At 35.8% G+C, this 144,179-nt stretch overlaps 1 protein-coding gene across 1 annotated transcript; it reads right to left on the bottom strand.

The window, feature by feature from the left end:
- Positions 1-202: 202 nt before the first annotated feature.
- Positions 203-56,792, bottom strand: LOC145674553 (uncharacterized). Its single transcript, XM_081744726.1, has 2 exons — positions 56,697-56,792; positions 203-920 (listed from the first exon to the last, which is right to left on the bottom strand). The coding sequence occupies exons 1-2, from the start codon at positions 56,746-56,748 to the stop codon at positions 490-492; spliced, it is 483 nt and encodes a 160-aa protein (XP_081600852.1). The 5' UTR covers positions 56,749-56,792; the 3' UTR covers positions 203-489.
- Positions 56,793-144,179: the final 87,387 nt, after the last annotated feature.

Here is a 144,179-nt window from a genome sequence, read left to right on the forward strand (position 1 = left end):
ATAATAAGTGGGGTCACCAGGGCTCCAAAAGTGGGAGTCAACGATTTCGTTGAAATCCCTGCCCGGTGTATAAAATTTTTGGAACAAATGGAATTTTTTTCTTTAAATTATTAATGTAATGACTATCGTTAGGTAGTTACATATAAGAATAAATTTATTTCAGAATATTACACTTTAGTAATATATTCATTATATCTTTCATTTTTGCTAATTTAAAGTACCTTGTATATTTCATAACTGTTCTCCAAGGAATAGAAGCACAATTAGTAATACAATGTTTGCACCAATTTACTTTAATATATAATGCAATTTTACACAAAACGTATTTTGAATTAAAGAAAAAGATGTTTTCCCTTTATACCTTCAGAAAATTAATATACTTTTTAATCATCGAGTTTATCAATAATATATGTACCAATACAGAATAGAATTTTAATAGGAATCTTGTATTGATATAAGATAAACGTGATCTTAATATTTGCGTGCACATTACAAACTCGTGTTGTACAATATACATACACGAGCCAAGAACGTTCCTATTACAATGATTACCATATAGATGATTAGATTTGGAACTAAATATCTGAAATCCATTGACATTATGCATGCAGAACTAACTATTGACAATATAGCAATATAAATGCTTGCAGCTCTAACTTCTTTGAAAAAAACTTTCAAAATTGATATCCTCGCCTCAGTCAACTCAATCTTAGCCCGTTCTGAAACCTTACGAAGATGCAAATGAGCGAGAGCAAGCAGCAGAAAATCTAGAGCTAGTCCATATTTGGCCGTAGGATAAAATTCCAGTCCCACGAGTTTCATACATGCGAAGAAGTTCAGTTGGCATCTTCCGAACCTCCATTCTTCGAAACGTTGTTCCTCCCAGTTGCTTATATCCACCATCTGCTCTGCGTTAAGTTCTGGAAAAAGAACAATATATATTCTAGTTATTAGAGAATTTCGATTACATTCTGGTTAATAATTTGAACTAATTAATGCCAGTAAGTTTATCATAACTTTTACTATGGGTCGCATTTTAAAGCCCAGTTTTGAAAGTACAGTGGTTTAATAATAAAGCGGTACTTGTTGTGTAAAAACCTTTCTTATTATCTGAAGCATGTTAATTCTAGCGGACATCATGTCTTTGATGTTTTTGAAAACTTTTTTCTATTCTCAGTTTTATTTAAATTAACTTGTATTTCCTCTTTCACCAAGATATATCGTCAATATCCTTGAACCTATAAATCTTAACTTATTGCCTTACAGTGGACCTTTATTTTCATCTCTTTCAAATTATCACTTCATTTGATTGGATGCGAATTCGACCCTTTCCCTAAGCGCGAATCCAGTCAAAGGTAATTTTCTCAAGTCGAGTTCCGAGTCGACTCACTGTTTTGAGTTCGAGTTTCGAGTCGAATCGAGTTTGATAAATGGCTCGTTCGTATAGCTCGTTTTAACTCGTTTTGAAATCATGACCTAATTAGACAGGAAAGCGAAAGCCATGTGAACTGTAAGCAGAAATCTGGACTACTTTTATTGTTGCTCACGACAAGGGACACTACTCGCGTCTCGTCTCGTCTCGGTAACGAAACAACAATAGAATTTTATAACGAGACAGTCTCAAATGTTGTGAGCACCTATATAAGTATAAGGCTAAGACCTATATGGTCGATCTTTTAAATTCAAGCAGAGCCCAACCCGGACAATGATAACAACCGGCTCGGCTCGGTTCAACTGAGAGAACAGCTCGATCCGGCCCGGTTGGCATGATACATCGACTCGGCTCAATTGAGCAGATAGCTTTAGCCGGTTAGGTTAGGATAAGACGTCGACTCTGGTCTATTGAGCGATAGCTCGAGTCAACTCGGTTGGGATGAGCCCTAACTTGGCTCGAGTGAGCCGATGGCTCGAACCATCAGACAAGGACTCCAAAGATCGAACCAAGGACCCCTTGCACCAGAGTTGAACGCTCTACCGCTAAAGAACCGCGGCCCAACTAGCTGATTTGTCGAAAGAACATCTCTATAATTTTTTTTTTTCTGTTAGGTTTAATAATACGTAGCGTTTGCCACGAACATTAAAATATTGAATATTTCAAATGATCCTGTTCAGAGCCGTAGCTAGAGATTTTGGCGCCCGGGGCGAAGTAGAATTCGGCGCCAACTACACTCACCGTACTAAATTTTTCTTCCCTTTTCATATACAGCAGCTTTTGCTGTTATGCTAAGTTGATTCCTTTATCAGGCTGCTTGGACAGACCATTGCAACAGCCAAAAGCGATCATTATGTATTCTTTTACAAATAAGAGCTGTTTTCAAGAGGCATATTTGGAACTTTTTGTTAAACTTGACAAAACGACCTTTGGTTGGTATACACATCCACTTGATATCATAGAAGTAGCGTAAAACTTCGACTAAGTTGAACACTTTATGTGTCATAGACTTTGTAACATTTCAGTATATATTTTAACAATTTTCTTTTATTTCTTCTAGTGTTCATTAACTTAGGCACTTTAGGTCAATACTACATAATAACAAGCTTGTAGGGGCGTTTCTTTGATGTATATTTTGATACGCTATGATTTTATGTTCAATCAATAAATATGAATTCGATGGGATAACAATTTATTTGGGTATTATTACCTCTCTTGTCGGGATGTTTCTTTGATGTACCCTTTGATATGGCATGATTTAAACGTTTCCAATAAATGGGAATTTCAGAGTGACTCCTTAATAATTCCAGGGGGGAAACATTCTCTGTTATACCGGTCCTGATGGAGTTTAAAATCAAAACATAAATGAAAAAGGATCATATTTTTATAGTGTAAATTTTACAATTTGTTATTGGCAATAGGTAAAGTGCCAAGCTCATGGAGAGCAAATAAAACTACGTTAATCCCCAAGTCTAGAAAGGAGTGACCTAAGTGTCTATTTGGAGACGTAATACGATATTCTCAATTATAGGTACAATATTCTCCAGTCTTCTGGAAGAAAGTAAGTTCAGCTATAGATTTGCATGAGGACCAAAAAGGGTTTATTTAGCGTATCAGTACCAGTGGCGGCCGGTGCATTGTGGTTTCGGGTGTTGCAGTATGAACGATAAGAGACAGAAGATATAAAGTTGATTCATTGACTAATCAGCATAACTTTAGATGAAAATGCTATGTGATATGTTAAATTAAATAAAATTCTGTTTTTAAACAATAAAAAATGCAGAACATTTTATCCGATTAATCACCTTAATTAATTAATAAGTGCATTATCCTCTCTTTGATTGGAGCAAATCTGTCTAATACGTGCTGGTTGAACTCTGGTATTCTTATTGTCAGGTCTTTTTCAATGGAAAGCATAACCAATGGTGATAACCTTTCTTGGGACATTCAATTCCTTGAAAGTGTCAATTCTTTTTCATGCGGAAAAAAACTTTTCATCTTTTGCTGACGCCATAGGTACAGTTAATATTAATTTCAGAAGTTTTGTAGATTCACTAAATATTTTTTCTAGATTATTGCGAACGATTCATTCTAGCAAACTCAGTCCCTAACAGTGATCCGAATTCCTCTTCAGTGTTGACTAAAGAGAGTTCGTAGCAGAGATTAGTGTTATAAAAATGTACATTGAACACACTTTATTCAAACTTTATCCAGGAAAATTTAAAATAAATTGAGGAAATGTATCTGGTGCAAACAACATTTCTGTCATAAGATATCCTGTAAATTTAAACTGGATTGTTTTTTCGAACACTCTCCTGAATTGCCTTTTGTTTGTTTTGTCTAAGCCTTAATTGCAATTTTTTCCTCAGTTGAAAGCTGGTCAATGTTTTTGTAAGTTATTTACAGAAGTCATGATATACAATTCATTTAGAATTTGTAGGTTATTTACAGGATTAAAGCACACACAAAAAATTAAACCTAATAATTAAAAAGAACAGCTGATACAAAAGAGGTATATGAATTCCGAATGTCACACATTCATACATCAACACACACACATGTGCGTAAAAGAGAAAACTACATTCCAAATCATCCGTCTTGGTTGTTACGCAATGCACAATGAACACAATATACTTCCACATGAGACGAAACAACGCTTACCAATGTGATATGTTCTGGAAAGGAAACCTCGAAATCCGCCAGATGAAGGATTAGCATGTAACAGAAGCCAAAAATCAAGGAACATCAAAACAAAGAGCACTGCCAGTTCTACACCCAGAAATGTTAACTGGGAGGGGTCCAAAGTATTTGAGGGAGGTCCAATACGTCTACATAATATGGAACCTGTCTTATTCTGCACCCGAAAAGACGATAAGTAATTCTTACTTTTTGTTACCTATTTTTAGAAAAAATATAGAACGATTATGTCTATAAGAAAAGAAAGAGTACATGACGAGGCGAAAAATAAAATATTTAGCCTACATCAATCGTTTATCTGTTAAACAAGTATAGTTTGTTAAGAAAGTCTACAAATATTAGTCAAGTTTCGAAATTTTTGGGAGGTCTGGACCCGGTGGACCCCCCTCGTGGATACGCCCCTGAGCATTGCTAACTAGTCCCAAATTCAATGTGGCGTTCCCCATCATACAGTTTTATGTGGAAATTATTAAGAGTATAAAATATACTTATTTTATAAAAGAAATATGTTTATACTAAAATACTATCCACAGGGGGGGGGGGCGATTCTACATACTGACTTATTAATATTTGATTCACAAATTACTGTATAAGAAGCCTTCATTATCAATATAAGCTAAGAATTAACTTGTAAATGCGGGTCTACTTTCATTTGTTTTCTGCTCTACTAGATATTTTATTTCTTATTTTGTAATTTTGAAATCACTTTTTTTTTAAAATTGTTATTATATTGATTTGCTTCAGTATGGTCCCGTAATTTAAAAATATGAATGCAAAAAGCAAATTCCATTTGTTAATTGCTAGCGAAAGAAAATTCAGAAATCTTATTTAGCGCGAAAAACCTTCTCGTTCACTGGAAACCGTGCTGTGTTGCAGAAGCACTGCAACGACCAGTCCCTTTAACTTCTGAGATAGGGATTTGCTCCAATTGCCGCGCTGAAGGAATCTGGTCATTGTATGCTTGCTGCAACACAATATAAATTAGAGACTCTGTGACTTATTATTTTTCGCTTTTTAAAACGGATTAACGGAACGGACTGTTACAGAAGTAAAAAAATATGTTATTTAAAGTGTATATATGCGAGTATTAAAAAGTATTTTTTCTGTTCTTTACTACTATTGATAATAATATTTTTTCTTGAAATACTTTGGTCGTTGCGCAACGCTGCAACGCTAACATTAGCCGCGACTGATCAGTACTAACAAGGGAGGATCGTGAAGTTGCTCCGATGAGATCAGAACGAGAACATTGTGTTTGGATTTGATAGACGAATCACAAAGTTATACGTGACACCGGGCAGGATATCGTGAGTTACGACATATTTTGTAATGCAAAAGCTAGAAAAATTACCTGGCAGAATAGTTTAAATCGAGTCATTTTTTGTGAAACGGTTGAAAAAAATGGAAAACTCGGCGAACACGTACCCTGTCACTGTAGAAAAAAATCATATAAACTGCATATAAATTATTGAATATATAATTTTGCTTTTCTTGTTTTCGATCTGGATAACTCAGGTACGACAATACCAATTTCAATAAACTGCGTACATATGTTTCGATTTTACTGTCTTTTGTGGGATTGTGTTTTTCATCCGAATAATTCAGTGTACCAGACTAGTTTTCAGGAAGAAAAAGGTACATATATTAAATATAATATAATATTTTTCTAGTACTGTGTATGTTTATGATTACTCAATATGTATCATTTAAAAGTAGCTGTCGTGGTATTGCTTATTAAAATTTTACAGTCAAATAATACTAGAAACCCTATTCTAAAGGTACACCAATCACTCTTATTTTCTGTAAGTTGGCTACCTTTCTAAGTTGGCCACTTTTCAATGGTACGGATGGTGACCAACATAGGTTTCTGTATATATATACGAGGGTAGGTTGATAAGTTCCCAGCCTACTTAGGTTCAAACAAAGCTAGATATAAAAGTTATATACGTTTATGAGGCTTATAATTTGTGAAGCTACTGTGCAAAATTTGGTTTGACTAAACCAATTTTAAATTTGTTTTTATTTTCAGGTCCAAAGTGAGGATGTCAGCCCATGTCCCAGAAGTTAGTAAACTTGAACACCGTGCATTCATCAAGTACCTCTTCCTAAAGATACTCTCGCCGAAGGAGATCCACAACGACCCTGACACGACATTGGGAGACGAGGCACCATCGTATGCAACTGTGAAGAAATGGGCAGCGAGCATCAAACGTGGGCAGTTTGGTCTGAACGATGATCCAAGGTGTGGCACACCAATTTCAGTAACCTCTCCCGAGATGATTGACGCCATTCACCGATTGATTCTCGACAATCGCCGAATCCCGCTCAAAGAGATAAAGGATACATTGGACATTAGTCATGAACGGGTGTGGAAAGTTATCCATGAAGACTTGGGTATGAGGAAGCTGTCAAAAGGGGTAATCTTCCTCCAGGACTATGCGCCCTCACACAAGGCACGTCTGACATTGAAGAAATTAGAGGACAAACGGTTTCAAATACAGGAACATCCTCCTTATTCGCCTGATTTGGCTCCATCAGACTTTTATCGCTTTCCTAAATTGAAAATGTTTTTAAAGGGAAGGCATTTCAATGGCGCCGATGACATCATTTCTCAAACAGAAGCCTGGTTTGCAAAGCATTCATCCGACTTCTATTTGTCTGGCCTGCAAGCACTGCAACAGCGATGTGAAAAGTGCATTGCATTACAAGGGGAATATGTTGAATAAAAACACCAAACTCGGCTTCCTATCTACTTGTTTGCTTGGTGAGGCTGAGAACTTATTAACCCACTGTCGTATATAAATAATCATAAAATAAAATTAAACAAAGCATCAACAATCAGTGTAAATGCACAATTACGATATGAATAGATAGTAAAGCTTGAGATCGAGCTATGATAATGTTACATGAAGTTAGAAAATGTTTTACAAGAAGCTTAAAATGAAGGGACAGAAATCCTACTGGAGTTTGCGTAAGTAAATCATAAAATAAACAAAACACCAAGAATCACTAGCCACACGTAAATGCAATGGAGTGAAATACAGCATCAACGTACTATGTCTGTTTCTTGCGGTTCAAGTCTTCTTTTGAGTTTCACAAAAAACGAAAAAACTAGTATAGTTTGAACCCGGAAAAAAATACTAACTTAATGAAACTTGCAGGACAGTTTCTTTCCATCAAGTATAGGCATATCCTGAAAGTGCTCAGATATGGATGACAATATGTATGACATATCTAATTTTGCCGCAGCCGTCTATAGAGCAATCATATTTTCTTTGATTTCTTACCTTAGGCTCAATTATACGGTCTTGGAGCTCACAATAAAATATCTTGTAAATAAAATCTCCTTCCGTTTGATATATAATACACCTCTGCAAATAACTAAATATGAAGTTACAAATGGTAGAGTAGGCTTGAGTCGCTTAATCTTGTATGTTTGTTTCAAGTCTTTCACTAAGAAGGCAGATTTCATCAACCAGCCAAAATATTTAAATACATGAAAATACAGAAGGAAACATGGATGATGTGATACTGATGTTACATGAATTTTCAGGAAGTGGCACGACTTTGTCTCTGTTCCAGAAAGGGAAGAAAACTTATTAAAAACAGCTAGAGATAGACAGTTAATTGAGTATATTGAATGAATCTACTAGGAATCCTGAAGAACCAGTATACATTCAGTATATACCAGTATATATCCAATTACACTTGTATGAATCGCATGATTGTGACGAACTGGCTTTCCGTCGGTATTTCACATACAGAAGACTTATTTCACACCAGTCACGTATTCCACAGTCTTATCCATGAGGGCAAGTGCGAGCAGACGACACGTATGGAAGGTGCATCATCATGAGCAAACTTGGCTGGAGCAAGATATTCCAGCAACTGATTAGGAATCGAAGAAAAAAATGAATTACTTGTTTGAACATACCAGCACCAAACACTTTTCTGAAGCTGGTGTATTGCAAATGTAAAACTCTCATGTACTTCGTCCAACTATTCATGTTCGATGCGCATGAAAATTAATTGTAAGGAAATCATATTTCTGGGATCAAAAGTACAACATAATGAAAGTGACGTGTTGACATGTTTTTTCTTTATTTTTTAATGTATATATAAAAAACAAAGAAATCAGAAAAATACGCTTGAAAGAAATACAAGTACAAAATTAACTGATACAAACCTATTCTATTATGTGTAATTTTATATCTACCTGACCAACAGAGATGAATTATATATCGAACAAAGAAAATTTTATTTACAAAATATTTTTCTTATGAGTTTCAAGACAGTATAATTGAACCTAAGGTAAGAAATCAAGGAAAATATGATTCTTCTATAGACGGTGGCGGCCAAATTAGATATGGTAGTCATATCGGGTGAAACGCAAGAGGGATCAAGGACTTTTAGGATATAACTATAGTTGATGAAAGGAAATTATCCTGCAAGTTTCATTAAGTTACTAATTTCTGCTGAGTTTCTCGAAATTTTCCACTACATACTGAACTATTTAATGAGAGCGAGAATATAGTTTTAAGAGGGAATGATAACTGTTAATTAGGTGCAGGACTACGAACGTATGCGAGTTAAACAGTTTTTTCTTTTTAAATTCAACTTTGGCCTAATAAGAAAATTAACTTTGTGTCGTTGCTTTGATTGACGTTTGCATAGCTACAAGGTATTAGGCGAATCTTGATTAGGCGAAAGTTGAAGCACCGATGCCATATACCTAATACGACTTTGGCCTTACGTCTCTTTTCAGCTTCGAGGCTCTATGAGAAGTAGAACTACAGCATAACATGCTTTGTAAAAAATAAATCAATGTTCAAAGATGTTCTGGAGATTCTTTTTAGAGAACTAGCTGAACCTACGCTCTCTACACGGCGCATCATTCACATATGAGTATGAATCACCTTGTTATTCCTCACATCTGTACATGTCTCTTTACAGACACAAGGGAAAGACGTCTTGATAAAAATTGGCAAGAGATACCATAAAGGGAATATTTTTTTCGACTACTTTTTCAATATCTCTCACCGTTTGCAAGATTTGAGCCTACTTCCGGTTGGAGTTTTTAATTCGCGTATGATCAAAGTTTTCTTTCTTCTTGCATGCAGTATTACTAAGCAAATATATTACACACACAATTAATTATAATGTCAGTGATATATGGTGGGCAAAACACTCCAAATAATATTCATTGGACAAAACACTTCAAACAATAAAGATTCAACTTACTTTAGAGTGGAGAAATGGCTATCCTTCGTTTTTTATTATCATTTGCACATGAAACAAACGCCCGAGAGTTATGCAACCACAATATACAATTATGAGGTGTTGGAATGTATACGGTAATGTGTAGAATGTGATGCTTCAGTTTTTGTTTTTATTTTTAACACTCTCAGTGTACCCGTAAAAATGTAATAAAGAAATAATGGCCATGTTTTTTTTTTTTAAATATGCAATTAGAACTGGAGAATCTATACAAAATTTGCAATCGATCAGTGAAAACGTCATCTTTGTAGGGCCTGTAGTTTCCGAGACCTCATTGTCGAAAGGATTGGCCACCAACATATAAATGCCCAAAAACGTATAGTTTAAAAGAACTCCAAAGATGGCAGCACAATTCATTTGCGTTGATTTTGAAAAAGGCTTATTAAAATACAAAGGCTTTGAACAATAATTTAAAAAAGTAAACTTTATATGAAAAAAGGTCTGCTTAAATAATTTAATTAAAGTACACATAGTTTAAAATATTTGTTTCTGTTAAACTCAAAAACACAAATAACCGTAAATTAAAGGTTTGAAATCAAAGTTTATAGGTTGGAGTTCATTCGCTCCTTTTTTTCAGCTTTTATTCTGTTAGCGAGGATCAGGTGTAGCATACGCACTTGTGAGCATCACAGACGTGAGCTATTTAGGGGATTGACGAAAGTTAACACTTTCGGAGGGTCGTTTGTATTTTTATAATATCATCATCTTCGCTCGTGGGGCTACCGGCTCCTAGCTCTCCTGCAGTAGACCGTGAGAATATATCTCGCTCCGGTCGTAGTAGGCATCTTTCATGGGGTAGTCAACCCAATTTACGAACAACTAGACCTAGAGATCGTAATGATTCTGGTGATTCTTTTCAATCAAGTAAATTACCTCGTGAATGGTTTCATGTTCTGCCTACTAACCTGGACTCTGCAACGGACACTGGTTCTGGCACTTCATCTTTTCATACAGCCAAAGAACCAATATATTCTTTTCTGCTCACCGATTTCGATACCAAGTATACTCACCCTAAAATGTTGTTCTTACAAATAATCAAGTATCTGCCTCGAGCTAGTACGGAAAACATTGTTAAAACTAGAAATGGTTTCATAATTCGCTCTAAACCCCGAATTTCGGTATAACACTCCGAAATAAAGCGTCCTAAAAATCTTTGTAAAAGCAGCTAAATTAACGCAACAAGCAGATCGGAAGACAAAACAACCACCTCCTCCTCGAAAACCACCCATGTTTCCTGTAGTTATCCGAGGGGGGGGCGGTGGCTCAGTGGTAGAGCGTTCACCTCCGGTGCTTGGGGTCCCTGGTTCGATCCCAGCTCGCGCCGTGTGGACCTTGTGGCGGACAAACACCGTGCTCGTGGGTTTTCTCGGGGTTCTCCCGTTTTCTCTCACTTTCTTCATTCCACCATTTCACTCATTTCTCATTATCTCCGTCTCCTTTAGCCTAAACGGCATAATCGTGGGACGTTAAACTTAAAGATTTCATTTCATTTTCTGTAGTTATCCAGGGAGTGATACCTGAAATCAGCGATGAAGAAGTTCTTGAAGAACTCAAACAAGAAGGAATTGAGGTTAACAAATGCAGTCGCATTAAAAATAGCACTGGTCCTACTTACATGGCACTCATTTTGTCGCAAAATCAGACTTCTCTTGACGATCTGTTAGCTCATGGTGCTTCTATTTATAAGAAACTTCATTGTGTCGAGCCTTGCAAGACACCAGGGTCGTTGCCACTTCGATGTGAGAAATGCCAAACTTATAACGCTCATTTTACGAACCAATGCCCTAATCCAAACGAATGTGGCTATTGCGGTCAACCTCACGACACAAAATCATACAAAAATCAACAACAACCAAACTGTTCCACCTGTAATGAAAATCACCCAACATACAGCTACTGATGTACGGGAAAACCTCGCGCAGAACCAGAAAGACCAGAACTAATAGTGCCAATACAAAGCTTTGACAAAGCAACTCCACCCTCACAGTCTCTTGCACAACCTCTCTCTGCCGAAGATCTTCGTTACATTACAATTGTGTTACAAAATGTTTTTCCTTTTCAGCTTGAGCACATACTTCGTGTTGACATTTCATCAGCCAAATCTCTCTTTAACCTTAACTTTGCTGCAACGCATTCAGGACCTTTCGTTCACTTCCACATCGCATCTCTAGAAACAACAGCATAAAACCAATATGGCAGTACATATTATGGCTCTGACTTTACTTTTTCTTAACATAAGATCTTTCCATTAACATAAAGTACTTCTAGAGCCTCTTTTGTTAGAAGAACAAATCGATATCGTAGCCCTTAACGAAACAGCTTTAAAACCAGCCTCTTCAGCATGACTTTCTGGTTACCAACTTCAACGATGTGATTACCACAATATACACGCACGTGCTCAAGGAGAAGTGTTACTTGTTTTTTTCTCACAAACGTCCTTATCGACAGTACAATCCTACCGTATTTGCACACCTTCCTGAACACCTCTTATTCTCTATATATTATCCTTCTCTTACAGTTAATATAGCTACCATATATATACGCCCTGGTCATCCAATACCATTTACTTTCTTCGATTATATAGCCCATAACTTTAAACATATAATCATCATGGCTGACATAAATATTCATAGCAGAAGCTTTAGAGAAAAACAACGTCTTACGGACTATGTTTCAAATACATTGCAACTTTACATTCATAATCTTCCTGGACCCACTCGACCAGCTAGCCAAACAACCCCAGATGTAGTTATCACATCTCTCACGCTTATGAACGACTGTAAGGTGAAGGTTCTTGACACGATCGGGAGCGATCACTGTCCCATCAAACTCACCATGAAAAAGATTCGTCCAACTCTACAAATATTAGAACCTCATATTATCCACCGATATGATAAAGCTGATTGGCACATCGTCAATATAGTGTCTCCACTTCTCAACCACCAACTTCAGAAACTGAAATGTATAATGTTGGCAACCATATCGCAGACGCCGTACGTAGCGGTGCTCAACAAGCTATACCTGTGGAGAAAATGTATCTGCCTAAGCCGAAATTGCCTCCACACTACTTCTCTCTAATACAGAAATCACGACAACAGTTTCGAGAATATAAACAAACGGGCAACGAAGAATATCTTCATCAACACAGAAAATGGAAACGCACTGTTACAATTATCTCACAGCATACAAACGTCGCATCTGGATCAGTGCCTGTAATAAACTCAACACTAAAGCCTTACCAAGCTGTTATTGGAAAACCTTCCATAGACTAACGGGCAAAAGCACTAAAATATCGTACCCTCTTTTGGACAATGCTGTTCCTCTATTTACAGACCAAGATAACTCTAATCCTTTTGCGAAACAACTACAGTCCGTCTTTACGCCTGCAATATCATATAATCCTCGTCAACGCACAGACTTGTCTTCTACTCCAGCTTTACAATAATCATTCTCAGAAGTTATAGATATCGATCATCCTCTTACAGTAACTATCACTACCCATGAACTTCAACGTGCACTTCATAAGAAACGAAATACTACACCCGGCATCGATCATATTTCGTACCTGCTAATTAAAGAAGCTCCTCTCTCTTTACTTACACTACTTGTTGCACTTCACAACTTTATCCTCCGTACAGGCTTTTACCCTGTGGATTGGAAAGTATCCAAAATCTGCATGTTTCTTAAGCCTTATAAGCCTGCACACGCCGTGACGTCTTACCGCCCAATACAACTGACATCAGTCTTCAGTAAGCTGTTTGAGAAAATTCTTGTCCAGCGACTCCATTTACATATCCAAGAGCATAACTTACTACCCATACACGAAGCAGGTTTTCGACCAGCCTTTTCCATTAACGATCAGTTACTTCGCTTCTCTACAATAATCACTAATCAATATAACAAGGCTTATCCATCTTGCCTCATCTTAAGAGATCTTGAAATGGTTTTCGATATAGTATGGCATTATGGCCCTATTCAAAAGTTACAGAAGCTTAACCTCCGATCTGCTACTTACGCTTTATATATTCCTTTTTAACTAATCGTATAGGTTATGTTTACATAGGATCTGCTATTTCACACCCTATATTTCCGTATTGTGGCGTTCCACAGGGTTCTGCCCTCAGCCCGAACTTATATATACTGTATGCCTCTGATATACCTAAACCAATGCAAAACGTGTTTTTATTTCAATATGCCGATGACACGGCCTTTCTATCTCTCAGCAAGACTATGCATCAGATCAGCACGATATTACAATCCACTCTCAACGAATTTCTGCAGTGGTGCAAAACTTGGAAGCTTACTATCAATAGCGAGAAAACACAAGCCTTGGTCTTCTTACCCCCGAAACGTTGCTCCGAGGTTCATCGCAATCCGCGAAACCTCAAGATCACACTTAATGATCATCCTCTTCAACCTACCTCAACGGCTACATATCTTGGGGTTGTATTCGACTGCAAACTAAATTGGAAGGCTCATCTTGAGAAAATATCCCAAAAAGCTACTATCCGGCTCAATCTCCTACGTCGCCTAACTGGAACTACATGGGGCCTAAACATTGCTACTAAATACATATGAAATGTTCCTTCGGTCCATCTTAACTTTTGGACACATAACTTGGTGCAACGCTCCCACGAAATTCTATGACCGGTTGTGAATACTCGAACGTCATGCCATTCGACTTGCGCATCGCATAAGGCTGTCATATCCCAACTTTCCCACTTATGAGCATATCGATTTTCCTCAACTGCCTCAACATCTCACAGATATCCGTTTGAAATACTCTCTCGTCTGACAGTCTCATACCCTTTTTTCTTGATACTTTACAGGCTGATGCTGAAACTGACGCCCCGTATAGGTACTTTCACACACCATTAAATGTCCTTTTTACGTTGTATCTCAATACTGAACATCCTACCGCCGACGAGCACAATATCTTCCAAATTTATCATACACCAGACCATCTTCCTCATTTGTTTCCATCTTTGCACCATGTATAATTTCATCACTAACACTGGGTATTCCTATGTCACCATCAGTCTCGAGCCGCCCCGAGAGAGAAGATCTAATCTGCATTTGTCTTCTTAACACTGTGTCTGTGATTGTGGCGTGCATGCACTGCACTTCATGTTTCATCTGCATTATATTTATTCCTAAAAATACAATTCTATATTTATACAGTCTTTTCTCTAAATAGTCATACTAAATAATGTTTCTACTTGCACCACTTATATATGTATGTTTATTGTATATATATATATATATATATATATATATATATATATATATATATATATATATATATATATATATATTCTTTTTTCTGCACTCATATTTAATGTTTTTCTACACGATTTCATGTTTAGATGTTTTTTTCAACTTTTTCATTTGACAATTGCACATAGTCCATCAACCAATGCAATAAAACTAATGTGTAATAACACCTGAGCCAAAGAGAGGGCGTAACCCTCTATTGGCTAGGGTTAGGAATATTATCCCCATGACAACAAATGATGAATAAAGAATTCCCTTAATCCCTAACTCTTTACTATTAAAAAAACGCTATTGTTTTATCATACACGACCGATTTCCGACAATATCCCGGATGTTGTCATTACTTCTACCAATCTGTCCGCACGTTGTAATCTCACAGTTTTAGATCCGCTTGGTAGTGGTCATGTTTCCATCAAACTATCACTCGCATCTTCATATCGTTCATCACCACAGCTAGCTCCCATCACACGTACAACATTACGCTTTGATAAAGCCGATTGGATGGGATATCGTACCTATCTCAATAGCACTTTTGAAAACCAAACCTCACCAGAAACGGAGGAAGACCTCTATAATTCTCTGGATACAACAACCTCAGCATTCCAAGATGCAACCAGTCGTTTTGTACCGACTACTACATCCCATGGTTTTCATCCAACTCTACCGCCCAATTATTTACAATTTATCAGACGCTCACTGACACTCTACAGAGATTACAAACGTACCGGAAATCCAGAGTCATTGCGCTTACATAGTCAATTTCAGCGAACAGTCCACAATTATGTTAAAACCTATAAACTCCGTCACTGGACAAAAACCTGCAATACTTTGGCTGATACTGCACATCCATCCAGATACTGGCACCGTCCCCTTTACATATGCTTACCAGTCGCAAGAACTCTGTTTCTTATCCTCTAATAGGCAATGATCAACCTCTTCAGACAGATAAAGAAACAGCAGACGCCTTCGCAACCTATTTGCAGTCTATCTTTACGCCAGCCGAAGCTTCCATTCCTCGGAGACATCCCACACACAGGTTTAACATCAATTCACCAGAACTACAACCAGACACGAGTCATACTTTGCCCAATCATCCTCTCACTGCGCCTATCATTGTAACAGATATCTGCTCCGTCACAGCTCGTAAACTTTACACTGCTCCTGGTCTGGATTCGCTCACATACCGCCATGTCAAAGAAGCACCTGTCTTCTTACTACACCTTCTAGCAGTTATTTTTACTTTCATTCTCCGCACAGGTTACCTTCCCGCCCAGCGGAAGACTTCCAAAACACTTATGTTTGCTAAACCTCACAAACCTCTTAATACCGTGCCATCTTACCGGCCTATTCAATTAACTCCAACTTTCAGAAAAATTCTGGAACGCATATTGGTCAATCGACTTCACACTCACTTAATGGCGAAAAATTGACTTCCTTTGCATCAAGCTGGTTTCCGACCAGGCTATAGTATTAACGATCAGTTACTTTGCCTAACCAACATGATCACTAATCATTATAATTCTTCAAAGCATTCCTGTTTAGTTTTATTCGGTCTTGAAAAGGCATTTGATAAAAATATGGCACATGGGACTTCTTTATAAATTTCTCTCTTTTCGTCTTAATATCCCATACCTCCGCTTCATCTATAACTTTCTTACGAACCGTATGGCTTATGTCTACATCAATTCCAGTATATCTTATCCTATATTTCTTCATAGTGGCGTCCCCCAAGGCTCAACTATATCATCACTTTTATATTTGCTCTATGTCACTGACATGCCGTCATTACCTGCAAATGTTCACACTTTCCAGTATGCCGATGACACGGCTTTCTTGGCATTAGCTACGATCACCTCCCAAATAAACACTTATGAAGCCATTCATCGGTTTAGCAACTGGTGTCAGGCGTGTCGCTTAACAATTAACGCTACCAAAACCCAGGCAATAGTCTTTATTCCACCAAAATGTCGATCAAGGGTTCATCGAAACCCAGTTCGTCTTGCCCTTACAGTAAACGATGCCAACACACACCACTCGAAAACAGCGACCTACCTGGGTATCACATTTGATCACCATCTTACATGGCGTCCACACCTCAATACGGTCGTAAGCAAAGCCAAAAACAGACTGAATTTACTCAAAAGTCTTACTGGTACAACATGGGGTCTCCATTCCTCTACACTCATCAACACGTATAAGGTCCTTCTCCGTCCCGTTCTTAGGTATGGCTTTACCGCATGGGTATCAGCAAACGTAAAACATTACGAAAGGCTCTTAATGGAAAGACATGCTCTCCGCCTAGCATACCGCATTAAATTACCGAGTCCAACCCGTGAACTATACTTTCGAATTACCTTCCCGCACCTTCTCTACCACCTCGAAGCCCTCCCACTCAAATATATCAACCAACGCTATGACAGTGAACATGCTCTTTTCTTTGAAACAGTTTATAACGATGCTCCCTATATACAAAACCACCGACATGCATCCACCCCTCTCTAATTGCTTTTCACACTGTATAAATATACTGTTTCTCTAGATCATCCCGACTATGACCTCATACCCATGCTCAGCACGTCAACCATCCCGGAGCATATATCACCTTTATACCATGCTCAGTTAATCCGCTTGTTACTAACAGGACCTCCTTACGTATCTCATCACGTCCAGAGACGCTCCTGGACAGAAAAAAACACAGCATTCACAGCACATCATTCTCATTTCATTTCGCAAATTACTCCTAAACAGCATATCCATTCCTAGTCTCCGAACTGTCTAAGCTGATAATAAAGAAATGCTTATGGATACTAAATAAAGTTAATAAATGTCTCTTTGCCCAGCTAAAAATTCTTTCTAATGCACGATTATATGCAAACTCTTTCCCTAGCTAGTTAACAAAAAAAAAAAAAAAAAAAAAAAAAAAAAAAAAAACCGCTCTTGTTGCTGTTGTAGCATTTTAATAGATAGATACTTCTTGTCCTGATGTATTCAGGACATAAAATGTTCTGAAGCACATCAAAACGCATATGTGCCCAACGCATATACAGATATAGCGGGTTTTTAAATGTAGCTTGGACACTGTACACAATACCGACATTCTTTAAACAACCTCTTATTACACTTATTCACAGTTTTTCGATATTTTTAGGCACCTAGCTAGGCATGCAAAAAGGTTTCGTTTTATAGGGATTTTTGTTTTCAAATAACATTTATGCAATGAAATTACACATAAAATAATAGCGAGTCCTGGGATGGAACCTGGGACCACAGGCAAGTGAAGTGCTGACTCTATACTAACTCATTGCTGCATCTGAAGGATAGTCTAGTTATAGGTAAATACACAATCCATTCCATTCATTGAAGCACTTCATTGATAATAAGTTGATAGCAATGAAAATAACTAGTACAGTATTTTAATATACTTTTAATGGCGTTATTTGATTTGATTTCAGTTTATTGTCCCTTTCAGCAGCGAGGCTACATGAGAAGTTGACCCATAGCTAAACGTGGGATTCGAATCACATGAGTTCCCGCCGTGAATCGAACCCGGTTGTCCCACGCCAAGGGCAAGTACGCTTACCGCCTGACCACAAAAAAGGTCTTTAATCTTATTAATGTTTTAATATATAGTATATATTGAATTTCACGTCTTTGGCTGCAATAAGAAGAAAGTGGGTGAGGATTGAACAGTACTGATTAAAGGGGTGGTAAGAGAGCAAAGTAACTTATGTCATCCATTTATAACTCGTATATGAATGAAGAGATCACACATTCGATAAATTAATAGGCTATTTCAGAAGCACAGATCAGTACATACAGTGGCGTATTTAGGATTTTGTTTTGGGGGCTATGAACAACACAGAGAAGCATGGGGGAGGGGCAATTGCCGATATTAGTTTGAGAATTAAATATATTTTTATTCGATTGTCTACTAATATACTAGGAAAACACGTGAAACTCGTATGTCGGAGTAGCATCTTATCCGCCAGGCAAATCTGAAATGACGCTCATGCAAACACACGTTTAATACTTGTAATCTCATTTCAACTGACTGGTGAGATTACTGATTTCATTTCAGAAAAAAAATGGAAATACTCAGTTTTATCTGTGTACGTTCTTAACTGAAAGAAAATGTTGAGACAAGTTGAAGCTGAATAGTGATGAGCAAATGCAAGACCAAGACTAAGACCTGGGTGGTCTTGGTCTTGCACATCCAGTCTTGGTCTTGGTCTTGCACTGGAATCTTTGGTCTTGGACTTGGTCTTGCACACCCAGTCTTGGTCTTGGTCTTGGTCTTGCTGCAAGTCTTGCATGTCTTGCTTTTAAGAAATCTTACGCTTTTCATACGTAAATTTTACTCTGGATAAATTCTACAATGCGCCAATAATAACGGAAATACAATGTATGTTTCTAAATGAAATATAGTTTACCTTCGTAAGTATGATGATAGTATACAACATAGATGATAACCTTTAATTCTTTTCAATGGGTCCCCACGCTTCATTACTTATAAGATAAATTACAATGTTTCTTTATCTTTTTATGTTTTTTTTTTTTTAACAAATTCAATACTCTACTGGTTCCCAAATTAGAGAGAAAATCAAAAAAGAAAATCAAGACGGCACAGCTTACTGAAATATAAATTGCTAAATTATTTTTACACTCTAAGGGCGTCAGATTTTTTTTTAATTTCAAATAAGACTAGCTAATCTTTGTATTGAACAAACTTCCGATTAAATATTAAGATTTTATTTTACTTATTCCAATATGTACTCTATGGAACAGAAACATGGACATTACGCAAAAGAGATGAAAAATATTGGAGTCATTCGATAAAAGGAGAGAATTAGCTGGGTTGAACGGAAAACGAATGAGAAAGTAAGAATTTTAGATGTAATTAAAAGGAGGAAAAGGAACTGGTTGGGACATTGGCTGAGGAGGAACTTTATTATGAGGGACATGCTAGAAAATATGGTGGAAGGAAAGACAGGGAGGGGGCAAAGGAGACTGTAGTTGAAGGAAGGTATTAAAACAGAAAATTGCTATATTGAAGCTTCTGACTTGTGAGTTACATCAAGTGATGAGCTCCTCCGTGGCTAAGCGGTTAGCGTACGCGCCTTTGGCGTGGGAAACCCGGGTTCGATTCCCGGCGGGAGCTCATGTGGTTCGGATTTCACGTTAATCAGTAGGTCCACGTCTCATATAGCCTCGCTGCTGAACGGGACGTTAAACTCAAAATCAACTCATTACATCAAGTGACCTGCCAATAATGGCAGAATAGCATCGATTATATTCAAACCTCTTAATATTTTAGTATAACTTGAGTAAAAACTTAAAACGACTCAACTGTCCATGTCTTTTGTGTAAACTCAACTTTTACAAATACTTTTGACCTATCTTAGAAAAACAAAAACACAGCATCAAACTCCAAGTTATTTAAAATAACTGTGCAAAATCACTCTCACTTGTAAATATGGATCATTTATTGTTGTATAATGTTGTATCGTTCAATCTTCGTGTACCATATACCTGAGGAGGCTAAAACTTATGTTGATAACAATTATTCAACGTATAAGCACCCGCCCATGAAATGAAACACGTTCACATACACAAGTTTTAGTCAATGTCATGAAAATGTTATTTCGATATTATTTTTTTGAGCACACATTAAAAATTTCTAACGGATGCTTGATCCTTGGAGCCAAGGCCATATTCATGTAGCCGGCACCTATGGTGTACGGAATTACGGATGTTCAATAATACATTTATCTTTAGTTTTAGAAGAAGAACAAGATTAATATTTTGAAATGTTGTAATATCTAGTTTTACGTGCCACGATTATGCACCTAGGCTAAGAGAGATGCTGCTGATGAGAAATGAATGAAATGGTTTAATGAAGAAAGTAGGAGGAAACGGGTAAACCCCGAGAAAACCTACAAACACGGTTTTATCCACCAATAAAGTTCACATGGTGCAAAGTGGGATCGAACCAGGGACCCCAGCACCAAAGGTGAACGCTCTACCACTGAGCCGGTATTTGTGCAAGACTCTTGCGCAAGAGTCTTGGTCTTGCAGCGGTGGTCTTGGTCTTTCACCCCTTGGTCTTGGTCTTGGTCTTGCAACGGGATTCCTGGTCTTGGTCTTGCATGCAAGACTCTTGCAAAAACTGCAAGACCAAGACTCTTGCGCTCATCAGTAAAGCTGAAATATACTGATTAGAAATTTAATGGCAAGAATTGCACACTGGTGAATCTTATGTGATAAGATACAAAAATTTAGGAGTGAACCTAACCTTATATTCTATTCATAGAAGAAAAAGGAAGTATCCCCTTTATCTACTTAACTTCCCGGGATACTTATCTGCATTCTTGAGTTTTTTTTAAATTCAAACAATTATCTTCCTTTATAACTAAACGATGCAAATATTCCTTCGCTGTAGTAACTAAAGTCCCATTATGTTGGTATCTGTGCAAATTAGTGTGGAACACCAGTTTTGCTTTGGTGTGGGTGGTCCCGGTGGGAGGTACAGTTGAACGAAAAAAGTGGTTCGGATACCACTATAATCAGTAGGTCCACGTCTCCCTTAGTCTCCCAGGCATTATCGTTGGACGTTAAACCTAAGGATGCGCACGAGTCGAGTCGAGTCAAGATTTAAGCCTGTCTCGACTCTTCTCGAGAAAATGTCTCTATTCGTGTCTCGACCCGAAAATATGTTTCTGTCTCCGCTCGACAGTTTCTGTCTCTACTCGACTCGAATACAATACGATACGTCTCTAAATTCGAGTCGGAACAAAATATACGAGTTAAAATATACGCATACATCAGCCAGAACATTATGGCTATCTACCTAATTGTCAATATGTCCATCTTTGGCACGGATAGCAACAACGACGCGTTTTGGCGTAGACGCAATTATCCTTGGTATGTCCCTGGAGAGAGTTGGAACACATATGCACACACATAATAGTTATAACTATGCTAAATTACTATATACTGCCAATTAGTCATTCAGAGAATTTATGAAGTTCATTTTATCGCAATAGTTTTATGCGAACTAGATAATCAATTATTATTATTATTATTATTATTATTATTATTATTATTATTATTATTATTATTATTATTATTATTATTATTATTATTATTATTATTATTATTATATTTGAATGACAATCAAATATCATGACATTAATTATTAGTTTTAATTAACTGAATTGAGCTGAAAATTAAATCTTGATCTCGAAAGATTAACTATTAAGTTTATGCATTCTGTGCCTTTCTAAAGTAATAAATGCTGGAATTGTTTTTGAGGCTGTTTCTGAGTGAATACTTTTTTCAAAATAATATTAAAAATTATAGAAAGATTTTCGGGACATTCGAGTCGAGTCGAGATTTTACGAGCAGTCTCGACTCGACTCAAACATCCGAGTCAAGAAATACGTTTGTCCAGACTCGTCTTGAATTTTACAAAGTGTGTCTCGACTCGAATTCGAGTCGAGATTCGAGACATGTCTCGACTTGTGTGCATCTCTAGTTAAACCCAAACAAGCCACACTGAGAGAAATGCATACTCCAGTCGGCATGTAAATGCTGTTTTTACCAGGTTACGCGCGTCACCTCATTAAGTAATGTTGTTTCATCCGTAGTACTGTCTACACCACCGTCCAGCGAAAATTTTGTATTGTAGGACCACCATTTCAAATCTAGAATTAACGCCATACCCATTCCGACGGTGGTAACTTACGTATATAATGTTGTTACCACCTTCCTACGATTGTTCCCTCCTGCTTCTTTCTAAATCTGTGACTCCCTACCTTACGAGAGTAATAGTTTTCAACACGAAACCAATCATGTGAATAAAATTATCCAATCACAGCGAGTCTAGTTCGACGCCGAACTCCAGACTTGGCATGGTGTTCCCACTTGCTGTACTTTTATACATGAAATTACATTACTTAAGGAGCGCACCCGCGTAAATACGATGTATCCACACGGAAATCCTAGTCCTTTTTTTCTCAGTGCAAAAGCCAGTTTCACTTATCATCTCCTGTTAGTTTTGGTGTTACTGACGACGGCCGAATGGAATCACAACTAACAAAGGTGTAATGTATGATAGAAGAAACGAAAGAAAGTAACAACTAAGGAAAAGAAACAGAAGGGTAGAATGGACGAACGAAATAAAGTAACAACTACGGAAAAGAAACAGAAGGGTAGAATGGACGAACGAAAGAAAGAAAGAAAGAATGCAGTTCTTACACGGAATGCAATTGACAAATACAGTATTATTTCTGAACAAAGAGCATAAGAAAATGGAAATTCAATGAAATTCTTAGAAATGGTAACAAGGATTATTGTTGCCCGTAAAATGAGAAAACTAACAAATTTATTTCGGGGGGTTTGGGCCGGACTGATCCCCACTAAATACGCCACTAACAAGTAAAGGTTCTATCCCAAGAATCGGGGATCTGGAAACTGCGCATATATTTAGACAGAGGAGGGCCACGAAAGAATACTGGTGAAATATGCCGGGCCGACAGCAAAGGATAAATCCAATATGGCTGCCCGAAGGTCATGCCAATCGACTTCTACAAGCAACCTCTCATCCACTTCCCATGGGCAGATTGATATATGCATGAATCCTACACATCTATTGGTTTAAATTTCGTGGACGTTGACGTATTGAACCCAATATGACCGATCAAAATGTCAATGTGTCAACGACTCGTGTCTGGAAAACGAATTATACTATAGACGTACAGTATTGCTAGACGTGTACGGAAAGCATTAAACAGTTAAAAAATATCGCCATCTGAAAACCAATATGGCCGAACAAAATCCTGAACCAAACAGCTCGTACTACAAACACGAAATTTGGTGTAAAGGTCCATTACCACCAGTAGGTGAGGAAAATAATAGAAACAAATCACAATTTCTACATCGTGTATTCAATGTAGCCGCGAAATATGCATATAAAATATACACTGTCAACAGTTCAGGTGGTTTCGCATGAAAATCACCTACAATTCACTGGAACAGATTTTGCAGGTGAAATGCCAGTAAGTTAAAAAAAGTGCCAGTGACTGTGTTATCTGTTTGAAGTGTTACACGCAAACATATACTGTTCATTTAGGAAGGTTTAGAACGCACTTGCCACAAACGTCCTAGAATACGCGTCTTAAAGTTTGCAAACCATATTAGTAGAGGCAATATACGGTTTGACCCGGAAATAATTGCAACACAAATGTTTTTATCGTCTATCACTTCCAAATAGCGTTGCTAATAATATATTCAAAATCCGCTTTCGTAATGCTTGGGGAAAGTCCGCCATCTTGGATTCAATATGGCGGCCACACCGAGACATCGACTCACACTTAAATGACAATATCTACTCACAGATTTAAGCTGAAAACTTCGTTCCTGCGCCATTTTCAAGATAATAGCATACCTTAAGGGATGCAAGTTTGCATGTCTCTATGTACCACCGCCATATTGAAAAATGGCGGCGATTATTAAAAATATAGTTTTCTTTTCAATTTTCAATAATGTTTTATTGGCAGATAACTCAGAAACTAACAGACATATGCAGAAATTTCTTGAAATAAACGTAAAAGCTCATGATCTTAGCTTTCCAACGAGGGTACTTATGTTTGTTTATCTTACAAAGTAACGGAGCTAGTCGAATTTATGTGCCACTGGGTGTGCGATTTTCGATAATATGACTTTTTCCTCAGGTTCCTGCTAGAAACTAAGTAGACGCAGTATACGGATTGACCAGTAAATAATTGCAACACAAATAATTTTTGAACCAGGATGTGTAACAAGGTGTATTTAGCTACATATTAAAAATCTTCTACTCACCTCCTTGGGGAAAGTCCTCCGAAATTTCGTTGAAATATGACTTCTGAGATTTCGTTCAGATATCGCTACAGATCGCGATAATCCATCATTGAAATGAAAGAAGATGTGAAAAATTGCTCAAAATTACGATATTTCTTCAGTCCTTGTTATGGTTAACGCTACATGTCTATTTGAAAGGCAAGAATTAAAACAGTGTAGCAACCTCTTCACTGAAAAAATTGTCCTCGTCTTTACAAAGTTTACACCGTTTTCCACATTATCACAAGTTTCTTCCAGGCAATTATCACTAATTTATATTAGTAATAGATGACGTTTCTGGCATGAATACTTCATGTCTCTATTGTTTTCATGTATGTGTATATATAATGGATAACAATTAAAACAGTGTAGCTATCTAATCATTAAAATGAATGATCATCTTCATAAAATTATAGAATTTCTTTACACATTGCACAAGTTTCTCTAACATAATGCCCACATTCAATGTACAAACTATATCTACTTTGCACCGCATACGTGTATGTTCATACCTTATATGCATATTCAATACATAAAAACTACATTAATAACTAAACTAATAATTTTCATTTTCAAAAACTTCAGTTTTGTCTCACATTATCAAAATATTTAACCAGAAACTGGTCACAAATTGATGTACAAAACTGTCCATACTCCTTGCATCAACACACCATACTGACATAGTTTTCTGCGGATATGTATACTTAGTAAATGGCAAATAAGCAGCACACCAACCAGCATAGAGATATTTCATTGAAGAGGATGAGTAGGGATGCAGCTGATACTTAAAAAAAAAAAAAAAAACTTGATTTCTTAACATTATGTCAGCCGTTCCAAACTGAAGAGGAACTTATTAATATTACGAACGGTTTAACTGCCCAAGATCGTGTCAATGTTGATAAAGCAATATGTGTCGGACAAAATATTTTACTGAAAATGAAGGAAAATTCGTCAGACTCATTCATATTTTCGAAGTAGGATAAAGCCATTACAATGGCAGACAAGAAATCCATACATACGATTACCGGATCAATCAGTATGGAACATAACAAGCTTTTCCAAAGATTAGCAATTGTTGCTATGAGAGGAAACATGAATCTAGAAGACGTTTTCTCCTATGAGCTTTGTTCTGTTCCAAGAACTTTATTTGAAGATTATGAGAATCTACGACCAGCAAATAAATCAGCACTGGCTAATGCTTTATGGAAAATGACAAGTTCACCTTCAAATACACCAACGTCTTGTAAATATGTGATTGACGGTGGGTGGTTGCTCCACCAGGTCAATTGGCCAGTGAATCATACATTCAAAACAGTATTTGAGTCCTACGTTTCTTACATGAAGATACACTTCAGTGACGCTTCAGTTATTTTCGATGGTTACATTAGTGGTCCATCGATGAAGGATTGCACACACCTAAGGAGAACTAGAGGTTTGAGCGCTCCTGAAGTGCTCCTTTCTCCAGAAATGAAACTTTCTATGAAAAGGGAGAGACTAATTCGAAAATTGAGTTTGGAGCTTTCTGCTGTTGGATTTCAAGTTTTGTATTCAGACAGGGATGCTGACACACTGATAGTCAACACAGCTATTCAAGAATCACGAAACCAAGATACTTGTGTTGTTGGAAATGATACTGATCTGTTCATTCTTCTCCTAAGTCTATCACCGTCAAACACGAATACTTTGTTTTATAAACTAGGCTTTGGGACATTAAATCTACGAAAACAGACCTTGGCGAACTCTGTAACAATCTTCTATGTATCCATGTATTTCTTGGTTGTGATACAACATCACGATTTTTTGGAAAAGGAAAACAAGTGCCATTACAACTAGCTAATTCCGATGAAGCCTTTCAGAAATCCATCTCTATTTTTAATTCTAAAAATGCCTTTAAAGAAGAAATTATTCGTGCTGGAGAACAGGCAACAGCAAGGCTGTACAAATGCAAGGAAGATAAATCTCTTGTTGCTTTAAGAATAAGAATGTTTTCTAGCAAAATCAGTACAGCAACAGATTTTGTACGACCAGAAAACCTTCCCCCCTACTCCTGATGCGCTTAAATATCATTCTCTGTGTGTTTACTACCAAATCATGGAATGGAAGAGTATATCCTCTCAAATGCGACCAGAAGATTGGGGATGGCGACTACATAAGGGAATGTATTTTCCAGTGATGATGGACATGAAACCTGCTCCTGATAATATACTGGAAATCATTCATTGTAATTGTCATGGAAATTGTATAAGCATGAAGTGTTCTTGCAAGAAGTATGGTCTGTTTTGTACATCATTTTGTGGACAGTATCAGAGACAAACTTGTGATAATGTAGAAAGGGAATCAGAACATTCTGACAATGAAGACGACTTGTTTTAGTAATTAGGTTGGTGTGCTGCTTATTTGCCATTTACTAAATACACATATCCGCAGAAAACTATGTCAGTATGGTGTGTTGATGCAAGGAGTATGGACAGTTTTGTACATCAATTTGTGACCAGTTTCTGGTTAAATATTTTGATAATGTGAGACAAAACTGAAGTTTTTGAAAATGAAAATTATTAGTTTAGTTATTAATGTAGTTTTTATGTATTGAATATGCATATAAGGTATGAACATACACGTATGCGGTGCAAAGTAGATATAGTTTGTATACACAACTCCAAAAGTGCATTACCACCTGCAATTCTCGTTTTCCTGCAATAGCAGGCAACCCAAAAAGCTCGGCGGTTGGGTTGGTTCCGAATTCGAAAGGCGTTGGACCAAACCTCAATTTTGTTAAAAATATATCAGTGTGGCAAACTGAAAAATAAGGAAATAAAACAAATTGTTAAGAATGACAATTTTATTATCGTGACGGAGTTGGATGACATCAAAAGTTACAAAACGATCTTAGTTAAGCAGCTCAAAAAAGATGAATGGCAAAAGACACATATCAGAAAAAAACATTTCTCTCCTTCTCCCACAGAAAAAAAAGAATAAAGTTACATAAATTAAAGGTTTAATATAAAAGCCTCACCCAAAATTTTGAAAATTGACACGCGAAAGCAAGAATAACTGAACCGAAGTGAATAAAACTGTACACAGATATTGCAGACGTAAAACGTGGGAATACAGGCTTCATATTTTCCTAAGAAAAGGTAGGGTGGGGCACGGACCCCTCCAAAAACTTGATCACGAGATATAAAAAATGCTAGTAACAGTATGTCAGATGTGTGTAAAGGACATTAAGAATTGTAACGAAACTTTTTCTATGGACAACTCACAAAAATAAAGGAATACGAGTTTTTGATGTTCTGCGGAAAACAGTTTTAGGGGGCAAAAGTCCCCACGAAAAATTTTGAAATTTGACACCCGAAAGGTAAGAAGAAGTGAACCGAACTGAATTAAATTCTGCACAGATATAAACATAAAATGAGGGAATACGGGTTTCTTATTTTCCTTTAAAAAACGGCTGGGTAGGGCACGGACCCCTCCAAACATTTGATCACGAAATACCAAAAGTGCTAGTAACAGTATGTGAGGTGTGTGTAAAGGAAATGAAGAATTGCAACGAATCATTTTGTATGAAAAAAACATAAAATAAATGAATACGAGTTTCTTATTTCCTGCGGAAAAACTGTTTTAGGGTCAAAAACTCCCATCCAAAATTTTGAAAGTTGACACCCGAAAGACAAGAAGAAATGAGCCGAAGTGAATGAAATTTGCACAAGTACTGCAGACGTAAAGTGAGGATAAGGCTTTCATATTTTCCTAGAGAAAACAGTTGGGTGGGGCGCCGACGCCCCCCCAAACGTTTCATAACGAACAATCAAAAATACTACTAATACTATGTGAGATGTGTGTAAACGAAATGAAGACTTTCAACGAAATTTTTTGTATGGGAAATGCGCTGAAAACAAAAAAATACGTGTTTTTAATTTTTGCAAAAGACCCCATCCCAAAATTTTGAAATTTGGCGCCAAAAGGGATGAAAAAGTGAACCGAAGTGAATAAAATTTTGCGCAAATATTGTAGACATAAAATGAGAGTTAACGGGTTTCGCATTTACCTAAAAAAAACGGTTAAGTGTGGCACGGGCTCTTCCGAATCTTTGATCACGAAATTTCATAAGCGCTAGTAACAGTATGTCAGATGTCTGCAAAGGACATGAAGAATTGCAACGAAACACTGTGTATGGAGAATACGCAAAAAGAAAATGAATACTTGTTTCTTATTTTATGCGGAAAAATTATTTTGCGGGCAAAAGAACCCACCCCAAAATTTTGAAAGTTGACTCCCGAAAGGTAAGAAGAATTGAGCCGAAGTGAACGAAATTGTGCACAGATATTGTAGACATAAAATTAGGGATTAGGGTTCGTATTTTCCTGGAGAAAAGGGAAGCGTGGGGCGCCGACCCCTCCAAACCTTTGATCACCAAATATCAAAAGTGCAAGTAACAGTATCTGAGATGTGTGTAAAGGACATGAAGAATTGCAACATATCTTTTTGTGTGGACAATACGCAAAAAATAAAGGACTACGGGTTTTTTATTTTCTGCGGAAAGACTGTTTTATGGGGCAAAAGAAGCCACCCCAAAATTTTAAATTTGAAGTTGGAAAGGTCAGAACAAGTGAACCGAAGTGAGTGAAATTTTGCACAGATATTGAAGGCTTAAAACGAGGGAATACGGGTTTCGTATTTTCCTGGAAAAATGGCTTGGGTGAGGCACGGACTCCTTCAAACATTTTGAACACGAAGTATCAAAAGTACTAGTAACATTATTTGAGATGTATGTAAAGGACACGAAGAATTGCAACATAATTTTTTGTATGGACAATACGCAAAAAAAAATAAATAAATAAAGGAATATGAGTTTCTAATGTTCTGCGGAAAAACGGTTTTAGGGGACAAAAGACCCTATCCAAAATTTTGAAAGTTGACGCCCGAAAGGTAAAAAGACATTAGCCGAAGTGAATGAAATTCTGCACAGATATTACAGACGTAAAATGAGGATATGAGTTTCGTATTTTCCTGAAGAAAAAGGTTGGGTGAAGCGCCGACCCCTCCAAACCTATGATCAGGAAATATCAAAAGCGCTAGTAACAGTATGTCAGATGTGTGTAAAGAACATGATGAATTGCAATGAAACATTGTGTATGGAAAATAACCAAAAATAAATGAATACTGGTTTCTTATTTCCTGCGGAAAACTGTTTTAGGGGTCAAAAGCTCCCACTCAAAATTTTGAAGTTGACACCCAAAAGAAAAGAAGAAATGAGCCGAAGTGAATGAAATTTGCACAGATATTGCAGACGTAAAATGAAGATATGGGTTTCGTATTTTCCTAGAGAAAACAGTCGGGTGGGGCGCCGACCCCTCCAGACGGTTGACAACGAAAAATCAAAAGTGCTACTAACAGTATGTCAGATGTGTTTATAGGACATGAAGAATTGCACCGAAACTTTTGTATGGACAATGCGCTGAAAACAAAGGAATACGGTTTTTTTTTAATTTTTGCGGAAAAACGGTTTTATGGGGCAAAAGACCCCATCCCAAAATTTTGAAATTTGACGCCAAAAAGTAAGAAAAAGTAAACGGAAGTGAATGAAATTTTGCACAAATATTGTAGACATAAAATGAGGGAATACGAGTTTCGTACTTACCTTAAAAAAACAAAAAAAAAACGGTTAGATGGGGCCCGAACTCTTCTGAACCTTTGATCACGAAATATCAAGAGTGCTATTAACAGATTGTCAGGTGTGTGTGAAGCCCACCAAGAAATCCAAAGAAACTTTCTGTATGGACAATACGCAAAAAATAAAGGAATACATTTTTTTATTTTCTGCGGAGAAACAGTTGTAGGGGGCAAAAGAACCCACCCAAAGTTTTGAAAGTTGATGCCCGAAAGGGAAGAAGAAGTGAGCCGAAGTGAATTAAATTGTGCACAGATATTGTAGACATAAAATGAGGGAATACGAGTTTCGTATTTTCCTGGTGAAAACGGAAGTGTGGGGCGCCGACCCCTACAAAGCTTTGATCACGAAATATGAAAAGTGCTAGTATGTCAGATGTGTGTAAAGGACATGAAGAATTGCAACACAACTTTTTGTATGGACAATACGCAAAAAATAAAGGAATACGGGTTTTTTATTGTCTGCGGGAAAATGGTTTTAGGCGGCAAGAGAGATACCCAAAATTTTAAAAGTTGACGCCCGAAAGACAGCAAGAAGTAAACCAAATTGAATCAAATATTGCACAGATATTGTAGGTTTAAATTGAGGGCATACGGGTTTCGTATTTTCCTGAGAGAAACGGTTAGGGGGCAGGGACCCCTCCAAACCTTTGATCACGAAATATAAAAAATGCTGGTAACAGTATGTCATATATGTGTAAAGACCACGAAGAATTCCAACAAAACTTTTTGTATGGACAAATACGCAATAAAATAAAGGAATACTTTTTTATTTTCTGCAGAAAAACAGTTTTAGGGGACAAAAGAACCCACACCAAAGTTTTGAAAGTTGACGCCCGAAAGGTAAGAAGAAGTGAACCGAAGTGAATCAAATATTGCACAGATATTGTAGGTTTAAATTGAGGGCATACCGGTTTCGTATTTTCCTGAGAAAAACGGTTAAGGAACAGGGACCCCTCCAAATCTTTGATCACGAAATATAAAAAATGCTGGTAACAGTACAGTACAGTGCAGTAAGTAAAGGCCACGAAGAATTCCAACGAAACTTTTAGTATGGACTAATACAAAAAAAAAATAAAGGAATACTTTTTCTTCTTTTCTGCGGGAAGACGGTTTTAATGGGCAAAAGAATCCACCCCAAACTTTTGAAAGTTGACTCCCGAAAGGTACATGTTGTCTTAAAGGTAGAGGGCATTCTTTATTGCTATTTTGAGGCAAAAAATTCTAAGTCCAGCTTCGGGTATCTTCGGGAAAAAGTAAACCAGGTTCGAACCTCGAAGCCAATCTTTGCAATCTGGAGAAATTTTGCAGATGTGATTTTCTTCTTTTAAATATAATAAGACTTGTTATTAATTGTATAAAAAAGCAACATTGATTGAAATACTTAATAATACAATATTTCGAAACTTTGTATTAATATCAGCACATGCTTGTTTGACATTTAGCTCTCCATACGTAATGAAACATTTAGATACGTAAACGAATCTTTCCATATGTGAAACAATGCAGAAAATTAAGACATAGAACACAATTCTCGCCTGAGTACTAAAATAAAAGTCAAAATAGAACAAAAACAGCCTTTGCAGTGGATATGAATCAGAGCCCTACACGGGCTGGGCGTGTCCTGTTCGGCCCGGACACAAATGCTATAGGGCCAAACCGGGCGCATGTATTTCCGGGCCAAGCCACGCCGGCCCGGCTCGGCTCGGGCACACAAATACGGGTTGGAAACTAATGTTGTCATTTTTTTCCTTAAATGTCCTCCACTACCCCTGCCTTTGCCGTGTTCGTACGGTCTTACTGTCAGTCATGTTAATCGTAGTGTGTTTGGGAAACTGACTCTTTATTCAAGAATGCAAAGTACAGGGTGCGGCACTAAAACCGGCCCGTAAAGTGAACGCATAAAATGAAATGTAATGTATTGAATATGATTAACTACAACACATAAATGAAATGTAATGTATTGAATATGACTACTGACCTTCACAGCAGCCTTCACAGCAGGTGCTGAAAGTGTCCTCCGCCCACTTCAACACACATGTGAGCACGATTGAGGAGATTCATATATACCCTTGTCAGTTCTTGTGTTGTAATGCTATTGGTGACATCCTGGATCCTGGTCTTGAGTTCTTCAATTGTGTGTGGATTTGTTTCGTATACTCTTCCCTTTAACAGTCCCCATAAGTAAAAGTCACACGTGAACAAGTCTGGTGACCGAGGAGGCCACAAGCCTTTGCTGATTGTCCTCTCTGGTGTAAACATCTCATGCACAAGGGACAATGACAGCTGATGTGTGGCATGTTGCACCGTCCTGTTGAAAGTAACATAACTGACGCTCCTCTTCGGTCAAGTGTGTATAAAACTCCTCCAGGATTCCCATATACGTCACTGTTCACTGTCGTCTCAAAGAATATGGGCCCAATAACGCGTGTGGCGGAAATGGCACACCAAACACCAATCTTCTCATCATGCAAGGGTACCTGGTGGATTGCGTGTGGATTTTCTGTCGACCAATACCGGTTGTTCTGGGAATTTACGTACCCAGACAGGTGGAACCACGCCTCGTCACTCATGATGAGCATTAGTGGATCCAAGAAACCACTGGCAACATTGCTCAACAGCCATGAACAGAAATGCACCCTCTTCTGCAGGTCAGGCTCCTTCAGTTCTTGCACAACACTTTTAACTTCAGTCCCCTTAAAACACGTCTGCAACTTCTCTCACTCGCATGAACCTGTTGACTCAATCTCCTGGTTGACTTTCGAGGACTTCTTGTCATTATCTCCTACACCTGCATCTTTAATTCAGGTGTGCAGACAGATGGTCGTCTGTTCCTGGGAGCATTTTGAACCGATCCTGTACGCCGTCCATTTTTCAATCAATTCCTGAATGGTGCTTTTTGCTGGCACAGAACGTCCTGGAAATTTCTCCCGAAACAAATTCTTTGTTTTCACAAAAGATCCAGTGAGAATGAACCCTTCAACAATGACAACACGCTCGGGTATCGAATACGGTATTATCACACACTGACACTCACACGGCTCAACACAACGAGGCCTTTTTCTCAACTGGTTTCGACAAGTTTCACTGGCTGCGGCTGCACGTGACTGCTGCAGGTCACGTAAGTCGACCCGACCTCGACACGCCATCTCTTGGTAGGAAGGTAGATTATTTAAGTGTTGCCAAAAACACAATATACCAGAATATTACGACGGGCCGGTTTTACGTGCCGCACCCTGTACTTTAATACTACTAATATTACTACTTCTATTACTACTACTTCTATTATTACTACTACGACCACAGTTAATACTACTATAACTGCTACGATTTCGCGTCAGAGTTGACATGTCTGGTGGTACAGAATTTACCTTCTAAGTTCAGTATTTTATAACAAGACGTTTCAAACAGGGTGAAATATCCCTATTTTCATTTTCCAACCATTTTTGACCATACATCGACTTTTGCGAGGTGAAAAAGGAAGATACGACAGAAGGAAAACAAAATTATTGTAAAAGCATTATCATCAACATTTTGCATTCCAAAATACGAAATGTTTCTTAAAAAACATAGCTTTAAAAGAAATATCTGCTAAAATGAAAGAACAAATCATGGCATTTTAGGCTTGTGCGTAACAGTAATATACAAAATTAATAAATAAATATTACAATACTTTTGAGGGTCTAGATCATTTAGATTAGATATTGGTATTCCAAAGGTAAACAAATGAAATGTTTTTTTACTTATGACTGAAAACGTAATTTTGAATTATATATACTGTTCCATAGTTCGTGTAATTTTCTACAGCACTGGGAGAAGATGAAGTTTTCACACCATTAACATAAAATTTGGCACTCTTATTGAGAAATATCTGAATTTTTCGAATTTTTAAAGGAAATAGAAGAAAATTGCTGTTTAGCGCCCCTTTTGGGGGTGTAAACACAAAAGTTCATTTTTCCTTATGGGAGATTCAATGTTAAATTTTGGAAGCAGTTTTCTCCAATAATTATTCGTAAAGATTTTGGGGCAAATGAGTTGTATTTGTTACGAAATGCAAAAACACTCATTCACATAGCAAGGGGCGTAAAAAGCTAATGGGTGTTGTGTTACCAAAATCCCAAAATTTATTTTCGGAGTGCCAGTAAACGTCAGATTAATCACGAATGTCACAGAATCAATGCTCCTATGCTCCTTACGCGTAAGAGTGACTGATAATGGGGCTACAGCTCCCTTTCAAAAGTAAGAAAATCACCATAAATATCCTTAGTAGGGACATACGAGAAGAAATTTTTTTGTTAATTAATGTGAAATTTGGCGTCATTGTAGCAAAAGGATATGCATTTTTGAAATCTGGAATGCTATTTTGGTAACGCGCCGCCTTAGGGGGCACAGGGGACGAAGCATTAGATGATGTATCTTTATAAAAATTCGAAATTTTGTTCCGGAAATGCCAGTGAGCGTCCGATTTTTCACAAATGTCACAGAATTGATATTCTAATGTTCCTTGCATGTGCTAGTGACTTATATGGGTCTATAGCCCCTTTCAGAAATAAAAAAAATATTCATAAATATCCTTAGTATTGACATACGGGAAGAATGATTTTTTCTCAATTAATGTGCAACTCGGCGTCGGATTAGCAAAAAGTTATGCGTTTACCAAATCTGGAATATTATTTTGGTAATGTACCGGCTTAGGGGGCACAGGGGGTAAAGCATAAGCTATTGGATCTTTTTAAAGTTTCAAATTTTATTTTGGAAAATCCAGCGTGTGTCAGATTGATCGTAAATAATGCAAAATTAATATTCCGATGCTCTTTGCATGTGCCAGTGACTGATATTGAGCTACAGTCCCCCTTTCAACAATTACATTAATAATTTGTAATAAATATCCTTAGGAGGAACATACGGAAGAATTTATATTTTGTCAATTAATGTGAAATTGGGCCTTGTGCTAGTAAAAATCTGGAATATTATTTTGGGAATAGGAGGCACAGGGCACGGAGGGTAATTTGGTACTTTTGGGGATCATAGGGAGGGGGCTGATATAAATTCCAAATTTTATTTTGGGAGTGCTCATGAGTGTCAAATTAGTTGCAAGATGCGCAGAATTAATACTCCGTAGTGCTTTTATGTGCCAGTGACTAATATGTTACTACAGCTATCTTTGAAAAGCATCATAAATTCAATATGATTATTCTTACGCAAAGACCTACTGGCAGAAGCATTTTTTTTTACAATGTGAAATTTGGCATTATTTTTTAGAAAATAAATGTTTGTGACAATAAGATAATATCCATATGTGGATTTCTTTTAGGGGTGTGGACTCAGAATTTCTTTTGCCTAATGGGAGTGTGACATAGGTAAATTTGCATTTTTAGTTAGAAAATACAATAACACTCTTTCGCTTGTATCCTTGATGGTGCATGTGTCTTAATTTTATTACGTCCATTCCTCCTTATTGGGCAACATAAAACAAAGAATTGTCCAGAGCGTAGTCATCCAGATATGTTGGAGAAGGTGTTCACAGTGGCTCTAGTAAATCGCATTAATTCATTCATGTCTTGCTCGTTTACGAGAGCATGCCGAATAAAGTAAGTTCATTTTATCTGTCTTATACTTAGATTAATGAAATATTTAAGCAATTTAGTTAATGACAACGTTGCCAAAGAAAAGTGTTGTTTTTAGAAAGGGATAATATGTTTTCTTGGATTTATGGTATAGCCTGACTCAACCTAATCCTTATCCCTCGCGAGACATTTCTTTTTACTATAACCATGTGTCCATAGTATACGATTTCCTGACGTGCTTACATGTGCAGTATACGAGTAGACTAGTACGTGGAAAGTGGGATCATAAAGTTACTGTGGAAGAAGTAGGGAAAAGATACGCATTTTCTATGAATAAAGAAAACAATATTTTAATTTTTAAAATATTACTTCTCTTTTTGTTCGTGGTACCTGGGTCATTTTCCATTGTCATTTTGTGTTCTATTTCGAGCTGGTTTACTTAAGTGTGCAAAAAATATGCTGGTAACTTTATGTATGATTTTATGCTATAAGAAGAGACCAATTTAGTTTTTAAAAACGCAAAATTCTTTGATTATATTCCAGTGATGCCAAAAAAAACGAAGCTATATTCTCAATCTGTTATACTGATAAACGATATTCATTAACACTAGATTCGAAATTTAAAAAAAAAATTAAAACATTTTTCTACCATAATGACAAATTGCACATTAATTGTAAAGCATATTTACCTCCTTCCCGTACATTTCTACTAAGGATATTTACCGTAAATTATGTGATTTTTGGAAGGGTGGCTGTAGCCCAATATCAGTCACTGGCACGTGCAAGGAGCATCGGAATATTAATTTTGTATTATTTGTGATCAATCTCACACACATTGGATTTTCCAAACTAAAATTTGAAACTTTAAAAAGATGCAATAACTTATGCTTCACCTCCTGTGCCCCCTAAGGCGGTACATTACCAAAACAAATATTACAGATTTGATAAATACATAACTCTTTGCTAACCCGACACCGAGTTTCACATTAATTGAGAAAAATCATTCTTCTCGTATGTCTCTACTAGGGATATAAATGGTGTTTTTTATTTTTGAAAGGGGGCTATAGCCCCACATAAGTTACTGCCACATGCAAGGAGCATTAGAATATTAATTCTGTGACATTTGTGAAAAATCGGACGCTCACTGGCATTTCCGGAACAAAATTTTGAATTTTTATAAAGATACATCATCTAATGCTTCGTCCCCTGTGCCCCCTAAGGCGGTGCGTTACCAAAATAGCATTCCAGATTTCAAAAATGCATACTCTTTTGCTACAATGACGCCAAATTTCACATTAATTAACAAAAAAAATTTTCTTCTCGTATGTCCCTACTAAGGATATTTATGGTGATTTTCTTACTTTTGAAAGGGGATTGTAGCCTCATTATCAGTCACTATTACATGTAAGGAGCATTGGAGCATTGATTCTGTGACATTCGTGATTAATCTGACGTTTACTGGCACTCCGAAAATAAATTTTGAGATTTTGGTAACACATCACCAGCTTTTTACGCCTCTTGCCCCCCGAAAGGAGGGCTTCTCAAAATGATGTTTGAGACGGCTTTACTAGCTTTGTGAATGAGTGTTTTTGCATTTCGTAACAAATACAACTCATTTGCCCCAAAATCTTTACGAATAATTATTGGAGAAAACTGCTTCCAAAATTTAACATTGAATCTCCCATAAAGAAAAATGAACGTTTGTGTTTACACTCCCAAAAGGGGGGCTAAACAGCAATTTTCTTCTATTTCCTTTACAAATTCGAAAAATTCAGACATTTCTCAATAAGAGTGCCAAATTTTATATTAATGGTGTGAAAACTTCATCTTCTCCCAATGCTGTAGAAAATTACACGAATTATGGAACAGTATATATATATATATATATATATATATATATATATATATATATATATATATATGTGTGTGTGTGTGTGTGTGTGTGTGTGTTTGCGTGTGTGTGTGTGTGTGTGTGTTATAGTATTTTGACTCAGTTTTCTGACCAACGTTACGTTACTTCTTAGGAATCTACAATTGCGTCACTTTTGAACAAAGAGACGTTTATTCTTGTTTTCCCTATGTAGTTCATAAAACTTCATAATTTTAGGGAAAAATACCTGTAATGTGTATCACTTCTACTCTGCTGATTTACATAAAGAACCAGTTATCGGTTGGTCGCAAACTTGAATTATTATTTTCCGCTGAGGAATCTTATGAAACTCTAAATCACATTTGGCCGACACATGAAAAGTAACGGCCTTGTCGCAGAGGAATGATCACAAATTGCATGAAATCAATAAAAATATATCCACAGAAAGCTATATTGGTCCGTATATCCACCCAAATTTGTTGATGATTTGCGAATGAAACATCGCAACCAAAATCTCATGGCCCAGAATCTCGCCTGGCGAAAATCTCACATAAAGAAAATCTTGCCAGGCGATATCTAGCCTTGCTAGATCCTCGAGGGATAAAACTTAGCCATCTAAACTCTCGCGGGACCAAACCTTGTATTAGCGATTTCTTCTGTATAGAATGTTTAAAATATATATTTAAAATATTCACTGTACACTTTGAAATTATTAATAATTATTATAAATAAACTACAAGACAGAACATAAGTGATTTTAATAATTTTTAAAAGAGGAAAAGAAAGATAGATAAGTAGTTACTTCCCGGCTTATTAACACTTGCGTCGAAAATAGATCTTTACATTTCACGCTCACCAAATAATTTAATTAAATAGAGAGACAGAACAAGAATTAGGTGGCCACTTGTTTTGGAAAATTTACGGATAAAACCCGTCAACTCAAAAACGAAGTACTTATTTATGTAGGCGGATAACTTGTAACTCATGTAACAGATACAGCACTAGAAAGTTTGATCCATCACCATGATATTGTTCTATATGAACAATGCAATGAACATACGTATTTAGTAAAATTATGAAGTGTAACTTGTATTTATGGACTAAAAATTATGAAAAAATATTTTGATCAGTGGCGTATTTAGGGACTATCGGGCTAATACCCACAGAAATAATTTCATTATTACGTTTTCGCATCATACGTGCAACACAAATGATGATATAAAAGCAATATGAAGAGCATTTTTCTACGTTTAAAATATCCTAGTCATTACACAATTTACTCCAATAATAAATGTGGTTTAAATGTTCTTATGTCACATTATTCATGGACCAATCGTGACGCGAAATAGTTGTGAAAACTTCTAATTGAAATTAAGAAAAATATAAAACATAAATTTTTGAACATAAATTAACAAAACGGAGCAATAAAATTTCGAGACAAGAGCGAAAGAAGTCTTCAAGGATCGAAACGAGACAAAACCTATTAAACTTAGGAGACGAGACGAGAAAACCTTACTTCTCGTCTCGTATCATGAGGAACATTATCTGAACGAAGCAGATATCATTCTTGCTTGTAGTGACTAGCTGGGAGATGGTGCATTTTTTGCATGAATAATCGATTTTATGGTGTATCAATTTCCAAGCATATCATCAATCTGTAAGCTATTATTGGTTATTAGCCAAGAATAGAACGCTGTAGTATGCATTAGGTTATTATTTAGAAATGAAATTAAGTCTTTTAGTTTTATATCCCACCCTTATACCGGATACACTAAAGGAGACTGTGATGATGAGAATGAACACGAAATGCTGTAATGAAGAAAGGGAGATAAACGTGAGGACCCCAAGAAAACCCACGCACATGGCGTTTGTCCACCACAAAGCTTACTTGGCGCGAGCTGAAATCGAACCTGGAACCTCATACACCAGAGGTGAGTACTCTACCACTGAGCCACTATGGTCCCCGTTATTATTCAGGGCATAATAACTGATGCAAAAAGAATTCTTGAAATTCCCATATCCTTAATCTGCACGAAAATAGATTTAATGAATAATATTATTTCTTCTTTCTGTGTTTATTATGCTTCCAAACGATGTTATGCATAAGTATTGGAAGTCTAATAGAACGGCTCTGCCTGTTGACAGGTATCAGACCAAAAGCGGTAAAAAAAAAATATTGAGAAGGATTTTCCGGAATAGATTTAGCGTCATAAGAATAGGTTCCATCTCCTCTGTCAATCTTCTATATAAATCAGAAGTGATAGAGATCGACTACTTGCGGGTCATAAATCAAAAACTATAATAGCTAGCGACAAGCAAGTTTAGGGAATTGATTCAATGTCCCTCAAAAATGTGCCATTTCTACCCTTATCTTTCTATCAAAACCGGAACTGGTAGAAATTTACTACTACTTCCAGTTTCAATATTGATTTTCATAGAGCAAAGACGAATAGATATATCGAGAAGCAGTTTTCTGGAATCCATTCAGCACCCAAAGAATAGGTTCCGTGTCCGTCTCCTCCAACAACCTTATATTTAAACCGTAAATGGTGAAAATCGACTATAACCAGTTTCAACATTAATGGCCATAAATCAAAGACGGAAATAACTAGGGACGAGAGGATTTCGGAAATCGATCAAACGTCAAGAAAATTTACTACCTATACCCTATCTCATTATTAAAACCGGAAGTGGTAGAAATTTACTACTATTTCCGGTTTCAATATTGAGTTTCATAGAGTAGAAACTGTCGGAGAGATCGAGAAGTGTTCGGGAATTCAAACAAAGTCTCAAGAATAAGCTTTCTTTCTTCCGTTAATCCTGCATTGAAATCAGAAGTGGTAGGAATAAACCGTTTTCGTTTTTAACATTGATCGCCATAAAAATAAATTGGTAGTAGATAGCGACAGTTTTCGAAAATCGATTGAGCATCTCAAGAAAAATATCATCTTCACCTATTTCTCTCTACTGAAACCGGAAATGGTAAAACAATTTTACTCTTCCAGTTTCAATATTGATCCCTATAGCTCCATAGAGCTCCCTCAGGCTATGTGGATAGCATACGCGTCTTTGGCGCGGAAAACCCGGGTTCGATTTCCGGTGGGTTCGTATTCCCTCGCTGTAGGTCCATGTCTCATATAGCCTCCCTGCTGAACGGAACTCGAAGCTGAAATCAAACTAAAATCAAATCCATAGATCCATAGAGCAAAATCAATAATGGATATCAAGAAACAATTTTTTATTATTATTAAAGTTCACCCACAATTTTCTTCTGTCCCACCAGGCGAATATCACCAGGATGATGTACTCCCCACATATGCTCTGCCTGATTTCCACATTTCTTTGACTTTGTTATTAATGTTTCGGTATAAAATGGCCGTTTGACATTTCGTTTTCTAAAATAAATATTAATTAATGCATTTAAATTTACTCGCCAGTTGTGTGTGTGTCTAACACAGCAGCGGTCTATTTCTAAAAACTACTCGTCTTGTAATGTTTTTTGAGAATCCATCAACTATCATGACGCCGAAATACTAGAATAATAGTAAAATTCATTTCTAAGTACTATTGCTGACAATTTTAATTTGCCGCTTTTTTACAGTATATACAAGTGTAAAATATTTGATTTTGAGAAGTTTCACTTGCATTACAAGACTAGTAGTTTCGAGACGTAGGCCCCTGTAGTCTCAAGTTTGATTTTTAAAAAAGGAAAAAAAATGGGTTCTCGATGTCATTCAAAACGCAGATATGTAAATAAAATATATATATATATAGTAAAAGAATCGTCTGGACCGTTCTTTATTTTTACTCATTTCTAGATTTATTAGACAATTTTGATATAAATATACCTAACAGACAGTAAGTACCAGCATATAGTATGTCGTCCGTTTTTCCTAAGACTTCTCTTTGATCTGTATGTAAACTTTTGTCAGTTGATGCAACAAATAAGCGAGTTTGCTCTACGCTCTATAGTTCGAAACTCATTTCCCTCACTTGAAAACAACATAGACAGATTTTCTGAAACTGTCGTACGTTGTTAGCTGCAATATTCTTGTACAGGTAATTATTCGCGGAGACAGTAGCGTAGCCAGGATGTGTGTTTGGGGGGGGGCAAGTGCTGTTATAGGTACATATAGAAAAATTACAAACAAAAAAATATATAAACATAAAAATATATAAAAAATTACAAACATCATAGAACCAAATTACATTGTCGGACCTCTTTGGGTCCCCTTCCTTACGCCACTGCGCGGAGATGTTTACGTAGAATCAAGGAAATCTTTACGATCTATGAAGAGAGACAAAACACACTTTGCTCTTATCTGCTGTCAATGTGCATTCCATCGGTTTCTTTTTCTCCGCGCACAACCCTAAGTTCACGCACGTGACCTAGCGAGGGCAGAGAAAGAAAGAAATATACCTGGTTAGCTTCCTATCTGCTGTTCTGCACTGTTGCAAAATGCGGCCAATATCTTAAACAGCTTTTAAATGGAAGAAAATTATCTTTTTAATTAGCGCACTCTAATATTACCTTAGCAAGAAAAAGTAAAATTTAACATGCAATATTAATACTAATAAACATTTGGCCGAGTTTTGAACCCAATAAAATAAATAGTTTTTTTATAAAATTTTGGAAAGAAATATGCTATGTTATTATATATATAACGTTTCCCTCGCGTTACCCCTCAGTTTTACCCCTACTATATATGAGAATTAACATTTGACTTTATACTTATTATGGAAATAACAAAATGGATACTCAGAACAGTTTTGGTTTTCAAACACTTAATGCCAAGAAGCAAGCATATCTCCATGAAACAAGCATATCGTTTTGTTTCTTTCTTTCTTTCTTGACTTCTAGCTAGCTATGTAGTCGATCGCCTGAAGGCAAAACATCGTACAGCAAACAAGCTGATTCGACACGTGCCAACGACAGAACGAAAGTCTTGATTTTAGTACCGAAGCTACACTCAGGCAAAGCAAAATGCCCGCAGGCTTCTGTGCCTTGTAACATTGTGCTAAAAAAACAAAAAAAAACAGACACAAGGTCTGTTGTGAGTTGCTTACAAGGCCTAATAAGACTTTTATACAAATCGTTGTTTGAAGCCTCTTTATTCCTCATAAAAACAATACATCCAGATTCGCGAAAGCCCACAGGGATTGTATTAGAAAGTTAAAAAATATATTTATCATTCAGATCCTTTATTATTATTATTATTATTATTATTATTAGTAGTAGTAGTAGTAGTAGTAGTAGTAGTTGTAGTAGTAGTAGTAGTAGTAGTAGTAGTAGTAGTTGTAGTTGTAGTATTACCACATAATATTTTTCGTTAGTCCTTACAGCAATTAATACTTAGCAGCAGAGGTAAAAGTGCTTGGGAATGCAGGGGACGCCGTCCCCCACCTCCAAAAAATGTGTACGGCGTCCCCCCAGTTTCTAAGAAATTACAATGGGCAAAGATAGGCATGGGGGACGGCGTGACGTCATGCCGCTACCTACCGTTCCCCTACCTTTTCAGATTCACTTTATCTTAGCTTAGCAGGAAATCGATACAAGAGTTAGTAGGGCCGCTACTCTTTATTGATAAAAATCGTAATTTGGCGGTTATTAAAAACAATATTTCTGTGTCTAGAGATAGAAGAGAGGGGACCATGGAAGTTACTATTGCCACGTACAAAAATGAAACCTGTATTCAACACTGACTACGTATAATTCAAGGATTTTAAAAAGAATGCTTACACCATTTCAAAAGTAAAATTAAAATAATTACTAAGAAATACATTCATTGAAAAACTCAGAGGTGGCAAGTCCACCGTCCCCTTGAGAGCGCTGGAGTCCAAATTCAAATAAAGTTAACACATGGAAGACCCAGGTTCGATTCCCGGTGGGAGTTCATGTGATTCGGATTCGACGTTAATTAGTAGGTCCACGTTTTATATAGCTTCGCTGCTGAAAGGAACTTTAAGCTCAAAATCAACTCAAGAAAAGTTATAACAATGAGAATGTTTTCTACTGTTTTGGCGTATGCAATTCTATATTAAATAAAACTACATACACTGTTTGATATGGAAGCATTGTCAGAAATGCAGTATTCAATAAATCAAACTTTTCGAGGAGGGTTTATCTGAAGATAAATACAAATATTGAAAATAGTTTAAAAAGGTGCATAATGCAGAAATACTATTTTATCGCGAATGAACCTGAGGCTTCTAGAACAGCAAGTTCTGACCAGATACTGCCAGACACCGCAGAACCAGGATATGATCAAGGGATGGACTAAACCATTGTTTCCAACTTTACCCAGTGTAAATAAAGTAGGATTGAAACCCACTCTATCCAGTGTATACCTGAGTGTCATGGGGGGGGGGGGCTGTAGACCCTATAAAATTCCTCTTGGATCCGCGCCTGTTGAAACCAATTCATATTTCATAACTTCATACACGGCACGATCAAGCACTGAATCTATTGAAATCTTACTATGTAAAATAATTATCGAGTGTCTACACTTTTTCTATTAAAGCTCATAGTATATTCTATCATAATATAGATTGTCACTCATGTAGTGTGTGCTAATGTAACTAGGGATGCGCATGAGACAAGATTTGTGGCTGTCTCGTCTCAAAAATGTGCTGTAAAAGTGATGTCTCGACTCGAAAAATGTATATTTCTCTATTGGAAGTGCCGTGTCTCGACTCGAATTTTGTCAGGAAAATCCTGTCTCGATTCGTCTCATGCGCATCCCTAAATGTAACTCATGACAAAAATGTTTTGTTTTAAAACAAAATGAAACGGTTGAGGTGGACTCTGCCGAGTAGAAGACATCCAATTTATTAAATCGCCTCGCAGCCCACTTGGACGCACACTTAGGTTACAGTCTTCACCTTTTCCCCATGCTATCTAAAGTATCGGCTATCTTAAATTCGCATTGCCAACTCGGGTTTTCTAACATGAATTATTATGTTCCAACTTCATTTGGATGTGAAATCCTGACTTAATTAGCATTTAAAAACTTCGCAGTGTGCATTAAAATCATGACAGAAATATAGTTAAATCTCAGTTTTAAATTTCATGTCTACCTTGCATCCAAATACTTGTGCTGTCATTTCTTTCAATGTTGGTAGGAGCCGAAAGTTCCAATTGATCCCAATTTTTCGCTTTAATTCCCTCTATTTGTTCATACAATTTTAAAGAAATATTATTATTAACAAGCAACACTTCTGAAACGTAACACTCCGATTTTGATAAAATTTGAAAGATAGATACTACACATGAAATAAACGAATACGTGTTTTTTATTTTCTGCGAAAAAAAAACGGTTTTAAGGGGCAAAAGACCCCACCCACAATTTTGAAAGTTGACGCTCCAGAGGCAAAAACCAAGGAAACCGAAGTAAACGAAATTTTACACACATATTGCAGACATAAAATGAGGGAACACGTGTTTCGTATTTTCCTGGAAAAAAACGGTTAGGTGGGGATCGGACCCCTCCAAAACTTTCATCACGAAATATTGAAAGTGATAATAACAATATGAAAAATGTGTGTAAAGGACACAAAGAATTGCAACGAAACTTTGTGGATGAACAACATACCAAAAAATAAAGGAACACGGGTTTTTTATTTTGTGCTGAAAAACGGTTTCAAGAAGCGAAAGCTATCACCCAAAATTTTGAAAGTTAAGGCCCAAAGGCCAGAGGAAGTGAACAGAAGTGAATGAAATTGTGCACAGATATTGTAGACATAAAATGAGGGAATACGTTTTTCTTATTTTCCAGAAAAAAAGAAAATCGTTTAGGTGGGACACACACACCTCCAGAACTTTGATCGTGAAATATCAAAACTGCTAATAACAGAAGTGTTTGAAGGACATGACGAATTGGAACGACACATTGTGTAGGGACAATACGCAAAAAATAAACGAATACGGTTTTTCTTTTATTTTCTGCGGAGAAAACAGTTTTAGGGGGCAAAAGCCCCCACCCCAAATTTTGAAATTTGATGCCCAAAATGCAAGAAGAAGTGCACCGAATTAAATGAAATTGGAAAAATGGAATTAAATTCTTGGGAAAAGCGGTTGAGTGAGGGACGGACCTTCTAACCGTTGATTACGGAATATCAAAAGTGCAAATAAGCATACGCAAAAGTTCCTAAAAATATGGTGAATTGCAACGAAACTTCGTAAAGAGACTATTTGCAAAACAGTATATGAAACATGTTTTATTTTTTGCGGAAAAACAGTGTTGGGGCCTAGGTCCCATCCGAAAAAAAGAAAATATTACCGTAATAGCTCAGAAAGGAGTGGACCCAAGCAAATCAAATTGTGTGTGGATATTATATGTAAAATAAGGGCTCTCGTGTTTCTCAGGTGTTCCTATCCGTTTTGCTTAAAATTTGGCATATCAATAGCAAACTGGAAATAAATCGACACGTGTTTCTCTTTATGCTGAAAAAACATTGTAAGGATTAAAGATGCCTCCTGAAATACTACAAAATACGCTATACTGTTTGTGTTTGCTGTTACTTGATCTGCCAAATTTGAAGAAATCGGCAGATGTGACACGGCACTTGTGAAACAAGGAAGGCCATATTTTACATATCCAATATCTACATACAATTGCTTTTGCTTCGGTCCACTTCTCCCGCAACTCAACGCCTCGGTTCACTCACAAGTTTTTTTTGTCTTTCAGGAAAATACGAAACACGTATTCCCTCACCTTACCTCTACAATATTAGTGCACATTTCAATCACTTCGGTCCACTTCTTCTTGTCTTTTGGGATCAAATTCCAAAATTGCAGACGTGGGCTTTTGCCAACCAAAACCGTTTTTAACCAAAATTTAAAAATGTATTCGTTTATTTTTTGCGTATTGTCCACACACGCAGTTTGATGCAATTCCTCATGTCCGTTACACACATCTAATATACTGTTACTAGATATTTTGATATTTCGTGATGAAGGGTTTGGAGGGGTCCGTGTCCCACCTAACAGTTTTTTCCAGGAAAATACGAAAACCGTATTCCCTAATTTTGTGTCTACAATATCTGTCCAAATTTCATTCACTTCAGTTCACTTCTTCTTACCTTTCGCACGTCAAGTTTCAAAATTTTGGTTTTGGGTTCTTTTGCCCCTAAAACCGTCTTTCCGCAAAAAAAACATATTCCTTTATTTTTGTCCATGCAAAAAGTTTTGTTGCAATTCTTCATGTCTTTTACACACATCTGACATATTGTTACTAGCATTTTTCATTTTTTGTGATCAAAGGTTTGGAGGGGTAGGTGCCCCACCCAACCGATTTCTCCAGGAAAATACGAAACCCGTATTCACTCACATTATGTCTACAATATCTGTGCACAATTTCGCTCCCTTCGGTTCACTTCTTTTTGCCTTTCGGGTGTCAACATTCAAAATTTTGTTTGGGAGGTTTTTCCCCCCAAAAGCCGTTTTCCCGCAGAACATAAAAACCCCGTATTCATTTACTTTCTGCGTATTGTCCATACACAAAGTTATGTTGCAATTCTTCATGTCATTTACACACATCTGACATACTGTTACTATTACTTTTGATTTTTCGTGATAAAAGGTTCGGAGGGGTCTGTGCACAACCCTACTGTTTTTTCCAGGAAAGTACAAAACTCGTATTCTCATTTCACGTCTGCAATATCTGTGCACAATTTCATTCACTTCGGCTCACTTCTTCTTGCCTTTCGGACGTCAACTTTCAAAATTTCGGGTGGTGGCTTTTGCCCCTGAAACCGTTTTTCCACAGAACAAAAAAAGTATTCATTTTTTTGCGTATTGTTAATACACAAAGTTATGTTGGAATTCTTCATGTTGTTTGCACACATCTGACATACTGTTGATAGCATTTTTAATATTTCGTGATCACAGGTTTTGAGGTGTCCATGCAGCACCCAACCATTTTTTTCCAGGAAAATAGGAAACCGTATTCCCTCATTCTACGTCTACAATATCTGTGTAGAAATTCATTCACTTCGGTTCATTTCTTTTTGCTTTTCGGGCGTCAATTTTCAAAATTTTGTGTGGGAGCATTTCCCCCTAATACCATTTTTCACCAGAACATAAAAAAACCGTATTGCTTTATTTCTGGCGTATTATTTATACAAAAATTTCATTGCAATTCTTCATGTCCTTTATACACATTCTACATACTGTTATTAGCATTTTAATTTTTGTTATCAAAGGTTTGGAGGGGTCCGTGCCCCACACGACCATTTTCTCCAGGAAAATATGAAACCCGTATCCTCATTTTTTGTCTACAATATATGTGCACTTTTGCACTCACTTCGGTTCACTTCTTTTTGCCTTTCGAGCTCAACTTTCAAACTTTAGGGTGGGAGCTTTTGCCCTTAAAACCGTTTTCCCGCAGAACTTAGAAAAACCTGTATTCGTTTACTTTTTGCGTATTGTCCATACACAAAGTTATGTTGCAATTCTTCATGTCCTTGACACTCATCTGACATACTAGCACTTTTGATATTTTGTGATAAAACGTTAGGGAGGGTCCATGCTCCACCCACCCCTTTTCTCCAGGAAAATAGCAAACTCATATTCCCTCATTTTATGTCTACAATATCCGTGCACAATTTGATTCACTTCGGTTCACTACTTTTTGCCTTTCCGGCGTCAACTTTCATAATTTTGTGTGAGAGCTTTTGCCCCTAAAACCATTTTGCCGCAGAAAAAACCCTTCTACACTTTTTGCGTATTGCCCGTACATAAAGTTTCATTGGAATTCTTCATGTCATTTACACAAATCTGATATACTGTTACTAGCAATTTTGATATTTCCTGAGCAAATGCTCGGAGGGGTCCGTGCCCCACCTAACAGTTTTTTTTAGAAAATACGGAACTAGTATTCCCACATTTTATTTTCACAATATGTGTGCAAAATTTCTTTCACTTCGGTTCACTTCTTCTTGCTTTTCCGGCGTCATATTTCAATCTTTTGTGGTGGGTTCTTTTGCCCCCTAAAACCGTTTTCCTGCAGAACATTAAAAAACGTATTATTTTATTTTTTGCGTATTGTTCATACATAAAGTTTCGTTGCAATTCTTTGTGTCCTTTACACACATTTGACATATTGTTACTAGAACTTTTATTTTTCGTGGTCAAATGTTTGTAGGGGTCCATGCCCCACGCGGCCGTTTTTTCCAAGGAAATACGTAACTCGTGTCCTCATTTTACGTATGCAATATCTGTGAAAATTTTTATTCACTTCGGTTTACTTCTGCCTTTCAGAGGCCGCGGTGGCTCAGTGGTAGAGTTCACCTCTGGTGCTTGGGGTCCCGGGTTCGATCCCAGCCCCCGCCAAGTGAATCCTGTGGTGAACAATCACCGTGTGCGTGGGTTTTCTCGGGGTTCTCCGTTTCCTCCCACTTTCTTCATTCCACCATTTCATTCATTACTAATCATCACCGTCTCCTTTAGTCTAACCGGCATAACCGTGGGACATAAAACTCAAAGATTTCATTTTTTTTCTTCTGCCTTTCGGGCGTCAACTTCCAAAATTTTGGGTGGGAGCTTTTCCCCTCTAAAACCGTTTTTCCGCGGGAAATAAAAAACAATATTCATTTATTTTTTTTGTCCATACATAAAGTTTCGTTTCAATTCTTCATGTCCTTTACACACATCTCAGATACGGTTACTAGCACTTTTGATATTTCGTGATCAAAGGTTTGGAGGGGTTAGTGCCCCACCGAATGAGTTTCTTCCAGAAAAATACTAAACCCGTATTCCCACATTTTATATCTACAATACCTGTGAAAAATTTCTTTCACTTCGGTTCACTTCTTCTTACCTTTCGGGCGTCAAATTTCAAAATTTTGAGGTTGACCCCAAAACCGTCTTTACGAAGAACATAGAAAATCCTCTGTTCCGTTATTTTTTGTGTATTATCCATACAAGAAATTTCGTTTCAATATTTCATGTCCTTTACATACATCTGTCTGACATACTGTTACTAGCACGTTTCACTTTTCGAGATCAAATGTTTGGAGGGATCGGTGCCCCACTCAACCGTTCTTTCCAGGAAAATACGAAACGCGGATTCCCCTTTTGTCTACAATATCTGTGCACAATTTCATTTACTTCGGTTCACTTCCTTTTGCATTTCGGGCATCAACTTTCAAAATTTTGGATTTGAGCTTTTTCCCTTTAAAACCGTTTTTTCACAGAAAATTTAAATAAATGTTTTCTTTTATTTTTTGCGTATTGTCCATTCACACAGTTTGATTAAATTCTTCATGTCCTCTACACACATCTGACATGCTGTTACCAGCACATTTGATTTTCCGTGATCAAAGGTTTGGAGGGGTCCGCGCCCCACCCAACCGTTTTTTCGAGGAAAATACAAAACTCGTATCCTTATGTTACGTTTGCAACATCTGCACTTAATTTCGTTCACTTCGGTTCACTTCTTGTTGCCTTTCGGACGTTAAGTTTCAAAATTTTGGGTGGGACCTTTTGCCCCTAAATCCGTTTTTCCGCAGAAAATTTAAAAAGCCCGTATTCCTTTAGTTTTTGCGTATTTTCAATACAAAATGTTCCGTTGCAATTATTCATGTCTTTTACACACTTCTGACATACTGTTAATAGCAGTTTTGACATTTCGTGATCAAAGGTTTGGAGGGGTCCGTGCCCCACCCAGCCGTTTTTTTTTTCAGGAAAATACGAAACTCGTATTCCCTCCTTTTACGTCTACAATATCTGTGCACAATTTCATTGACTTTGGTTCAGTTGTTCTTGCATTTCGGGTGTCAACTTTCACAATATAGAGTGGGGCTTTTATATTAAAACTTACGTAACTTTATGTAACTTTTTCTTTATTATGAGATTTTTTTGGGGAGGTGAGGAGAGAAATGCTTTCCTCTGATATATGTTTCTTCCCATTCATCTTGTTTGAACTGCTTAAGTAAGATCATTTTGTAACTTTTGATGTCATCCATCTCCTTCACGATAATATTATTGTCATTTTTAACAATTTGTTTTATTCCCTTATTTGCAGTTTGCCACACTGATATATTTATTACAAAATTGAGGTTTGGTCCAGCGCCTTTTGAATTCGAAACCCACCCAACCGCCGAGCTTTTTGGGTTGCCTGCTATTGCAGGAAAACGAGAATTGCAGGTGGTAATGCACTTTTGGAGTCGTGTATACATTGAATGTGGGCATTATGTGAGAGAAACTTGTGCAATGTGTAAAGAAATTCTATAATTTTATGAAGATGATCATTCATTTTAATGATTAGATAGCTACACTGTTTTAATTGTTATCCATTATATATACACATACATGAAAACAATAGAGACATGAAGTATTCATGCCAGAAACGTGATCTGTTACTAATATAAATTAGTGACAATTGCCTGGAAGAAACTTGTGATAATGTGGAAAACGGTGTAAACTTTGTAAAGACGAGGACAATTTTTTCAGTGAAGAGGTTGCTACACTGTTTTAATTCTTGCCTTTCAAATAGACATGTAGCGTTAACCATAACAAGGACTGAAGAAATATCGTAATTTTGAGCAATTTTTCACATCTTCTTTCATTTCAATGATGGATTATCGCGATCTGTAGCGATATCTGAACGAAATCTCAGAAGTCATATTTCAACGAAATTTCGGAGGACTTTCCCCAAGGAGGTGAGTAGAAGAGTTTTAATATGTAGCTAAATACACCTTGTTACACATCCTGGTTCAAAAATTATTTGTGTTGCAATTATTTACTGGTCAATCCGTATACTGCGTCTACTTAGCTTCTAGCAGGAACCTGAGGAAAAAGTCATATTATCGAAAATCGCACACCCAGTGGCACATAAATTCGACTAGCTCCGTTACTTTGTAAGATAAATGAACATAAGTACCCTCGTTGGAAAGCTAAGATCATGAGCTTTTACGTTTATTTCAAGAAATTTCTGCATATGTCTGTTAGTTTCTGAGTTATCTGCCAATAAAACATTATTGAAAATTGAAAAGAAAACTATATTTTTAATAATCGCCGCCATTTTTCAATATGGCGGTGGTACATAGAGGCATGCAAACTTGCATCCCTTAAGTTATGCTATTATCTTGAAAATGGCGCAGGAACGAAGTTTTCAGCTTAAATCTGTGAGTAGATATTGTCATTTAAGTGTGAGTCGATGTCTCGGTGTGGCCGCCATATTGAATCCAAGATGGCGGACTTTCCCCAAGCATTACGAAAGCGGATTTTGAATATATTATTAGCAACGCTATTTGGAAGTGATAGACGAAAAATCATTTGTGTTGCAATTATTTCCGGGTTAGGCCATTTTTTCTCATTTGTTTCTTCTACTATATCATATATAACAAAAATCGCCCTTGCCAACACTGGCACCGTGGATACACAGGTAACATCGTGGTTTACGATCCAAGGGTCCTATGTTCGCACCTGGCGCAAATCAAAAACATATTTTTCGTTACTCACATAATTATTAATATTCTATACATTGTTACAACAAACTAAATATGTATTGGTCCATTCGTCGTTCATGGAATGTTTCTGTTGAAAGTCATGCAATTATGGCATATGTTTTGGTGAAATTGCGGAGTCAGAGTGTCATATATTTCACCAAAATTTGACGGTATAACTTGTAGAGTGTACAAAAATAAGTGTTAAGTCAAATGGTGTACATACATCAAACAAAGTAGAAACTCTTTGTAGTCTATGATGCGCTACGGAAGTACGTATTAGGTGTTACATGTACTCTCGCAACAATCGGGAATATATGCTCGGAGACGTGACAAAATTGTGTAAAGGAAGATATGCGGCCTAGGGTTGTCACGGTGGATATGGCACAGAATTGAAATAGTTGGAGAGCAGCAGGGCCGCCCACAGGGGGGATGTATGGCGCAAGCTGCGCCATTGAGAAAAATTTTGGGGGGGATTTTACTCTACTTTTGAACTAGCAATTTTACTGTAGGAATAGCATTAAAACACGATTTTGAGAAGCTAATTTTCAAAAATTTTTCGGGGTGAACCCCCGTACGCCCTGCTTCGATACTCGATGAATGAAGTACCGCGCAAGTAGCCGTATGAAAGGAAAGGTTGGTTTGTTTTAAAAGAGAAGGCCCGCCCACAGGAGGGATGAATGGCGCAAGTTGTGCCATCGAGAAAAAAATTGGGGGGAATAAAAAAATTGGCGGGAATAAAAAAATTGGGGAAGAATTTTACTCTAATGTCGAATAAGTAATTTTACTGTCGTCAGAATAACATTGGAACACGATGCGATTTTTCTTTTAATCTCGAGAATGAATCCCCCTCCCCCTGCTTAGAAACTCTATGAATGAAGTACCGCGCAAGTTGCTATATGAAAGGATGGCGCCAAGTTCTGGTGAACAACAGTTACAAACACTCAAGGAATCACTTTCAAATTTAGATTTGAAACTTGCCTATGTTGTCTGTTGAAAATTATAAAGTAGTTTGACATAATTGTGAGCTAATGGTAACCATACAGACAACAGCCAAGTTTCAAGTCTAAATTTGAAAGTGATTCCTTGAGTGTTTGTAACTGTTGTCCACCAGAACTTGGCGCCTATTTTTGTGATTTCAATTCTTTTTAAGGCCACTCGTACTTGGCTCTTTTACAGGAATGTTTTTTGTTGGATATCACTTCTTTTTGTAGGCTAATTTCGAGGACAACATTTTCTTTTGGTATCAAACTCAATAACTTGTAACTTGCGTCTTACTTTTCATGTACGTACAAGGGAATTATATCAATATTTTGTAAAGAAAAAAATAATACTACTAATTGTAAAAAAAAGAATACCTGTGCCATACACAGTGTGTAGAAGTTTTTATACCCTTCAATATCCTTATTTAGTATTGTACACTACCAAGACTACTAATAAAACTAATGCCATTTTTATAATTACTACTGCCCCTACTACTACTACAAGCATTCTATAATACTACTACAGGAAATAAAAACAACAACAAAAATAACAATTACTAGTACTATAAAAACTACTGCTACACTGGGCAATTGTTTTTAGAGGACTTGAGTTTTGAGGAGGGAAGAGATTATTAGTTTTTGGGGGGAGTGCGCCATCAGCTTTGGGGGGATGGGCACCCCTGGGGAGCAGCGATCCGAAAAGCCGACCCCAGGTAACTGGGATAAGGTTTATAAGAAGAGGAAGTAAAATTCGAAAACCAAATATTGATTTTTGTTATATATGATATGGTTTGCAAACTTTGAGATGCGTAGTTTAGGATGTATGTTGTAGTGCATTCTAGACCTTTCCAAATATACAGTATATGTTTACGTATAACACTTCAAACAGATAACACAGGCACTGGCAACATTTTCAACTTACTGGCATTTCACCTGCAAAATCTGTTCCAGTGAATTGTAGGTGTTTTTCATGTGAAACCACCTGAACTGTTTACAGTGTATATTTGATATGCATATTTCGCGGATATATTGGATACACGATGTAGAAATTGTGATTCATTTGTATTATTTTCCTCACCTACTAATGGTAATGGACCTTTACACCAAATTTCGCTTTTGTAGTACGAGGTGTTTGGTTCAATTGGGTTCCATATTGAGTTCAATACGTCAACGTCCACGAAATTTCAAACCAATAGATGTGTAGTGTTCATACATATATCAATCTGCAAAACGTTAGGTAAATCTGCCCATGGGAAGTGGATGAGAAGTTGCTTGCTAAGGTCGATTGGCATGATCTTCGGGCGGCCATATTGGATTTATCCTTTGCTGTCGGACCGGCATATTTTACCAGTATTCCTTCGTGGCCCTCCTCTATTTAAATATATGCGCAGTTTCCGGATCCCCGATTCTTGGGAGAGAACCTTTTCTTGTAAGCACATGTCATATGGCAAAAATTAATCACTATGTGTTTCAGCAATGTTCAGGGTGTGTCAATTAAGAATACACGATTTAAGCAGTGCCATAACTATGTCTTGCCATGACATATTTTCGAGATTACGCATGTTGTGGGGCAAAAGCAATCCACGATAGCATCACATTTTTATCAATTTTCTCTAGGAAAAACGTTTCAAGAATGTTGAAACACTGTTTTATTTCTTTACAGTGTACGAACAGGGCCAATGAGTTCCACTGGGAAAAGAAGTCAGGCGTCCGAAGTCCAAAACATAAACGCCTATATAATTGTAATACATATGATTGAATTTTTAGTTCTCAATATAATACAGGCTCATCGCACAAATCAACCATTACACGGCCTGTGATTATATATTTAAAAAAGATCTAATACAGAGTCCCAGTATTGGGTTCCTTCTTGTTGCAATTTAAGTTGTGTGCCGTAATGGCTGGTTCTACTACTCACAAATCTTTTCATATTTAATAGTGGCAATCATAGGACCAATAGGAACGTACATGTTCATTCTCGTTTGACCTAAAGAATTAAGATGGAATTATTGGTCAATTACGGAAAGCGTACTGTCTTGCTCAAAACATCTTATCTACCCACCTTCTTTAGAGGAAGATATTCTGGGAACCGCATGTAGAGAATTCTAATAATTTGACTAAACAAGGACTTCAAGATTTCAATTTCTGCGAGCAAATGATGATGATCAAATAATTGGTGGATCTATTATAAAATCATTATAGAAAAATAGTGCAAGACATGAGCTTATATTGCATATTACCTAAGATTAAACTATGAGCTCTTAAAATGAGCTAAGTGGTGACCAGCCCACCAATCAGTCACCGCTCAAGCTCTGCATATCAAGAAGCACTTAGAGAAAGTGGTAAAATTTTGCTTAAGTTTAAACATATTGGTGATATTCACAAATCTTCTTAACCCCTTACTTGCGTAACCCGTAAATACACTAGCCCTCGTATCTTGTATTAGCTGCGTAATTTCTGGGCAAAAGTGTTTCCTCCGTGGCGTATTTTTTTTTTTTTTTTTTGGCATTTTTAAACTTCTTTTAATTATGCAAAAACCTATATAGTTTGAAAATGGCGTCACTCCTAAGTAATTTAATGCTATTTTCGGTGATTTATTGTTCTAACTGGTGACCTACCGGGCTTTATCTATAACAACAGGCGATGTAACCTGTCCTAATCTAGCCTAACCAGTTGGAAGAATACCGTTTGTTTTAAGTTAAGTCGCCTGTTGTTACAGATACAGCCGGGTAGTTTACCAGCTATGATAATACCTATATTATTTTATAACGTGAATAAAACTTTATTCTATTGCATACATTCTATTACATGTATATTACATGTGTTATAGACATCGCGCATAACCACTTAGTTTCAAAATACTGTTTCCTTTACACACTGGAAATTATTTCGTCTTTCTAGGAAATTAATTAAAAAATTCTAAATTGTTGCTTGCATTGTGTCCTTATGTGAAAAAGTTCGATTCAATGTGTTGTTGTAAAGCTTGTGCACCAATGAGCTGGAAAACTTTGAAAAAAATGTAAAGCCATCAACAGCACTCTTACGACTGCTACAAGACGCCATTTTCATACACAAATAGCAGCAGGTACTAATTGCACCAAGTAAACAAAAATATGGTTGCCACAACTTACGAAAACAACAAACAAAACTGTGTTCTACATATTAAAGTATGATACAAAATTTAAAGGGTTAGGCAGTTCAATGTAAAAGAAAATCAAATATTTTGCATCTTATTACGGGTATTTCCTTTGTTAACGAAGAATAATACAAGATGTAATGCTATACAGAGATCAGAAAAACAAAACAATTTTTCGTTTTATTATGGGTTTCCACCCTGTACCTAGAAAACGATATGCGTAATATTATGCGTAATAACGTACGGGCAACGCCACTTCTACAACAAAATTTTCCAAAAATTACTCACGTAAGGGGTTAAAATTATTTTAAAGCCCTAGATTAAGTTGTGTAACCTATATATCCATAGTAAAGTTAAGGTATTTGCTTCTAATATGCAAAGCAGAAATGATGGCAAAGAGGTACCGTACATTTGGTTACCTTACACTTAAAAGAAGATAATATTGTTTAAGATTCAACATTTAGCTTACCGTCCAGTAACTTTGCATAAACATTTAGGAGAATACATAGAAGGAAAGCCATGATTAACGTATTATATTCACTGAGACTTCCGCTGATATCAACCGCCTTCTGGAAAGCTCAACATTAACAAAGAGCGTCGCGACGCAGAAATGAATCACGTGGTGTAATTACGTCATCATTGCTCATCATCACTGGCATGCTGAAGTGCAAACTTGTCTCATTGCTGCTAATATTATTGCATATTTTCACAAATATAATATCCTTACTTTTTTATATATATATTTCCACTCCAAGACTTTCAAAATATTTAATTTCCTTTTTTTTTCAATCAGAAATATAAATTGTTTTAATTTTCTGAAATCACTTTTACATTAAAAGTGTACTAACACTTGTAATTGTGATATTGTTCGCTTGTTTGTGTTGTACTCATCTCCCCTAGTTCCCTTCCAGGCGACAACGTACCTATAACTGACGAAACGTTGCCACGTTGGACCGCAATGGATATACTTTGGATTAAGAAGGATGCTGAACGAAAATCTCCAGAGACAATGGATATGCGTCTGCCTACCTCTCTGATAAAATCAAGGCTTCTAGAGCCCCATGCCCCACTGGTCTCTATGGCTATTCGGGCAAAAATAAATTTATCGAGGAGATTATTGTATTTCCTTTCCTTTTCTGCCTCTCTACGTCTAGCAACTTCTCCAGCATTCACAACAGTTAATGGGAGGCTTGAATGGGCAAATGTGTCCGAACATGTAAAATCCCATACTAGTGATTTGCCTCTCATCCAAGCTATTAATGTCATGCCGTCAGGTCATTTACCATCGGAAAGACAACAGCCCGACGGTTCACGAATCGATGGAATTCCTGCCGTTGTGAGGGGCTCGCAAAATGCGTCATTAACAGACATGGGCGGCGATTAGGGGGGGCAAGAGGGGGCAGTTGCCCCCCCACTTTTTTGAAGTGACCACTTAACTCTTTTAAATTATATCATCTATTTTTCGGTGATAGACTAGAATCTTCATTATTCGATTTAAAAAAGTACAAAAAAGATTTTTACTTCTGTTTTCTTTTTCAAGCCTGGAGGCATTGTTGAACACGTTACATATGCTTTCACGCCTTTCTGCATCGAGACGTACAGTGTGATGACGTCATAAATAAAAACATTTTTGTTATGACTTTTTTATTACTTTTGCACCTAGAAGATTGAAATTTTGCACACACATTCAGTGCACCTCTTAATATTTTCCAGATTCTTTTCAGATTTCAGATAAAACAAGGGGTCCAGAGGAGCAAAAAGGTTAAAAAAATCTTTTTAACAAAGATCCTTTTTTTTTTGCGATTTTCCCTCCTCAGATACATGATGGAGACATGTGAATGGTACCGTTTGAAAGGCTGTTCTGTTCTAAAAAGAATGCTGTACGAATCATGATCCTAGTACAAATAGAGATGTCTCAAGGAATTTTTACCTAAGATCTTATTTTATACGGGAATCTGAAGTATTGTAGAAATATTATTTTTAGCGGGCTTACTTTTGCACCTAGAAGATTGAAATTTTGCACACACATTTAGTACACTCTTTAGTATTTTTCAGATTTGTTTCAGATTTCTGCGTTAAAACAGGGGGGTACAGAGGGGCAAAAAAGTACAACATCTCATGATGGGACATGATGGAGACATGTGAGTGGTATGTTCTATTTGAGAATATGTTCTATTCTGAAGGGAATGATGTACGAACAATGATCCTAGGATAAAGAGGAATGTCTCAGGAAAATTTTATATTACATCCGGGTCATCTGGGACATTATGGGAATGTTCTTAGCTCATTGGTAAACATTTTCCCGCACTTAGTTTTCAAGATAGGGGCTTAACATTTTTTATACATATTTAGTACACCCCTTCGTATTTTTCAGTTAATTTTGAGAGCTGTGCTTTAACAAAGGGGGTCCAGAGGAGATCAAAGTTTGACAAAAATCAGAAAAAAAATCCAGATTTCCCTCAAAATTTCCCGCCTTAGGGACATGATAGGAAAACGTAAAAGGTTTTCTAAAATTGTTCTATTCTAAAGAGAATGAGGTACTAACCATGATCCTAGGATAAATAGAGATGATGCTGTAGTTGATTGACTGAAATTCAATAGTTTACCTTTAAGAAGCCATAATTTAAAATAGTTAATGTATATAGTTTCATCTGGAAATGCAAAGTTTTTGCATATATTACTGGTTCATAGAAAAAAATGGTACCATATAATATTTGTCGTTGCGTAAATGTGTATTGGTTATTTGTCTTCCCGTGGAGTTACGACAGCTACAGGAATTGCGTTTTAATTGCAATTCAAAGGAATTAATATTACAATTGCGTCGTAGCATATGCTTTGTGGTATTTACTGTCTTTCATTATCTAAGAGTAATAACATACATTTAATGGCAAGTGTGGAATTAATAATGTAAGTTGTTCATTAATCCTCAGTTTCAATATAACTTCTGCAAAACAAACGTCATTATTTATTAGTATGATTAATGCTAATATTCCTATCCTTTCTATTTATTTGTTTTACAAATATGTTATTAAATAATCTCATCACACAATTTTCCAGGCAGAATTTTAAGATATTCATGAGCAAGGAATCAAGGGTTAGTACCTATGTGCGTTGCTCTTGTCAATTTACTTAATTAAATATGAAACACGATATACGGTATTTTAACCGAAAAAGGTAGTATCCTATTAGTTATACAACCTGTCGTCAAACAAAGTGTTAGAAACAACAGGGAACATTAACATTGATATACACATATTCAGATCATATCTTGCCCCCCCCACTTTTAACGTCCAATCGCCGCCACTGTTAACAGATGAATGTCTGGTGTTTCTGCCACCGCTCTTCATGCATGAGAGGCCATGCAGACCGCGTTGCGAAACTTGATCCCCGCAAGCTGGACAGCAATGTGGCTAACAAACAGCTGATCCTAGTCTTAATCCTTACTTGTTGTTTTTGCAACAGAATATACTGAGCAACAGAATATCTATTATATTTTTTTTATTATGTATAATTGTTATTTATAAAAGAACAAACTATTTGTTGTTCATTTTAACTCTACACACCACTGTCGCAGCTTTCAAACTAAATGTTGAAAATAAGGCATCAAATTATGTATTACTAGCTGAAATGCATGTTCCTTTCATTGGATGAATAAATTTTAAAAAAAAAATTCTTGAACGGTGTACTTGAATACCCTTCATCCTTATGTATCTCAATCAAAGTGACAGAAATGCAGCTCAACTCAAGTGCTAACTCATGTTCAATACTACATTTGTTATAGTACACCTCTGGTGCTTGCGGTCCCGGGTTCGATCCCAGCCCCCGTCAAGTGAACTTTGTGGTGGACAAACACCGTGTGCGTGGGTTTTCTCGGGGTTCTCCCGTTTCCTCCCACTTTCTCCTTCCACCATTTCATTCATTACTCATCACCGTTTCCTTTAGCCTAACCGGAATAACCGCGGGACGTAAAACTCAAAGATTTCATTTCATTTCATTTTCATTTTTTCTTATAGTAAAGTCGTTATTCTTTGCGAAAGATTTGAACTCCATTTCCCACTTATAATACTGTTTTTTTTTTTTTTTTTAAATCAACCTGAACTGATGAAAGTTCAGTTCAATCCCAATTCTGATTATGATTGAACGTTAATATTAAATGATTTAAACATTTCTTATTTTTGATCATTTTTGAATACAAAATCATATATTTTTAAAATTAAAAACTGCACCCTAACCCCAATCAGGAGAGGTATATCTGAAAGCAATAATTCTCAGGACTACTTATTTTTAATATGGAATTTATATCCTGTGTTTCATCTCCCTAATAATGAGAGGATCGTAGTGTACTTAGTTTTTTTACGTATCGGGTAACACCCCTTAGGCAACACATTTTAATGAAAGTGACATATTAAGAAACCCGCCTCAAGCTTTTGCTAACTATGTTCAATAGTTCATTTCTAACTATTTGTCCGTTTTCTTCTGATGTTGAGAATTTGATATATTGGGAGAGATATAGAAATTGCCACTTTTCTCCTTAGAAAATAAATTTCCGAAAACGCTAGGGCACGTGTGTATTTGATTTTAACGAGGAATTTATATATGAAATTTTATCTGCCTAGCATAAGGACTCGTAAGGCACATGTATCTTTGTCATGTATTTTAACCATATCGGTCCCGGCGTCCCCCACAGTAAGACATAAAATATGAGGACATTATTATTGCTTTGCAATGTTAAAATCACACTGGAAACATTGAGAATTGTTTAAAGGGGATAATCATAGATGGATCATCCCTTGTAAACAGTTTTCAATGTTGCTAGTCGGATTTTAAAGTTGTAAGCAATAATAATGTAGTTATATTTTATGTCCCCTGTGAGGGACGCCGGTGCCCACATGGTGAAGCCGCAACCTTTCCCTTCGTACATGTAATATAATGGAAGTGACAACAAAATTCCAGCTCTAGAATAGTGCTATGTTCAGCTATTATTCATTTTGTGATAATAAGACAGCCAACGTAGATTGAGTGCCGAGAAAATGTAAAGAAAATTCTATCCTTATCATCATTAAAAAAAGGAATTTATAAAACGCTTAAATGCGTGTTCCATTGTTTTTAGTTAAAAATTTGTATCATGAATTTCACAACTCCAAATGAAGCAAAATTTTACATTTCGCATTTTCTGAATAGATACTGTGATTTTTTAATATCGTACAAACGGCTCCTTTTCTCCCGCTGTCGGAGCCATATTTTCAAAAAATGTAAAACGTTTTCAGTAAATTATAATGGACTGCTTATATTTTCTATGCAGATTTTCATCTTGTTAACTTCAAGGATTTGTGACAGACACGGAGCCATGGTGGGTTAGTGGTAGAGCGCTCATTTTTGGTGCGTGGAGTCTTTAGTTTGATTCTAGCTCTCGCCAAATGGAGACTATTTTTAGGAAATGCAGATTAACAACCATACACGCTGGTGCGACGATTGAGAGCATTGGCCTTGACAGTTTCGTCAATCACTAAATATTTTGCTTATATTCTCAGATGGCAGTTGATGCGAAGAGTGTCACAGACAAAAAATTAATTTGCCTTTCAGCAGATCCCAAGGAATTCATAAGAAATTACTTTCGTTTCTTTGGATAAACTCTAGAAGTCAGTCGTGAATTTTGTAACCAGAAGTTTACAAAGAATAAATACCTAGTTTCCACTTCTTGAATCAATTAAGAAAACAGTATTTTCACGCTGAATATACTTCAGTCGATTTCTTCAGCAATATTAAACATTTTATTCTAATTAGAATACTGCTATGGGAAGAAAGAAAAAAAGAACAAAACAATTACAGCAATGGATGCTGCCACGAGGATAAATTGTTAGCATATACGCTTGAGGGCCCGAAAACCAAGGTTTGATTCCTGGTGGGAGCTCGTATATTTCGGATTCCAGGTTAAGTTTTAGGTTTATATACCATACGTACTGCCTCGGCACTGAAAGGAACTCTAAAAGTTCAACCCAAGGAACCAATAACAGTAATGCATTTCTTGAACAAGTTCTGTATAATTTGACTAACAAATGTCTCCACTGGCTACTGTGGGCAATATTTTGCGCCCTTCCTTCTCCACATTTTTGATAGAACTAGTGTCAACTCCAAGATTTGCACAAAATTCGAAAGTTTCGTATTGACATCTTATTGAAACACCCGCACTCCTTCCCCTTCCATTCTAGGTCAAACATCTAAAGACATTGAAACATAAAGTTTAATTATTTTAAATGAACGATCCAAACACCAAACTTTATGTCTCTAGCCTTAAGTGACTTCGAGATTTGGATTTCTTATTACGGTAATTGCGATCCCCACCCGTCTTTCTTCTTACCTGTTTTCTTTTCTTCTAAGACAAATATCAAGTGTATTAAAATGCTTCCTATTTCTCCATTGCATAAACTAAACAAATAAGCACATGAGCTACCATATGTTCTTGTTTATATGTACTTTAAACTCAGATTAAACGCAATTATTTCCAAGTGTAAATGAACCCTGCTTTACTAACCTAACAGGAATGCCTGTTGGTTTTTCTAACAATCCTACTACACTAATGCTGGAATAGCTCCTTTACGCGTTGGCTGTTTTTTTTTTTTTTTTTCATTTTCTTCTGACATTACTATTAATGCATATAGTACATAATGGCTTATGTTTATACTTCGAATATCTTGTATAAATATTAATTACCCTAAATGTTTTGAAGATTTTAGCCCTTAAACACAAAGGTGCTTACATGAAGTAATACGCACCTAGATGGTCAAATAGAGTTCCAATCCTCAGAAATGACAATTCTCAGGTGAAACAGGAATCCCGTAATGGTAGATCTTAGGAGAAAGTAATCTGATTTTCACGAAGCTTTGCACCCCTTGTAAACAATGTAGACTGCAGTGCAGAAATGTTGCTAACTAATTAAACAAAACATGTTATATGCAAGATCTATGGTTGGATGGATGGATTAAAGTTTATTGTCTCCTTCAACAACAAGGTTCTATGAGATTTGGACCTACAGCCGAACGAGTGATCCGAATTACATGGATTTCTTCCGGAAATCGAACGCGGGTCTCCCGCCCGACGACGAGTACGCGGATCATATAGCCACAAAGGAGTTAATTATCAGATCTAGAAACATGTGCAGTTGTACTCACGACTTCTATTCAAAATTGAGCTCTTGGGGGGCCGCGGTGGCTCAATGGTAGAGCGTTCACCTCTGGCACATGGGGTTCCTGGTTCGATCCCAACTCGCGCCAAGTAAACCTTGTGGTGGAAAAACACCGTGTGCGTGGGTTTCCTCTGGGTCCTTCAGTTTCTTCCCACTTTCTTCATTCCACCATTTCATGTTTTCATCATCACCGTCTCCTTTAGCCTAGCCTGCATAATCGTCGTCCTCTCAGGTTCTTATGTAACGAATGGAACAAACAATAATTCTCGTGTGGAATGTTTGAAATATATGGTCTTTAAATTATCTTTTCCTAGCCAAATCAGAAAAAAAAAAAGTTTCACCAGTGAACTTGGCAACATCCGCTTTTGCATTGCCTAGGCTCAGACTAATATCTGTTTTTGTGCCTCGCGGTTTTCAATTTTTCATGAGTACTGTGCGTGCACATTTGCATTGGTCAGGTGGTACCGTTAGCGATGCGTAATACCTTCAGCAATCCTGAAAACACAAAGTATAATCTACTGTTGATACAGCAATGCATTCGGTTGTTTGAGAGTAGTTTGTGTTGTTGCAACAAATTATTACAGCGTCGTAAAGTATTGTGTGGTACATTTTTGTCATCACATCTTAGCACTGTGTCCAGAAACGATTTCCCCTCTGACGATATAATTAATACTAAAAGTGTTACGCATACAATGCATACATAGCCCTCTACGACTATTAACCCATATAAGCGCCCTAGGTCGAAAACGACCCACTTACGTATTTTGTTATTGCTAAAGCTTATATATTTGCCCCCGGGTTGTTTTCGACCCAGTATAATAATTAGAAAATGGGAGATCAGCAAAACAAAATTACACTAAATTCACCAAGAATAGGTCGAAAATTATCTATTTTGCAAAATAAGTCAAAACAGAAAAGATAAGGGCATATATATATGTTAAAAGTGAGATACTTAAATAATAGGTAGCGAGATAGCCTCTAGCAAAAAGTGAAAAGGTGACAGTAAGAAAAGAGGTTTATAAAAGCTAAAAAAGTACAGGGTGTATCAGAAAGTAAGGCGAATTTCCGATTTATTGAAACACATGTAGATATAAACAGGGCCAGATTTACGAAATATTGCGCCAGAGGCAAAGACGTTTTTCTGGCGCCTACTTCCTCCCAAATACCTTATGTTAGGGATTGGAAATCTTAGGTTAAAGAATATATTTAAAAAGTTAAAATCATTTGTCATTTTTATCCCTTTTATAACTTTTACTGAAATTTGAGTCTACAGGCAAGCTTGAAAGTGTAAACGTTACAAAGTGAGAAATATTAGACGTACATTGCAGAAGGCTTTTTCTCGTTTAATCGAAACACAAACTTATATGGGCAATCAAAGAATTGCGGTAGAATGGTGACAAAGAAAAACGCAATATGCTCTCTATATGAAAGCCTGTTATTTCTAATAATATATACAGTTTAATTGCGGCAAATCAAACAGAGGATACAGAGGAATAACATAGTTTTGACGAACGAAAATTTTTGTACTCTTGCCCCATATGGTGTAAGAGTAAACAGTGGTTGGGACAACGATATACAGTCGAATCAAGACATAGAAACATAGGCATAAACACCGTAAAATACATTGAATCATAGATATATATGTACTGGATACACGGAACTAAGGAAGTTATAAAATACCAAAGAGATTAGTGTGAAATGGAACTGACAACAAATGTTAGAGTACTCTATAATTACAAAACATGAAAATAGGATAAATCAATTCAACATTCATCACGAAGCACAGTAGTGTTACTTGCGGTGCACACAGTGGTCACACACGTACACAGAATTACATCCTTTGATTAAGATTGGAACATTATTCGTGAGACCTCTCGCATATGATACAGGAAATCCTCATTTCACCTTTTGGTGTATATGAAAACAATTTCCCACTGAATTGGCTGAGTACCCATGAGTGTAGATGACTTTGATGCGAATTTCTAGCTTCTTTTATGTTTCCGTGCTACATGACATATGCTCAACAACTCGGGTTGCGAAATTCTAAACGATAGTGCAAACCTTTTGTTAGTAGTCTATAGCCGCCAACTTCTGTCTTACCTCTGCAAATGTTTTTTACTCAATGTTACGTGTTGGCTCCTACATTTTTTTACCCAACTTTAAATCAAGCGGCAAGTGTGAACGTTCACGCTTGCCCCGTACACTCTTGCCCCGCTTCAGGTATCTTCCAATAATTGCCTGCCATCTCCCGCCAGAGCACTTTTTTCTTTTGCGTACCACTGATAAGAAATATGAACTTATACAGCTTTTTCAGGAAACATTTCCAATCCTGCACCTTTAGCTGATATTACGTTATAAACTGTGACACTTACCTACGAATCTTTGACTTCTTTCCTTTTGCAACAAACTTTCTAGTCTGCTGCTCTTCACACTGCACGCACACGGCTCCCCTTCTTTTCCGTTCCTACATGTGTCATGCCGAACAAATTTTCAACATTCTTTTGTTTACCGACGTTGCCACTTCGTCAATAGCATTTTCAATCTCGCCCCAGCGTTCACTCTTGCCCTGGTTACCCATACATTATACAATGTTTACGTTTTATTTATATTAAATATTTATGATATTTATTAAAACTTGGATTCTGAAACAGTTTTTTTACGCTCATTTATTACGATAATAAAATACTTTGTTATACTGGAAACAAAACTCTCAATATTTTCCTCGCGAGAAATCCACAAAATGCATAGTTTCAGAAGATGCAACTTTCTTATATAAATCTATTGGGACATATTCTGAAATGTCCTGCCGATTTTAAACAAACTAATAATAGTGTTGTATAACAAAAATACAAAATTCAAAGAAGCTATTTAGAAATATTTTTTTATATATATAAATAGGGAACCTTAACTGGACAACCTGTAGCTTCTTCTTCTGTTGGCTCAGGAAATTCTTTTTTATTGGCTTACTTTATGATTTCTTCTCTGTGTGTATATATTGGCTTTTCAGTTGCATGTTTGACTTCCCTATGTGTGTGGGTCTTCCATTTCTATGTAGATAATTCTTCTACTAATATGTGTTTAAGTTTAAGGTAGATAGTTACATATGCTTCACATCCATCCATATGTAGTAATAAATGTAGAGAACAAGTACTTTATTTATAATACCTATTAATAACGATATTCTATATAATGCCCTTCTCGTTTTGCAACGTGCGTTTACAAAAAGTGTCTTCCTGGCTTTTTATCTGCAGTCCTCAATATTTTTTTTAATAAGAAATTGATTGATCGACCTTGTTCTCCATAGCTAATGTTGCCAAATCTGAGAGCCTTTCGTGTCCCATCTTTTAGTTTGCTGAAACTTCTTTCACAACATGACACACTGCAGGGAAGAGTAAGAAAAATTCTAAGAGCCACCAAGACATTTGGATAGGTACTTTGAAGGTCATTTTCGGTGATAGTGTCGAGTATATCCCTTGAGGTGGACTCCTTGGACCTCCTGTTGTTAAAAGAGCATATAAACCATCATATTTTGGTTGAAAAGTAGAGAATCAAGATGATCGATGGGTACCACATATCTATTGCAGTTCTTACTCCAGGAACTTGCAAAACTTGATGTAAGGAAATCAACGTAGGCTACAATTTACTCTACCAATGGCTTGGAGGAAGCTCATAGACCACGTAAGTGACTGTTGTTACTTTTGTTTGACAGATGTAAAGGGCTTCTCTTCGAAATCAAAACATCACATCCAAAATCTTAATTTATAGACCGCAAGGCGCCCAGTGAAATAATAGTGAAGGAGCGCATGTACCGAAAGCTCCCAAAAATGGTACATTTAATGTACGAGAACACGAAAGTTCAGACATCGAGGACGTCGACTCCAAGCCACTATCCCTAGTGTTGCCACGAGACGAGACGAGACGAGACTTCAGGCTGTCTCGTCTCGTCTCGTGCAAAGCATGTCTCGTCTCGTGTCTCGTCTCGAAAAAATGTGCTCGTCCCGTCTCGTGTCTCGTCTCGAGAGGTTCTGTCCCGTCTCGTCTCGTCTCGTCTCGTTTGTCTCGTCTTGTCTTGTAAAAATATAGCAGCATACCATGGGAACGAAAGTAAAATGTAGCAAGCTGCACCATGCTAATCAAGATACAACTAACAAGGGAAGAGAGGGAGATTATATATCGAAGTGGAAGATGGTTTATATACCAATCGAAAGCACTAATGACGCCTATTACAAAACTGTAATAAAAATTTTCCGAATGCATATACTGTGCGAATTATATGAATATACAGGGTGTCCAGAAAATCCATTTCCACCCCTTGAAATCGCAAACGATGAGAAAGATGCCAAAACTGGAAAACACGTTTTTGATTATTATAAAAGTACAATGTATCAAAGCAAACATTGTTGTCCCAGGGCCACCCGCAGAGTCCCAGGCAGGATCCAACTCAAAAATTACAAAAGGTTGTTATGCCCCACTACTGGCATCAACAGTCCTGTTTTATTTGTTACTTGTGACTTAGTTTATTTAATCCCAGAATTAGTTTATAAGTTATTGTGTTTATGTAATGCATTTCATAATAGTTTGTTTAATTTACCAGTTAGAATTTCCTAAGTTATTTAATTTGTTATGTTATTCTTTATCTGCACCAAAATTACACCTTGTTTAGAATATTAATTAATAAAAGATTTAATTGTGCGAAAAAGAAGAAGAAAGGTTTAAGAAATAGATCGATATAAAAAGAAAGAAAGATTTGTAAGTGTTTTGATATCGAATTGAACCAATGTGAATTATTTATAAAAGTGATAAATAGAACAAATTTTGAAGCAAATTTGATATAAAATACCATCCAGAAGTTAGTTTAAAGATCGTAATCTATAGATTGTTTGTATATCATATTTATGGTTATAAATTGATTATTAATTGTGATGATAGGCCTAACTGCGATCGATATGTCGTATTAGAAAGTTCCTCCTAGGGGCTTAGGCCCTTTTCTTTATCGTAGGCCACCCAAAATTTAAAATGTGGAAATAGTAATCAACATATACATGTACAAGTTCAATTCAAAATTTTAGTGTTCTTCGGCTTCTGTTTATGTACGAATACCACCTTTTACAATGAATAGAGCATCTGTATATTTTCTCGATGTAATGGTTGATTCTAAAATATGTACATGTCGGCCTGGTATATATAATAAATATTGAATATGTTGAAATAGCTGCCTTCATCATGAAACATCTTATCCGCTTTACTATCAGCAGATTCTTTTATTTACTGGTGCTAAACATTTTGCTTTATTTGAATTAACATGTGAAGTTTGGGCAAGGTTGTGTTACTTAAAAGAAATGATTAATATGAAGTATAAATGATATATATATGTTGAATAAATATGAATAGTAATTGTTATATTAAATGAGCGAATAATTTTTATAAAATGAAGTTTTAACCTTGTCATAATATGTATAAATACAATAATGATGAAAGTACTAAGCACCTATTCATTCTGCTAAATGACAAGATACCTCTGAAACGCTATGTTAACCGATATTATAAAATTACATGGATACAAATAAGATTTCTTGCCGATATGTGTTGAATGAATAACTACTGTATGTGTAAATACTGTTTCTAGTAACTCGTACATGGAACAGGTCAAATTTGGATGGCATCTCTATCAATAAAGCTATTGTAATTGCATTTGGTTTTCTTTGAATATATATTTTAATGTAAGAAATTAACGATGGCATCATTCACAGAAATTAGTTAAGTCGCGGTGTTCATTGTCCCGCGCGATGTGATTATTTTACAGATGTGGTTACACTTAATATCCTGACACTTACCGGAATCTTCTGAGAACACTTTTCCACGTCAGAACGCGTGGTGGCGACCCAGGCAATATTAAATACATATGTGTTTAACCATAGTACAAAGCGCATTAGCTAGGCAAAGAGCATCCCAAATTTGGCGTAACCAACCAGGATTTTAATGTTGGAGATAATAAGATGTAATCGCACCAAATATCAGTTATTCTGTGAATGAAAAGAGTATGAAGTAATGGTACATAATTTTATTCTAGGCAAGTTACTTATTTAATACTATGAATGTAGTGAAATATATAATGGTGTGCTACGGTGAAGAGAGAGGTGCTGAAGTCTCTAGAAACTGTGAAAGAAATGGAAAATAAAGAAAAGGAACTTTATAAATGTTGTAATGAGCTAATAGTTGCCATGAAGAAATGTGGTAAAAGGAAAGTGAACTCTCGCGATAAGACTATTATTTGCGATGAATGTAAAAATGTTTTCCATTACCGGTGCCTGAATCTTGACGAGGAACAGTGTGAAAATATGGGTGATGATGAGGCTAAATGGACATGTGATAAGTGTTCCTCGAAAGCGTTCAAACAACATGAAGGTGAAAATATTGAAGCCATAAATGAATTGGATGACAACGAAAGTAATAAAAGTGATGAGGAAGAACAAACTGAAGAAACAAAGAACCATGAAGAAAAGGATGAAAAGAAAGAAGGAAGTACGATTTGCAAAGAACAGTCACTGCTGAGACCAAAAAGTCCGGATCAGAGAAAAGACAAGGACGTATATACTTTAATGAAATTTGTGGAAACCCATAATTCTGAAGAAACCACGAATATACCAATTGAAGTAAAGAACCATCAAATGTTATTAATGATAATGCGACAACTTTCGGAATGTAAGTCGGAGATTTTGAATGGCATAAATAATTTCACTAACCGACTGGAAAATTTCAGAAAGGAATTAAGGGAAGAAATAAAGAATGATTTAAATGCTGGAGTGGAAGATATGAAGAAGGAGATTACAGAAATACCCAAGAGAAAAGAAAATAGTATGGAGAACGCTCCTGTAGAAACAACCAATGAAATCGACGACATAGATAAGTTGGATGGAAGAATACAAGATGAAATTTTGTCAGATAAGAGTACGAAAACTTTGAATTGGCTAAATGAAAGATCTCTTAAGAAGACAAATAAACTTAAAGAAGAGATCCAAATACGAGAGATGGGAAAAAGAAATATGATAATGTGAAAAAAAGATAGAAGTTGCAGAAAAAGAAAAAAGAAAATAAGGGGAAGAAAAAGCAGAAACAGAAAAAGAAAAATGAAGACAATAGTAGACATTAATCTCAGAAATTCGAAGCGGAGAAAAGGCAAAAGAATAGATTTTGGTGTTAGACATGTAAAGAGTAAACGAAAGGAACGAGGAAACCGAAAGAGCAAGTTAATGTATTGGAAGAGAAGAAAATTGAAATTTATGACAATTTTGATCGGTGCAAACAAAACGAAAACAAGAAAAGGTCCAGAAGGAAGAAAACAGTGGAAAAGTCGAAAAAGTAAAGTAAAGAATGCACAATACAATAAGATGTGGAAACATCATAGGAGGAAAGGACAAAAGGAGAAGAAAGGCATAATTGGAAGAAATCGAAAGAGAAGGAAAGAAAGACAGAAGGTATACAAAGTAAGATTCATTTCGCGTAGAAAGAGGCGAAAAAACGGTGAGAAATAGATGACGTTTAATATTTGTTTTCTTGTTGCTTTGTTATTATTGTTCCATTTTTGTTATTATTGTTCCATTGTTTGATATTTTTAATGAATTGTCAACTACATACTCACATTCCAATATAACAACAAAATTCTGAAAAAAATCTATTTCAAAATTTAATTTAAATTGTTATAATATCTAATTGTGAAATTTAAATAACTTTTAATAGTTTAAAAAAACAAGAAAAATTGCTATCAGGAAGAGAAGACTATAAAAACATAAAGAAGTTGATTTTGTTTGACATTTCATATAGATGTTTGCATTGAGTTGGTCCCTACCTAGTTATAAAGTTGTGAAGTAATCGTGTTCATCGTCGTTTTACAGGATATGTCCAAAGGAAACAGAGAAAATTAATGAACGTGAAGTATAAAAAAAATTACCAAATTTTTTTTTGTCGGCAGGAGGGAAAACTGTTATGCCCCACTACTGGCATCAACAGTCCTGTTTTATTTGTTACTTGTGACTTAGTTTATTTAATCCCAGAATTAGTTTATAAGTTATTGTGTTTATGTAATGCATTTCATAATAGTTTGTTTAATTTACCAGTTAGAATTTCCTAAGTTATTTAATTTGTTATGTTATTCTTTATCTGCACCAAAATTACACCTTGTTTAGAATATTAATTAATAAAAGATTTAATTGTGCGAAAAAGAAGAAGAAAGGTTTAAGAAATAGATCGATATAAAAAGAAAGAAAGATTTGTAAGTGTTTTGATATCGAATTGAACCAATGTGAATTATTTATAAAAGTGATAAATAGAACAAATTTTGAAGCAAATTTGATATAAAATACCATCCAGAAGTTAGTTTAAAGATCGTAATCTATAGATTGTTTGTATATCATATTTATGGTTATAAATTGATTATTAATTGTGATGATAGGCCTAACTGCGATCGATATGTCGTATTAGAAAGTTCCTCCTAGGGGCTTAGGCCCTTTTCTTTATCGTAGGCCACCCAAAATTTAAAATGTGGAAATAGTAATCAACATATACATGTACAAGTTCAATTCAAAATTTTAGTGTTCTTCTGCTTCTGTTTATGTACGAATACCACCTTTTACAATGAATAGAGCATCTGTATATTTTCTCGATGTAATGGTTGATTCTAAAATATGTACATGTCGGCCTGGTATATATAATAAATATTGAATATGTTGAAATAGCTGCCTTCATCATGAAACATCTTATCCGCTTTACTATCAGCAGATTCTTTTATTTACTGGTGCTAAACATTTTGTTTTATTTGAATTAACATTTGAAGTTTGGGCAAGGTTGTGTTACTTAAAAGAAATGATTAATATGAAGTATAAATGATATATATATATATATTCCTTTTCCAACGTATCAGTATCGCCATCCAGCGCGGGAATGTGTCATCGATCTTAGGCACATTACCTCCTGGTAAAGAACTGGACGAGATTTTTCTTCTATAACACACAATAAGACGGAAGGAGACATATCCGAGGAGGCTGACAACCACTTTGACTATGTTCATGAAGAATGTTTTGAATCCAGTTTGGATAAATATACATTGTTGGAAGTCATGGCTAATACCGGATTGATGGCAAGAAACATCGTGTGATGACGAAGAAGCGCCAAGAGAAAGAGAAGCTTCTTCATAAGTATAAACGAGAAATGAAAGGTGCAATTAGAGAGATCAGACGAGACAGTGCTTTCTTAGCTAAACACCAGATCAAGGAACAAATCCAGAAGGATATGGAGAGAAAGAAGAAGGTGAAAGATCTGTTAGGATCATTGGCTTCACAAGAAGGAGAGTTTAAGAAAATATTAAGCTATTAATTAGTAATTACTTATTGTTATAGGTACATTTTTGAAAGCTTGAAAGAGATTAAATTTGGAACTATAAATAATGGGAAAAGTTATAACGATCTCTGTTCTTACTACTTAACTCTCTTGCCAAATGAAAAATTGTTATTAAAGGTATAAAGATATGTTGAATAAATATGAATAGTAATTGTTATATTAAATGAGCGAATAATTTTTATAAAATGAAGTTTTAACCTTGTCATAATATGTATAAATACAATAATGATGAAAGTACTAAGCACCTATTCATTCTGCTAAATGACAAGATACCTCTGGGGTCAAGTAGTATATCGTTCGAAACTTCTTGGGAAATGAAAGAAGACGAACAAGTCCCAACTCTCTAAAATTACCCTGTGCAAAATGGCGGCCGGTCAAACTGTCAGCAAAAACGTCATTGTAGAGTCTATGGCCACCCTCCAAAGAAAGAAAAAAAACTGAAACGGTAAGACAGATGTCAAAAAAAAAGAAAAAGATGTGTGTCATCTTTTCAAAAGTACAATGATTGAAAGTAAATATATTTGTCCCAGGGTCCTCCACAAGGTTCCAGACGTGATCCTACTCAAAATTTTCAAATGGCAAATATGGTCAAATAAAGCTGTTGAGAAATAAAAGAACACGGAACAAGTCTCGATCCTCTAAAATTACCCTGTGTAAAATGGCGGCCGGTCAAAATGTACATCTTCATTTCAATTTTCTGAGCACGTTCACTTTCCATTTTGCAATTGGCACTTGTTTTCATTCTGATACATTTGTACGTATTTACTCTTCTTGGTGCAAGGAATTCTTTCGTTTGAATCATTTTATAATTGATAAACCAGATAACGAGCATAAGTACCACTGGTGTGCAGTCATAAACGTAAATAAGTAGAGGTAAGAGTCTTTACTTCTGATGGCTCCAACCTCTACTTATTTATGTTCGTGGAAGTACATTATATGTTAACTAGTCAGTTCTATACTCAAAGATGTCAAATGTTGTCGTTCCTTTTCTTTATGTCTTAATTTGCTTTTATTTTATTATTTTTTTCTTTATTTAGATATTATTGGGCTATTATATAGATATAGCTTATATTATTTAGATATTAAGAGCAGAATCTCACAGTAGGGGCATTTCGTTTCTTTCCGTTGAGTACAAGAATTAAAGTGAAAATAAACTAAAACCCGGTTACAGAAACAACAACTAAAATGCAAGATGTTTGCACAGTATTATCGTAGAGCGTCCATACTTGTTCTGTCTGCCTTCATTTAATAACAGCTTTAAACGATGTGCTACTTGACCTCCCTTGCCATTTGAACAATTTGAACATGACCCCACCTGGGACATTGTGGAGGACCCTGAGACAAATATTTTTACTTCCAATCATTGTACTTTTGAAATGATGACACACATGTTTTCCTGTTTTGACATCTGCCTCACCGTTTCAGGATTTTTTGAGGGTGGCCATCGACTTTACAATGACGTTTTTGCTGATAGTTTGACCGGCCGCCATTTTGCACAAGGTAATTTTAGAGTATTGAGACTTGTTTCGTCTTCTTTCATTTCCGAAGAAGTTTCGAACGATATGCTACTTGACCCCCTTACCTTTTGTAATTTTTGAGTTGGACCCCGCCCAGTACACTGCGGGTAGCCTTGTGACAAGATTTTTTGCTTTGATACGTTGTACTTTTAAAATGATCAAACACATGTTTTCCAGTTTTGGCATCTGTCTTATCGTTTGCGATTTCAAGGGGTGGTAACGGATTATCTGGACACTCTATATATCCATATAACTCGCATAGTATATGCATTCGGAAAATTTTTATTACAGTTTTGTAATAGGCGTCATTAGTGCTTCCCATTGGTATATAAACCATCTTCCACTTCGATATATAATCTCCCTCTCTTCCCTTGTAAGTTACAAGTCCCAGAACACACAAGACAAGAAATGTCACGGTAGCTACACCGTGAAGCCTTCACCTCTGGTGTATGTGGTAGTCGGTTCGATATCGGTTAGTGCCATGTGAGCTTTGTGGTGGACAAACATTGAATGTGTGTGGGAACCGCGGTGGCTCAGTGGTAGAGCGTTCACCTCTGGTGCTTGGGGTCTCGGGTTCGATCCCAGCCCCGCCAAGTGAACTTTGTGGTGGACAAACACCGTGTGCGTGGGTTTTCTCGGGGTTCTCCCGTTTCCTCCCACTTTCTTCATTCCACCATTTCATTCATTACTCATCATCACTGTCTCCTTTAGCCTAACCGGCATAACCGTGGGACGTAAAACTCAAAGATATCATTTCATTTCATTTCATTTCATTTTTCGAATGTGTGTGTTTTCTCGACGTTGTCTAGTATCCTACTACTTTCTTCATTCCACTAGTTTTCCCATCATCGTCCATTCGGCCAAAGTTGCCTAAAGGTCTTAAAAATAAATTCAAATAAGCTCACAAGGCAAGGACAAATAGTTTACAAGATAATATATCTCTGCTGTTAGTTGTCTGAGGCTTCTTTTTTTACATTCTAAAACATTGAAATTTGTTTCACCAGTTTCAATACACGAATATACAGTAAATTGCTCATAGGTACGTCGAAGATGAAGACACTAATGTTAAATAATGTTTACACGACAAGCAAAGTTCGATGTAAAGGTGTCATCATCCCCGACACTATCGTATACTATCAGCCCACTTCCTTTATAGTGTCTGAGATATATATATATACAGAGAGAGAGAGAGAGAGAGAGAGAGAGAGATGGAAAGATATATAGATAAATACAGAGATAGATATGTGTGTACACTTTGATTTCATATATTCCAGCCTTTAGGTTTCACAGTGTTAACCAATAACAATCCAAAAACTACTTTCCATTTTAGCATATTTAGATTTGTTGCAATTATTTTTTTTTTAAAAAAAAGCTCGGAACCAAATAATTTTATTGACTAATGGAAAGTATTTGATTTTATATGTTTTATATGTTACTGCACACTAAGCTCTACTTAAAGTGCCATAGTAATGGGAACTGAACGGCACATCGGACGAAAGAATGCTTGGGGCAGTCTTCACCTCCATGGTTCAAATCTGTTCCCATAACCGCGGGGTGTGTGCTACTATGTGGTGCTTGCCCCGTTTGTGTAACAAACTCATGACAGTACACCCAGATTAGCTAATGGCTAAAAAAAAGTTGATTTTTGGGTGACCATTTTGGATTAAAGTTCCTTATATTGTCGGAATCTATTCGCAATCATACAACATACATCTTCATACCAAGCCGAGCGGTCTGCGGCGATAGACCATCGGCTTGAAGGCCCCGGGTTGAGTCCCGGAAGGGTCATGTGTACGGATTTTAACAACATTTGTTTTTTCGTACTGTGTCAGGGGGGGAATCGTACGGGATAAAAGGATTTTAGTCTGAAAAAAAAATAGAGAGAATATCCTCCCCCAAGATACTTTCATGGGAGTAAGGAATTAGTAAATATAAAGGATATACATTTTATAGCAGGTTTAAAAATATGGTTTGGGTATCCTATTTCTTTTCTGTTAATTATGTTCTTCAATGTTCGAATTTTGATCATTCTCATGATATTTTCTGCTTTCAACGGAGTTCCATGAATATTATACCAAATGTTCTTTACACTTATCAAGTTCGAGAGGTTTTATGCGTTTATAAGAAACAATTTCTGAAGATAATTCAGGTCCTAATGAATATTATTCACTAGGAAAGGGAAGTATTCCTCTCCTCTCAACATGGAAGCAGAGGGCAATTTCGCACTCTCGTCAGATCAAACATTTCCGCGTAACAAAACGAAGGTCCCCCTGTAAAACTTCTTTACCTAAAGTGTTATTATTAGTATCATAAATTTGCTGAAAGCAAACAATTTGAAGGGTTCGTCGATAATATATTTGCTTCCTTTGTCGTCCGCCCGCCTTTTAAACGAAGAGGTGAATTTTACAACATGACTGCTGTATAATAAGCGAGCGATTGGTAAAATGGTAAAATGGTGTTTTTATGTGTGTGTGTATGTGTGTGTGTGTGTGAGAGAGAGAGAGAGAGAGAGAGAGAAGACAAAATTTTAGTTGCAAGATGACATACTTCAATTGCCATTTTCGGTTCATATAGTAAAAAGAATACCGCCACCAGAGAATAAAGACAAGTGTAGACCTTACCCAGTTTTCAAATTGAATAGATGGTGGTGGTAGTTCGGTTTCTTGACTTAGTAAAAATCTTCCCTGTCTTTGATTTTGTTTGTCATCATTCCAGCCAGAAATAAAAAAAAGAGAATTCCTCAGTTTACAGCAAGGGGAATTGGGGACAAGACATTAAGGATGATATTCCTGGAAGCTCATGTATCACACAATTGTTTCATTCAATAGACAGAGGACACTTTTCTATGAAGGCTTTTCAACATGTTTTCTCACAAAGGGGGTTTTCCTTTTGCAATCTATATGACCACTGGCAATTTCAATCTTGGCCATTCCCGCCAGCGTTTTCATTTTCGAGACACGAGACGAGACGAGACATTTCACGAGACGTCCCGTCTCGTCTCGTTTTCGAGACGGGACAAGTAGTCTGTCTCGTCTCGTGTCTCGTCTTAGAGGGTTCTGTCCCGTCTCGTACGAGACGAGACGAGACGAGACACGAGAAATGTCTCGTCTCGTGGCAACACTAACTATCCCTCTTATGTGCACCATATCTCAACACACAAGAAGAACTAACGGTCTTGTACGGGATTTAAATTCATCGAAAAGAAAAGCGGAAATCTTGACTCTAGACTTCTTAAGTGGTAGGGGAGACCGGAGTAGAGATATGCGTGTATCGGACCTCATGTTAAACATATAGGATAAAAAAAAGGGGGGAGGGGTAATCAAACAAAAGTTAGATAATAGTGGCTATATAGACGAATGCAGAGTAGTGGGGGAATACTTCCGGTAATATAATGTAACTTGAGGTGAAAAACAACCCACAGGTCGACAAAATTCAATTGAATTGAAGAGGAAATGTGGGATGTGGGTGTGTATTGAAAATTGAGAAAAAAAAAACACAGGTGATGTGGTAAGAGAGAGATGTAGGGAGAGGGAGAGAACGATTATACTCTGTGTGATTGATAATTGCTGTTTAGTGAACCATGTATGAGATGTTTGGGTCTAAGAGAGTTCTAATTATATTCTTATATATTAACCTATAGAAAGATGTAATGAAGCATAAAAAGAGATCTCGTGTTTCCAAGACCCAAGAGAGTGAGAAAAAAAACAGACTACCCTGCATCCTGTTTACGTGAATCAGAAGGCAGATGTGAATGAACTATTATGTGTATCCGTTCTAAGAATGAGAATCCCTCTATTATATTGAAAAGCCCTATTGATTCTGTATATATATATATATATATATATATATATATATATATATATATATATATGTGTCTGTGTGTGTGTGTGTGTGTTGAAAAACCATGAGAAAAAAATAGACTACCCGTGTTTACGTGAATGTATGCTATATTTTTTCTACTTTTAGAAGAGACAATTCTTTTTTTCTTTTCTGCTTTTTTTTTTAATATGTTGTTGTTATTGTAAAAGTTTTGGTAACTTGACCGTGGGAACGATTTGTAGCAGCTGGGGATTACACAATCCACAGGGCTTTAACTTGAAAAAAAAAGTATGAGGGAAGAGAGGTGATGGAACTTCCGTGTTTAAAAACGCTTGGTTATGGAGAACTTACATGTAAATTGTAATGTTGCATTTAGTTATTATTAAATTAATCTAGAAAAAAAAGAGAATATAAATAGACTATATTCACGAAGTCAGGAATCGAACTAACGTATTGTAGCTGAACGGGAGTGAATGTATTTTGTTTGTTATGAAGCTATCCCATAACGATTTAAATGTTGTGAATGGAATACAAATTATATGCTAGCAAAACGAAACATGGAACCTTTATATTAGAGTTACATAAATGAAAATGAATTTTATTGTATAAGAAGTTTATCCTATGAAAAGATAAACAAACCCGAATGGATAATGACTATTCATAGATTTGTGAAACAAGAGAGATAATTAGTTTCATTAACATATGTAAAAATAGGTTGCGTGAAACTTGTACTCATTTAATAAATGAAATGAAATAATACAATTTTTGAGGCATGTTAGGTTAGGGTTTAGATTTTGAGCTTTTAACATTTAAGGCCATTTAACACTGCACGTTTGAGGAGTCCTTGGCGAGCACACAATCCGTGGAAAGGGAAGGAAAAAAAAATGATTGGGGAAACGGTTAGGTACCACCCCAGGCATTTACATGGTGTGAATGAGAAAAAACCCTCTATTAGAACAACTGTTATGAGAAAGATTTTACATCTTTTCGATCGAGTGTTGTCCCCACCGGGAATCGAACCTGTGAATTATACGTGAGTACATACAATAATGATGAGATGCATGATATGGTGGTATTATGAAAATGGGAGCCATAAGAAAAACTAAGGTATATGGATTATGTCCAGCACGAAGTTTAATTGGCGGGAGCTGGAATTGAACCAGGGAACGTTCGCACTGAAGCAAAAGCGATAGTAATTATACTTTTTTCGAGCGAATGCCCCACAGCTTGCACCAACATCAAGAACGTTAGCGATTACCCTTTTTCGAGCGAATGCCCCACCAGGAATTGAATCAGAGACCGCTCACACCGACGTCAAGAGCGTTAACGATTACACTTTTTTTGACCGAGTGCCCCACTGTGAATTGAAGCAATGACCGCTTGCACCGAAGGCAAGAGCGTTACCGACTATGCTATGTGGTCTCAATTATGTATAGGCAAACGAAAATCATGGAGTAAATCTTGTTTGTTATCAGGAATCGAAGTATGGATCTCATGATTGATATGTAACTGTTGTATGAATCATGTAAGGTATAGAGATATTTTTTTGTACAAGTTCTAAATTGAAAACTTACTTGAAAAAAAAATCCAAGCTTGTGAACAGATGGTATAGACATGCGTTGTTTACAACGGACGAACGAAGGTTGTTGACACATCCACTAACAGATTGCAACTGTGAATTGTGTTATTGTGAATGGAAGGAAGACCTTTGTTTACTCATATGTGCGGTAATGTATTTAGAGAAAAATCAGGTTTTCTGCTTGGTTTGACACTGGTATGGATTTAGAGGAAAAGGTATCAGATGATATTTTTTTCTTTTATTGTGTGCAGTTGGATGGGATTTAACAATTACTGTGTTTTAAAGGAACAGGTATGCTTATTTGCACGAACTAAAGATGATATTTTTGTACTTAATTTTGAGACGATTTTAAGAAGAAAAAAAAAAGAAGAGAAGAAGATAATTTATCCTCAAAGTTAGCGCGGGTTATGTTATTTATATATATATATATATATATATATAAAACAAGGTTTAAAGAACTGACGCATTCTGCTTCTGAGTGTTGGTGTTGAAACTGTGTGCTTTATTCGTGTGCTGGAGTTTGATAAAATTTTTTCAACATTACCTATATTGAAAGGTACGTTGATTTCTGTTTTTCTTAATTATATACATATGGAAATAAAACTCTGCTTGTCTTTTTAAATGTTTAATATTCATTTTAATAAGATGAGATTTAACTAAATTATTGAGAAAATGATACATATTCATTTTAATAAGATAAGATTTAACTAAATTATCGAGAAAATTGATAAATATTCATATTAGTAATATGAGAAAATGATAAATATTCATTTTAATAAGATAAGATTTAACTAAATTATCGAGAAAATTGATAAATATACATATTAGTAATATTATCGAGAAAATGTTGATTATTTATTTTAATAAGATGAGATTTAATTTATTTTTGCGAAATGACAACTTTAATCTGAGAATTATTAATAGTTGAGTTTTAAGAGAAAAAGTATTGCCTACAAAATATGAATATTAGCATCACAGTGTAACATTTTCTTTTGTTATTATTCAATATTTTTATTCAAATATAATAATAAATTGTGTTTCTTTTTTTTTTAGCCTAATTTCCACGGCGGACTATTTCAAGTGTTTGGGTGGACTATCATCATTGTTTCACTAAAGATTGAAAAAGTATCAGGTAATGAAATATTTACTCTTTCGATCAATTTATTAACACAATAAAAATAATATGCAGATGAACAAATCATTTAGTTGGAATGTTTGTTTCGTTTCGTTAATTTATGGATATTTGAAGATAAATATCGTTGAAACGATATTTGAAGATAAATATCGTTGAAACGATATTTATCTTCAAATGTAGCAGCTTGAACAGTGGAGTTACGCGAAACATGGTTTTAAAACGGAATTTAAATTTGTTTGCTTGTTTAACAACTAGTCCAAATGAGACGGGGACCTCAGTATATTTGAAACTTCCTACCAAGAATTGAATTATCGGTTTACAATCATATTTATTTGACGGATGACAGCATTGCTGTTCTGATGAGATTCCAAACAGGAAAAATAAATAAATAAGGAGTATACACAACAAACCGCGAACTTACGATTATAACTGAGCGAAAGTTATTGTTGGATAAGAGTGATAGGGTTAGGTAAATTAGATTTCGTAAAGTACAGTGTTTGTTTTAGTAAACGATGGAAAAGATACAAAGTGAAATATGCATGTTGCGGGTGTCGATGTCCAAACTTTAATATTGGAGATTTATTTGTCACGTACACGAAAAATTTTTTAAATATTCGTCTTATTAGAATAGATAAGGGATGTTAGAAACAATGGTGTTACATAGAAAGTATTTCTGTTTTCTTGGATACTACAAGAAACGATTAGGAATGGTGTAGCAAGACATGTTTTATGGGAATTGATATATTTGTAGCAGACTAAAGAACGCTTTGAAGATAGTTTCTTATTCTGTATAAGGTTTGAAAATATATAACCGATCAGCTCAGGGGTACATACGTATATGATTGGATTTATTTTTGTATGTAATTGTGAACGTATTTTGGGCGTACAGCTCTTATACGTGTTATGTCAGAACTTTTAAGATGAGTAAAATCGGTAGATTAAATATGTGAGAAAAGATAGGGGAGGGGAACTTACCACATTTTATAAAATAATCTAAAACTGAGGTTTCTTATAAATCTGTTTAAATAATTGTCGCGAGCTAGGATTGAACCTGGGACCCCATCCAGTAGAGCTTCATGAAATCTTTTACAATTTTCGTTACGATATGCCATATATAGATGCTTTTTTTTATAGTTTTAAAAAGTATGAGGAACATTAGAAAATTTATGTCCATGATATGGATTATCAGTAAAATAGTACGGTATCGAAAAACATATACAGTTGATAGCTAGAGAGAGATGTTAATGCCGAACTTTGTGACATGTAACTTGAAGAGAAATACTTTATACATTTTTTTTTACGAAATTTTTATTAATATATGTAGAAATTAATTTTGGTGGGGTCCATGAAAAGCTTTAAGAATTATTTATGATTGAATGAATATACATATCAGGACTTGAACAAGAGATCGTTCACAGAAAAGACGAGAACCTTATTGAATACATCAAGTAATTTACTCAAAATACAATAATTTTGCTAAATTTCTTTGGAAGAATTGTTTCTTCTATTAACATAATGATTTAGTTAGAGTAATAAGTAACTTGATTAAACATATGACTTGAAAAGTACTATGCTGTGATATTAACAATTGTCCTATGATATTGTCAAGTTTTAAATAGAAGTGTTGGTCAGACATACGTTTGGGTTAATTTTTGGAATATACTTTGAATTTTTTTGTAAAAGCGATTTTCTACTATTGATACATATGTAGCTTAAACTATTATTATTATTATTATTTATATTTTTTAGTATTGAAATAAAGGGTATAGGAACAAAACTTGTGAAAGACTGACGGACACACTCAGAAATTTTTTTGTCGGGGGAGCATAATAAATGTGTATATATGGAGAAATTAGATTACAGAAAAGAATAGAAATTACATCATTTTATTTTGGTTAGGATACTGAAGATTGGAGTTTTTTATCGATGGGAAATATTATTATTGTATTCTGGCTGTTAAAATCAATTTCTTATTAATGTAAATTGTAACACAGTTAAACGAAATTTAAGATATACGGTTTGACCACACAGAATTGGGAAAAAGCAGAGAAAAGGTTGAAATCTGCATAGTCCCTAAGTGGTAGGCAACCCAATATGCTCCAGTGCGTTGTTGTAGTATCTAATCTGAAGGAGAACATTCACTAGAAAGAAATCAATTGAATACACTATAAATAAAAATGTTTATTATTACTCTAACATAAGCTTTGATATCTGAAAAGCTGATGATATTTTTAAAATTGTTTCATTTGAGTTAGAAAAACATATACGTTTTCGTTGACGAGTGTATGAAAGACATATACGTTATTTGGTTAGGTGTGAACTAGATTTATATTACAGCAGTGCTAATATATATTGTAAAAAATAAACCTTGGATATATATTTTAAGTTTAGGCTATCCATCGCGTTCATAAAAGCTGAAAAATTCACGAGCAAAATGATTCTTGATTTTTAGTTTAGCGTACCTTTCAGCAGCGAGACGTGGACCTATGTTGAATACGTACCGTCCCCGCAGAAATCGAACCCAGGTCTCCCACGCCAAAGACTACGAGCAAAATGTTTGTATACCACACAGCGGTAGCAGGATTAAACTCAGACATCGGAGGTGAACAATGTACCAATGAACGATTATATAATTATTACTATTTGTAAAAAGTTCGCTTATAATATAAGAAAAAAAGGAAAAACTGTGTTTTGATTTTTTAGGCTGGATTAAATCTTAGATTATACTATTGCTGAGAATCGGATTTACTTCATTGTAATAATTGGTTAGCCATAAGGATACTTAACTTAGATTCTATAGACTTGTAAAATTTCAATTAGTAAAAAATTTTCTTCTTTTTTTTTTCCTTATAGGATGGCCGGTTCAATGAATATCGTTAATACACTGGATGACATCGATTGCATTCTTATTGATATCACAAGAGAAGAAGAAATAGAGAGGGAAGATCGAGGAGAGGAAGGAAAAGAAGAAATAGAGAGGGAGAAAAGGAAAAGGCAAGAGGAAGAGGAAGAAGAAAGGTTGTGGGCCCTCTTCCCCTTAGAAGAAGATGAGGCTGAAAGAATCGTTATAGTTGTGAAAAGAGTCGAGGCCATGGAGCGGCTTCGGTTAAAAAAACGAAGAGTGTAATTTTGTAAAATGTAATATATATATATATATATATATTCATATATATAAATATAGATATATAATTAAAGTTGTATCAAAACATTAAAAGCAAAGTGTATTTTTTCTCCTTTTTTTATTCAAATTGTGATTTTTTAGCAGGAGCATTGCTATTTTGAGACATGAACTTATATGTGCAATATTATTATTATTATTATTATTATTATTATTATTATTATTATTATTATTATTATTATTATTATTATTATTCTCTGATCGTGAATCACTTACAATGTACATTGAAAAAACTAGTAGTTTGTTTGACACAGACATTAAAAGTGAGAAGAAAATATTTTTTATTTACAGCCTCTAACAGAACGTAAAGGTAAGTAATTTTGAAAATCCTGTAATAGAATCAACAGACATACGCAGAAGAACAGGATGATCAATTATAATGATTGAACTATATAACATGTTGCCTTACAGCTAACATAGAATTTCAACCGTTGAAGTTACATTTATTTCATTCCAAAATTATTATTATTATTATTATTATTATTATTATTATTATTATTATTATTATTATTATTATTATTGCTGTTTTGATTTGTATACATATGAAACCTAAGTCGAATTATAGGTAACTCAACACAGAGAATTGTTTGCTAATATACATTAAATGTCTAGGTAATGATATGTAGAACAAGACACACTGATTTCAGTTAGAAGTTTAATACTGACATTAAATTCAGACATAAGATAGGATTATGATTTATCAACTAAAATGAATATCATTTTAAAGGCGATGAAAAATGTAGAATTTGGATAACGATTGATCATCTTACGTAAAAGTATAATCTATTTCTTTTGTGGTGAGTTTGAAACAGGTTTTCATGTTCTTTTACAAAGAGAGAGCGCACGCACAAGTTGTTGTTGTTGTTGTACAGATGGCACAATTTCCTCCATTCCCCACTCACTTGGGTTCCAGCAAAATGAGAAAGATTTTCGTTTTCCCTATCCACCAGTTAACAACAAATATACATGTTTGAACTATGAAAGAATCCAAGGAATACAGGCAACATTGGTTTCTACCTGAACTTTTACCCCACACCGTGCATAGTGGTCAACGGAGAGTGGGGGTGGACAAGGTTTTTAGAACTCTGTAAGTATATATGAATGGATCATTCATTCATTCTTGTTTGAGTAGGGGAACTTATGAGATTAGGGCTCTGAAATTTAGCATTCAACACGAAAAAATTACACTGGTTTTTAGAGATAGCTTGGTGTACAAAGAAAGCAAATGGAACATAAGCTGTCTTATTAGAAAAATAAGGTCTATTTCTTGTTAAAAGAACACGGAGAGATATGAATAATGAAAAAAAAAAGCCATAATCTTCGTGTTTCATAAATACAAATTTTGATTAGTACAAGTTGATCCACACAGTGGAGCTGTTTTTTTTTTTCAATAATAATAACAAGTATGTAAATGTATATATTAGATATCTATTTTATGACTTGGGTTTGTCATTGAGAAACTTACCATCCTTTTGAGCAGCGAAACGAAGACCTAGTTATTGTTATGGAATCCAAACCGTTCTGCCGGGAAATGAACCCGGGTCTCCCACGCTAACTGCTTAGCGATGGTGGAACTCTTTTTAAAGTCGTTTAAAAATGCAAGACACATCAATTATAAGCGAACACACAGAAAAAATAATGACTGATGAATTAGAGTGTAGCGTAGCGTCCCTTTCAGCACCACGATACTATGAGACGTGGACCTACATACATACATAAAGTAATTAATTAGTAGTGTTCGAGTAATTAATTACGAGAGGTTAAAAGAATCGATCCAACTAAAATTCAACCTCGGAGTTTGAGTAACAAACGATCCAACTAAAATTCCAAACGAAACGATAGAATAAAAGATACGAGAGGTTATATTGTTGAATTGCATATATAACACGTATGGATTATTTTATGGGCCCCATGTTACAGTTTTTTACTACATAGCATTTCCTTCCTCTGAGCCGTGTTCCTACTGGATGCTCTTGAAATGAACTGAAATATTTTTGTTTAACGTCCAACGCTTTTGCCCTGTAATCTAAGGAACACAGATGATTAAGGCAAATGAATGTTTTATATTGCTTTGCTTTCAACAGAAAACTCTTGAAAGAGTATATAGAAAGTGGGAGGAAACGAATTCTTGAGTTTTGCGTCCCACGAATATGTTGGTTAGGGTAAAGGAGAGACGTTGCTCTCATGAAATGGCAGAATAAAGAAAGTGGGAGGAAGCTCACATACATCTTGATTGGTGGGGGACCGGGATCAAACCCGGGACCTGAAACAGTAAAACTAAAATGAAATCTTTGAGTTTTACGTCCCACGATTATGTTGACTAGGGTAAATGAGAGTTTTACGTCCCACGATTATGCTTAATAGGGTAAATGAGAGACGTTGCTCTCATGAAATGACGGAATAAAGAAAGTAAGAGGCATCTTACATATATTTTGATTTGTGGGGGACCGTGATCGACCTCAAATAGTAAAATTACAATGAAATCATAAGTTTTACGTCCTATGTTTATACTGGCTAGGTTAAAGGAGAGACGTTGCTCTCATGAAATGGTGTAACATTACAATGTTTTGTTTATTACATTTTATATAATAATTTAAACATACGTTTGTCATGAAATATTTGGTTGGGGTGTTGGAATAGAAATGAGCGGTTTGACATTGAGCAAGCATCACCAAAACTGAAAGTTCTAGCAAAGCTGTAGTACAATGTAACTTTAAAATAATTTTAAATGGATGGCTTGTAAATCATAAAGAAATATTTTATTAAAGAGTGAACGGAAACAGTGTAGCACTGACTTATTGCTGTGAAAAAATTCAAAGAGGGACCAAATCATCACAGGGTCACCATAGCGCTATAATGAGCCTTAACTACTAGAACTAAACACTCTTTCATTGCAATCATACATCAAAGAGAAATTTCTTATTGTTTGTCATGGAATTTGAAATTTAAAATCGTATCTATTGTGTTCAAATGTGTGAAAAGGTATCAAGGATTAAAACAAAATAAATTTTAGATGTCCTAGACATAAATGAGATGTCCATATTAAATTGAGTTTCATTAGGGACACCAATAAATTTCAGATAGAGCTTTTGAAATTTTAGGGACAGTCAATGTAAATAAGAAAGGAAAATAATGATTAGATATTCATATAGAACAAACAAACACACACACACACACACACACACACACACACACACACACAGAGAGAGAGAGAGAGAGAGAGAGAGAGAGAGAGAGAGAGAGAGAGAGAGAGAAAATGTATGTTAGATGGAGAGAAACAGAGATAAAACTGACTCTATCATTAGGGTTGTGTGCTCATGGTGTAACATTAGAATATTTTACAAGTGTTCTCTTGAAAAAACACAACAGTTAGCTCATATTGTTGCTATCCAGAGATATGTATGTATGTATGTAAAATTACTTATTCATCAGACTGCTATGAAGGAGGTAAATTGTACTAGTAGTGCAATAATTGGATATACCTATAGAGGTCAAAATGATGTCTACGGGAAAAAGATTTCAAAACTGAAAATTTACTTTTAGTATAAAACCCTGAAATGTATGAACAGGACACATAATACTTTAAAATATACACATTTAAATGTACAAATGATATTACTACTACCAACTAAAAATAAGATATATGATTAGAATTTTCAAGTACAGGATATATGCATAAACATTTATCGATAGACATTTGTCTTCATTTATATATATATATATATATATATATATATATATATATTGTTCTCTATAATTCTTATAAAGTTGGACTTCCCAAATGTCGTTTCAGGAAACATATGAATATCAATGTGTGAAAATTAAATATGGCGGGGAAATGACAAAATATTTCTGTCGGTAAGCGTATGAGGCACTAGCGGTTGTAGAAATAACACTAGATCAATACGGTGTGATGTTAACCGCACAAAAGCATGCATGGTACTGATATATGTTGGTATATAGGTGGCGTTGATGCAAAAAGATGAAGATTTTTCGTATATTAATTTTAAATGCTCATAAATCGTAAACGGTTAATCGTAGGTGAAAATGGACTACAGAAATCGATTTGTCAGGTCAAAATCTATATAGAAAGACACCCTACACGATAAAATTGAACAATTTTTATTTTTTTTTAGATTTTTTACAAGGGAAGGGAGCGGACTGGTATTACGTTTTACGGTAAACTATTGTTCGTACAAACAAAAGAAAAGTATTTTCTTGAAGGATAGGACCTAAGAAACACTACAATTTCAGTTAGAACAATGTAACTTGAAAATAATTTTAAATGGGCGTAGCTCCTAAACGGTTTATCGTAGGTGAAAATGGATTACAGAAATCGATTTGTCAGGTCAAAATCTATATAGAAAGACACCCTACATGATACATTTGAACAATTTTTTGGAAAGCTAACAGTGGCGGATCGTTATGTAGGGGGTGTCCCATTACATTTTTGGCTTTTTACGCCAAACTAATGGTCATAGAAACAAAAGAAAGGTATTTTCTTAATCGTTAGGACCTAAGGAACACTACTATACAGATTAGAACACTGTAACTTGAAAATAATTTTAAATGGGCGTAGCTCCTAAACCATTGATCGTAGGTGAAAATGGATTACAGAAATCGATTTATCAGGTCAAAATCTATATAGAAAGACACCCTACACGATAAACTTGAACAATTTTTTGGAAGGCTAACAGTGGCGGCTCGTTATGTAAGGGGTGGCACATTACATTTTTAGCTTTTTAAGGCAAACTATTGGTCGTAGAAAGAAAAGAAAGGTATTTTCTTAATCGTTAGGACCTAAGGAACACTACTATATAGCTTACAACATTGTAAATTGAAAATTAAAATTTAATGAATTTGCATAAACAATATGGCATCGATTTTTTTTGAAACTTTGGAAATATGTTTATTAGAGGTTGTATTTTTATATGAATAGGTAAAATGAATGATATTACTAAAATAAATACCATTTTCGCGCCTTTTTACCGCGACCGGTGCGCGCCGCGCGGTATTTGCGCCCGGAAAAAGGTTTCGCGACGCGGGACGCGTAAAACATTGCCGGCCGGAAACTGCGCGGGGTATTGCCGGCTATAAAAACAAACAACACTCGGTAACTTGCTATGGTACATCTACACACACGCACAGTCTTATACACACTAATGTCAATGTTATGTGTACAGATGGCGTTGTTTAAAAGAAACAAACATGGCGGTTGGATTTTAATGTGTTTTCCATGCAATAATGATATACAGTATATGTATGACGGGTAGCAATTAGTATATGTTAAATAAGGGTGCATGGTGAACGGAATAGATAGTAGATAAGAGTTAATCAATGTAAACATTTCCTACTGGACATTTTGGTAAACACAAACAATAGGCAGAACATAAAATTTTGCCGCTTTTTTTTCATATTTTTCTAGACTTGGTATATTGATTTGCAGTATAGTATTGAGGTACACATGCATGTCTTCATTGTTCTCTTTTCTGTTTTTTTTTCCTATCTTTCTGTGCTTGCTATGCTGATTTATAGTATACTCTTTGAATATCCATAGTACAAATGTATGGTTCATTTCTGGTTTTTCGTATCTTTCTGTGCTTCCTTTGCTGATTTGCAATATAGTCTTTGAATATCCTTAGTATAGATGCATGTCTTGACTGTTTTCATTTTTGGTTTTTCGTATCTTTCTATGCTTGCTATGTTGATTTTCAGTATAATTTTTGAATATCCTTAGTATAATTTCAGTGTTCTCTTTGATAATTTGTTTTTTTTCCGTATCTTTCTATGCTTGCTATGCTGATTTTCAGTATAGTCTTTGAATATCCTTAGTATGGTTTCAGTGTTCTCATTTCTCTTTTTTTTTTCGTATCTTTCTGTGCTTGCTATGCTGGTTTTCAGTATACTCTTTGAATATCCTTACTATAGATGTATGCCTTCACGATTCTGTTTTTTTTTCTTATCTTTCTGTGTTTGATATGTTGATTTTCAGTATAGTCTTAGCATTGAAGTATAAATGTTCAACATCCTCTAATTTTAATGCTCTTGCGACTAATTTATTTGGAGAATATAAATAATTAACATTTTCGGAATTATTTGTAGGCTCACATTTTTAACAAAGAGTTTCCAAAGGAAACGAATTATTTGTAGGCTCACATAAAATGTTCGAGTAATTAATTAATTAATTACGATAGAATATATAATTTTATAAGTTCGAAATATCATTGGTATGCTCACATGAAATGTTCGAGTAATTAATTAGGAGAGGTTAAATAAATAAGGAGCATGCTTAGCAAACAATCCGTAAAAATAAGTTGATCTTGCGACTAATTTATTAGGACAATGGTCTTGTGATAAAATGTTGCAGGGGTAACATTTGAAAATTTTCTATGCTACATTACAATAAGATGTTGCTCTCCAATGGGTAATACAGTTTGTACCTCATATTGTGAGATCTATGGGTAACTTAAAAATTTTTTTCTGGAGTATCAACACTTACAGAATGCGTGAAATCTGTTAGCTGTCCCCATATAACGATTTCAGGAACCAGGGTTCAATTAAATAATATTTTTCCCGTTCATATACATAATACTACACAATATATTTCTCTTTGTCTTATTTAGTTTTACACCAGCTGAGAAATCCTGAAGACTCCTGTTTCATTTTTTAAGAATGAATTCACATAATCTTTAAACAGAGTAATCGGATAATTTGAATTCCAAAATTTGCAAAATCTTGTATCCAAGCTAGATGTGGATCAAGGGTTACTAGTGATGACACGTTCGGAATCGCAGTGCATGCAATTGTTCCATACACGAACGCCATAACCCAAACATAAACCGTCCATTACACGTATATGGTAAAATTGGAAAATATAAGTCTTTTGGAGGTAAGATGGTTCATTTGACTATTGTCTAAATACTTTCCACTTGTGGAAAGTTAGCTCGCCCTATAAATTTATGGTTTACCTATAGGCAATGGTTTACGTGCCATTATCAATGGATATAATGGTGTTACATCATAATATGCAACAAACTCTTTGATGGTACACCATGCCTTAGGTATCAGGTGATCAACAAGATCAAAACAGTGTGATTGAATAATTTACTGGATTTTTATCGTTTTCTCACCATATGGTTACATTTCAACAACATTAAAATTTAATTTTTTCGAGAAATGCTATTTTCATGGTCATACCGTTCTTGTAGTAATGTGCATTGCTTAGACGTAAAATTCAACAATACGTCTCGCATAGTAGGATAACAGTTCAAGCACCCGTGATACATGAAATTCGTAAACTGTATTTGTTTTCATCCCAAATCGTTTTTCCAATCCATTTCCGGAATGACGGATTTCATTAGCAGTAGTACGTTCTAACCAGTACATTACCTTTAGGTTTTGACGATTACAATGGTCGAACCCAAAGGGTGAAATAATTTCTCTGGGAGGTACAATACGTCAGTATTGTCAAACTAGCAATAGTTGGTGTTATAATAAATCAATAACTACAAATTGTTTTGTCCATAATTAAGTTTGAAAATTTAATAACATCATTTCCTTTTAGAAATCATACTCCTCCCCACTTGCATCACGTTTTTTTTTCGTATTAGGTGATGAATTGGTTTTTGAACTTTGATGCTTCGTGAATCAGGATTAGCTCAGGAATTTTGCTTACATAATTTTCATTGTTTAATGTATTAAACAAAATATAGGAAATCTCGCTTTTGCAAAAAGACCTAATGTGTTTGGTAGTTTTAATAATAATAATAATTTAACGCACATATACAACTACATGTCACGGAATTAAATCTTTTATCCTTTATCAATTTTTTGTCCCGATATTATTACTTCAAGTGTAAAGTTTTAACATAAAATTACATACCATAATTACTGTTATTATGTGAAAGTAGAATATTTTTTCTTAAAACAATGCTCGAGTCCATCAATGTTGTAGACAAACGGAATCCGTTTTTATCTCCACATACAAAGCATGTCCTTACACTTGTAAATACAAATAAGTTGATGTTCTTGTTCATTTTACAACACAAAAAGATATCTACATGGTAACCGTTCAACGAAATAAATATACCCAACGTTTACATGTGTATAACATGTATTAGCCGCAATCAATTTAAAACTTATGTGATCGTATAAACTCTTTTCGCAAACAAATACTGTTTTATGATTGGTAAAGCAATCATCCCTAGAAAACAGTCTATGACAATCAGAGCATTCGAGTTTAATAATAATATTATTATTACAAACATTGTGATACTATTCATACATTGTGCATTTTGAAAATACACTCATGATTTTCTGTGTGATGTCCAAACAATACTGATAATAAGTTTTTCTTTTTTTTTCATAGCGTTCACGGAATATAATTAACACATTTCGTGATATTACAATTACTATTTTCTTTTTTTTTTTCAAACTGTCTGAGTATGAACTTAAATGTATCTGCGTAAGTTTTGAAAAGTGAAAACAAAAATATTTTAAAATATGTAAAGAATAAGAATAAGAAGAAGAAATACTTTTAACGAATAATATTTTATTTACAAAAGAACGTTTTGCATATCATATAAAATTTTAAAAATCATATTTATAAATATAAAAAAAAGTTGAATATGAATCATAAATAAAGTATATCATATACAATGTTATATTTTTTTTCAGTAAACGTAAAAGAAATCATAATTAAAAAAAATTCAATGAGCAATATAAATTGTGTTTACAATTTATACCTTTTTTGTACATGTACAAAATTAAAAATTATAAAAGAAATCCTTCTCAAAGAGTAATTCTAAAATTAACTCAATATATTTTCTGTTTAATAAAATATTATATAGCGCATAATTAAATGACCATTTATCAATTTCAATATCACTATGCATTGATACAAATTCTTCATATAAATCATCAAAAGTCTGTATATTCACCATAGCACGCCATGCATTATAGCATAACATATCATAGTCTAACGTAACGCATTCATGTTCATCGAAAACACTTCGATTTTGAAAACATCCGTAACACAAAACTCGACGTTGCGGGTTCCATCTTGAAATACATTCAAACACACAATGTTCATTTACATTAAAAGAAGTACAATTGTACACGCAAATTTTATTTTCTATATGCATTCTTGTCTTTCTTTAAAAACAGTTCCACTAACTGTGAAATATAAAAATCAGAAAACGATAGGCCTTCGTATGATAAATTGAATCTGTTTAAAAACGTTTTATTTTTTCTATAAGTACTGTTTAAGCAATGTTTCTTGCAATAAAGTTCAAATACAATGTCACGAGTTTTCTTCTTAATGACAAATTCCCACACAGCACGTTTCAAACTATTATCACACGCTAGTGTACATGAATGAAGTCTTTCATCTGGTATTCTTATTGAGCAAGCAATGCAAAGTAATGGTTCATTCAATTGATAATTTTCAAAAAGTTCTTTTACGCACAATTCACTTATGTTAAATCGATTGCACTTACAGTTCACAATATCTAATTCATGAATTTCAATACGTGAATTCGGATACACTTTTTCACATCGAATTTCATCATCATATCTATAAAATCTTCTAAACGAATCAATATTTTTTTCCTTACGTAATAATATTTTCAGTTTATCTTCTTCTTCAGAAATATCACCATCTAGATAAGTAACTTTATGTCTATTAGCAGATTTAATTTCCTGTTCTCTTGGAGAAATACACTCGGAAGCAAATACACGCTTACTACACATTTTGCAAAAACTGTTTTACTTAAACATTCTTCTTAGAAATATATAAACAAATGCGCAAGCGCACAAAACTTTCAACGAATGCGCATGCGTCCTACAAAAGTTAGCAATATTTTTTTCTCCAATCATATTCATACCATGTAAAAAATCTTTGTGCCAAAAATATGTCTTGGAAAATCAAAATTGGATAATATCAAATGAAATAGAACGTTTTCATAATGTTTGTTAAAAATATATTTAATAGGAATATAATCCTTCTTACTATGAATATTATGTGATTTCATATATATTTTCAAAATTTCCTTGTACGTAGCGTATTCTGATAAAATACTAAAAGCTTCCAAGTTCAACACATGTTTACTTTTTAAGATACACTTATGTATATTATTATTATCTTTCAAACCAATATAACATTCATTGCAGAAAAAAAATTGTTTGGTATCCATTTAATTAAAGCGGACGTAATCCAATTAATGTCAATAAGTGATTTCTTGCATACGCAATTCATACTTTTGCTAATGCAGAAACGCGTCTTCTAACAACAAAATAAACTCAACAACTAACAAATAATACCGAAACTTTGTTTTTTTTCCCTACATGTGTTACCATTTCATGTTATATTCTCTAAAGCATGAAATATTTATATTTCAAGTTGTAATACTTAGTTGGTTTTCTCTTCAAGATTATTTTTATTCAATTTTAAAATAGTTTCTTAAAGTGTATAACGAAAAATTAAAATAATGCAGACATGTGCAATAATACTAAACATCAAATAATAAATGTAAATGAAAAAGAATATAAATATAATACAAGTATTACTTTCCAATATTTTCCTTCGTAAAGTTTTTTCTATTTATTTCATTGTTATTTTTTTTTGTAAAATAAAACACAACACTTTTTTTTTAGTATCATGAAAAGTTTATTTGATTCTATTTTCATTTTATCATACATTTACAACAAAAACATTGTAATAGTTACTGTTATTAAACATGATCTTTGTTCATACTACACGTTCTTTATTTTGCAAATTAATAATATTAGTTATTGAAAAAAAAATATTTTTAATTCAATTTGTTTTTAACCCAAATAAATTGTATTCTACAAATGAAGTAATTAAACAATGCAAATGTAGTGTATAAAGTTAAAATTCACAAATAATAAATTCAATATCATATGTTGAAATTTCACGATTACGTTCCAATAAAAACATGGATCAACAAATTCAATATTCATACACTTTTCGTATAAAGTTTTCAACATGTAATGTTCACAGTAAATATTGTTTAAACAAAAGTATAAACTTCACTAATGTCTTAAGTAAAACACAAGTTCATGATTAATCATAATCATTTTTTCTTATTGTAGTTCAAAGTAATTACACAATCACATATCACTTTCTGGATACACAAACACATACACAATTCACGAATGTTTAGTTTAGTTTATTTTAACATTGGTAAAAAAACACTCACTTGGAATATGCTTTCTGTCTGTCCTTATTTTGGAAAATTTCAACCACTTCGGTTAAAAATTGATTATCCCGTTCTTCGATTAGTTCGTAATATGTATCATAAAAAATTTCTTGAGTACATATTCCGATGATGTGTGAATTTGCGTATGTATAAAATAGATCATCAATATCTATTTCAATTAAATTTTGCACTGCCCTTTCAACCAGTTCTTCTTCGGACATAAATAAACAATCGTCTCCGTTTTGATTGTCAACCCCTTCAGAACAGCCCTCGCAGATTAAAATTTTACTTGTTTCCCAGTCTCTAATTGATTTTAAAATACACTTTGGGTCCACTTTTACGTTTTCACATGTGCAGTCCATTCTACAAAATCTTCGTGTTCTTGTTAATAATGATGGCGAAAAAACTGGTGACGACGAAAGTGTTGGTAGTGGAGTTTGCCGCTCTTCTTCTTCCAAATCAGTTTCATCATCCGAAGATGACGATAAATACACAACTTCAACACCGTCCGGGAAATTCGGTCTCTGCTTTGACTGTCTTCTTATACTCGTTAATAACGACGGTGATGGAGTTTGGCGCTCTTCTTCTTCCAAATCAGTTTCATCATCATCCGAAGATGATGATAAATACACCACTTCAACACATTCCGGGGAATCCGGTCTGTGCTTTGACTGTTTCCTCGGTATATCGCTATGTCCTGTCTTCATCTTCTTTCTCGGTGGTGATGGTGGACACAGTAAAGTGTCTTCGTCCTCCTCAAAAACTAGCTGACGTACGTGAGCCATAGCAGCTAATACATACAACAATTTACTAACACTCAGTATTTAAACGTTTACGTCAAACAAAATGGAGTTCTAACCACACCACAACTCCCATATCCCGTTCAAGGACAAAATTATTATTTTTATTTTTTTCATACCAACCATCAACAAAACAAATCATACTACCCATTTACAAAAACAAAAACACTCTCCCCCAAAATTCTTTTCATATGTTCCTTACGTTTTCTTTTCTTGGAAAATTCAATGTGTAAGTAATCATCATCATCATTTATTTTCTTTTATTCATATGTTGACATGAATAAACTCAAGGTTAATACTTTTCTCTTTTTTTCAATATACTCTCATTTCATCTTTAGTCGTGCTCGCGTTCGCACACGCGGTTGTTTTCCGGTCGCGCACGCCTCCGCCCACCTTCCCGCGCCCGCCCCGCGCCGCGCCGCGGTTCCGCCCTCGGTTACAAGGTTCTAATATTTTTCTTAAAATTATTATTATTTTTTCAAAAACATCCCAACTGCAAAACCGTCGTATACATATTATGTTCCCACGGTATCAACATCTGGTACTATTCTTTCTTTCTTGTTGTTTACAATTCGTTTTTTTTTTTCGCAACAAACCTTTTCCCACACCACCCTACAAAATCTTTTTAAAAACATACAGCTGCATAGCCTTGTATATACAATTTCTCTTTTGTTTACTATTTAACATATGTACAATAACAACAAACCTTTTTTCACACACCACACCGCCAAAATCTTTTTAAACGCAAACAAGTGTATAGCATTATATGCTTCATTTCTCTTTTATCCTTCTCACCAATTATTCTTTTTTAAAAAACATACAGCTGCATAGCGTTGTATATACAATTTCTCTTTTATCCTCTATTATCCTTTTGTTTTCTTTTGTATTTCTTTAAACATGTTGTATGCTTCATTTCTCTTTTATCCTTCTCACCAATTATTCTTTTAAAAACATACAGCTGCATAGCGTTCTATATACAATTTCTCTTTTATCCTCTATTAACCTTTTGTTTTCTTTTGTATTTCTTTAAACATGTTGTATGCTTCATTTCTCTTTTATCCTTTTGTTTACATGCCGTCAAAGAATTCTATACACCTCACCCCACCTCCAAACCATGTTTTTCTATCGTCTCATATTGTATCCCCTCCCCCTACTACCACCATTCTCTTTTGTTCTCTTTTGTTTACGTTCTATTATGTTTACCTCCCCTTTTCTCCCATAAGGATAACATGGGGTCCGATATACGCATATCTCTACTGACCGGGGGCAATTGTAACAAGTTTTACATTTTATTATTTTTCTCACACGTTTATGCTCCGATAATTCTGAGAATTATACAATATCTTAAGTGAAGCTTTGCTGTTCCTTCCATTTTTTTTCATTCATGACAATTTCTAATATAGAAAGTTGTGAAGTATTTTATGATAGCATCTGTCTTGTTACAAACGTCTCCGTGCCCGGGTCAATTGTAACAGCGCTTTGGGACAATTGTAACATGATATGTTTAATGTAAAGTACGATATATATGACATGGCAAAACAATATATATGGTTAAGTAATACTGATACTAATTATAATAATACTGATAGATTTAACAACGGATGTGGGCAACAAACTAAGATTATAGACTACATCCTCGAATTTCAAAGTAGATCTATTTAAAAATATACAATATCCATGCGTCAACAGGATGCATGAATGATGAGTTATTTGTTACCGCTATCGTGGCACATTAGCTCGAAATAACTTTTCTTCGGCCTAACTTATGCATGGACAAGCGAGTCAAGATTAAAATATGACTTAACATAAAATTCAAGTAAGTCTCGTAACAATGGCGTTTGATGTCCCTAAGCAAAATCCGTAGTGGCGCCCCCATAATCTCCTAATATGCCCAAGAGCACTGCGCCCCTAGTCAATGCTTACCCCGCCTACCCAATTGTTATACCACTATTTGAAGTCCTAATGATATTGCACTAATAGACAATCACATTGGTTTGTATGAGTACACCCTTCACACCCTTCACACAATAATGGGAACAGAGAATGCGTTACTGTGCGAGAGAGATTAAGTAAAACAATTGAAAAGTTACACTGTTGATTATTTCTGATGAATCAGAAAGGGAACCTATTTGACAAACGAGTCTTTAAAGACTTATAGGCTATTTAAAGACCTCACAAGGAAGGAACGTTTTGAAACATTAGCCTTTTCTGATACAACATCGAAAAACAGTGATCCGCAGCCAGCCACAAAATTTTGTGGGGGTGTAGAAAGAAGTTAGGGGAGCCCCATAATGAAATATAGGATGAAGGTCGTTTCTTTTCCTGTAGTAACCATAATGATATTTTATACTCTAACGCTGCCAAGGATTTTTTTTGGGGGGGTTTTGGGTCTCCCCTTCGTACTTTGGCTTCGAAAAGCATATTTAATACATACATTGTTTTAATAATTACATCAATTGTATTATTTTCGTGATTATCTAGTTTATTTTCATAATGGTTCGGTACAACTTTGTCTGGGACGATTCTAACGTGTTACAATCGTCCCCGATCGCCATGTTAAATTTGTACCCGTTCAAGGGTCAGTGATAAATACCATGATTTCTCATAGTTACGTTAAGTCAAAGCATCAAACACAATATCCACTTTGACAAGGAAAGAATATAGATTCCACAAGTACATGGTATTTGTATCCAGTAAACGCATATCTATCAAAAGAAAATGAAAACAAGCCAGATAAAAATTTACTTAACTCTGTCAAAATCAATTTTCTCCATGTCCAGTCTTTCACACTTTACTAACGACGCTGTTTTTTTTTTCGCCCCACATACACCTTGCATGGGTGACTCCAATGACATGTACAATCCACGGCAAAAAACCTGCAACATGAGAATGTAAGTATATTGCGAAACTACGCCTAACAACACTGGGAATGAACATAGCGTCTAAGTGGAACGAATCACGCCAGGATAAACCTCGGCCTCCTCCCGTGTACACTTATTTTGGAGCAAAAGACTTCGTCATTTCACAATAAACTTATATGCTCATGTTGCAGGTTTTTTTGCCGCTGATTGTACAAACGATATTTCGAAACTCACTTCTAGAAGTAATGGCCAGCTACAATTGACCCGGGTTACAATTGTCCTCGGTCTCCCCTATCTATTGGAGAAAAATGTCAAAATCAGCACTTTCGAACCCGACAGAATCTTTCATCTTCCTTTTTGAAAACTGGAGAAATTGAATTTTGTAGGAACATTAATGAGCTATGAGTATATAACAATATCAATTTATTTCAGGAATTTGGCCATGAATACAATCCAGCAGAATGGTGACTTTTCATTGATTGGTGCTTCTCCATATTGATGGTGCTTATCCATTCTTCTATGTAGCTCGATGTTGGTGGTTGAGTATGCAGTTCACATAAAGAAAAAAATATGATTTAATGTGTGACATATTGCAATACGCTCAATATATTGCAATACATTCAAGTAGCAAATATGTGGATAGCTTAAAGTTATTGGAATTCTTACAGGCAATGAACAGGGGTATACGAAATTTTGTTGGTTTATTTGTGAATGGTACACCCGGATGAGAGTTAATTAATCATCACGTGCGGAAAACATGGCTATCACGACAAGAATGTGTTCCAGGAATCAACAATCAAATGCCAACAACTCATGAACCCTGAAGATGTTCTTTTTTATCATTATACAACTAACTAGGCTTGATGAAGATCTACAAGAAAACAAGATGGGCCAGCTTTCGAGCTCCAGAAGACAAAAGCCTAATGACGCAAAGATAAAAGAAGGCGTGTTGATTGGCTCACAAAAAAGGTAGCATGGCAAGCATTCAAGTTAGTTTGTTATAATTTCCTTGGTAATATTAAAGCAACTATGGAACTATTGTAACTGATTAGTGCACTGCTTCCAATGCTACTTTTAACTGAAATTACATTTTTGGAATCACATTTGGACCTTTCCTGCAAAATTTAGTGGTTGTTAGTCATGAACATGTTCCACCAGGGCATTGCTACGTTTGGAAAACAGTTCAGTGGACGATGGAACAGTAGTGATTGCTGAATATATTCTGGTCTATCATCAGATTGACTCCTTCAGATAGATGCAAGAGAAAATGATAAAAATTGTCATTTCAGTATAGATTTTTAGAGACTTTTGTAAGTCGAAAATCCTTGTTCTATGTCTGTGTAATAAAAGGACATGTGATTGCACAATATAAATGGTAGGCATTAGGAGAAAATGGATTTCAGATGTCGATTTATCACTTTTAACTTATTTAAACCCACATGTTTTGAAGTAATGGACAGAACATGACATCAAATTTAAGTGTAAATGAAGAAAACGAAAGAAACGTACTTTATAATTGTAATAAGAATTAATAGCATATATATATACTAGAAATAGTTGCCAGCTAATAATCGAACAAGCAAATCTTGAATTACTGTACTTTGAAATCTCCTTATACAATTTGTGGGCAGATTGTCTTTAGATGAACCACAGTCAAAACTATCTTAAAATAAGGAATTTGAACTAAGTTTAATTTACTAACTAACTAACTCTATGGCCTATGGAACCCGGAGGTTCAATGCCGCGTTCGCAAAAGCTCTCCACTGACTTCTATCCTTAGCTAACTGCATCCAGTTTCTACTTTGTATTCTAATCTCTGCGAGATCCATCTTAATATTGTCCTCCCATCTGCGCCTAGGTCTTCCTAATGGTCGTTTTCCGATCGGTCTTCCAGGCAAGACTTTGAAAGCGTTTCTACTTTCTTCCATTCTAGCTACATGACCCGCCCACCTAAGCCTCCTAGACTTTACGATCCTAACAATGTTGGGTAGACCGTATAAATTATGTAGTTCCTCGTTATGAAGTTTCCGCCATTCCCCATTCCCGTTCCTCTTGGGTCCGAATATTCGTCTCAGGATCTTGTTCTCAAATACTTTCAGTCTATGTTCTTCCCTCAGAGTAAGTGACCATGTTTCGCAGCCATACAGAACAACAGGCATGAAGTTTAATTTAACTAGACATAAAGGGTTACATAATTTAATTAATAAAATAGTGTATGGCTCAATTGCATTCCAATACCAAACATATTTAGTTCAAACCATTAGTTAATAAATACTTGTGTATTCACCATTCGCTGAAGGAATTACGTAGTATTCTTACGGAGGATAGAAACTAGATGACTTTAAAGGTTGAATTTTATCCCACTCTAAGGTGTGCCAACTCATTTGTAGTGTATTTCGGAATAAACCACATCTGTAGTACCAATTTACAGTGCACTACAAGCAATTAACTAATTTACGTTCCTTAATTAATGTAATTTAATTATATTTAACCGCATAACTATTTTTAAAGTTAATTTTACCGCTTGTTAGCAAGTCACACTCTATTTAAAACTACCGTGAAATAGAGAACCAGGGTACCATTTTACTAGAATATAAATTAGCCTTATTGTTACTTCTCCATAAGAATTCCAAATATTTTTGAAACCTTTATTAAGTTTTTTTTTCAGTACAGAATGCTTAACCGACTTCAAATGATATTTCAATTTGAAGTAGACTGCAATTTACCATCTTAGCGCACAGTTTTAAGTTCTAGTAACAAACACAAAGCTCAAATCTTAATTCATACAATTTAAGTTAGTAACAGTATCATTACACTGTAAAAAATCGTTGTGTTATTTCAACGACATGCCTATGTGTTAACACAATTGTATTAAAATATAACACAAACAGGTGGTTAGAACAACTTATTGTCCACACGGAGTTGTGTGTCAAACACCGGTAGTTGAAATGACACACAGCCTGTGTGTTAAATTAGCACAAGTGTAGAATCTTCGGTATTGTTTTCTACATGATTGCCAAATATGTTGGGCATCTAATTATAAAGGCTTATGAATTGAAGCTACAGACAAACACATAAGAAATAAATACTTAAACAAATCCAGGTATTCGCAAAATTTCAACATGCAAACCGCGCGATGTGTTTTTAATTGTTTTACATAATGTTTCTGAAGAAATATGTCAACAGCGAGAAACAACATCGTATTACTGTGTCACTTCTACACTGCACTAGAGCTCACCAGTCAACACCGGGGACTGTGCTTTAAAAATGGCGGAAAACAAGTAGAATCACGATTGAGAGGCAAACATATAAGGATATAAGCAAGAGTTTCCTATAATTCTTGAACAAGATGTTGGTGAAGGTTGTGTTTCGCACCTTCAAGAAACTTCACAATAAATGTTGGGGAGGGCGAGAAAAATTTTTATGAAGATTTTCTATATGAAGTGTTCTGTAGTTTACTATTCTTATTTTAAAAGTAGAACGTAGGAATGCGCACCACATGGTTTTCCAACACAGAAAAATTGTTACTTCAACACCACACACGGAGTTATTTCAACACCGAAATAGGAGTCGTAGTAACATAGAAGTGGAGTCGAACTAACACCAAAAATGGTGTTAATCTGCTGGTCTGACCTTGAATTTCCACAGAGGGAGTGTTGAATTAACACCAAAACGGTGTTACTTATACGGCTTTGATCTTGAATTATGACACAGGTTTTGTGTTGAAATAATAAGAAAATGATGTTGAAGTAACACAGGGACTGTGTTATATTGATACTTGACACGGTGTAATATTAATACAAAATAATTAACACACTACACACTGTGTTACTTTCTTCGTCTTGGTGCAACACCGCCAAGAGAAACACTAAACATTTTTCTCCACACTACCGACTCTGACATGGTGTCGAATCAACACCAAAAGTACTAACACAGATCCGAATTTAACACTGCTCAACACCGGTTGTGTGTTAAGGACGTAGTACACCCCATGTGTTAAACGCCAACACCGAGGAGTCTGTGTTGAACGAACACCACATAGTGGTAGCCACGCTGGACCACTGCCCTGTGTTAAAATTGACTTGAATTAACACAACCATTTTTTTACTGTGTAGTGTGAACACGGATCTTAGTTATGTTGAGTGTACATCTAGGTTAAATAATACAACTGCAATTTTTAAAACTATATGAAATGACACAGACTAATTATACGATTGAAATTTAGAATTGCTGTTATTTAGTAGAATTAACTAAATAAGGCCAGATTATGAAAGTCGTGGGCACAATTTTAACAGGGATAGGACAAAATCACGTATTCACCACATCTCTCATGAATGAATTTCCTTCACTTTTGATTCATGCTTTCACATAAATCAGATTTCACAATTTAACACCACTTAGTTACGGGCTTACGAAACTACTCAAATCATTTACGTGGATTTTAAGTTGCGTTAACTTTAAACACCAATTACACTGTTAACACCAAACGAGATGCCATGGTAAAAATTTAGTGGAAGCCGAATTGCTACTGGTTGGCAAAATGAAGATTTAGATCTTTAGTATTAATTACAAAAAAGTTTGCGAATAATTTTACAAAACATTGTACAGAAAGAATTAATAACTCCACGTGAAATTTCAAACTGAACAAACATTACTTTATGAAGAACACACCAACCATTAAAAAAATGGAGATACCAGAACTGTGAAAGTTGAAGCTACCAGGCTTAATAATTAGAGTAACCACGATTGATTCAAGGAGAATTATTGTTAACTTGGTTTAAATACAGCATCGTTACCTATATTGATAAAAGAATGGGATGTTTTGTGGCTGAACCAACTAGTTTAGGCCTTTCTCATAATTTAAAGAACTGTAATTACGTCCTCACTAAGCATATTTTAGTTAAACTGTACTGAAAACATTAACTTAACTAATACAATATTCAAAAACACTCCAAATAAGGTTTTACAACACAAAAATGTAACATAAATACAAAATAATAAAATTAATTATTTTCAAACAACTCCCTATACTGAAATAAGCGAGAGTATAAAATGCAGTTCCATCGAAGCGTTGCTAAAGGTATATACATTATTCGTATGTGCCGTATCTGTGATTCAGTTAAATCGTTTGAAACTAAGCGACTCACTTTATGCGATATTATAACCTGGAGAAGTTATTAGGGAATGGTTTCTGCCCTGTAACTTGATTCTTGATTCTCTGGGTCATTTATTTGTCCATTGTGGAATTCACTAGCAATCTTGAATGTATCAATGTATATAACTTGTACGTGGTGCTTCTTTGATAGTTTCATTGCTGTTCTTGCCTTTTTTTAATCTTACACATACCTTTGTTCTCTTCACTTTTCTACAGAATGGCTGTCAAATTTCGCTTCCCATTTCATTAGATATTTGTTAAATTTAAAGTCATAAATCACATAGACCGATATACCAAAGCTTGGGAATAGATGACACATTTAACCCTAGAATACACATACAAATATTAACACGAATAGCACGTGGGGTGCCAGGGGTCCCTATTTAATTAAATAGTAGTAAAATCAATAATAAACACACTTCAGCAAATCTATATCACCTTATCACATACAAGAATGCACAAGAAAATTTTCTTTTTACATGTTGAACATAGTTATTTCTTACTGCATGAAGTGCATAATTTCTATTTGCACCTGGTATAAAAATATTTTGTTTTCCTGTCCTTGAACCTGAGGCATATTCGTCATCATGTTTGCTTCGAAAGACCAAATGTTGAACCACGTATTGATGATGGTTGGTCTTCACTGCTAAGAATAATTTTATGCCATTATATAAATTCGTGGGACGATTAAACTTTAGGTACTCCTTCATATAGGGTCAAGCTAACAGCGTTCCCAGTTCTTTCAGAAATTCCTAACGTACGATTTTTTTCTTTATACACATAATATTGGAGAACAGAACCATTTCGTTAACAACAGTCTAATCCAACATATCATAAAGAAAAGTCAGGAGCGATCGACGTGTTTTTCTGCTGAAACTATATTTGTGAAGTAACTAATTGAAAAAGTCAGTACGTCTTATTTTTTCGTTGTAGAGATGTATAATTTCAAATCTAGTATATTCAACACAATGCCTGTAAACTTGTTTGAACCTGTACTCAGTTTCGTCATCAGAAAATATTACATAAACACACATAATGTAGCTAAAACGACTTTCGAGAACACTGGATTTTATAAAATTAAACATACACATGGGGTGCTGCAGAACCTCAAGGCTCAACCCTTATTTATCTTATATTTTGAAACCAAAGGAATGGCATGGCAACCACCACAGGGAATGCCACTTTCTAAAATGAGAATACACGGAAGTATCAACCAATAGCCCTGAAACACTGCCATAGTTGCGATTGATATAGCTGCTGGGGTCTTCCAGGACCCAGGTATGTATTCCAGGGTTAGTATGACATCCCACGGATATACTCTTAAGGCTAATAGAGAGTAATTGTTAATGAAAGGGAATGATCAGGGAAAAAAATGAAATGTGAATGTGAGAAAAAATGAGATAATCTCGAGGAAACCCAAGAACACTATGTTGTCAACCACAAACTTCTACGGCCTGAAATTGCCCCAGAGACCCTTCTCACCAAAAGGTAAGCAATGCTTTGGAGGTTTCGTGTTTCAGTTGCTCTTACTGATATCCTCTTTTAACAATAGCGCCCACCTGGGAAACCAATGGATAAATTGTAGTTATAATAAATAAGAAACTTCAATATTGTGTGAAACATGATGTACGTTTACCTGCTGCATTAAACTTCGAACAAAGGCTGTTGAAGATGATATATACATTTTTTCAGTGCTACTCATCAAATGTATATCCAATCTGTTTCTTTATATCATACCTGCGTTATTCCGTTTTAGTATGATGATCTACTGTCATCCACATTACTTCCAAAGAATTATTTACTGTCACTTGTAATCGTACATTTCGGTAAACTGTGTTTCATTTTCATCTAGCCAACCAGCACGGTATACAATTTATGGAAACATTCTGAGGACAAACTTCTTAGTGCAGGAAGTTTTTTTAAAGCCAAATCAGGCAGGTTAGTAGAATTCTACAAGTTTCTCGTCAGAGAGACGGTGCTTTTGTAAAATTTGATTGGTTTTTAATGTTTCTGCTGTCTTTACATGGAAGAGAAAACCTTGTACTGTTGATTGCAGGGGTCGGACTGTTTTTTTCCTGGAAGGTTGAACTAAATTGGATTGCGGTTGTTGACCTCTTGTGGCACCTGAAACATGGCCCCTGTCCCACAGAAGCTTTTGAGGGTGGCCCCTGCTTTTAGAAGCCTCCCGTACAGTCCAGGGACCCCCTATGATCCCCAGTTCCTGTAGAAAATGGTCCCCAATGAACTTTCATTTCATTCGTGTTATTTACATTAAAAACTATTCGTTAAAACTTAGTGCTCAGGACCACTCCAAATGGGAAAACAATGATCTGTTAATATTATTCCAGGACCTCCATGGGTACCAGGGTCCCAATACGAGAAAACAGTGGTCTGTTAATATTATTTTAAATTATTTATTAGATCAGTATCTGTGAAACCTCAGAATATTAGTAAATTGTGAACATTGTAAAATTTATGCAGAAGCTGAATGTTAAACATCTGTGTTCATGATAATATTCCCCGTAAGAAAGAGGATTGTGAGGTAGAAAAAATTTCTTTCTTTATTTTTTAAACTTTTCTTAAGTACTCGTTGAATACTTTATTTCTTTCATTTTTTCGTATGCTGAGCATACTCTGTAGAACGGCTATGCTTGGATCATATTTAAAAAATGGGAGGGGTAATTTATTACTCGAAAATTAATATAGGATTTATTATCTGAGAGACGTCGCGAACTTTGTGACGTAGGAAATATTTTATTTGTTCGCTCGTGAAGACTTAGTTTATACGAAGTACATATACTCTTTCACGATAGGCTATACTGGTACTTATAACGGGATGCGGAGCAGCTGCCTGAAACTCCGTCTTTGAGAAGCTCAAGAGAGGAACTGGGCTTTTCGTGGGCTTTTGGAAACGGGTTAAGTGGAAGTGAAAGTTGTAGGGTAATGACCTTACTGGTAAGTGTTGAAACATGATGCAGAACTAAACACAAATGCAAAATAAGATTGGCGCCACGAAGGGTGAACACGCGATTACCTGTTGAAACATGACCCGATGATAATGGACAATAGAAAAGAAGTTTGGCGTCACGAAGGGTAAACACGTAGTTACCTTGTGGGTATGAAAATACTTTAAATATGATCATATGAAAATATATATATATAGATACATCATGCAGTCCTTTGAGAAAGAGGAACCTTGCGATATTGACACTCAAGCATCATCTGATGCTGAAAAAGAAATATACGAATCATCGCCAGATGAACACTTTGATATTGACGCAGTAGAATCGCCAGTGCTAACACTTTCAGTAACGCCATCAGCATTCCCACCTGCATTATCAAGACCAAGGAGATTTTGGAGTTTAGACTGTTGTTGTAGTAGTCAAAAAGCGGATCGTGAATGTATAAAGAAGAATATTGACAAACGGGAGATAAATGATACATTAATATGCTACGGTTGTAGAGAAGGACCATATGCCCTGAAACCCCGCGCCGAGCTGGCTTGGAAAAAAAATGCTCATTCTTTCCTGCGGATATCTCGAGCTTTGCTGAGTCGAAACCTTTTGTAGGGTAATTTCTACACTTCACATTTTCTTCCGCCAGACGAACAATAGCAGAAGCGCCTTATGTTATACAATTGAACAGCACTTAAAATACCTCGTGATTCAAGATGCAATTCCGTCTGGGCGTCAGCAGGTTATCGTGATTATGCTAATAATTGTATGAATGTCGCGCCAAAGTCATTGCAAACCCGTGGCTGGAGTATTGTAGCAAGTCCTAGTATTGAAGAAGATGTGTTTAACTTGTATACAAAGACATTATACTATTCGAATATTAACAAGAGAAAAATTCTATGAAACAATTATTAAATGATATAGACAATCTCCCAGAATTACTGGACGTTTTAATAAGAAAAGACAAACGGATATTCGACATTATGGATTGAAAAAATGTATTCGAATAGTGCTATGGTGTCATGTGTGTTACGTAGTGTTGAAAAAATTAATATGAATTATGTCTTGAAAACTATAAATGTATACTTACGTAATACTAATTCAATTGAATGCGTGGAATGCAAGTTAAATATTCTTCATGATTGTACTCATCTTCATAATACTGGAACGTTAGCAGCGAAGTACTTATCTCTTGATAAAACTCTTAGTGGACTCTTTGAAGTGTTTGAACAACAACATAGTGAAATCTCATTTGTATCTTTTATGCGTAAAACTTGTGATCTTTTTAAAAATAGGGGATTTCTTGGACAAATTATACCCTTTCTCGTTCAGCGCAGAAATGAAATTTCATTATGCATAAATCAGTATATTATTGATATTCAAGCTTTTAAAATGTCTGATAGCTAATTTTACATTCGTGAGTTTTGTTTAACCACATGCGATGATACAATAATTTTCCATTGCTTTGTAAAATCACCAATTAAATATAATTTATTATCGTTAAACCGCGTTATCGTTAAACCGCCTTCGTTAAGAATTGTACCTAAGAAATGTTGTTTCATCAGAAGCGATCACACTCTGTGACATGTCTGTGCGTTCCCCACATTTACAATATAATGAACTGGGGTATAGTTTTGCACGTTACCTCAAACCCGGGTTCATCCTTATATTACCATAATACAGATGTATCCCTTCATGGGCATATTATTCGTCGATATATTTCTGTTTGTCTTCCGTTTTACAATAAGCGGCAAAAACCAGAGGCTTGCTTTTTCATCTGGAGGACATAATTCATATAAGTCCCGAACAGACCAACTGATTTTTTTTCTTCAGGATCTATGAGTTTGAATTCCCATATTTCGTGTATATCTAGTTTTTGTAACCTTTATGAAGAGCAAGTGTAACGTTGGAGTAGAAATTTTTCCTGTAAGAGCACACTCAGCATCACTATGAGTACAATCGTTACTATTTTCTTCTTCCGTACATGTACGGCAAAAACTTAAGAGTAATCGCCCCCCGCAACGTACGGAAGAATTGCAAAAATATATCTTGTGGTCGAAATATGGTAAATTTCACTACACCGTGAAAATTTTCTACATCTGGAAAGTCCATATGCAATACAGTGATCAGTCGTACAAGTGACGTAGGAACAAAATACATGCGTACTGCCGTCGTTGTAGCAATTCTTGGGAATAAGGCAATCAGAAAGAGTTTTACAACGTTATTGAATAAATCTTTGTACTTCTTTATCCCTCTTTACCTTCTTATCGAGAGAACATTTCCATATTTCGTACAAGTTTATACAGAAACTTTTCAGTAAACTACCAGCACACCAAGGTTTGCTCATATTGTTTCTCCATCATATTGTACGACTCATGAGCATCGTACAGAATGGCGTCACGGTTGAAAGGGTAAAAGAGCTTACAAGATGGCCAGTAACAACAATAAAAGTCGAAGGTAGAATTGAGTCCTTCGTGCTATCCATCGACCTTGTACTCACCAATATACTTTTCCCCACCTCTTCTAGCATGTTGAATTTGTATCAATAATTGGTCTTCCATGTACATAAGCCACTACATAGCTTAAGTACTATACTTGGCCTTATGATGGAAACTCAACGCGGGAATTACGGGAATAGTATTCTCATGTAAGTGCAAGGTGCGATATGTCCGCATCGCAAGTCTTGGAATATTGGATGAGGTGATGGAACATTGTAAACCCTCCGTTTTCTGTTCGATAATGTCCCTAAATGTTAATGTCTCTTCGATAATGACCGATTTTGTTTGAATTCTAACTTCATTTACAGTAAAAAGCATTTCTTTCTGTAGGCTAAACTCCCTGCCAGTTACCGTACGTCCTAGGTGCCAGGATTCCAATCGTTGTCTTTCTTCCCTTGAACGCAAGTCCGGGTCATAGAACTAAAGTGCAGGATACGGACCGATAAAATTTTGATTTTCTTCAGTATTAAACAGTTATGGAAAATCTCCCTTCTTTAAATTTTGACTAACGCCCAAAAGTTTTAGAAGCTTAGACGAATCACGGAAGAGGATACTATTACCCATTCTCATACTAAAAATTCTTCTGACCCTGGATATGAACACTAGGAATAATATGCTGCTCTTCTATTAGATTTCTAAGGCAGAAGAGGCCATGGTAGCGACTATTATTGTGGGCCAAGGCTACTATTTTCTGAAAGACTGGATGCTTTACTAGCACGTGGTTAACAAAGGCTCACCGTCTTAAAAGAAAACTAACGATTTCCGACATTATCACCGCAAGTTTTACAAAGCTCATCGATATATATACTTATACAGGCGTGAGAAACGTGGTGCTAACAAATCAGTACAACTGGGTGTTCCCTTTTACCACTTTCATTCGCTGCATTCAACATGGTTTCTACGTCATAGACTGTGTACAAAAACCTATTAGTAGTACAGGCCTCTATCTCTGAAAAAAACATGTGTGGTTTATTTCAACATGTGCATGACACATCGAACAGAAATGTTCAGCACGCACGTGATCGCATTTTCGCCGCCTTAAATCAAAGATGACACCACAATCTATGCAGACCTTAACATTGTAACATAGAGATCTATCCGCTTTATTACGCTCCTCTATCAAATGCATTACATTTAATTTTGTTATCAGTGTAATCACGTTCTTACTTATGTTCGGAAAAAGAACACATAATTTCACACTTGTGTTTATGGTACCTCCCACCATAAGCTTCCAACCAATAATAACTGTACTTCCGTCCCTTCAGGAAAGTATTGCGAATAGCTTCGAAATGGCCAACAGTATTACATCTTTGATAGTAGATAAAAATCTTTTTTCTACAGGCTCTCCTGTGTAACGAACTATATATTCCCGGTTAATGTTTTCATGTTCCTCATAATTTACGATTTGATACATCCTTTTCAAATAAGATTGGAAAGTATCAAGATCTGTAAATCAGAGCCTTCCTTAGTTTCAACGTTATCTCCTACCATTTCGCAGCGAACTTCTGCTCTAATAAGCTACGTATTAAGCTTTTTCTTGTTAAGTTACACAAATCATCTTTTGAGCCATGGAGCTTTAATTGGACCCATACTATTGCAAGAGGAAACCGATATATATTCTAATTTTCTATGCGTATTAAACGTTTTTCCAACTAGGATTGATATAGGATTGATACTTTGAATATTGTCAACTGCACTAGTCTTACTTCTTCCTCTACCACACATACTGTCTGCGATCTGGAACCACACAGTTCTTCATGCCCCAAAAGAAACATCCCATACGAATTTAGCACATCTTCGTTTGAAGTGAGGACCGTTGTAGCAGAGAAATTTACTTTTTTGCTTCATGGAATATATACAGGCTTTTTGTTTCTGCAATTGCTACTGTCTATGTATAGGCGATATAATCCGAGAGGCGTGCATTGGAGATCACATGTTCCAACGCAAAATCTATTATACTTTTGATATAGGCCTTTAGGTTATCAATATTTCTTTTATCACCCACAGGTCTGACGGCAATTTCATGGCCCGTACGATTAAACTTACGAAACATTTTTCTGATTTCTCTTACAACTTCGAACTTAGTATTTCCTTGATTCTGCCCATTATTATTATTATTATTATTATTATTATTATTATTATTATTATTATTATTATTATTATTATTATTATTATTATTATTATTATTATTATTATTATTATTGCCATTATTACTTATACTACTACTAGTACCACTTGTATTACTTCTATTGCTGCCATGTCCAGCCAATGTTGGGGCACATACATATGACGGGTCAGACTGAGGAAAAAACAATTGGTTCCCATAGTCATCTTGTGCACAGTGTTGAGGTGCATTGCATACAGGATTTTCGTCCAGGACCTGTTGCGTGCATGTAACCACAGCGTTATCCTGCTTTTGAACCATTCTCCTCATTAATTCAACTGTTATGACAACGGAATTTAGAATACCAATCCCATGTAAGAAAGATAAGTCATCAGTTAATTCATTTATATTATTATGATTCAAGTTATAATTATCTGGAGGGGTTATGAATATGGCATTATATTCATATAGCATTAAGCATTGTAACAAAACAAACCCCGTTCCAAAATCAAAATGTTGGTTAGCTCTGTGTCTTTTATCCTGTCCACCTGATCTTCCCCAAAAGATAATAAATACATAAGTTTTTGCTGAGCCAGATCATAATAACTTTCTTTAGCACACAAAAATCCCTGCATAAACAAATCCAAAATCTCAGCAGTGGATACGCAGTGTTGGAGAATTAATGTCATTACCTTCGAAGGCACAAAGAGTGCGGAGCAGTGCGGAGCAGTGCGTCACATCTCTCCGACCCCCAATGCCCCAGCCGCTGCATTTCAATAATAACATCCCATGTGCTGAAGACCCTCGGGTAGTCGTTCAGGCAGCGTGCCAACTCTTGGAGGTACAGCTCACCCACGAGGTCAAGTTCCTCTGATGCGCAGAAAAAATCCATCTAAAGCAGATAAAACAGAAACAACTATTTTGAGTTATGAAGTTCACCTTTATATATCAGTTAAGTAATAAATTGTAAAAGAGAGAGACCAATCATTTTCAAGCTTCAGTTAAATAATATTATGTAAAAGAAAGACAGTGAGACAAATCAACCATTTTCAAGCTGCAGTTAATAATACGTGAAAAGAGAGAGAGCAATTAAATTAGTTTATGAAGAATTAGTTAATATTTAGTTTATATCAACTTGTAAACTATTATTTTTAAAATAAGTAGAAAATACTCTCTGTTCAATAATAATGGGAAAAACAAACCAAGGAAAAATACAATATGTGTGATTATTTTTGCTCTTTAAAAAATCAGTAACTATATGAAATATAAAATACATACCTCTTACTCTCTGGTTGACCTTTAGCAAATCTCTAAAAATATGTTGATTTGTCCATGTTGGTAGTCCTGCAGGTGGTCAAAATAAGATGGCTGCCTCTGCACAAAAATGGATTTCTCTTTATTGTTGCTCCCATTCTTGGTTCAGCAAGGCTCACTAATACATAATAGGTTTCAATGAATACCTTTATTTCTCTTTAAAATTGTATAGCTATATTTTACTTATTTTAAAACAATTGCTTAGCAAGCGAAGGGAAGTCATCTTCGATTTCTTACGTATGACGGCGTAGAAGGAAATGATACCAACACAGGCTAGATATTCAATATATCACATCCTAATATGTATGCCAACCCTGTCAGAACTAGTGACACATGGTGGCAAAATTTTGAATTAAACATTAATTCAGTGTTTATCATGGCTAAATGAACATTAAAAACAATTAATTATATTACACAAATTTATTGTAGGTAAAACTATTTGCAGGGTTTGCGTACAGTATTGCAGGTGCAAGTCCCCTCCATGCTTGTGTTTTTGTTCTTAATCTTTAACTTAAAGCACAAATATAATTTGTTGGTGCCTGAAAGTAAAAGACGGGGTAAATGCATCTTCCAATGACCGAAAAAGGCGCGTGCACTTAGGGGACCCTGGTAGCAAAGGCGGGCGTGAATGCTTCTCGGCAAACCAAGGAGCGTGCAGTTAGGAGCATGGTAGCAAAGGCAGGTGTGAATGCTTCTCGGTGATCCAAGGAACGTGCAGTTGGGGCATGCTTCGTTGCAAAGACGGGTGTGAATGCCTCACGCGTTATCAAAAGGCAGAGGTGAATTTGCTGGTGGCTCGGGCATTAAAAAGTAAAATAAATGCAAAATTATAAGAAGGCGTTTCCTTACAGCAGTTGTTGGACACTTCCAACAAAAAATTCTAACAGTTCCGAATTAGTTTTTTTTTCTTTAGAGTAATTTTTTACTGAATCAAAATCATCTTTTTTCAGAGAGTAATTTTTATTATTATGAGAGGATAAGTTTACCTAAAGTGGGTCTAGTCCTTCCTATGATGTCCGCGCTTTTCATTCTCCTACTAGTTTCCTATTATACTTTTAAACTTGTATTACCAAAGAAGATCAGTAGTAATAGTCCTGAGTTCAAATTACCGGTAAAAGCCGTATCGTAAAAGTTTAGGTTCACGTCTCGCAGCACCAGAGCGCTAAACTTAAATGAAGTACAAAAACATCATTCCTTCATCTCTACTACTGTGTTGAAATCCCCCAGCTCGTGTACTCTCTCCTGAACTTACAAAACACGCAAAGTAATCTATACATAATTGTTCTCGATACCATGTGTTGTCATTTTAACTTTTCCACGGGAATACTTTATTGTTTCGCAATTTTTATTTCTCTAAGTTTTTCAGTAATGAAATTATTTAACAGAGAGCTTCTGATGAAGCGATCCAACAAACTACAAGTTATTATGCAAGTGAACCATTTTTAAAAATAAATAATAGGAATTATTTACGCGTTTACAGCACAGCTGTTCTTATAAACTTGACATCAAGCGAACAACTCAATAATAATTAACAAGGAGCCCTAGAAATAAACTAACATGTATTACTCTATCACACAGAGTTTTAACATCGACTTTTCCATAGGAACTATTTATCAGTTCAGAAACAGTGTTCTGAATTTACCAACCAAATGAACCAATGAAAAATGAAAAATAGCAACTCAGAATAAAAGCTTATGTAACGATATACAAAATAATGTCTGGTTACAGCTCCCCACTTAAAGTAAAATCTTTCAAAGTCTGACGAGGCACTGTCCCTTGGTTCAAAGCCCGACCGAATACATTCACAACGTTTTCAATTTTCTTTAAATTGTGCTACACAATAATCTTAAAACTTCCAAAGTTCAGTGGCGCTGTGGCTCAATAATGGTAAGCACAGTACCACCTTTCTTATGTAAAGGGTCCACAACCATGTAAATTAATGGCACTCACTAAATCTTTCGAAGTTCGAAAGGGTTAGGGATAGGGAGCACAGTACAACCTCTCATATGTAGAGCCCTTGGTTTGATCCCAGCTTGCGCTAAACCAAAATATTTATTTCTTCAACCACGGGTCTTAAGTGTATCCCATCATTAACAGTAGTTTGTTTATTCCGTTAAATCTTTTCTAAAGTACACGCACTCAGTGGCAGAAAACATCTCTAATACTTGAGGGGAAACAAATAATTTATTATTTACAGGCCAGAATAATGTTTTGTAATACATATCAAAGCCCTGTAAGCGCGGTGGCTCAGTGGTACATTAATTCATTGCCAAACTAGATAATTTCTTGTTCTCAAAGTTCAGTGGTTCTAGCTTAACATGCAAGCTCCTCCCCTACCAATCTTTTCAGAAGTCCAATGTCCAACCAACACTTTAAGGTAAAGAAACATACCAGTCTGTATACAATTGTACACAACATTATATTAACCATAAGTTTCCTCGCGGTACTCCCGTTTCCTCCTGAATTGTAATTCCACCATTTCCCAGTTTCTGACTTATTAGTACGTGGGGGCTCTACACAACAACATCGTGTCCATGGGTTTTCTCGTGGTACTACCGTTTCCTCCGGCATTGAATTCCACAATTTTTCAGAGTCCCTAACTTATTAGTACGGGGTCGCTATGGTTAGCTTCTTGGTGGAAGCCCATATGGTTTGTCAATATCTATCGTAGCTACCGTAGCATTCGTACCTACCTACAGTACCTACCGTTTCAATATCTATCTATCTAAATCTACCGTAAGAGATTATTACAATGTGAACTTTCAAATACTTGTTATTACAAATACCCTATTGTATTCAACTAAATATATCAAAGTACATGTTAATTATTATAATCTATACACTTACTTTGATTTTTAATTTTTCCCACTGGAAAACAAACGAAAACACACAATTTCAGCGTACACACAGGTAAAGAAAATAAGACTGGAAACTTAGGAATAATTTTCTTTTTAATATTTATTGAAATACAAAAGAAGGATGGAGGGTTATTTCATTTCATTTTCACAATAGTCTGAATGGGAGGCATTTGCATTTTTCTACACTCAACAATCATCAATTAAGAAAATTGTATTGACATTTACTTAAATTCCAAACATGTTGAAACATGTCAATGCGTAGCACTTTAATTGACATCTCAATGCATAGCACTTTTATTGACATCAACACGTAGCCAAAAGATCTTGTTAAATGGCATGATAATGTCTCCTTTCACAATGCACTTAAATAGAACAGAACATTCTATTCTGGAAAATTCCAAAGTTACAGGAATCTTCTACTCCCAAAAAGAGAGGGGGCGCGGTGGCTCAGTGGTAGAGCGTTCACCTCTGGTGCTTGGGGTCCCGGGTTCGATCCCAGCCCCCGCCAAGTGAACTTTGTGGTGGACAAACACCGTGCTCGAGGGTTTTCTCGGGGTTCTCCCGTTTCCTCCCACTTTCTTCATTCCACCATTTCACTCATCTCTCATCATCACCGTCTCCTTTAGCCTAACCGGCATAACCGTGGGACGTAAAACTTAAAGATTTCATTTTTTCCCAAAAAAGATACTAATGAGGAATAAAGTAAGTGGTAACTTGTCAATCATGCAAGGAATGAATAGAAAACCAATGTCGTCTCATGATATGCATCAAAGCTTTCATGGCAATAAATTTGGGGACCTCATTCATTCGTACATGTTAATGGGGAAGAAGCATTAAGATAAATTGATCTGACAACGAAACTTGTATTGCAGAGAGAGAGAGGGTATTGCAGAGAGAGAATAAATTGATCTGTCAATGAAGAAGACTCAGGGAAAATATGTAATTGCAAAATACCATTGAGAGAGGTAAATCCAATCAATCTCCGTGACAAACAAGGGAGAGAGGGAAAATTGTTTCACTCAATGAATTGGCGTCACATATTGTTCAAAAGGAGGTGGAGAACTATCTAGCATTCCATGCACGAATGGCTGGTAGTTCGCAACAAAGCAGAGGGTGAAGGAGAAAGTATGTCACTCACTTCAACGACAGGAATCAAACACGGCTTACATTGAGAGAGAGGAGGAGCTATTGCCAATAAGGAAATCACACACTGTTCAATGTGCGGGATACACTTTCTCTTCCTCCCTTCCACTCCACTATCATGTGGAAAGCTCAGTTACTCTCTTGAGCTTGGCAAAGACGGAGGTATCAGGCAGCTGTTCCGTATCCCACTATAAGTACCAGCATAGCCTATCGTGCAAGAATATAACGAAGTCGTGCAGGAGTGCAACGAAGTCTTCAGATTATTGCCAACGAGTCTTTTAGTATAATCACACATAGTGTTGAGAATTTGTTTAGCAATGAACGAATGAATGAAGATATGTGCCCAGCATGAATAAAGTTTATTTCCTCCCATCTTTAGTACTTCGAAACAATGTTCTTATAGTCTCGCAATTTTAACAACAAAATTCTGCATGAACGAAAGAACCAGAAGTAAACGAACTTCTTGCAGAAGTAAGATGAAAAATGAAAAATAAATAAATAGAGAATTGTCCCGTCCCACATCTTTTGCTTCTTTTCTTCCCTGGGGGGTGCTGAAATAATATTAGCAAACCAATGTTTTCTCATATGGGGGGCCCGGGGGTCCTGAAATAATATTAACAAACCATTGCTTTCTGATATGGGGTCCTGAGGACTATTTAACAGCTAGGTTTTAATATAAATAATACGAATGAAAGAAAAGCTTGTGGAAGGCACGGAATTCTTCTAAAAGGCAGGGGCCACTCTCAAAATCTTTTGGGTGCCAGGGACGATGTTGCAGGGAGCTATAAGAGGTCAAGAACCTCAACCCAATGTTATTCAACCTTCGAGGAAAAAGCAGTCCGACCCCTTCCTGTTTTGCAATCAACGGTACAAGGCTTTTCCTTCCATCTAAACACAGCAGAAACACTAAAAACCAATTAACTTTAACAAAAGCGCGGACTGTCTGACGTGAAGCTTGTCGAATTCTACTCAGGTTGACATTTACTATAACTAGTAAGAGCTAGCTTCTGGCTCTCGATATAAGAAATGAATATATCATACATCTCGGAACATTAACACAATCCTATCAAATTCTTCCCCTAAGTACAGTATGTTTAGTTAGTGATTTCGTAATAGCCCCTTTTTTTATCGGGACAAATTAAGACACAGAGACAAGAAAATTGTGAATGTCTCCACCTATATACTCAAACGAATGCATTGATAAGAATATCTTTATTAGACACTTGCATGAAATTGCTAAAATGTTGAATAATTGAATATGACCTTAGCTGATTTAAAACAGATATACATGATGTTAATGAACTGTACGGACAAACTGTAAAAGGTGATTTCTTACATCAAAAAATATGAAATAAACTTTATATAGACTTATGGGGAAAAGTGCTTTGTTTCATAGCTAGGCTATCCAAGAGTGTGAAAATACTACTGTATATCGCATCTAACATTTTTAAAAAAAGAAACCGTGGGGTTTGTAGTTTATATGAGTGTAAAGGAAGTCTCACAAACTCCACGCAAAAAAAAAAAAAAAAATTCTTCAGCAGTGCCCAACGGCAGAACAAGAGATTTTTTACAGGGCATATTCCCAGAATTGCGGCCAACAGAACTCTCGAATATTCTCCGAATTAAATTTGGGTCCAAAATACGCAGTGAATACGAAATATGTCGGCGGGAAGTCAGCAGTGTTAATGCACACCAGCTAGCAGTTCCTCCTGTTCGGAATTTCAAGTCCTTCAATCACGTCTTTTCATATGTATAAGCGTGAAATAATACTTCGTAGCACGCATTATGGAACACAGGAAACCATGGAACTTGCGGTCCCCATCATTTTCGACTTCCCGGAATGTATTCTGTGTTCATTGTTGTTAAATCTTACATTTTGTCTACTTTAGATCCACATTTCATTCAGAGCACATCTGAGAATTCTGTTGGGAGCGTGACTGGGAATTATGTCCTGTAGGGAATTTCTTTCACACACATTTAACATTGCTGAAATTAGCATTTCTGGATGGTGTTCGTATGACTTTTTTATGCTGATATGGGCAGCAGCTCCAAGGTTTCTCTTCTTTGAAATAACAGGTGTTGCAGTGAAGTATTTTCACGCTTTTGGACAGTCCTGGCTTTCAAAACTATACCTCGTACTTTTCCTTACAGGTTTATATGATTGTTCTTTTATTTTGACTTGAGACCTGTCGGTACAGTTTATTGACACTCTGTATACAAACGTGAAACCGTAAATATTTTATCAGGCGAAATGATGTGATCTTATATAGAATTTTCTTAAAGAAAAGTATCTTACAATGCAAAATTCTGTTTCCAAGAATAGTATTAGAAAATGTCTTTACATTAACCCATATTTAGCATCATCCTCTATGAAAAATCGATAAAGTTATTCGATTAAAACAAGGAATGCTGTTATGCATTTGTTCTGCTACAAATGCAATAATCGAAATAAACATACCAATTATAAGTAGAAGAAACGAACTTCCAATATCGCTTAGTGTCAAACAACGCAGTGCTCCATCATTATCTTCCAGGTATTGTCTTCGCATTGTTGACTGAAGCACTATCTCTTTACCCCACTGTTCAATTATTCCTGCTTCACGAAGATTTATTAATACCCGATTCATTGGTTCTACGAGTGGAGAGTTTTTTGCAAAAATAAATGCTATATAAAATATACCAAGGAATTCTTTCATCAATCGAAGATTCTTTACAATTTCATGGTTGGCTATTGCTTCGTGAAGAAAATAACCGGTCAAATATTCTTCCCCGTATATAGCAGCTTTACCTTGCTTAACCAATGAGCTTAATTCTTGCAAATTTTTAACTACTATACATTCGTTACTGATAATGCGAACAATGGGATTAACTGCTCCAAGATACAAATATTTAGTTTCCGGAGCAGTAGTAACCCAGTGAACTCTACTGTCGATAAATTGCTGCATAGTGTCTATAGGCGACTCATAAAGAGGAAATGTAAGGTAAGACACTAGATTGCAATTATAAGCTGTAATAAACACCGTAGAAGTAATAAAACCAAATATAATCAAATGCCTAATTACGGAATATCTTACTTCTGTGACACCTAGCCCTACTATTGTACTGATAGAATAGAGAAGTGAATAAGTGTAGTCCAAATATGGATTATCAGTATGATACGAAATTAGTCTGAAATTTAGAATGGAAAACAAATTAAACATGAGAGAATTAAATATTATAAATCCTATGACGCTAATCCAAACGTGGGTTGACAATGGACAAAATATTGTCCACATATAATATTTTCTCTTTGGGTTTGGTACAAGAAACTTGCTGTGAATTCGCACGTAAGATTCCGACAGTTCATGTGAAGCTAAGATAACAGGATGAAGAAATACTCCTGGAGTTCCAATGTTGTATTGTCCTTTACGTAATGATTCAAAATATGTGTCGTTCTTTTCATCCTTTTCCGCGAAATTAGAGAAAACATCCACTGCTAATGAGGTATTGTGGTGTTGACTGAAAACTTGAATGATTCTATAAGCTGTACCATCATATGACAAACCATTTACAATAGTTAAGGGGGGAGAATGAACCATTAATACACGCAACTTCTTACCGTTTAGAATGCGTGGCCTGCTTGATAAAACTTTCTTGATATTCACGTAAACTGTATGGTTTCTCCATGTAGCGACCATTTCAGCGTTCGCACAGTGTGCTTTTCTCGGTGTTCTTGGAAACATCAAATTGTACTCAGTAAATGACGTAAAGTGAACACGATCCTTAATAATTTTAATAAGGTAAATATAAGGAAAAGATTTGGTAAAGGTACAGTTGATTAAGCTACAAGTCGTATTGTTTAACACATCAAGAAAAATAAGTTTTCTTGGTCTCCTTTGCAGTGAATTTCCATATGCTTTATAAATATATTTTAAAGTACCACATATGTTTGTTGTGGACATGACAAATATTTCACAGTTTTGATTCATAGCATTCAGGAAAACATAATATAGATCACTGGTGCCATTCATTTTACTAGTGAAAGCACACAGAGAGGGTGATAATGATCCATGGTTAGCTTTGTAGTTTTTCCAATGCACAGTAGGCGTTTCTTCAAGGAACATTGTACAAGGGTTATTGTTGAATCCAAGATCCAATAAGGTAAAAAATGCTTCTTGAAAATTTAACGCAGAAGAGTCATTTGAAATTTCTAACGTTAATATTTCAGTTAGAAATAGTGATATTGCCATCGTGTATGTTGTCTTCATTTTCAACACCTACAAATAAATACACATTTGAAATTAATTTCTAAGAACACTATTCTATTTAAACATATGTCTATTTTGTTTAGAAATTGTTAAATTACTTTCAGTTGAGAAGTTATATTACAACATTTTTATAAGTAAATACTATACCGGGTCAGCGTTTCCGTGCAGAATGAACACTGTTAACTAATCTTCAAAAGAATGAGTTTATTTCCCCGATAATGACCTTCAAAGGTAACATTCACACATTATATTGCAAAATTCCGCTAGTGCTGGTATGGGTTGGAGCTAGGTTGTAAAAATCAGAATCTCGAATCGACTCCCAACACCGGTTTATTTTATAAAAATCCTCTAATGACAACAGTGTTTATAGAAATATTTTAGTACAATTTTCTCTATTGTGAAGTAGAAATTAGGTAGCCCAAGACCGTACGGTCAAGGACAGGATCTCTACAGAGCTCCGGGCAAGCTAAGCAGAGTGGCATAGGAATCCTCAATGCTCCGCAATAAGCAGTAAGGGCGATAAAAAGTCACAGAACCTCGAAGCAGGCTAAGCAACTGAGGTTGCGATCCCGACAGAGAATCGAAGCAGGATAAGAAAGAAGGAAAGGGATATCCAAGAGTCCCGAAGCAGAGGTTGAGGTTGATTGGCTTTGAGGTCGAGTTATACTCCTAGTGCTCCAACCAAGCAAAACAAGAGAGACCAATCGAAGACTGGTGCCCATCCACTGGATGCTGTCCATTATAAGACTTCCTGGCGGCGGTGTCACTCCTGCTGCCATGTCGTCGTGTGACTGGTAGGAGTTGCTTGTGGTAGTGGAGGTACTTCTGCTTTTCGTAGTAATCCCACGTGATGAGTAGTACTCCCACGAAAATACATGTGATGATGTTTTCAAACATGACTATGAGACATTGTTTGTTCACAGAAGCCCGTGGTACATTACAATATGCAGATATTATTTAAAATGCAGTATTATATTGTTATTGTTGAAAATATTTACTCAGAATAGTTAACATGTATTAATGTACGATAGGAGGTAGAGTAACATTGTTAAGGATCAGTTTGGGTTTCACAATTTTATTTCTATTCCTTTCGTCATTTTCATACAATAAACAATACAACTTACGTATTACCTACTAGTTTATTGATAAATTCCTTCACGCTTGTAGTAACATCAGTTTTCATTATAATTTTTTGATGAAGTATTCGCTCTTAGACAATATACATAAATACTGGTATACATAAAAATATCATAATACGACAAACAGAAAATATTAGGTGGCATACATCATATTTCCGAAAGTTGATACCAGATGGAGTATGCACTGAAACTGTAAGCTAGAGCACGCATTCAAGTTCGGTCATGGAGTGAATGAAAGTGACGATTTGCGGGCAATGTGCGTGCGTGACGATACCAGTTCTCCGTGACAGAAATGCACGAGAATCCCATTGAATGCCCATTGATATGAAGAGGGAATCGTAATGCTGTGCACTAACAGTATACCATTCACGCAGTATATGCCACCCAGAATGATAACAGAGCTCGCTCGTGGGTAGGACATAATTAGCGTAATTGTCTTTGACACGGAAAACCCAGGTTCGATTCCAGATGGGTGCTAGTGGGTTTCGGATCCCACGTTAAGATGTATAATCAGGTTCAATATAGTCTCGGCGCTTAAAGGGACACTAAACGATAATTCAATTAGAACGATAATAATGTCAGAATCAGCATCTGAGTGACGGATTTTATTTCATGACATTTTTCCATAGTCACCAGGATGATTTGATTCCTGGGACTGTCGTTTGAGTTCTGGTCATACATAAGTGCCCGTTCTTCGTCCACAACAACGGTGTGTATAACATGGTACGTCTTTCTTGCTGATATTTCTCCAGATTGATGCCACAATTCTCATAACTTGGTCACATGTTCTTCAGTTAAGTGATATGGCATCCACTTGGCACAAATTGTCCACATGTGTAGATCCTTTTTGACAATGCGTCACGCTTTCGACGCAGGAATTCTTGTCTTCTCAGCTAATCATCTTGCGCCTGTCCTCTGTTGAATGAACTTGGCCCACGTCGACAGATCTTGTGGTATGACCTCATAGGGTAAATGTCCTCTTACTTTTGGCAGGGGTAACTTGGCCCACTCCTTAATATTTAGGGAAGTACATGAGATAACCCCTTAAATTTTGGAAATTGAGAGAACTGAAAAAGGGTTTTCTTCTCAAAACTCTCAATATACAGAATTTATGATATTTACGGACAGTCACAGCTTTCTTCCATTATGTGTTTGCTTTAAGAATAACACTAGCTTGCGAATTTTAACTTTTGGATCATTGCAGGAAGTATAGTATGCTACGTTTCATATTTCAGGTGTACCGAATTCAGAACAAAAATCGGTTTAGTCATTGCACATCAAATTTTCTTGCAAATTGGATATTAACATTGCCAATATCAATGTATTTAATGGTTTATTGCTATTCATAACACTGCTACGAATACTGGTACAATTACTAATATAAACAATATTAATATATTATATTTGTATTTCTTGTGCTGTATGCGATAGTAAGTTAACTCATAATCACGATATTAGAAACAAACAAGGCAAGAAAACGGGGAAAAAAGAAGCAATGCTTATGTATAAGTATTCACTATAAAACAGTAAGACTCTTAAAGCAAGCCAACCTAAACTTTATAGTGTTTTTGAATTTGTGCTCTCATCTGCGCCATTTTAAGGAAGGAAATAACGCACCCATAGGTTATCACATGCCGCACAAAGAAATCCACACTAGTGGGTTTTACGCCTCTTCCCTGAGAAACTGCGTCTTGTTGCGGCACGCTTGTGACTAATGGCAGAATCTTCTCTCCGCAACAGCCAGCAGTAGTCTACAAATATGTTGCAATTTCACTTTCCTTGATAACGACGTTCGAGTTCCTTGAGGTCCTGATGAAGTTTCTCTCCTTGTTCCTCACTCACAACTCCAAAATTGTGTGGAAAATAGTCCAAATGGGAAAACAGCATATGCACTTTCAAACTCATGTTACAACACAATTCATTAAAACACAGTAGCATTCTTTTCACCATGTCTTTATAGTTTGGATCCTTTCTGTTGCGAAGAAAGTTTTTTGCTACATCTCGGAAAGCTTGCCATGCTGAACGCTCGTTCTGGTTCATGACATTTTCAAAATTTGCGTCACCAAAAAGTTTCCTAATATCTGGCCCATCGAAGATGACCTCTTTAATTTTTGCATTAATGATGCCAGGAAATTTTTGACACAGATATTTGAAGCACTCACTTTCAGTATCTAAAGCTTTTACAAATTGCTTCATTAAGTATATCATGTGCATTAACAAGACTTGCGCGTTGTAAGTTTCTCGAACCAACATTCCACTGCCTATCTGGCCACTCCTTTTGAGTCCAGTGGACTGCCCTTGCCCGACTGTCCCACTCACACAGAAAACATGGGAATTTGGTATAGCCTGACTGTTGACCCAACAGAAGACCAATGACCTTAGAATCCCCACATATTGCCACTGATGTTCGTGGTACTTGATCTTGTTCAACATCAAATCAAGGTTTTCGTAGCTTTACCTCAGACAACAGAATTAGCAACTGGAATGGATGCTAGCTTGTTTCCGTTTGTAGGAGTACACACTTGAAACTCCGCTTGGAAGCATCGATGAAAATCTCCATTGGGATAGATCATAGTCAGGCGATCCTAATTCTAGTATTAACTCCGGAATGTTGTTGGAAAATACTATATTATCTTCTGCAGAAAAGAAAGCAGCAAATTCTTGTTCACGATGCCTGTAACAATAGTACGTCATCTCAGTCATCAACAGGTTTCTCTTCTTCAGTCGTGATTCCAATAGTTCGGCAGATTTATTTGTGAGACCAAGGGCACGAACTAAATCATTTAAACCAGTTTGTTCGAAAAATATAGGTTCTGTTGATTCTTGTGGGTCAAAGTCCGAATCGTCATTGTTATCAGTAGGAGACTCGGAGTTTAATTGCTCTGGTGGCTGTGGGACAGGTATGTCAGGACCATGGGATACTGGTAAATTGACGGATGGAATTTTAGCTGTGTTCCTACTGTTGAAACCTTACACATTCACAGAACAAAAGTAGCAATTGGTGCTGTGGTCAGTAAGCTCACGCCACACAGTGGGGATTCCAGAAGGCAATGCTTGTCTTTCACCTTTCATCCATTGTCGCAGTTGTTCGATGCATGTTCGACAAAACTTATGCAGTGCCCACAACTTGTCGTTATCTGTCATGCTATACCAAAATACGCAATATAAGCCTTTGGCACAAAGGAAGTTATATTGCGTCGTTGTTTCATGGGCACAAATGTCCCACATATATAATAGGATATATCTGGATTATTCTTACAACCTCGACGCTACATTCCGAAAAGTCTGCGAACAACCACTTCACTTTCATCACTAAATACTAAGCACACACCACGGTATTAGGGATTTCAAAGCACTGAACACAATTAGGTAGTTTACAGCAAAACTGTATGAATCATTCGCAGGAAAAGCAATATACTAAACAAAACAATGCCGCTAGGCGTTACTACCGTACCGTACCACTAGTCAGACACGATAAGCTGTTGTTTAGCTACTGCTACAACATTTCTCGCCATGAGAGTTAATAGCATTTCAGCCAATCAGGATGTTTAGTCCTCCTGGCTTGAGACGCATATGAATGAATAGGTAAAATTATTATCTCGATTTTGTCACAAAATGTGATGTGATGAGACAAAACTAACCTCTCTTTTAGGCTTAGATGGCAATCACCACATCACATAAATATATTGCACTTATGCAATAAAATCATCGCAGGCTAGTGTAATTATTTCATCTGACAACTTCTAAGTGATATTTATATAAGGAAGTAAATTAATATAGCCGATTTAAGTGAATTTTAAATTATTTATTAATTTAACTTACAATTATTATTTTATATTGAACTTTCAAATTTATATATATAAAACCTCGGTATATAATCAGGTTTTAAACATAGCATGTATGCATATGTTTAATAATAATAAAGGAAGTTTCTACTATAGACTTTTAGCTAGGCATTTAAAAAAAAATGTTTTTTATAAACGAAGTAAAGTGTAAACTGAAAAGCCTTATATATTTATGTTTTTAATTATTTTCAAGAAAACAGTTTGAGATGATTAATATTATTAACGAGATTTTTAAAATTTCATTCATTAAATAGTTCTGGAATTTAAATCAAGTTAGGTATAAAGAATCGCTGATAGAATTTGTTCACGACGATCATGTTTAAATGGTATACAAATCAATGTCCCCTGGATGGTATGTCAATCAATAACATGAACTTGGGGGTTATGGTGACTCCGTAGTAGAGCGCTCATCTCTGGTGTTTGGCGTTCCTGGTTCGTTGCCATCTCGCATCAAGTAGAAAAACACTGTGCGTTCTTGAGGTTCTCCCGTTTCTCGCCACTTTCTTCATTCTACTATTTCATTACTATCATCACCGTCTCTCTTAGCCTAGGAGCATAATCGTGGGACTTTAAACTCTCTCTCTCTCTGTGTGTGTGTATATATATATGTACAGAGAGAGAGAGTACACACATATATATACTAGCCTTTCACTAACTGGGTTTCCGCCCCTAGACCCCGCGTTTGCCCGGCCTATGGCGTCGTATCTCTTATGTATTAGTCTTTGAATGAAGAGTGAATTTCGTGTATATGCTCTTAATTTTTCCTGATTCTCCGCCTACGCCTTCACACTTCTTAAACCCACAATTCTGCCAAATTTCAAATTTCTTTTCCTATTTCAACATCTAAAAAATAAGATTTTGTATCCTAAGAAAACGCCCTCTTAAATAACGTGGGAATTTCTTCATCTCTCCTTTAGACCCCTTAAAAACTACAAAGTGATAGACTTTTGCAATGTTCGTGTAGGTTAGTTTCAGAAGATTACAATCATGATAAATTTCATCATTCTAATTCTGCCGGAATTGTCTAAACGTTTTGGGGGGTACAAGAATTGTCCCATATGAATAACATGGGAAAGATTCCTCAGTTCCCATGAAACCACTCTAAGGTTTGGATTTTTTTTAAGTTTGGTGATTTACTTAAGCAACGCTAAAGAAAACGTACAAGTATACCGAATTTCAAGTTTTTATTCCAATTACAAGTAGCTAAAATATGAGATTATAAGTCCCAAAGAAGGTCATTTTAAATAACATGGGAAATGTCTTCGTATTCCCTGTAAGCACCTAAAAATAAAAAAAAATACTTTTGTCCATTTTTCTGTGAATTAAAATCAAAAAGCTACAATCATGCCAAATTTTGAACTTTGCAGTCAAACGAAAGTACGCGGTATTTTATGTCAGTCAGTCAGTTCATATATAGTTAGAATATATTCAATTTTCGTATAATATGAAAAGTAGATGTATTTTTCTGTAGTGCAAAAGGTACTTTGCGACGTTGGAAACTGTAACGGCCTTGTTGAAGAAAAAGTGACGCTGAAGCAGTGGCGGAGAAATAAAAACATGTTATCTGCATTTTTGTACAAAATATAATTGAATACATATATATTGATGTTATGAGCTACACATTTACTAATATTTAAGAGGTTTTCTTCCTCTCTGTTGATATAATTTATTTGGATTCACTTTTTCTGTTTTACACAAAACACAATAGTGAATCATAAACTAAACCAATGAAAAAGATGTCTTGCTTATCTCATGGTTAAGATTGCGTAGTTGCATGGTTTGGAATTTTCCATTACTTCTCGACTTTGTTACATTCCTATATGAGACAATGCGTCATTTGATGAGAGTAAGAATGCAATTTAATCCTTAGTTTGGGAAACCCAGGCTTTCGAATAAATTGTATCTGATATACTAACAAAAAATATCAAAGTTTTGTGTCGGTGGACAATCATACTCCTTCCACTAGCAAAATCTGAAATGAAGTTAGTCGTATGGTATGTAAATTTATAGTACTGTGTGAAATGGGAACTACATATCTAGCACACATGCATGAACGTTTTGCTGCCTAGAAATTGAATACTGTATCATTCAGGTTTTAAACATGGCAGTACAAGGTAATTTTTAGTTTCTCTTTATGCAAATTAGAAGCAATAACGAAAAGAAATTTGACACATAGAAATGTGTAACAACATATGCTGAAAAAAAGCTGTTATATTTTGAATCACTGACGTAAAAATTAAGAACGTTATCACAACGTAGTAAAATCTGCCAAGTTAAATTACATAATAAATTACTGAATTGGTTAACATATCAAAATGCATTTTTATATCTGTCTGTTCATTAGAGTGTCTTTTATCTTTCATAAAGAGTTTAATACTGACATTGTTTTGTTTGACTCTCAACAGTCAAAACAGTTTTCAGATTTCTAATGTAAGCTATGCATAAGTATCGGAAGTCTTATAGAACGCCTATATCCGTCCGTCGACAGTTAGTTGTTAGAACAGAAACGGTAAACTGTACCGAGAAGCTGCTATTTGGAAACTATTCAGAATCCAAGAAGATTCAGAACTAGAATCTGCTAAAAGTAACAATCAAATATTTCCTGCTTCAACACTGATCATAATACAACAGAAGTGGTAATAGATGCCAAGAAGCATTTTTTGGTATCAATTCAGCGTGTCAAGAAAACATCAATATATACCTGTAACGGTTTGGGTACAAAACCTCGCGGCCAGAACCTCGCGGACCAAAACCTCGCCTGGCCAAAACCTTGCCTCTCAAAACCTCGCGGCCCAAAATCTCGCCTGGCCAAAACCTCGCCTCCCAAAACGTCGCGGGCCAAAATCTCGCGGGGCCAAAACCTCGCCTGGCCAAAACCTCGCCACCCAAAACCTCGCGGGCCAAAACCTCGCCTTGCCAAAACCTCGCGCCCCAAAATATCGCCATACCCAAAATCTCGCCTGACCAAAACCTCGTTGTAATGATCTCGCGACACAGAATCTCGCCTGCTCTAAATTAAGCGAGACGTAGTGTGGCCTGGGAAGAAATGTCGTCAGGATAAAACATCTTCACGACGATTTCTTCAATGTAGAATGTTCTATATATTACTATATGTATATATTTAGTAATAACACATAGAAGAGCTGTGAGAACTCTGCTAACCTTCAAATAATATATACTTAAAATTTTAACAAAAATCTAACAATATTTATGAAAGTATGAAATAATATATGAGTTTTTACGACGTCCCTTGATTATGTCCTGTAGGTTAAAGGAGACGTAGATGACCAGGATGAAGGAAATGATCGAATAAAGAAAGTGGGAGGAAACGGGAATAACCCGAGAAAGCCCACGCACATGATGTTTTGTATCTTCTTCTTCTTCTTCTTCTTATTATTATTATTATTATTATTATTATTATTATTATTATTATTATTATTATTATTATTATTATTATTATATTTGTAATGTGGAATTGCATATTAAGAAACTCATTGGGTAAATTTTAAAGAAAGGTTTCATTCCTCAAGGTTTTGGCCAAGCAAAATTTTGGTTCGCGAGGTTTTGACAGGCGAGATTTTGGCCCGGCGAGATTTTGTCCCGCAAGGTTTTGGGCGGCGAGGTTTTGGCCACGCGAGGTTTTGGCCCGGCGAGATTTTGTCCCGCGAGGTTTTGGGTGGCGAGGTTTTGGCCACGCGAGATTTTGGGCGGCAATGTTTTGGCCGCGAGATTTTGTCCGTATCCCACCTGTAACATTCTACTAAATCAGAAGTGATACAAACTTATCAGTATCTCTGATTCCAATATTCATTCATAGAGCCGAAAGAGTAAAGATACCAACCAACGGTATTTTGAAACCGTTTCAGTGTGTCAAGGGAATATTTCGATTCCTTTGTTAATCCTATTATGAAAACGGAAGTGGTGGAATACAATCAACTGTTTTCGTTTCCAAAATTGATCGCAATGTAAGTGGTACTAGACAATCAATATTTTTGTCTAGACAATCAATATATACTAGACAATCGTGACATTCAATATTTTCATATCTATTTAACGTCGCAAAAGTTCATACCATGACCATTCGTAACATCCTACTATAATCAGAAATTTTCTAGCATTTCCAATTTCGATATTCATCTATACAGAGCAAAAACGAATAAAGATATCGAGAGTATATACTTGGAATTTATTCAGCATCTCAAGAATGGGTACCGATATCATCGTTAACCTTCTTTTCGAATTGATAGTGGTAGAAATCAATCGCTTATTATTTTAAAATCGATCGTCATAGATGAAAAAGAGGAATATTAAGCAGTTCTTTGGATGAATTCAGCGTCTCAAGAAACTGTACCACATTCACTCTTTACTAAAATTGGAAATGATAGAAATTTGCAAGTACTTCCGATTTCAATATTCCTCTCCAAAGAGCAAAAACGATAAAAGATATAAAGAAATGGTCTCTTGGAATCGATTCATCGTAAGAAGGCTATGTTCTAATTCCTACATTATCCCCATATCCAACCCGAAGAGGTAGAAATAATCGTTTCTGGCTTGATTGGTCACCATAGAACAGAGGAATAGGTAGCGACAAGCGGATCTTCGAAACCAATTCAACGTCAGAAGAAAAGACAATATGTCTATCCACATTTCTCCTCTAAAAGTGGAAATGGTTGAAATTTACAACTTCCAACTTCAACGTCGATTGCAGTCGAATAATAAATGGTAATACATAGCATCAAATTGACTTTTGGAATAGATTTATAATCTCTAGAAAGATTTCATATCCATCCATATCAGTCCACTGAAACCAAAAGTGGTAAAACATTATAAGTAATTCTGGTTTCAATGTTGATTGCCATAAAATAAAAGGATAATAGATAGCGAGAAGTGGTTTTCTGGATTTTTCAGCCTTTGAAGAAAATATATTATGTCTACCTGAAACACTACATAATCCGTAAGTGCTGGAAATTTACATTCCTGTTTTTGATATTGATTTCCATGCAGCAGAAACGTCAGGAGATATCGTGATGCAGTTTCTTCCAACAGATTGAAAATAAAGGAATAGTCATTTCTACTAGTAACACTCCAGTAAAACCTAATGGTGGAAATTTGCTCGTACTTCCAGATTCATTATTGGCAATCGACTATTAATGATTGAAATTTACTAGCACTTACCGTTTCTTCATAGACAAAAAATGGTAAGAGATATCGAGCAGCGGTTCTCTAGAATCTAGTCACTCCAAAAATAGGTTCGTTCTCTTTATTCAAACCGAATGTAGTAAAAATCAACTGTTTCCGATTTCAAAATTGCTCTCCATGGAGCAAGTACGGTAAAAGCGACAAGTGAATTTTTGCAATCTATAGAGCACTTTTTGCGAATAAAGAGTACTTCATAATCAGAAACGACGAATAGTACAGTCAACTTAATATTTCGCACCGTCTGGCCTGGGTCTAGTTAACTCCAACTGGTGTGTTTACTTAGATCCAGGTCAGAGTTGTATGGGTAAACATGTGTCTTAACAGGAGTGGTTCAAACATGATTCTTCAGTAATAAAACGGGAATAAAAAGTACCTCTAGTATTCATTTGAATCTCTTTACTATATTTCGATTATTATCCCGTATTTTCTTCTTCTCTACTTGTTCTTCTCCTTCTTATAATATTCTCTTTTGTCTTCACCATACACCATTCAATATACCTTTCCTGTAACACTTTCTTCTTGCCTTTTACTATCTCTGAGATAATATATTTCCATCACAAAGTCTCCAAAACCTCTTTTTCTTCTTCCTACCCTCTTTCCTCTTCTTCCTTTCCTTTCTTTACCTTCCCATTGACTTCACTATATCTCTCTCTTAGTCTTTCTCTGTTTCATTAAAACTGAAGGAAGTCGTGACTGGAAGTTGTTGCCTATGCGCGGTAAATAAGTTTAATTCGTTTTACCTTTTGAAGTCTGATATTGAATAAGCATTGAAGAAATACATATAAATGTTAAATTTAGCAATTAACTCACTTTGTTTATTAAATTAAGATACCTGATGGCTTACTATTCATCAGTTTTAAATGGCGACCACTCTTCTTCTTCTTGTGTCACTACTACTTCTTCTTCTTCTTCAATATCTCCATTATATTTCGTGAATCGTATAATATCAATTAAATTCAAGTTGCATACTCAATACTCTCTCTTCCTATTGTAAGTCAACTACACCAAATAAATTCATGCAAAACAGAAATACGAAATTAATGGAAATCTTGTCTGCCTAAGATTCCCTGAAATGAAGATTTCTAATAAGATAATTGTCATGGTGGCAATGCCATATCATTGAATTAATTTTAGAACAAATCTTTTATCTTGACTTTCCCTCAAAGAATATACCATCACACATAAGCTGACATAAAAACAGATTAGGACTTCATAATGATTATAGGCCCAACAAGCAAAGAAAAGCATAAAAATAATGAACGAAACTCAATTTTCTTCTCTTAGTTATTTTTCTAAAAAGGTACCCACGATTTATTTCAATATTAAATAATTAATAGTGTTTAGAAGAAATCTTTTTTTCATGAATATCCGCGTTTCAAACTTCTATCCCCATCGAAATATTAAAAATATATCAGCAAATGGCTTTAATAATGCAAATACCCTCGGACTCATCTTTATCCGCGCAGGCTTTTACTTGTAGTAGTACTGAGACTCAATTCCTAATTCATTAGTTAATACTAATGTAGCAATGTTCAAGCAGAAAAAAACTTTGAAAAGTATAGATAGAAGCACTTTTAACGTTGTAATCCGTTCTGTATTGTTTTCAAGAATATGTCCAATGCATGATATTGGACATCTGCCGAATGAAATACAAACCAACGAAATTTGGTAGTAATATCATCTCGAATAGGTAGGCATCAATACACAATCTGAAAAAAACATTGTAACTCTGATAGAAGTGGAGAATTAATAAAAAAGTTCACACCTTTATTCATACATATAATTTTATACTTCTCTCGCAACCTTCTCTGATGCTCATTTTGAGATTAGTTTTCAAGTTTTGAAAGGGCGAAAGAGCAAATAATATGGAGCAAATAATATGCATGTCTCAGTGATTGATATGGAGCTACAGCTCGGGTACAAAATTCATATAAAAATTCTGTATAAATGTCCTTAGCAAGGACATAGAGAAGAAACCTTTTTGGGGTCAATTAATTGTGAAAATTGGCGTTCTTGTAGTTAAAAAGGGTATGCGTTTCTGAAATCTGGATTGCTCTTTTGGTAACGCCTCGCCTTAGGTGGCACAAGGGCGTAGCATATGATGGAGAATCTTAAATAAAAACTCAAATTTTATTTTGGAGATGAGTGAGCTGTCAGATTAATCACAAATGTGACAGAACTAATACTCCAATGCTCCTTGCATGTGCCAGTTACTAATATGGGCAGTTGCCTCCACATTTTCCAAGATATATACAGATAACTTGAAAGAGAATTGTCCAGAGTGTAGAGATGATTACTCCGGATATGTTGAAGGTGTTCACAATGGCTATGGCTATAGTAAATCAAATTTGTGTCTTGCTCGTTCAGGAGAGCATGCTGGATAATGGTAAATTGATTTTATCTGTCTTATACTTACATGTAACACTTCCCAAGTGTAACATTCCGAGCTTGATAAAACTTGGCAGATATATATATATATATATATATATATATATATATATATATATATATATATATATATATATATATATATATATATATATATACTACATATAAAATGAACGAATACTTGTTTCTTTATTTTCTGCGGAAAAGACCCTACCCATAATTTTGAAAGTTGACTCCTGGAAGCAAGAAGAAGTGGACCGAAGTTAACGAAATTGTGCACAGATATTGTAGACCTGAAATAAAAAAATACGTGTTTCGTATTTTCGTGGAAGAAACTATTGGGTGAGACACGGACCCCTCAAAGCCTTTGATCACGAAATAACAAAAATGCTAATGACAGTATGTCAGAAGTGCCTAAACGGCATGAAGAGTTGCAATGAAACTTTGTGCACGGAAAAATACGCAAAAAAATAAATGAATAAGGGCTTTTTTATTTTCTGCGGTAAAATGGTTTTAAGGCACAAAACTTATCGCCCGAAAGGCAAGAAATGGACCGAAGCCAACGAAATTCCGCACAGATATTCTAGACCCGAAATGAGGCAATACGCGTTTCCTATTTTCCTAAAAAGAAATGTTTGGGTGGTCACGAACTCGCAAACCTTTGATACCGAAATATCAAAATTCCATAAATGCCTAAAAGACATGAAGATCTGCAAAGAAAGTCGTGTAAGGCAATGCACAAGACTGAAACGAACCCTTGTACTTCTTATTTTCTGAGGAAAAACTGTCATAGAGTACAAAAGCCCCCACCCAAAATTGTGAAAGTTGAAGCCCTAAAGGCAAGAAGAAATGGACTGATGTAAATGTAATTGCGTGCACAGATATTGTATACATAAAATGAGACAATACATGTTTCGTGTTTTCCTAAAAAAGACCTTTCCACAAAATGCAAAGTCATAAGAGCGCTGCAACGAAACTTTGTGTAGGGACAATACGTAAAAAATACTTGAACATGTGTTTTAGTTTGTAAAGAGAAACAGTGTTGGATCAAAGGCCTCCTACAAGAAAGGTAAATATTATCGTACGAATGCAGCGGATTGGATCGAAGTGAATAAGATTGTGTGTATATATTGTATATTTAAAATAAGTCAATTTGTGTTTCCTAGTTGTTCCCATCCGATTTACTTCAAATTTGGCACATCAACAGTAAACAGAAAATATATCGACACATGCTGGTGTTGATGTGACAATTGCTTGTTCGTCTGTTTTTTTTTTTTTTTTTTTTGTACCGCGCTAGAGGGCCCAATGTTCAGTCTTCGAACTTGAACTTTTAAGGGTAGAAACAAGACACACTCGAAATTCACTGTATTGATTCTAAATGTAGGTCATCTATCTATTGGTAAAAGTTCACTATTTTAACACTAGCCGTTCCCTAACTATAGCGTATTTTAAAGTATTTCGAGGGCGCCTTTAACCCGTACATTTTTTTCTTATAAAGAAAAAGAGGTGTCGAATTATTTTCTTATTACTGTTGGTGTGCCAAATTTGAAGCAAATCGGAAGGTGAAAGTGCTCGTGGTCCCTGGTTATTCCCAGTGACAGATCCTTTGAAATTTAATACATTCTCGACGTATCTCTGTTCTTGTCCTTGTCGTTCAATGTTACTGGAAATAACTGTAAAACGAGTATTACTAAGTATAATAGAGACAAGTAACGGAGATACTTTCGTTGAATCAAAAAAAAAAAAAAAAAAAAAAGTGGTCTGAGGCACCACGTTTCAGTTAAGAGTTCGAATGTCTTTCTGAATTTATTCGAAATTGTCCAAATTGTAGCCTCATTTGTGTACTAAAACACAATAAATTTGCATTTTGGGCACTCAATGGGATCCGATTCAAAATTCAATATAAACCAAACATTGCAAGATATTGACCATGTGAATATCTGTGTTCAGATCGATAACCACTTGCCTTTAGATATTTACCTGCAGCATCAAAGGAATTTATTTTCAACTTCATTTGTTTATTGATTTATTCATTTGAATTTACACAGTTATCCACCTTTCGAGTTATTTAGAGAGGTATTAGATTTCCGAACATTATTGAATACAGATCATTATTCTTGTTATTCAGTATGGATGTTTTTAAATTTATATTGGCTACATTAATACATATTATTTTCATTCCGTTGTTGCAGGATTGCTGTTACAGAACTTAATATGAAAGGGAGGGATATTCTCCTTCCCTTTGACAATATTTGTATCAAATATTTTATTAAACACAGGGGCAGTGTTCACAATCACTTCATACACTTTCAGCACAAACAATTAGTCTATAAATTATTTTTCCTATTTCAATGATACACTCCCACATGTCTGTAACAGCAATCCTAGCTATACGCAATTGAAGAGGTCATTTCCAAAAGAGCCTAAGTCAAAAAAGTAAGGTTTTCAGGAGACGTATATTTTGTATGTGTTTCCATCATTCAATTTCTGTAAAAGAAAAATAATATACATAAACTTGTAATTGCCTAAAATAACTGTGAAATAATCATCTATAGCAAGAGCTTTGCAAGTGTTTTTAGGTATGAGTCAGAAAACAACTTCAGAGAATACCGCTGACTAAGGACATTTTGGAAAACAACGTTGTTTTCTTTTGCCTACAATTAATTTCACTTACGAAGTTTTGGCATGGAACCCTGTTCAATATACGCAGATGTTGAAATAGAACTTAATACAACCTATATTTCATAATTGACAAAAATTGACCTACACTCTTTTGGAATCCACCCCTTCAAGTATTCAAGGACCCTCCCTACCATATAGCTATACCCAATTATTCAAGGAGCTACAGTTAGTAATACGCATTGTGTTCATTCTTGGTTTGTTTTGTTTTAGCTTAACGTCCCACAGATATGCGGCTAAAGGAGACGTGGGTAGGGATGCGCACGAGTCGAGACACACTTTGTAAAATTCGAGACGAGTCGAGAAAAACGTATTTCTCGACTCGAATTTTCGAGTCGAGACAGCTGGTAAAAATCTTGGCTCGACTCGAATGTCTCGAAAATTTTTCTATAATTTTTAATATTATTTTGAAGAAAGTACTCGCTCAGAAACACTCGGCACGAGAATTTCGGAAACTGCAGGACTTGTCAGGTGTTCGAGGAGTGCTGTGGTGATTGACTTCAACAAGTGGCGAAACAAGGGGAAACGAGGTCCAAATGTCGAGGGGTTGGGCGCCCCCCACCTCATTACACATGTCGAACGTCGTAGGCTTAGCAGACTGGTAAAACAGAACAGGCAGCGAACTGCGTCTGAACTAAGATCAGAGTTTAATGCTGGGCAAAGTACAAGTGTGTCTGAACTAGTGTTGTAAAATTTCCGGAAATTTTGAACCTGTTTTTTTTTTAAAAAACAACTTTTTTTTCGATTTTCCGGAAAATTTAAAAAAATAAATATGTTTGTATTAGGTTAATTTTACTAGTAATGATATCTCTTTTTTTTCAAACACGTGAAAAATTTAAGTTCAAAAATTTCAATATTGCGAATATTAAAAAATAGCACTCGAAAATAAAACTATTCCAATTATTATCTATATATTAAAATACTAGATATACGCGTATATGTTTCTCCTCACAGAAAAGTTTATATGTTTGTCTCCAATTCTTTCAACAATGAGATCTCGAACCCACAAGTGCTGGAACGAAAAAGAACGAAAATTTAGATGGCTCACTGACCGTTGGGGATTATCCCTTAATTGAAGCGATGGTTGGGGTAGTAAAACCAGTTAGTATTTCCGCTGTTGTGTTGTTAAATTCACAGAAATGTTCAAAAGTAAGCAAAACGTGACTCTGCACAAGATGTTTACTTACCCATAGTTTTATTATTGTCAACTGAACCCTGAGTGTCTGGGATGTTTCTGTCCCTTCCCACTTTACAACTTGAGAGGGGAGGGGATCGTCAGAGTACACCGCTAAAAGAAATGCTTCAGTGCTGCGTTGAAAGCGGCATGTTTTGTATATATTTCTTAAAATGTTATCCATTCATAAAGTATAAATTCCCCTTCCTCTCCTGATTCTCTTTCCAATACAGAGAACTGACTCTTTAAATGAAGAAAGAACCTTGAACCCTCCCGAAAATGCAAAAATGAATGATGCGTACAAATAACAAATCTGTGGATGAATCAAATAATGCAGATACATGAGAAGATGATGACGAAGATAACAGTGCTTGATGCAGCGCAGTCCATCAAATGTAAATAGATATGAAGTGTTTATTTTTTGTGTATGTGCTTGTTTCTGAGTATTTATATGCGCGTGTTTCTTGTAATTGTTATATTAATATCCACTGGATTAAGTGAAAGTATAAAATGGATTTGATGACTGCCAAATTGACGTCACCTTGGTAAGTCATTATTTTTTAATATTTAGTAATATTAAATTAGATTATAGTTTAGCGTCGTTTTCAGGAGCAAAGATCTACAAGACGTGAGCGTATATTTTAACGTTGGATTTGAAACACATGAGCTCCTACCATGAATCAAACCTCGTTCGAGAAATGCGCATACGCTAACCACATTGGAACGGGGAGCTCAACATTTAGTAATATGTATATTAAGTTGTAAAATATAATCTTCACAATGTAAAGCATTCGCTAGGCACGTTATCTTGTTTAAAAACAAAAAGCCTATATCTTATGTTTCCGTGTCGGGGTTGGACTGCGGGATGATAGAAATCCGAAAGAGATGTTTTTATCATATTTTGTACAGTAGATCTGCTCCTCCATAATCTCCGTGTTTGATAAGAATGAACCTCCCTGGCTCACGAAACTGTATACGTAATATAACAAATCATGCACATTAAATGCCAGACTAATATAGCAAACATTGAAGATGCCCCCCTAGAAAATTTTCTTCGGCCGCCCATGTCTGGAGGTACACAATTTCGCAACTCAGTGGATACGATGTGGATGTATTCAAAGCCCACTGGTTTACCCATCGTATTTAAATTTTATAAAAATATTCTCAGTGAATACTAACCTGAGGAGAACTATTTTTTTTAATTCGATCGCAAAAGGAGTTTTTTTTTTTGTTCACCAGGTCTCGGTAATCGTCCGGCACGAAAACTTAAGTTTCTACAAGTGTTTCCCCAGAAATTTTTTTGAGAAAGGGGTCCTCCAGGAGTGTTATTTAGGGGGTAATTCCTGCGTTTATTATACACATATATATAGACATAAATATAGATATACTGTGTATATATATGAAGATAAGTAGGAGGGTTTTTTTTAAATTAGTTCGGAAAGATAATGTGAAAATCTGGCATAATTTGCAAGAATCTAGTCTAATATAAAAAATAAATAGTTTGTGTTTGTCTGTATGCCGCCTGGGGACCAGACGAGTGGACCGAGAGTTACCCAATTTTCGTCAGGGGTACCTTGGCCCAGGTCTCAGATCAAAACAATTTTTTTTTTTAAATTCGAACCAGGGGGTCTCAGGGGGCGCTTACAGGGACATGTAAAAGTGGTAGAAAATGGCCGATATTACTGTCGAATTCACAGTTTTCGCGGTCGCTGAAATCAATGGTGAAACTCTGATCGCATGAACTTCCAAATTCAACCTATTCGGGCAGGGGGTCACAGGGGGGCGGCGGATACCGATACAAGTAAAAGTAATCCAAAATGACCTATATTAGTGTCAAATTCATAGTTCTCGCGTCGCTGAAATCAATGGCGACACTTTCATTAGCGAGGACTTGCAAATTTAGCTGCAATTGTATGCGGGCCGGGAGTTAGCGGGGTCTCAGGGGAACGGTATCCGGCCCCCGGTGACCCCGGCCCAAATAGGGTAAATTTGGAAGTTAGTGCGATCAGAGTTTCACCATTGATTTCAGCGACCGCGAAAACTATGAAGTCGACAGTAATATCGGCCATTTCCTACCACTTTTACATGTCCCTGTAAACGCCCGCTTGAGACCCCCTGGTTGGGTCCCGAGACATGTAAAAGTAATCCAAAATTATCGATATTAGTGTCAGATTCATAGTCTTTGCGGTCGCAGAAATGAATGGTAATAGATCAAGACGAAAAGTTGTTTTCAAATTTCGAACCAGGGGAGTCTCAGGGGGGCGTTTACCGGAACCGACTTGGGAACCAGACAAATTGACCGAGAGTTACGAAATTTTAGTCACGAATACATTGGTCCAGGCTCCAGACCAGAGTTAAACGATTTTGTCAAAATTCGAACCAGGGGGTCTAAGGGGTCGTTTACCGGGACATGTAAAAGTAGTAGAAAATAACTGATATTAGTGTTGAATTCATAGTTTTCACGGTCGCTACAATCAATGGTGAAACTCCGATAGCATTAATTTCCAAATTCATGCTATGCGGCATCGGGCCGGGGGTCACCGGGGGGGGAAAGGAGTTGAGATATCGAGACATATAAAAGTAATCCAAAATGATCGATTTAGTCTCAGATCCATAGTTTTCGCGGTCGCGGAAATGAGGGTAATACTTCCACAGGTCTTGACTTCTATACTAAGAATGGGTATATTTAGCTAATATATATATATATATATATATATATATATATATATATATATATATATATATATATATATATTAGGGAATCAGATGAAAACACATGTAAAGCTTTTCACGAATAATGTGAGAACACTATATCTTGTCCAGTTCAGATCTTGTCTTGTTAAAGTCAAGAAGGCCCAACGTGCAAACGAACCGTTTGGAACATCTGTGCACGTGATCAGTGACGTGGCGCCACCAGATATCATTTTGTAGTGTGGCGCTGCCAACACATTTCAGCTCCAGGATACCTTTGTTCTCATTGTGTTTAGTGCGTCACAAATCTACGTAGTGAAATTGCACAACAACGTGATTTGCCAGAATCGTTGGCATGGCGAGCTGTCGGCAGGTTGGAAGCTGGTCAGTCACAGCGGGAGGTGGCACATGCCATAGGAGTGGCACAAAGTGTGATTCCCCGATTGTGGAATCGATTTCAAACAACTGGAAGTGTTCGAAGAAGACAAGGACAGGGCCGTCCACTAGCAACCAAAGCCAGAGACGATCGTTATCTCTTGTTAACAGACCGTCGAAACCGGCTTCAGAATACAACTCTGCTCCCGCAAGCATTCCGAAGAACAACAGGATGTACAACATCCACTCAAACGGTCCGCAATCGCCTTCAAGAAGGCGGTCTCTACGCACGTAGGCCTATGGTGTGTATCCCATTAACTGCATGACACCGTGTTGATTGAAGAGCGTAGGCGGAGGAACATCGTGGGTGGGGACGCAATGATTGGGGCAATGTTTTGTTCTCTGACGAGTCTCGATTCAGTGTGGAGCCTGATAATCGACGTGTTTTCATCTGGAGAGAGTGTGGAACACAACACAATCCCATGTTTGTGCGAGAAAGATCCCAGTATCATGGTGGTGGACTGATGGTGTGGGCAGGAATCAGCATTGGTTTGCGTACTGAGCTCCACATCATCCGAAATGGCTCTTTGACGGCTCTCAGATATAGGGATGAGATCATGAAAACTCTTGTTCTTCCTTATGCTGGTGCCATTTGTGATTCGTTCCTTTTCATGGATGACAATACTCGTCCTTACAGAGCTCGGTTAGTGGATGAGATCCTGGATGCTGAGGATATCGCTCGGATGAAGTGTCCAGCATGCTCTCCGGATCTCATTCCAGTTGAGCATGTCTGGGATATGCTTGGCAGACGAATTGCCGCTAGGCCAGTAAATCTAACAGACATTCCAGAGCAGGAAGTCGCTCTTCTGGATGAGTGGCACAATATCCCCCAAGAACTCATCGATAATCTGATTGAATCCATGCCACGCAGGTGCGAGGCTCTGTTGGCTATTCGAAGTGATCATATGACATATTAAGGAACAATCAGTGTTGTTGCCTTGCCTGTTTGTGAGCAGTTCGAGAGGTGCACACATAACCGTCTTGTGTCATGAGCCATGTGAACAAAGTTTTCCGTGCCCCAACACCAGTATGTGCCCCATTTTTCTAGTGTATCTTAAAGCATTCCTTCTTGTATGATATATATGAGTCAAACACAAGCTTATTCATACACTATCTTAAGGTCTTTTGTGATATTTCAGCTGAACCCCTAATTTTTTGAGCATTATATACAATATATATATATATATATATATATATATATATATATATATATATTGTAAAACTTTGTGTAATTTCGTCTCATATAAGGAAGAGGTAGAGCAGTTAATAAAAAGAGTGTCCGGAATCGACTCCCACTACCAGTTTTTATTATAAAAATCCACTATAAGAGTATTTGTACAAAAATACTATACAATTTGTTCTCTACTTTAAAAGGGTAAGTGAAAGGTAGTCTTTGACCGTAAGGTCGCAGACAGGATCTCCAACAGAGCCCCGAAGCAGGCAAAGTGGAGTGGAATTAGGTTCCCAAAGCTCCGAAGCAAGCAGTGGGTAGGTTAGATGGCCAACAAAGCCCCGAAGCAGGCAAAGTGGCTGAGGTTTGGATTCCCAGACAGAGCCCCGAAGCAGGCAAAGCCAGGAGAAAGGATAGGCGTAGTCCCGTAGCAGACTAGAGGCCCTGGGATAGGTTACTCCTAAAGTCCCGAAGCAGACAGTAGGAGGGTCACCAGAAAACTGGTACTGAGTTCGATTCTTCTGCCCAATTTATAGCGTCCCTTGGGTGGCGGTGGCGCTTCTGCTTCGATTTCGTCTTCTGCTCCGTAGGAGGGGCTAAACGTCGTCTGCAGGTGATAGCAGGTCCCTCTGGTGGAAGATCCTCTTGGCGAACCATGTGGTGTTGTTTGTAAACATTGAAGCGTGGAACTGCTTGTTTACGACATCACATAGGATATTACAATATATATATATATATATATATATATATATATATATATATATATATATATATATATATATATATAGTGGCGGATCCAGAATATGATCAAGGGAGGGGCTAAACCATAGTTTGCAGTTTTATCCAGTGTAAAGCAGGATTGAAGCCCATTTTATGCAGTGTATACTTGAGTGTGAAGGGGAAACTATAGTCACCTTGGATCCGCCTCTGTATATATATATATATACATGATCGAAAATGGCCTCGAATCCATACTCGCTGAGATGAACAGAAGATGCCGTTTAAGTCCACAAATTCAGCCCCATTAGTACTCTAAGGAAGATGGCGACATGTAAAAATAATTGAAAATTATCGATATTAATGCCAAATTCATAGTTTTGGGGATCCAGAAGTTCAGTGCCCTTTGTGTCCAAAATGAAACGTATTCTCCTCGTGCGAAGAACGGATATTCTGCTAGTCTGTAATAATAACTAACGGAAGTTTCACTTAGTATATTTCTCGCTGCTCAAATTTACTCACTTGTGCGGTATATGTGTGTAAAGTAGAATTAAAACCTGTTGCTTTAAGTATTTTTCCGTTAGCGAAATACATTGTGTATACAGTAGGACGTCGATAATCCTAACGTCAAAAATCCGAACACGGTTCCTAGAAGCTATTTACATTTTGTCTTAACACTAGCGATAAACAAACAATAGCGTGTCCATCGACGTTATGTGAAGTCAGTGTTTTTACAAAAGTTCACTTATATGTAATTGTTTGTCATGTATTTTTATTTTTATTTTTTCTTAGGCCTATAAGTTTTAAGTGTGACTTACAAGAACAGTGTTATTTTGAGTACAAGCAAGTTCTTCAGAAACATTAAATGTAAATAGCCTTACGTACTGTATTGTAATTACTGTATGCACTGAATAACCACTGTATCGATAGAAGAACATACCGTACAATATATGTAAGCCTAAATGGCATTTTCTTGGACATTTTCGAAAATCCGAACTACCTGTGGTCCCAATTAGTTTGGATTTTCGACTTCCCACTGTATATGTTGCAGACATGTTACAGCAAGTAAGATTACTAGCATCAGGCCAACAAATAGTTTTTAAACTATATTTTGCTGTTTTTGCCAATATTTCCGAACCAATGATTTTTTTCTAATGGTTTCAAAATTTACGGAATTTTACATAGAACAATGAAGATATCTCTATGAAATTATGTTTGATTTAAGATATTAACTAAAATGATTCTGTGATTAACAAAAATTATGATTCTGATAATACCCAAATTTTCCGTTTTTTCCCCAGCTCGGGAAAACCGTAAGAAAAACTGTTTTTTTAAAACCCAAAATTTCCGTTTTTTTCACAGGCCTTCACAACACTAGTCTGAACACACAATGTACCGAACACTCCTAACGATGGCGAATGTTAACACCACGACATCGGCAACTATAACTGAAATGAACACGTGACCATCGCCACTAGACCTTGGCACAATGGCAGAGCGTTGGATTGTCAGATGAATCCCGACATCTTCTTCATCATGACAATGTGAGGGTGCGAA

Source organism: Thermobia domestica, chromosome 17 (genome assembly GCF_964235325.1).
Source record: "Thermobia domestica chromosome 17, izTheDome1.hap1.1, whole genome shotgun sequence".
Classification (NCBI taxonomy): domain Eukaryota; kingdom Metazoa; phylum Arthropoda; class Insecta; order Zygentoma; family Lepismatidae; genus Thermobia; species Thermobia domestica.

Coding starts and splice junctions, on each gene's coding strand:
- LOC145674553 (XM_081744726.1), bottom strand. CDS start 56,748: ATGGCTTTCCTTCTATGTATTCTCCTAAATGTTTATGCAAAGTTACTG. Junction 921..56,696: donor TTATGCAAAGTTACTGGACG/GTAAGCTAAATG, acceptor TTCTTTTTCCAG/AACTTAACGCAGAGCAGATG.